At 44.2% G+C, this 144,179-nt stretch overlaps 1 long non-coding RNA gene across 1 annotated transcript; it reads right to left on the bottom strand.

The window, feature by feature from the left end:
- Positions 1–39,636: 39,636 nt before the first annotated feature.
- On the bottom strand, positions 39,637–106,140 carry LOC134480617 (uncharacterized). The gene is made up of 3 exons (XR_010055069.1): positions 104,596–106,140; positions 39,974–40,026; positions 39,637–39,770 (listed from the first exon to the last, which is right to left on the bottom strand). It is a non-coding gene; the product is annotated as an uncharacterized LOC134480617 (long non-coding RNA).
- Between the last annotated feature and the right edge of the window lie 38,039 nt (positions 106,141–144,179).

Raw genomic sequence — 144,179 nt, 5'->3', positions numbered from 1 at the left:
CACATAGTGGGCATAAAGGCAAGCCCATGTCTGGAACTACAGGCATGGGTCTCCAGCCTCCAAGAGCCCCTTCCCTCAGCCTCAGTACAGAGGCTGTCCTAGTAAGCTCTCACACCAGGAAGGCTCTCTCTCACCCTCCTATAAACCTGTACCAATCCTCTCTCCTAACTCCGGAGCAAATGTTATCTCCGAGGACATGACCTTGCTCTTATCACTAAGGGGATGGTGTCCCCAAGACAAGTGCCCAACTCTCCACCTCCTGCTCCTACCACTCTTCATGATTCACTGATCTGAAATCCATATTAAAAGCAATGGGCTTAATTATGTCATTTCTCATCTACTTTTTCACCGTGTATCTTATAACCAATCCTCCGTGTGATGGTTTGTATTTGCTTGGCCCAGGGAATGGCACTATTAGAAGGTATGGCCCTGTTGGAGTAGGTGTGTCACTGCGGGTGTGGGCTTTAATACCTTAGTCCTAGCTGCCTGGAAGCCAGGATTCTGCTAGCAGCCTTCATATGAAGATGTAGAACTCTCAGCTCCTCCTGCACCTCCTGGATGCTGCCATGTTCTCGCCTTGATGATAATGGACTGAACGTTTGAACTATAAACCCGCCCCAATTAAATGTTGTTCTTATAAGAATTGCCTTGGTCATGGTGTCTGTTCATAGCAGTAAAACTGGAAGACTACCTAATGCAAAAATGGCCTTCTACCTATCCTATTTTTCCCCTAGCTGCATTAACCTCACACTTTTCTCTTTCCCAGTTAGTTTTCCTGAACAGGTATACTTGATTCATGCCTTGGTTAGGGTTTCCATAGCTACAATGAAACATCATGACCAAGAAGCAAGCTCGGGGAGGAAAGGGTTTCTTCAGCGTCTACTTCCACATTGCTGTTCATCTAAAGATGTGTCCCAGGTGACTGAACTTTTTGTTTATCTACTTTTACGTTTCAGCTTTGTTGATCAAGCCTTTTCAGAGTCCGGATCCAGGGCTATTCCCTCAGCTCATGTATCTGCATTGGCTAACGCTTGAAGCTCCTTTGGCACAAACTTTTCTTTCTGGGGTCCAACATGTCTCTAGCCTCAGGGCTTCAGCTTCCATTATTATCAGTCTATTGGCCAAGAGTAAAGGCAGGATTAGCTCCTGACTGGACTGCCTATTGTTTTATGGGAGAATTGTCTCTGAAGACTCTTCTCCCTTGGGCCACTGGTTCTTCTTTTTGGAGAGAGGAATTTGGGGATGTGCAGAACTAACACTCAAAGGAGCATTTGCCTAGATGGGCCCACCTCAGGTTCCAGGACTCTGGGTTTTCCCAAGCTCAGCCCTCACCTTAGAAAACAGCATTCCTTTGGCAAAGCCTTTCCACATCTCTGGACTTCATCACCCTCGACTGTCAGCTCTTGATTTTGTTCCTTTTCTCATGGAAGGAAGTAGGGCTTCCTTGCATGTTTGGCGCTCAACAATTCATTAGTTAATGGCTCTGTGTTTCTTATCCTTCCCCAGGGCTCCACATATCAGTAACAACCACCTAACTCCACTGTAAGAGTTGTTAGCTCCTTAATTTCAAACACTTGAGTCATTTCACCAACAATGACACACTTTTTCACTGGCAGCTTCCTATGCATCACGTTCAGTGGTGGTGTGAGTGAGAAAGGCTCTCATAGCCTCATATGTTTGAATTCTTGGTCCCTAGTTAGAGGAACTGTTTGGGAAGGATTAGGAGGCATGGCCTTGCTGGAGGAGATATGTCACTAAGGGTGGGCTTTGAGGTTTCAAAAGACCACGTGAACCATAGTATTTCTGTCTGCCTGCAACTTCCAGATGATATGTGGACTCTTCATAAACTGCTCTAGCCCCATGCCTGTCTGCCACCAGGCTCCTGGTCACGGACTCACCTACTGAAACCATAATCAAGCCCTCAATTAAACACCTTCTGTATAAGTTGCCTTGGTCACAGTATTTCTTCACAGCAACAGACCAATGGCTAAAACAACTTCCTAGCAGTATTTCAAGTTACCTTTCCAACCCCTTGCTGTTTTCTTTCTCCCACAAACACTTGAGGCTCACCATTCTCCAAGGAGTCTCTACTGTAGCCAGACTACATATATAATCCATTGACCAAATTCCCACCCATATAATCCACCATCCAAAGGTAATCGCCTCTTGGGAGACTCAGTATGGATTTGCATTCCTGGATTCATCCAGTTCTGGTTTGCAATCTGAGCTTTATTGCTTGTTTTGCAAGAACCCAGCAGTTCTCTTGGTGTAGAAAGCTCACAGGAAGATATCATGATATGCTCTACAATGCAAATCTAAGGCATGGCAAGGGTGTGGTATAAAGACTGGCTAAAACGCCTCTACAGGCCTTGTGAAGCCTCCACCAGTCAGGAGAGTCGAGATGCTGAATCTGAGCAGTGGTGAGACAGACAAACTGGTGCTTGATTCTTTTGGAGCTTAGTGCAGATGAGACTCAAACTCTGACTCTGCTACTCAGCTGGATGACGGCGAACAGATTGCTGACACTCTGGTTTTCTCACGGAAAACTTTTAAGCAGTAAGCCTAGCTCGCAGCACGGTACTGAAAATTGACAAGCCAGGTAGTGTGATGTACACCTTTAATCCCAGCATTCAGGAGGAAGAGCTCTGTGAGTTTCAGGCCTGCTAGAGTTACATGGTGAGACCTTGTCTTCGAAATACAGAACAAACAAACAAACCCATCAAAGAAAGAAAGAGAGGAAGGAAGGAAGGAAGGAAGGGGGGGAGAGAGAGAGAGAGAGAGAGAGAGAGAGAGAGAGAGAGAGAGAGAGAGTGAGTTGGCTGAGATCTCATTGTTATTCTGCTGAGGACATTTTAGGAGCTGAACTGACTAGTTCATGAGGACCTCTACCTATACAGTAGGACCTACTACCATATATGATAGACAGGATCCCCGGGCTCCAAGGCTACGAAGTCCTGAATATTTCCTCCATCTGTGATGAGCTTCTCTCTCCCATGTGATTTGATGCTTGTCCTGCTGTGTATTCAGTGTCCCACTTCTGCCCAGTTTACAGCACAGAGCTCTCCAGTCCTCTGCATCTCATTTCCTCCCCAGCATCGCATTTGTCTGTTCAGCCCCTTTTTGATTAGTGTCTTGCTGGGAATCCACCTAATTAATCTGGCAAGGCAATTAAGGGCAGGTCATTACTGGTCACTAATGCTGCACCCCTTCTAGGGAATCCAATATCCTTTAATAGAAGGCTCCTTAAGTGACACACAGGAGTGACTAATTCAATCACTTCAGAATCCTTGCAAGATCGACAACACTGGCGTGACAGCCCACATCAATGCTACCTGCTGGAGCAGGGTCTCGTTCTGTTCCTTAAAACTAGCTCCCGTTGCTTTGTGAGCAGAGCTGCCCCAAGGGTGCACCAAGTTGAGCTGTGTAGGAAGGGGGACCAGAGGGGTGTTTCAGAGCCAATGTCCTGGTCCTGGCTTTGGCTTCTTTTGTCTCCACTCTGCGTCTCCTTAAGTAAGTGTTTTTTCCATCTTGTTTCCATACCAATGCTGAAATGCTGCAGTTGGCGGGGTGAACACAGGAGAGCAGGGCCTGAAAATGAGGCAGACTAAAGTTTCATGCAATAGCCAGCTTTACTCAGAGCATCAGACAATTTATATTCTGAAGGTTAGGAAGAGTCGCCTGAGTGAGGTGTTTAATCTACACGTGGCAAACACATGGTTTTTCATAGACACACACAAACATAAAACACTATCCAGTTGTAATGAATATTCTGAGTTGAAATCACTCCTATCCTCTACACACGGGAGGGCCATGAAAGTATATTCTGAGAACATCCCATGCTATGGAGAAGCAGAGATCACAGGACTCTTGTTTACGTGGAGTTTTCTTACAAGGTTTCAGAAACCTCCTCGCGGCTTCATTCATGGGCCACGTTCTGACACTGAAAAAACTTTGAAGGATACCACTCTGAGGATGTCACACCTTCCTTACATGTTTCTTAGATCTCATTATTTTCATGGTAAATGTGGCTTCCTCAATCTGACACCCACACCCCTCTTTCTGGCCTGTGCTCCCTTCTCCAGGATTCTACCGTAACTCTACACACGCACACCGTTCCAGCTGACTGAATGGCTCTCTCTCCCTCAACACCTTGCCTAGCACTCTCGGTTGCCAACAGCGCAGTCTTCCTCATTCCACTTGAATATACTCCCATCTTCCCATCCCCCCCTTTGGTTGGTTGCTCCTTGGACTCTCCATTTTCAGAATTTCATGATCAGCTCTTGAGTGTCCTTCTACCTTTACTCTGAAAGGTGATCCGTTTCCTCTCTTGTTCTCTGGAGCACCCTTCTGCCGTGACGTTTCCATTTTAGAAAATGGAATCCTTTGATCCCATATCAGGTGGAGTCTTTGAGCACTTAGAGCGTACCCCATTTGAGTCTTCATCTTCAGAGACTCAAGCTGATCCACAAATGAGTTCTGTGAGGAAATAAATATGATCACGAATGTCCAGGATTGGATTAGTACACCGCATCTAACAACCTTATGAACAATTGATTTATTCAGTTGCTCAATGGCTTCCATTTCCATGTTGGCAAATGGGAATGAACTATCTATGTGCACTTTGTGGAGTTTTATCTTTCTGTGTACTCTTAAGCGAGGTCTTATGAGATAAGGCACCCTGCCCCAGTCTGGACTCAGAAACACTTTCACACTAGACGGAATTGTCAACTTAGGACTGGATCTCAAGAATCAAGGAGAAATTGAGAATTCGAGGGGGAAAAGGCCATATTTGGGAAGGGCTGTGCCTGCAGCCTGTGATTATAATTTTACATGTTATTTCCAAGACCAAGTCTCGGAAGTTTGACTTTGATTGCATAGGCTGTAGAGTAATAATGGTTGATTACTCCATGCATGTTTTGATTTAAATGAATCGTAGAGAACCTTGCCTGTAGTAAGTCATAGTTCAAGGACCATTTATCCTGCTGTATGGTTTCAGTAATGAACATACAGCTGTCCCTTGAACAACCATGCACTTGCTGGCAGATTCATATCGTTGCTGCTTGTTAAGAGCAGTCTTTAGACTAGGATACATATGTTTGACTCAAATTTGTTGTTATTGTTGTTGTTGTTGTTGTTGGTGGTGGTGGTGGTGGTGGTGGTGGTGTGTGTGTGTGTGTGTGTGTGTGTGTGTGTGTTAGGCTTACTATTGCTGTGGTGAAACGCCAGGAGCAAAGCAACTTGTGGAGGGAAGGATTATTCATCTTATGCTTCTACATCGCAGTTCCAAGGAAGTCAGGACAGGAACTCAAACAGGGTAGGAACCTGGAGGCAGGGACTGGTAGGCCATGGAGGGCACTGCTTACAGACTTGTTTATCATGGCTTGCTCAGTCTGCTTCCTTTTAGAACCCAGGACCACCACCCCAATGATGTCAGTACCCATAATGGGCTGGCTGCTCCCCCTCAATCATTAAGTAAGAAAATACCCTCGGGCTAGAGAGATGGCTCAGCGGTTAGGAGCGCTTACTGCTCTTTCAGAGGTCCTGAGTTTAAATCCCAGCAACCACGGTGGCTCACAACCATCTGTAATGAGATCTGATGCCCTCTTCTCATGTGTCTGAATACAGTGACAGTGTACTCGCATATATTAAATAAATAATATTAAAAAAAAACCTGCCAGCTTTCCAGAGCCAGGTCTAATGGAGGTATTTTATTTTCTCATCTCTGAGAGAGATGAGGTTTTTTTTTTTTTATTTAGCATTCCCAGGGCCTGTGTGGGAAGATTTCAATCCGTTTCTACAGCCGTATCAGCAAAAGAGGTGTGACGGTTCTAGAGACCAGCTCTAGATCAGACGGCGTTGAAGGAGCAGGAGGCAGATCTGTAATGGCGGGTGTAGCTGCAGGAGGAGGCAAGGTAGAATGTTGTTTGAGTTTCACTGAGAGTGCAGTGGGAAGGTCCTTGGAGAGAGTTTAGCCTAAGTGATGACAAAATCTAAAAGACATTTAGAAATGTGGATGCAGAACAGATTTCCTAGGTCAGGGGTAGGTAGAAGCCAGATGTCCTGTCTGGCTCTGGAAAAATGAGTCAGTGGCCTAGACCCCGGGAGCGCTGTGAAGGAGTTGGTGGGAAGGCCACACACATGATATCGTGTTCCCTGAAAGCCTGTGAAAATTTCTAAATAATTTAGGCAGGAGAAGGAGAACAATCCCGAAGCTTCCAGAGGTGTGTAAAATGAGCTAGACTGTCCTGATCTTTGTGGTGTTTAAACATGCGTGAAAGCTAAACACTGGGACACACACTTTAACTCACTTGCCCGCATTACAATCCCTTTTGTTGATACGGGGTCTAACCCTATAGCCCTGGCTGTCTCGGCCCTCACTACTGTGGACCAGGCTGGCTTAGAACTCACAGAGATGCCTGCCTCTGCCTCTCAGCACCACTCTTGGCTCCTCACTACAGTCTCACGGAGGAAAATATTTCCCACAGCTAATTTCCCACATCTAACAGGATGCAGTTAGAATTTGTAACTATATCCAGATCTATTTTTTACCAAAACTAGTGAATTTAACTACTAACCTAAAGTTCTAGCTAAGAATGAAATGTGTAAGGGATTTGCAGAACATATCTACACCATTTTTTCTCCCTAAACCCTAATTTTATTAAGGACCCTTGGTATATATAAGTGATTGCAGGGTCAGAAGCACTTGACTTGAATTTATGACCATGACTTTGGACTCAGGCACAAAGGGAGGACTGAAGAGCTGTTGGTGGACCGCATCTTCCCCAGAAGCCCTGGGATCAGGCACACGGCCAGGCACTCTCAGACACTTTTCCAGGGAACAGAGAAATTGAACAATCTTAAGTGTGGGCTCTTACTTTGTAACTGGAGATGAAACCTAGGGCCTTGAACCGATTAGGCAAGTGCTTCCCCATCTCTCAGACTCTTATTTTCAAATGCTATAGGTTCCGTTTTTGTGCTCTGTAACCGTACCCATTTCATTCCCCAGGATAGTAATTCTGATGCTGCTTTTAGTTGACAAAACTCCTTTGTTTTACACTGGCCACCTCAGCTTCCTCTGCTGTGTGATAGATGTGACAACTTCTGACTGGTTTGCTGGTGCGTGCTGCAACCCACCTACCATTTCATCCATTTGAAACTGGAATGTAAGCATGTGCTGTACTCCAACGTACAATATGTATGCTCGACTCCAACCTAAGATCCATGTGCTCAACTCCAACCTAAGATCCATATGCTCAACTCCAACCTAATGTCTATATGCTCAACTCCAACCTAAAATCCATATGCTCAACTCCAACCTAAAATCCATATGCTCAACTCCAACCTAATGTCTATATGCTCAACTCCAACCTAAGATCTATATGCTCAACTCCAACCTAAGAACTATATGCTCAACTCCAACCTAATATCTATATGCTCAACTCTAACCTAAGATCCATATGGCCCATGGCAGCTGTGCTGTGTGTGTTTGTTTGTTTGTTTGGGGAATACTGCCTTATTGGCACTAAGCATATGAGACACTATGTCCCATAAGTCCTAATATCACAAGTGCACACATATGATGTTAACATAAAGATCATGTCTATACAACATGTCTATACAACATGGATATTAGGGAGAGCACAGGGGCAGGAGTAAGATCTCACTTCAGACCCTGCAGTGCCACGTCCTTGTTATTCACAGGGATGTCCGGTGTCATCAGAGGTCATTTTTCCAGCTAATGACACAGGTTATGGTACTTCCTCCCTTAGCTGAAATACTGAAGACTTTGCTGTATCATCAAGCCCGTGTCTCGGGGTGACGAGCCGCGCTCGCTGCTGTCCATCCTAACGCACCCGCACCTGTGACTGCAGTCTGCGCCTGGCAGAGCGCAGGATTCTCAGCCACCTTGCTGATCAAGCAGATCGTTTTGTGTTGTCCTGGTTTCCCACTTACAAACTGAGGGGTTGAATTAGAGCAATGGCTAGGAAGCAAGCTACGTTTTAAAATTACTTCCATTTATTTATGTTTGGCATTTATGGGGGTCCGATGACAGCTTGGGCAGTTGATCCTTTCAGCCATGTGGGTTCCAGGGATCAACCTCGAGTTGTCAGTCTTGGTGGCAAGCACCTTTACTGGCTGTGCCGTGTGTGTGTGTTGTGATTATGTGGTATATATAATCATATATATGTATATGCATGTATGTGCAAATGAATATGTTTGCATGGTATGTATTTGTGTGTGTGTGTGTCTGTCTGTGTGTATCTCTCTGTCTGTCTGTCTATATGTATGTATGTATATGTATCTCTGTTTGTGTCTGTATGTATGTCTGTGTATGTCTGTGTGTGCATATGTCTGTGTGTGCATGTTTCTGTGTGGATATGTCCTGTGTACATATGTCTATGTGTATGTATATGTGTCTGTGTGTGTTTCTGACTTTCGTTTGCTGTCCTTGCTTTCACTTACCTGGGGGTCTTCCTTGCACTGCTCTTTAGATCAGCTTTGGTGACAGGAGCCTAGAATGTGACGACTCAAGTTGCAGTCAGAGGAGCACTCCTCCATTGTTGGTGGGATTGCAAACTGGTACAACCACTCTGGAAGTCAGTCGGGTGGTTCCTCAGAAAATTGGACATAGTGCTACCTGAGACCCAGCTATACCTCTCCTGGGCATATATCCAGAAGATGCTCCAACATATAACAAGGGCACATGCTCCACTATGTTCATAGCAGCCTTATTTATAATAGCCAGAAGCTGGAATCAACCTAGATGTCCCACAAGACAAGAGTGGATATAGAAAATGTGATAAAGTTACACAATGGAATATTACTCAGCTATTAAAAACAATGACTTTATAAAATTCTTAGGCAAATGGATGGAACTCAAAAATACCATCCTGAGTGAGGTAGCCCAATCACAAAAAAACATACATGGTATACTATTCACTGGATATTAGCCCCAAAACTCAGAATACCCAAGATATAATTCACAGACCATATAAAGCTCAAGAAGAGGGAAGACCAAAATGTGGATGCTTCAGTCCTTCTTAGAAGGGGGAACAAACTACTCACGGGAGGAAATACAGGGACAAAGAGTAGAGCAGAGACTGAAGGAAAGGTCATCCAGAGCCTGCCCCACCTGGGGATCCATCCCATATGCAACTACCAAATTCAGTTACTATTGCTGATGCCAAGAAGTGCTTGCAGACAGGAGCCTGGTATGGATGTCTCCTGAGAGGCTCTGCCAGAGCCCTACTGATACAGATGAGGATGGTTGCAGCTAACGATTGGACTGATCACAGGGACCCCAATGGAGGAGTTAGAGAAAGAACTGGAGGACCTGAAGGGGTTTGCAACCCCATAGGAAGAACAATAATATCAACCAACCAGACACCCTAGAGCTCCCAGGGACTAACCTACCAACCAAAGAGTACCCATGGAGGGACGATGGCTCCAGCTGCATATGTAGCAGAGGATGGCATTGTCTGGCATCAATAGGAAGAGAGCCTTCTTGTGAAGGCTCATTTCCCCAGTGTAGGGGAATGCCAAGGTAGTGAGGTGGGAGGGAGTGGGAGGTGGAGCAGCCTCACAGAAGGAGGAGGAAGGAGGACGGGGAGGGGGGGACCAGGAAAGGGGATAACATTTGAAATGTAAATGCATAAAATATCCAAAAAACTGTAAAAAAAGAAGTGTTGACTCAGGTCATATCTGAGCCGGCGCCATGAGACTGTACATTTTAACGTGGTCCCTGTTTAAGTGGCTTCTGCTTACTCTAAAGCGTGAGAGGCCTTTGCTACCAGCTGCTCTGTCACCTGTGGTCCCCTTGTTCAGATTCCGCATGGCTGCTTAACCGTGACTTGAGATATGATTTCCATCTCATTCACCTGGTTTCGCTCACCAGATTCCACATGTTTGGCCTCCCCCGCTCCCCTTACCTACACTTCCGTGGTTGGCTGAGGTTCCCCCTCTCTTTCTGTATCCTCCTGGCTCTGTGTCACTTCGGGCAAATTGATTTTTCAATCTAAGTTGGTTTCCTCAACCATAAAATGGGGATCGTGATGTTCACTTTCTAGAGCTTTTGAACGGATTAAATGAGCAAACAAATGCAAAGTTCACGCCATAGCGCTCTGCATAATCAGCCCTTCACAGTGGCTGCCATTGTCCTGGCTGACTTACACACAGTATAGCTCTGCTCCTGGGCAGGGAACAAGCCAGGGCCTTGAGCATGGCCAGTGATATACGCCTTAGCCCCTTCAGTCCCTTCAGTCCTTGCCCCTGTGACACAGCGGTAAAATTAGCTCCTTTTCTCATCACTGTGATCAAATACCTGACAGACAGCTTCAGCGGATAATAGGTTTACATTGGCTAATGGTTTCAGAGATGTAGCCCATCATGGTGGGTAAGGTGTGCTGGAGCAGAGCTCATCTCATCACGGCGGTGAGAAAGAACATATAGGAAGAGACCATCATGGTGCATAGAGCATAGCAGGCAGGCCTGATGCTAGAGCAGTAGCTGAGAGCTTACCTAAGACACAGCCATGTGGCAGAGAGGCAACAGGGAATAGTATATAGGCTTTTGAGACTTCAAAGCCTACCCCCCAGTGACACTCTTCCTCCAACAAGGCCACACCTCCTAGTCCTTCCCAAACAGTTCCACTAACTGGGAACCAAATATTCAGATATATAATCCTATAGGGGCCTTCCTCATTCAAACTTCCCCACTGTCTTTCAGATCTCTTTATCCTTTTAGCAGAAGATTGGTATAGTGGGCAGCCATCTTGGATAAAGATGTTCCCAGGTCCAGGTCAATGTTATGTTCTCCAAACTGCTTGTTTTGTCTGAGGTGTTTAATGTAGACATCTGTGTAGCTTCATTAAAGCTGGGGGAAAAATGTCAACCACAGGCTACTGTAAAGTGCTCAGGCTTTCGGTCCCTCTGACGTTCCAAAGTGGTCTCTCCGCTAACATCTGACTGTTGTACTAGTTAGTCAACCTGACACAAACTGGATCCATCTTGGAAAAGAGACACTGAGAGACATTTGTAGGAAAGTCTATAAGGCATTTTATTAATGATTGATGTGGGAGGGGCCCACCCATTGTAGATGCTGCTACTCCTGGGATGGTGGTCATGAGTTCTATAAGGAAGCAGGCTAAGCAAGCCACGGGGGAGCAAGCCAGTCAGTCATCAGACCTCCTCCATGGTTCTTCAGTGCTTGCTCCAGGTTCCTGTCCTGAGTTCCTGCCCTGGCTTTCCTTAGTGGTGGACTGTGATGTTGTAGTGTAAGCCATACAAACCCTTTCTTCCTCTAGTTCTTTTGGTCCTGATGTTTATCACAGCAATAGAAACCCAACCAGGGCTGCCATTAGTAAAAGCACCTTGGAAGCTTTTAGTTTGAACACAAAAACAGTTTCTCTAAAGCAACTTCAAGGCAATAAAAATGGCCGGCCATATGGGCTCCATTTGGCCTTGTCTACACCATGGTATATTTGATGCTCACTCCTTTTTGATTCATTACCAAATTTGTTTGGCAAATCCAGGTAAGGACAGCTTGTCATCTTCTTACCAAACCTTTGTGGGGATCAGTTTCCATAGACCAGTAGAGATGAGCCTCAAATGTCAGGCTCTCTGTCAGCTTAGAACTCACTTCACATGGGCTCAGCTCCCGCCACGAAGTCTTAGCATCAACCTGTGAGCAGGCCATGCCCTTTGCTTTCAACGACTTTTGGTTTTATTGCTACCTGGTAGTCAGCCTGGTAGCTGGCTTCAGACAGTCAGGGAAAAACATCACATTTGGCGTTGACAACATTGTCCTGTGTTTAGCTTCCTCAGGGAAGACACCACTTCCTTTCATGATTGGCTTTCATAGCTCACTTGCATGTCTGTGTTCACAACTCCTGTACAGTCTACATGTGAGGTGACCCCAACATGAGACACTCAGGTGTTAGAGTGTCTTGATTGCCAACTGATAGACTTTGGGAAGTGATTGAAATGAGGCCTGAGGCCTTTGCAGTGAATTAATCCATTGACCATTCATAATCTGATGGATTTATTATTGGGGTGTGGTGGGTGGGGAGTGGAGGGCATGACTTACATTTAGGGAATAGGTCATGGAGATGTACCATAGAAGAAGATATCTTGTTCTCAGGGTTCCTTTCTCTTCTTGTGTAGGAAAGAAGCGTCTTTGAGAGTTGTTTTTTTTTTCCACTGGAAAGCTGAACAGAGCTTTTCCATGTGATGCTCACAGGCTTAGACTACACACATCACGTTTTATAATGTAAGAAGCAGATGATAGGACATGGCCGTATTTGGTCAGATACTCTACTGTCGTAAGCATCAGACCTCACAGAGTCCCTGCGGCTGAGTCAGAATGAAGTTCACCCCACAGGATCCCCGCTTACAGGGGAAATGAGGTTTTGGTTTTACATTCCCGTGGAACATTTTGGTTTTGGACACCAGCAGGCATCTGCTATGGGTATCCAGACCAGAGCCCTACAGCCTCCCAGGACCTTTAATTAATTAGGAAAGATATTCTTTCTTCTTGGCTATAGCGACACCCCAGCAAACCCATGGTAACCTTTTGTTCAGGTCAGTGGATCTGAGACCCAGGCACATAGAAGATTCCACCAGCAGGAAATCAGTTGCTGGTAACAGCTCCCAGGGCTGCTGACTCAAGACACCTAAAGCAGAGCCCAAGATGTGCATTCATTAGAAGTTCCCATGTAGTGCTGCCATTTTAGCTGGGACTAAGAACACTATCTTATGTCAGTCCAATGAAATCATTATTCAGTATTCCCTTGGACATTCTAGGTCCGTTGCCTTTCCATATAACCCATATTTTGATTTACTACAATTAAGAGGGATGTAAGAAAAAAACCACTGTATGGTGGTTGGTTTTAACTGATGCTCACTCAAGCACCTGCTCCTGTTGCTGTGACTCCGCCCACGGTGGACTGTAACCAGGAACTGTGAGCTGAAATAAAACCATTCTTCCCTGTACTGGCTACTTTTATGTCAACTCAACAGATACCAGACTGGGAAGCACTAAAGAAAATACACCACAGCTTGGTCTGTGAACAGCCTGTGGTAGATTTTCTTGACTGACCGTTGGTGTGAGAGGGCACAGCTCATGATGGACAGCACGTCCTGGTGTTCTGGGTTCTCTAAGAAAGCAGGCTGAGCAGTCCATGAGGAGCAAGCCAGTACACAGCACTCCCCATGGCTTCTGCTTCAGTTCCGGTTTCAAGGTTCCTGCCTTGAGTCTGTGCCCTGACATCCCTGATGAGCTGTAGAATGAAATAAGCCTTTTCCTCCCCAAGTTGCTTTTGGTTTTGGTGTTTTATCACAGCCATAGAAACCCCAAGAGAGTTCCTGTTTGGTTTTAGACCCTCAGACAGATGACTGAGGTGCACATTTTCCATAGCAAAGCAGACCTGGCCATGTCCAGCCAACTGGTTGAGTAGGAACATGGCTTTTTGCATACAAGCTGCTATTTAAGTGCTAGCAGCCCAGGCAGGAAATACCAGCTGAACTTGCAGGGATGCAGAGACACAGGGAGACTCAGGGAGGTGGTGCAGATGGAGACAGCTTTAAACTATACAGATGTCTCCACGTCTTAATGAAACCTTAAGCAGGATGTGCGAAAGCCTTGCAATAGCTCCCTGCTCCTTGAAAGCAGCTGTCTTGGGGGTGTGTTTCCTCACCGTTAGCACACAGGATTGTATACAGCTCTGACCCAAGGAGGTCAGGCATCATGAGGAACTGGCGGAGATCTTGGCAATGTCACAGGTGCTGCCCTTGCTGCTGGTTTTGAAGGCAGAGCTGCAAGACTGAGAGAGCCATGGAGAGCTGTTGAGTTAGAGTCCCTGCAGAAAGTGGCTAGGATATCAGCTACTCCAGGACCGTGCGGTTTCCACAAAGATGTCCTAAACCTAAGGGAGGGGCCGTGTATGTTCTCTCTTAGGAGCAGGTGGCAGAGATGGAGGGCTACCCAAACCCTCTGGAGTCCAGGAGATGATTCAGATCCCAGATAATGGGCACCTGAGCGCTATTTGGTGTTTCTGGTGTTTGGCCTTGCTTTGGTATGGCTGTTTTATGCCCCATGCTCTTCTATTATTCTAAGTACATAATTTGTCTCTGATTCTACAGGAGTCCATAGTTCAGAGATTTCAGACTCTGAAAGGGTTGGACCTTTTAAAGATTTGGGGGTACTTTAAAACAGCGAAACCATATGTCATGATAAGCATGGGGTGTTGGGGGCAAGAGATGGAAGGTAATGGATTAAAGTGATATATTGTGTATCATGTTGATAAGATGGTGACTGTTAGTGGGGTGTTTTGTTTTTTTGTTTTGTTTTGTTTTAAGATTTATTTTATATATTTGAGTACACTGTAGCTGTCTTCAGACACACCAGAAGAGGGCATCAGATCCCATTATAGATGGTTGTGAGCCGCCATGTGGTTGCTGAGAATTGAACTCAGGACCTCTGGAAGAGCAGTCAGTGTTCTTAACTGCTGAGCCATCTTTCCACTTCGATTGTTACTTTTAATTGTCAATTCAGAGCAATCTAGAACTACCTGAGAAGACAGTCTGAATGAAATGTCCTCCAGAATAGGTTGGCGTGTGGAAGACTGTCTTGATAATTAAGCTCATTGATGTGGGGAGACTCAGTCCACTGTGGGCGGCACCATTCCCTGAGTTTGTCCTGTTCTATGAGTATAGGGGTCTATGTATGAGTTAAGTATTCAGTATGCATTTATTCTTTCTGTTTCTTACTGTGTATACGACCAGTTCCTTCATGTTTCTGCTGTAGTGACTTCCCAAAGATGGACATTATCCAGGGATTGTGAGCTAAAAGGAACCTATTCCCCATTATGTTGCTCTTTTTAGGATATTTTATCATAGCAACAGAAATGAAGCTAGGACACATTGTTTTGGGTTAAGCTTAGGTGTTGTTGGTGTAGCAGAGGTTAGTGAAGTTCTTAGGAAAGGGCTACCCAGTAGATAAGAAAGAGGAACCTGACAACAAGAGGTTTGGTTGTGAGGCTGACCTTTCCTGATACTTTGTCCCGCTCCTGAAAATGGCGGTAAAACACACACAGAAAAGCTGTCCATCCCTGACTTCCTCCTTCCTGACCTTCCTCTCCCCAACCCCACCCTTTCCTTTCAAAGCTCATCTGAAATGCTTTAAGCCAGAAATAATCTCAAAATTAGATTTACAAATGAAGCTGTAGGCTACTTCAGAACAGGTTTCATCTAGACTCAGGGTGCTGGGGAGGGAAGTATGATGCTCTATGACATATGAAGTAAAATATATTCTCCTGAAAAAGAAAGTCCTGGGCCTTGCTTACAGTTTCAGAGGGTGAGTCCATGAGCACCATGGCAGGGAGTATGGTAGCAAGCAGGCAGGCATGGCAGTGTAGACTTATCTGAGAGCTAACATCCTGACCCACAGGTGAGAGAGGGGACGGGGAGGAGAGGAGGAGGAGAGGCGAGACTGGAGTTGGCTCAGGCTTTTGAAATCTCAAAGCCAGTGACATCATCATACCTCCCCCATAAAGGCCACACCTCCTAATCCTTCTCAAAATAGTTCCACCAACTAGGAACCAAGCACTCACATATCCGAGCCTGTGGAGACCATTCTCATTGAAACACACAGCCCACTGGCAGTCTCTGTGCTTTTCAGCCTAAAGCATTCTGTCATATGTAAAGGTCTCCTTTCTGCACTGTCTGCTTTACTACACTATCCACCCCTGTCTCGGGTTCAGCTGGATGTGTCTGATCTTCTGCTCCTGCTTTTCTATCCAGATCATCGGCAGCCACGTCCCTCAGCTCCCTCAACCTCTCACTCGATGCCTTTCTATCCTGCTTGTCCTCATTCAAATAACCCCCCTGACTCACTGACCTTCTTCTGGCTACTAAATAGTTAACACTCCTCATGGAGGCCCATAGTAGTGTTCAATAAACTAGTGGGAGTAGGATCGAGGAAGAGGAAAATGCAGCTAATGCTTGTTGGATGCAATTGATGTGAAACCCTGAGGAAAATAGCAGGGAAATTGCTTGTCATCTTGTCTCCATTGTACCTGGCCTTCCAGCACACAGGCTGGCATTTTCAGCGCTGCTGACACATAAACACCTCCATAACACACATGCCACTGCAAGCCACAATTTAGCCTCATCAGAACACCTTCTGTCGCGCCCGTGGGAAATCGTCTTTCAGGCTACAGGACAGCATTGTGGTTTGATGTTGTCTGCTCCCTTCTACGCATAAATCCTGTTAGTATAGTTGTTTGGGTGTGTGTTATACTCCAGAGTCAATATCACAGACTTATTTTACTAGCAATTTCAGTATCACTGTGACTTTTTTTTTTATATTGCGTTCTTCTCCGGGGTACTGTAATTTCCTGGAACCTTGTTGAAGTTTTAATACGATGCTGTTTGAAAAGAATGATTAGCTGGATTCAGTGTTTGTGTAACACCCGTCAGTTTATCCTGTAAGTGGTTGACAGCTCCTGGACGGAAGAGCAAAGTGCTTACATGGGAGTCAGCCAAGAGAGTGGCTCCTCCTGGGAATGCCAACCTGGGTGGTTCAACGTGAAAAATGTGACCAAATGCCATGAGTCTCTACAACCTCAAAGACTAACTCAACACTTAGGTTAAATGGTTACTTTGTTGCCACACAAACGCTAGAGAAGGAGTCAGAGATTCAACTCATAAGAAATCCGGGGCATGCAATCCAGCCAGTTCTCTCTCGTTTTCTTAGATACATTTATTTCATGAGTCTCTTTGTAGTGCAGTGGAAAACAAAACCCAGAAGGTAATGTTTGCTTAAAGTCACTTGAAAGATGGATTCTTCTGCATAGCCTTAGCATCTCCATGTTTGTTTACAATGATGTTTGTTCTGGTTGTGTCTTTATTTTTAATCAACACTGGCGCATTGTGATGCGGTCCTAGTACAGGGTTTAGAATGATGTGAGTCTCTGAATTGAAGTATTTCCCCGTTTTTCTTTTTGAGGCAGGGCCTTGTATGGCACAGGTGGGCCTTGAACTTACTTTGTATCTAAGTTTGCCTTGAACTCCTGATTCCCCTGCCTCCACATCTTAAGGACTGGAATTACAGGTGTTTGGCTTGTGTACCATGTTTGTCTGACTGAAGCATTTATTATTTCCATGCATGTTCACTAGTAGTATAGTTTCTACTTGGGTAAAGGTAAGACCACAGCACAATATTGTTTTGTAACCATATGAAGGAAGCAGGAAATATGATGTTCCTGGTCTGCGAGTCTGTGCAGATAAACAGCATCTCTCGATGTTGTAAGAAGAAGTTAGAGTTGGCTCAGCTACTTAAGAAAATAAGTCAGCATTATCTAGGGCATTCATATGCCCTGAGGTCACTGCACTCCTCAGTGTATGTTCAAAGGTACTTTTACCAAGGGTCACATTCAAAAATGTTTTAGGAAGTCTATAACAGTAACAAACAAAAACAAACAAAAACCAGAAAAAACACACCAAACAAACATAAAAATGGCCAGCTAACCAACAAACAGTAGAAATTACAACATGATCAATGATGAGAAAACGTAAAAGTCATCTACAGATTACTACACAATGAAAATGAGTGGATTATCATCCCATGTAGTATACGTGAATCTTTCATACTGTTGAATGAGAAAACCAACTCCTAGACTACACACAATGACTTTCTTTGTATAAAATTCAACAACAAAAATAAGCAAAACTTAAAGTATACAGACATATGACATCCACAGTGACGAGGACTTTAAAAGGCAACTTAGGAAAATATTTTCTTTGGACAGTAAGGCAAAAATGCCCCCTAAAGGAAAGGTATGGAGCCCATCACTGTCAGGGTCCTGGTTCTTGGATCACATTAGGTTGGGGAAGACATAAGCGAAGGCAGGCTGACAGAGAACACGAGTGTCCGTAGATGAGTCTTATATAAAGTCTAGTGCCCCCTGCAGGGAAAGAGTTGAGATAATAAAACATAGTGTGTATTCATGTGTTTGATTTTTTTTTTTTTGAGACTAAATCCTACTATGTTGTCCAGGTTTGTCTCTGACTCACAGAACTCTTGCTTACATGCATGAGTTAACATGTCCCGTTTCAGCTGATGTTGGCCATCCACCAGATACTAACTTTTGAATAAATTTCTCTCTCTCCTATCTATCCCCTCTCTCTCTCTCTCTCTCTCTCTCTCTCTCTCTCTCTCTCTCTCCCAATCCTATCTATCTATCTATCTATCTATCTATCTATCTATCTATCTAGCTAGCTAGCTAGCTATATCTATCATTCACCTGTCTGTCTGTCTCTCTCATCTATCTATCTATCTATCTATCTATCTATCTATCTATCTATCTATCTATCTAAAAACAAGAGACAACTGAGTGCCCAGCCTTAAATAAGACATCAGTATCAGCTCCCTCCTCACCAAAGAAGGCTCTCAGAACGTCACTGGAGGGGTAGGAAATAATGTAAGCCTAAAGGATGAGGAGGGATGGTGTGAAATGATGTCCTCCGGACATATAATAGATGTTGTAGTCATAAACTCATAACAGTTGTAGGTACCTGCATAAGACCTATACCAGACCAAGTCCGTCATCATGACAGTTTGGAAGGGTGAGGAGCAAATGAGATTCCATTTCTAGCTTAGAGGTATCGTTAGTCAATGGCTGAAGAGGTGAGGAGCCAGTTTTCGTCGATACCCAGGTACATGCAAGCAGCCCTGATTAAACTCGGTGGGTGTTTCTTGACTAATGATTGATTTTGGTTGGTGCAGCTCACTGTAGATGACACCCCTGGCTGGTGGTCCCCAGGTTATAAGAAAGCAAGCTGAACTGGCCACAGGAGAATGCCACTACGCAGCACCCCCTCCATGACCTGCTTAGTTTCTGCCTCTAGGTTCCTGCCATACTTGAGTTCCTGCAGTGAGTTCCCTCAGCGATGGCACTTACCTGGATGTACGTAAGACAAAGCAAATCGAATCATTTCACCACGGTAATAGTAAGACAGTGTGTTATTGTAAAGTTAGTTTTAAAAAAGACATTAAAGTAGGATATGTTGGGAAAGGGGATTCTAGAGGGGATTTTGTGTCAACTTCCCGTGTAGCTTTTCAGTTTCATGAGGTCCTGGTTATCAATTACTGCTATTAGTGCCTTGCTACAGATGTCCTGTTCAGAAAGTCTCTTCCTGGGCCAATAAATTTAAGACTGTTTTCTACTTTCTCTTCCCTCAGATTCAGTGTAGCTGGTCTTATGTTGAGATCTTTGTTCCATTTGGAGTCCAGTTTTGTGCACAGTGATAAATATGGATGTATTTGCATTCTTCTACATGAAGCCATTCCAGTGTGATCAACCATTTGTTGAAGATGATGTCTTTCTGGCTTTTTGCTGTTGTTGTTGTTGTTGTTGTTAAAAATCAGGTATGCATATGTTGTGGACTTATATCTGGGCTTTCAATCCTAGTTCATTGACCAACATGTCTGTTTACACATGTGTTTGCATGTCTGTTTACATGCCAATATCATGCTGTTTTTGATTACTATACTCTATATAGTGCAACTTAAAACTGGAGATGGTAATACATCCAGAAGAATTTTTATTATTCAGAATTATTAAAGTTATTCTGGTTGTGTGTGTGTGTGTGACCTGTATACATATATGTGTGTGCATATGTGTGTGTGTCATGTGTATGCATATGTGTTTACATATGAAGCAAAATATTGTCCTCCAAGTTTTGTGGAAAACTGTGTTGGAATGTTGCTGGGGATTGCATCTGTAGATTGCTTTTGGTAGGCTGGCCATTTTCACCGTATTAATCCTAACCATCCATGAGCATAGGAGGTCTTTCCATCTTTTGACATCTTTTCAGTTTCATTCTCCAATCTCTTTAAGTTTTTGTTAAATAAGTCTTTTACTTGTAATGAAGAACAGAAAGGATCTTGCCAACCTGAGTTGCCAACCTGAGTTCCAGCCTCTTGTGGCTCCTAGGGGTCCCAGGGAGAGAGTATTTCTAGGTACAAGTGATTGACAGAAGGGATGGAAGGAAGGAGGAAAGTCAGTATGAAACAGATTCCAATGGAGTGTACAGGAAATGGAACTAGGGTGTGATTACAGGCCTACAAGCAATCTGGCTCTATAAACAGCATGGCTGGGTCTGAGACTAGCAAAACAAAAAAAGTTGTTTTAATGACATAGAAGTAACACTCAAGCTCAGGGCTCCCTCTACACAATAGCTATCCTTCCACAGTCACCCACTGTACCACTGAGAACTGTGAACTTGATCCACTGGAGAGGATTGGGTTTTGGATAAAACTTTAGAGCATTACCTAAGCTGGGGGAATTTAATCCTCATTGTAAAGTTTTAAGTAAGAGGGCAGACATTTAATTCTACTTTGTTTTTTTACAGGGGTTATGACTTTGGGAGCAAAACGAATTATATGAAGTCCAGCCTCCATGGCTCTATCTGAATGGCTTCTTAAGAAATGTACATGAAGAAGCCTGGCATGGAGGCACAGTCTTCGCTGGGGTCTAGATCTCTGGCAGGCCTGGTCCACATTGTTAGCATTCCCTTTAGGCTCTGCCCAACAGTTACCTAGCGAGAGCCAGGCACAAGCCTGAATCCCACATAAAAGGGTGCTGCTCCTTCTCTCTCTCTCTCTCTCTCTCCCTCTCTCTCTCCCCCCACATACACTTTTACTTTCCCTTCCCCAATTTTCTTTCTCTCTCTATTCCCTCCCCAACAGCCCCTTCCCATGTCCCAAATAAACTTCATTTTTACACTAGACTGTCATGTGGCAGATACCGTGTGGGGTGGGGGTGGGGATGCCTCAGCCTGGGTCCTTTAAGGCACCATCTTCCCCCACATCATGGGGCTGCTTTATAAAACATATCAAACAGCAAGTTCCAGGCTAGACCAGGCTGTAGAGTGATACCCTGTCTTAAAAAGAAAGCAACATGCGCGCACACACACACACACACACACACACACACACACGAGCTCTTCTTTCTTACTATACATTTTCTTGCTTGTACCACCTCAGGCCTTTTTTAGTACAAACTGCATTATCAGAAATAGCCCCGAAAGGGTCCAAAAATCGCTGAAGGGAGACCCTAGACTCAGACGGTGTGGCAAGACAAAGAGCGTTTATTCTGTAGAAACATCCAGCATGTAGAGGTCAACTGTTCTCCAAAATGGCGACGCCAGACAAAGACAAACAGGCCTTCTCATTGGGAACTGGGGAAGTCTCTAGAAGGGTTAGGTAATATAAAATTTCATTACTCGGTGCTAGGGGGTCCCAGGTGGTCAGTGGTCTGCGTTCCTGTGTCATGTGTGTTTAACCATAGGATGAGGTAGGACTGCCCAGCACAGATGGCCCACTCTGAGATAAGGTATTTCCCCATTTTGTGGTTGCCCCCAGGCTGTTCTTTGGGAGGGAGCTTTGTGATCTCATTCTGCAGTTTATGGTCTGTCCCTGGAGCTGGTGCCTATGGCCTTTCCTCAAAGTCAGGCCTGGCCCTTTCATGGAGACAATTAGGGCCTGTGTTGTTCTTCAGCCCCTTACCTCTACACCTCCAGACCAGGATCCAAACCAACTCCCTTCTCCTCGTAAAGTGGTCTGCCCCAAGAATTTCATTACAGTTATAAGAGTGGACCAATGCAGAACCATGAGAAGTTATGCAAGATCCCTAGAGAGATTCAATGGTCAACCCGGGGAGAAGTCTGCGAAGACCAAGACTGGCATTCAGATAGAGTCCAGAGGAAAGAGGTTAACATCCAGATGAGTTCAAAGTGGACTGAATGAGAGGTAGGATGATAACGCATCTGAGTAATTTGAGGAAATTTTGGCTGCCAACGGCTGAAAAGTATCACAATTGAAACGATCTGGTTTTGTGAAACAGAATGAGGAAAGACTAAGCTTTAGAGACATCATAGACGTAACACATGTGTGAGAAACAACAGGAGAATATTAGTAAAACAAAACATGCACGTTTCTGAAATCAATCTTCTTCCAGCCTAACTAGTTCATTTTGAAAAACAACACAAAACTGAGAATCACAATCAGAATCGTGGTTTCTGGATGTATTTGTTATGTCTGGTAATGTGAAATGAGTTAATTAGTACAACTTCTTAGTTATACCATGGTTTTTCATGTAACTATTAGCATTTATAGCCTGCTTTACTAAATGTCAAATGTTTCATGCTTTAGATAAAAATAGAGTAATTTTTTTAAAAAATTAGGAACCCAGAAATAAAGAGAATTAGTGCAATGTAAAGTTTGTTCCTCATAAAATTGATTAATATAGGTAGGATACCGGAAAAAGGAAATGCAATATATGCCATGCTTAAGCCTTTTAAAGGACAGTGCTATACAGAAGCATCTGGGAGGGCTAGTGCTATTTCTTAATGTCACTGGATTGAGAGATTCTTGGGGGACTTCTGACCCATGTCTGTGAGGCTAATAGCAGAGGGATTAGATCTTGAACACTCTGGTCCAAGGAAGGAATTAGTTCTTTTTTGGGGCTTCACAATATGATGGTTATATTGGGGGGGAAATGAAAGGAAGAGACGGCACCCACTTGGGGTATGTCCTCAAGGTCTGTATCTTGTTCTCTTCCTGTTTCTCAACTTTCTTTATTTCCTGGTTGCTGTGATGTTAAGTGCTCTGTGATATCCACTGCCCTACCATGGCGGGCAGACAGACAGCTTTCAAACAGTGACCCCAATCAATACTTCCTTCAGTGGTTTATGTCAGGCATCCTGTCACAGCGACAGAAAGGCTATTACGCGGTATTAGTAGAGCCATCTCCTTTCTCATCTTCCAGCAACCGTTCAAAATCACACTGTAAATTCTTTTTGCACATCTTTACTGTATGTTTCTGGTACCACTTTCTGTTTTAGCTCCAGTTTCCAATATTTGGTTCAAATAAAAATACATTACATTATCCTTCATGGCATTGTGTTTTCCTCATTAAACTCCAACTGGAGTGATTTTTATCTCCGTGTTAAGGATTTACAAGGAGCCCACTCACAGTTCTTCCTAATTTCCTACACGGTTTTTTGTTTTTCATGAGGTACTACATTCCATACTCCCAGGCCCCTGTGCTCTACTGGAGTCTGTGTCAGCCTCTTTGGTAAAATCCTTCATTTGCTTTTTATCTGTAGTCCAGCCACAAATACTTTTCAAAAGTGGATGGAAATAAATGGTCTCTGTTCTCTAATGTCTGGAAAAGTTATTCTTTTGTTTATAGCCTCTTCTTTTAATAAATAACCTAGTTGATTCTTAAGAATAATCTCCCCCCAAAAGGACAAAGGCACTGAGTCACTACTTCTGACAACCATCACTTTTGTGAGAAGCCTGGACATTGCTGATTTTTATTCCTTTGTAAATGAGCGTCTTTCTCTAAACATTTAGAATGCTCTCTTCATATTGGTGCTCTGAAAGTCATGGGGACATGAGTCAGAGGAGTATTCTCTCGCTATGCCTGAGATATACCTCAATCAGAAGACAGGGATGTTTGAAGGGAGACAACCTTCCCTGATTCCTCAATAATTTCCTTCACTCTACGTTTTCCGTGTTATGCACACCTAGTAGGTAGATTTCCTAGACCTTAACTACATTACTCATAACTGTTTTGCTCAAGGGGAGGGAAGAATTGAGGCAGAGTCTCTCTTTGTAGCATAGGCTAGCCCAGGATGGTATTGAACCCTCAATCCTCTGAGCCATCTTCAGACCATCTAACTTTTAAAAAGTCCTTCATCATTCTCACCCTTTTATGTCTCTCATCTACTTCTGAGAGATTTCTTTTACTCTATTCTTGTGATTTTTGCTATATGCATATTTTATTTTGGCAATTTTGTTTTATGTTTTTCTTTTATTACATTTTATTATAGCAGCTCTTTGTATTTTGTGGATGGGGTTTCTGACTAAGGCAACTCAGAATCATCTTTCCTAGCTTTCCCTGTATTATTTCATTTCCCAGCTATCTATTACTTTTGATTGTTTTTTTTAATATTATTTATTTTTCTCACTTGACTAATATCGGTTGTCTATTCAGCTTTGGGAATTAGCATCTCGGCTAATATACTAACGAGAAGAGCTGATGGAGACCTCGCTGCTGCTGCTCTGTAGAGCCGTCTCTCATTTTAGCCTTCAATACTCTGTAATTTCTGTGCCCGAGGCCCACCCCCATTTCCAGGTGTATGGGTTTGGGACGCAAGTAGGACGTCTCCAGTCACATCTGTCTCTGTGGCAAAAATTTCACGGTGTACTCTGGTGTCATCATTTATCTAAGGCAAACACTTGGTATGAGGGGGAAAAATGTATAATTGTTTGAAAGTAGAGAGCAGAGCTGAGTTCCACCAACAAAGTTCCTCTGAAGATGGCGCTCCAGTGAGCTCTGCTCTGTGTAGTGGGAGGAGCTGATACTAAAATCTGGCTCCCTAATTGGTTTTTGATTTGGCCAACGTGGGAACCAATTGCTGAGAGATGGGTAATGGTGGGACTTCCAGGTTCCAAAAGGAAACAGAGAAGCGAGGAAAGAGAAAGGGCTTTTGGGCCAGGCTTTTGAACGAGAAGCGTGCAGCAGCCATGTAAGATGTTGGGGTAGCTAGAATGGCTGCAGCAGACAGCTGATATAGGCTAGCCGATACCGTTAGGGCAGGAGATTCTGGGCCCAACAATTGCTCTAAGATAATAAAGTTGTTCAAATGCTTTTCTTCCTCGGAGCAAGGTGGACAGAGATAGAGAAAAGCCGGGCCATTGATGGCAACTTGGTGAAGCTAAGCCAGAAGGGGCTGGGAACACAATCACTGCTCCCTGGAGGCAGTAGGTGGCCTTTGGCAGAGCTAAGCCGAGAGGAACAGACAAATTAGGAGTGGGGCTACGGCAGCCAATCTCGGAGCTAAGTCAGGCCGGAGTCCTGGGCAAAGGAGGTAATGTGATTTTAAAATTACACACGACAGCTCCGGGGCTCACTTAATCATCTTGCCTGGTTGTTAGGTGGGAGACCCTGTGCGTGAGGAACAGAAGCTTCACCTCTGCTCTGGACAGCTTTGAGCATGCCCCTTTGGGTGAAGCTTCTCTTAGCTTCAACGTCTTCATTAGTATCTTCTACACTTTCATCTCTTAAAGTAGCTGGTGGCTTCTATTTCCTGCTTTCAGTACCACTATGGATCTACCCAGTAACAGATCTCTTTACTGAGCTGGATGTTTGAGAAGAGGCTGACTTCAATACTTGGGAAAGGCAGAGTTCAGTACTCATCAGGTAACTAGACCAATAGCCTAATGAGCGGTTCTGTTATCTGAGGGAAAACTCATCCTCTGAAAACGTAGATCAAGGCTGACCATTAGTGGGTTTCCCCACACACATGTTTTGTGCTAGGAAGGAAATGTAGAAGACTAATTTCTGAGGATCAAATCATCTATCTCATCAGGGATTAAATCTGATAAGAAAAATTTAAGACCCAGTCAGGTGCGCCTGAAGTGTTAAGTGGCTTTTGTTGTTCGATTAACGACCTCTTTTTTCTTCTCTTCCTCCTCCTTTTCTTCCTCCTCCTCCTTGTCTCCACTAATAACTCAGCAAGTGGTGTGTGTGGTGTCTTACTTTGGGTTTTAAGTGCTGCGAAGAGACACCATGTAAGGCAACTCTCATAAAAGTAAACATTTAGTTGGGACTGGCTTAACAATTTCAGTCCAGTCTCATCACGGTGGGAAGCAAGGTGGTGTTTGGGTAGACTCGGTGCTGGAAGAGCTGAGAGTTCTACATCTTGATCTGAAGGCAGCCAGGAGGAGACTGTCATCCACACTGGGTGGAGCCCGAGCATAGGAGAGCTCAAAGCCCACCCCAACAGTGACAGACTTTCTCCAACAAGGCCGCACCTCCTCTAACAAGGCCACACCTCCTCCAAGGCCACACCTCCCCCAGTAAGGCCACACCCCCTAATAGTGCCACTCCCTATGGCTAACCAATGAACCACGAGTCTATGGGGGCCAAACCATATAGCATTGACAACAATGCTCGTTCAGGAAACAGGAAAAATCCAAAAAGCAGAAATCAGCAACAAAATTAGGAGTTAACATTTCTCCTCCTGTGTGCTTTTTCTATTTTCCTTATGGACAGTGACAGGTCACATGGTATTGTCCACTCATCTTCAGCTTGTCCCACTAGTTGTCAGAGGATAAATACTCAGCCATTGGTTGTGGGAAGAAATGCAATATAAGTGAAGATGAGGGATGCATTTTGAGATTTAAATACCTAGTATTTGCCTCCAATCCATGAAGCTACGCTATTTGCATGTGGAGAAAGGAAACAGGCCCACCAGGAAATGCTTGCATACAAGTTTGCATTCTAGTTGGGCAGCTATGTGCAAATCAGTTTTCAGCAGAATGACCAACAGCAGTTCTCAGCTGGAATCATGAACCTGCCGGTAACAGGATCATTTCTGGAGAAACCGGCATATAATTTATGCAGTGTGCAGGGAAGTGCTTCATTGCGAGTGAGAACTCCGAGTGCTGGTGCTTGGTTCTTGACATTGGCAGCACATTAAGACCTATGTGTTTTAAAAGTCCCAATGTTTACTTCAACAACCTGGGATGCTCTGTGAATGGAGTGTGTTAGGGTATCTTGGAGCACTGTAGAATCAAGAACTGAATTAGAGAAAGTCACAGCAAAGGAAGTAAGGTTGGGTGAAAATTCTAGTGAGGAAGAATTTAGGGTGTTCTTGAACAAAAGAAGGGACAGACGGGCATGTGGAAAAACACTGGCAAGACAGAGCTGCTGGGAAGTCCACGGAGCTGAGCAGGATGCAGCGTGGGACTATTACTGAGCATGCGCAAACAGCTTTTGGCCACCAAGAACAAAAGCAACAGAAAAATTACCCTATTTTCACTAGTTTTTAAAAAGCTCAGTGTAGCTCAGTGTTAGAGCACTTACAACATATGTGGGTTTGATCCCCACAACCATGAAAAGAAAAGACTCTCTCTAAAGACTCAAGTTCGGTGCGCGCGCGTGTGTGTGCGTGTGTGCGTGCATGTGTGTGCGTGTGTGCATGTGTGCGTGCGTGTGTGTGTGTGTGTTGCTGTGTATCTGCATCCATGCACACATGGTTATACACAGGTATGCACATACATATAATTTAAAACAAAATTAATTTTTCTTCCCCGTAAGATTGGGCCTGTTAGCGTTTCACCATCATTGGGGAGTACCCTTCTAGACGGACTATTGATCATTAAAAGTCGTTGGTGGATGTGATGGCGTTTTGTTTAGTGTAGTCACACATCAGTTGCCTGTGCTCCAAATAACCCCCTGTTCATGAATTTTTACTAAACTCAGTGGACCACACTGAGGTGGGCAAAGAGGGAGACTTGATGAGACAGGCTGGTGGGGAGATACAGGAAAGAACTGAGGAAGTAAAACTACTAAAATTCTTTATGTAAACGTATGAAACTTCATGTAAGTGTAAATAAGTGTTAGGACTATCTCTCTATGGAGCATATATGGAATACATATGTGAAATATATATGTATACACACATATGTATATACCAACAATTAATGAAAACAAAAACCATAAATTTGAGAAGGGCCATGTGGGTGTGGGGGGAAGAAGGGGAGGGAGAAACAATATAATTTTCAATCATTTTTTAGATGGGAATGATGTACCCTATTATAACGGTATAATATGCCATAATCTTGACAAATAAAAGTAATAAAGAGATGATTTCCAGTGACAATCAAACTGAGCAACACACCTGTGTACAACGAACAGGAAAAAAAAAGTGCACTATTAGCCTGGGAAGAGACACGTTGGAATTGTTGACGTATCCTACAAAGCGAAAGGCGCTACCGGAAGAGCCACAGCCGGCCGCATCATTCCAACTGTGTGACGTCTGAAAGATGACTCAGTGAGGAGATCGCTGGTTGTCATGGGTTACTAGGGAGGAAGGAGGAACGGGTGGAGTACGGGGTGCTTTTGAGCAACAAAACAAACAACGTTTGTCCGTACAGTTGTGGGTGAATGCAATTATGCATGCAAGCTTCATGAGCTAAGGCAGAAGTAGCTGGCTTTGTGTGATGACATCAGGCAAATGTCAGACTCACCGGCTTTAGCAATGTTGGTCTTGAGGAAGGCTGTGCCAGGAGAGGGAACACATGGGAACTCTCTATGCTTAGATTCTATTGTGATCCTAAAACTGATCTGAAGAACACTTTAAAAATGAAGGGACAGGGACATACCAGGGTGAGAAGGAAGCAGAAGCTTCAAGTGGAAAGAGGAGGTACTACAAACATTTTCATGAGCAAGGACTGATGTATCAAGAACAAGGGTTTGGGACCGCCTTTGCTGTGGTAGAGAGAGGGTACAGAGCAAGACGTCAAGAGCATGCTGAGGAGGAGAGGAAGAAGTTTTGGTGGCGATCTGCGATTGGCAGGTATAATGAAGCCTTGGTGATTGACAGCTCTATATCTTGAGCCCTCCCCCCGAACCCCCCCCCCCCCGCGGCTTTCTCATCTTTACTCTGATAAACAACCCGCAGAGGTGAAGCCATCAAAAACAGGCACATCAATGTATAAGAGAGTGCAGCGGGTTTTGAAAACCGTTCTTCAGAATGAGGCTGGGAGACTGCACATGGGAAGCATTCGGGTGCATAAAAAACAAGCCGCCTTGAGGATTATTTTAAAAATCTAATTTGCAAAGGCCACTGGCATCGCTTGGATGTGTTTGCTAATCAGGCAGTAGCTTAAGTCATCTTGAACAGCTGAAGTTATAATTTCCACAAAAAACCTCAGAAATACTAAAGCATTAATTGAAAAAAAAAGAGAGAGATAGAGTACTTTGAAAATCTTGTTTGTGGAGTTAGTTTGACTTGGAAGGATAGGGTCAGAGCAGTTTCTCATCTGCAGGGAGGGCTAAGGGTTTTTGGTTTTCTTTTTGCATGATTACCCTGGAAAACAAATCTTTCATATGGCAAATGAATGACTCCTTGGTCTGTTGGCTTTATTAAAGGCTATCGCGGACCTTTTATTTATTACGCTCTCAGTTTCCACTAAACCCTCAAACCTAAATATGAAATGTCCCACATTACTTAATCTTCTAGCTATTGTTTATCCGCTCTCATGGAGCCAGGCAGGACTGGCGGACTTAGCTTTTATTATAATTGCTGCAAAGTGTCTGTAGTGTCTGCAAAGAGCCTTCCCGGCAGGGCAGGGATGTGCTGGTCTCTGCTGTTCTCCTGCAGGCTGTCAGATTGGGGTAGTGGGCACAGATACTCCCCCAGGCCCTCGTGCCAAGCAAGTCTTAGATCACCTTTACAGAGCAGAGGGTAATTCAATATCAGCATTTCTTCGTGCAAGCTAATCTTTCCTCTGAGGCAATTTACAAAAGCTGCTGAGAAGTGGAGATGCTGTACAGAGACCTGTCTCTGAAGGGCTTTGCTGATTTCAAGGTCAAGTAGGTAATTCATATGCGAGCTTAATGAGAGCAAATGCTAGAGTTTGGAAGGAAATAGCAGAGACCGGGAGAACAAGATTCTGGTCCCAGTTCTTGGCACATTATCACATTTTATCCTCCTATCACCTTGTGATGAGGAACATTATTTCTCTCTTTTCTATGGGAAGAAAGAGGAACACGAGGGAAACAAATTAAACCACATGTGGGCATGCAAATGCAAATGTATAGAATTGGGGGCCCGGCTAAACAAAACCTGCCTAATTTAAGAGCTTGGCACTCTGTATTTCATAGACGCTTGTCTTAGTTCTGTTTGCCAGGCCCACACAGGTCTCCTGAATTCTCTCCCTGTATGTTCCATTACTATATTAACTCTCATGTCTTTGTTTGAATGGCAGAGCCAAATGCCTCTGCCTGAAAACTTGCTTCTCCATCTCTCCCAGAACCTGTGGGTCAGCTGGGAAATCCTTATTCTAGTCATGAAGGGACACACCCACGCACGTGTGTGCGCGGGCACACACACACATACACACACACATACACACACTCACACATACACACTCACACATACACACACTCACACACATATACATACACACATATACATACACACACTCACACATACACATACACACTCATATACACACTCACACACTTATATATATACTCACCCACACGTATACACACATACACATACACACTCACACATACATACACTCACACATACACACACTCACAACACAAACTCACACATACACACTCACACATATACACACTCACACATATACACACTCACACATATACACACTCACACATATACACACTCACACATACACACACACTCATACATACACACTCACACATACACACTCACACATACACATACACTCATACATACACACTCACACATACACACTCACACATATATACACATCACACATGCACATACACATACACGCTCACATATACATACACACAGTCACACACACTCAACATACATACACAGTCACACGCACTCACACATACATACATATACACACACATACACATACAACACACACATACACTCACACACAGTCACACACACTCAACATACATACACAGTCACACGCACTCACACATACATACATATACACACACATACACATACAACACACACATACACTCACACACAGGCACTCACACACTCATATCTATATGCATACACACCTAATTCTGTCAGTGGTAGGATTAATTTAGTCCATTAAGTACCTTCCCATTAGGCCTGGGGCTTAACTGAAGTGTCAAAATTTGATGGCTAATGTTTTGTGAATTACTCAGATAAGCCACATCTTTGATCCCATTTCATAGTTCATGATATGACCATCTGCACACTTCTCTTGGAGATTTCGGGACAGCAGCCAAAGCAAGTGCAGAATACTGAACAGATCAATACAGTTAGGCACATTACCATAATCCACAGACATTAAAACGTCAATAACTTATTCCCTTGACAAAGCTCATATCAAACAGAAGGCTAGATGGCACCAAGAGATAGATTCAATAGGTGCTCACCTCTGGGGACGGGTTTCAACAGGCTGAGGTCACTTGCAAAGATGAGTCTCAGGATCTTAACTGTGTCAACTTTGTTTATTGACAACTGTGTTCTAATCACTATCCAAGCTCACAGCTTTTCCTAGAGAAGGACCATCCTCCCCGTTTGTGAGTGTACCATGTTGACAAAAACAAAATTTGCTCTGTGTGACCAGTGTGCTAATACATTTGGATCACAGTAAATCACAAAGATGTAGCTTTTCAAAGTAATTCATAAGCCAGTGTGAAGAATTCCAAAGTTCAGTGTTTCTCAGGCACCTGTCACGTGCCTGGCCTATCACAGGCGAAGGAGAGGCAGTGAGGTACTCGGCACCCTAGCTGCTCTGTGTTACATAGCTGCATTGCATTGGGAGACAAAAACAAGAATATGTAATCCGAAGACAATTCCAGGTAAGCAGGTGCACTACGGTGAACATTCTGATGAACAGTGCATTAAGGCGAGCTCAGAGGGGACGGCAGGGTAAAGTGGGGACACACAGGATAGATTGTGAGCAGTGCTCTGAGGGTCCTCTGTGCGGGAAAACAGCCAGACAGCCATTCAGAGAAAGGACCTCTATACAGAAGGAAGCAACTGGCTTGAGGGAAGAAGATAAATCTCCTGACCACGAGGGAATAAATGCTTGGGGGGCCATAAGGAAGCTTAAATTAGATGAGTCACAGTACTGCTCTTTTCTTGGACCAGTACATGTGATATTATTATTTATGATTCCTTTTTAAAATGTGAATATGTGTGAGGTATATGAGTATGTTGTGTGTTCATGCATGTATGTGTATTCCTCCCTGTGCATGCACGCATGTGTGTGTGCATATTTGTGTGCTTATGTGTGTGTGCGTGCATGCACGTGTGTGCCTGTGCATGCACGCGTATGTGTGTGTGTCTGTGCTTGTATGTATGTGTATGTGTGCATGTGTGTGTGCGTGTGAGTGCTTGTATGCGTGGGGGGGGCACTCGTGCTAAGGTTCATGTGTGGAGGTGAGAGAACAAGGATCTTCGCTCATTGGTTGTTGCCTTTCCACTTTTGGTTGAAGCAAGGTCCTTTGTTTGCTGTGTAAGCCAGCTTAGCTGGCCTATGAGCTTCTAGAGACTCTCATGTCTCTACTTCCTGTTCCCGTGGGCACATTAGGGTTATGGACAATATACTACTGTGACCAGCCTATGTCTTCTGGGAGTATGGACTCAGGCTGTCTTCTTTCACAGCAAGCACCCCTTGAACATTCTCCCTCGGCCCTGTGGCAGTGATTCTCTTGAATGGTGATTTTGCTTCCCAGGGACTATGTCTGGAGATATTTTTGTTTTAGCAGCTTTGGGGATGGAGGTGCTACTGGCACCTACTAGGTGGAAGCCAGAGATGTTGTTAAACACTCCACAATGCTTGGACAACCCCCCAACAAAGAAACCATCAACCTAGAATGTCAGCAGTGCTGTTGTTGGAAAAAAGATTGGCCTTCACTGCAGTTGATAAACAAGAAAGGGGGCGGGAGGCTGGGGCAGACTCTGAAGGAGTAATGGTTGTCTGGATTAGGACAGCAGCAGTGGTGTTGGTGAGAGTTGATCTGCTGATGAGTTAGGTGGCCACAGAAAATAAAGAGAAAGAAACCAAGGATGATGGATGGCAGTGGGGTCATTATGGCACAAAACAGTCAAGGTTGAGAGGGCAAGGCCGCCTCCCCCAATGTAGCTATGAAGTGAGCAGCTGGGCACAGGGACCTGAAACTAAATACTGAGCCAGTTATCAGCATGCAGGCAGTAAAGGCATAGATAAGGTTACCTAAGAAGGGATGATGGCTAGGAGGAGCAGGGAGAGAGTGTCTTCTCTCCAATATCAGTTAGGAGCCAAGCTGAGGAGAAACAGCAAGTGGGGCACCCAGGAGACAGGCAGCTGCAGTGTTCTAGTGTTCTGAAGGACACAGGACAGGGCAGATGATGCCATCGTCTATAGAGAATGTTCTGAGGGGCTGGTAAGATGAGAGTAATAGGAACCCAGGATTTAGCTGGTTTGCAGGATATCCATAACATAGACCACAGCACCTTCACTGGATTAGCATTTATTTAGCATTGTGTTCTCACCCAAGTGTTGAGGAGATCAAGCATTTGGAGTAGTCATAACCAAAGACTACGAATTGCTAGCTGGGTGTGGTGGTACCCATCTGTGGTCCTGGCTTTCAGAAGGTTGAGGTAGGAGGAACAACTGAGCCCAGGGATTCAAGACTGGCCTGGGGAACATAGTTTCTGCTCCATTTCAAAGAGCATGAGTTATTTTTAATAGATATCATTTAATGGAGAAAGGTGGCAACAGCAGGATTTCAATACATCAAGTAAAAAGTTCCCTAGGACCATTGAAACATGACCGAAACTCTTAGAGGATTTTAAACACTTGCAAAGCCACTGTATGAGATGGATTTGGTTTTAACAACAGAAGGATTGTCACCAGTCCATTGGAGGGCATAAGGCTTACACTCTGTGCACCTTCTCTCCTGGCTTTGAAACTATTGAGACGTCACTGTCATTTTAGGGCTCTGGCTTTGGGCAAATTGCTTAAACTCTTGACATCCAACAGTCACGTCTCTAAAGCAGTCAAGGATAGCACTGAGACTAAATAAAATAACAGTAGCAAACTGTATCTGTCGTACAAAGGGTCCCCACTGTACTTCCTTGTAGACCTTTCACTGGAGTTTTCTGAAGTAGCCATGGCTCTATGCTGGGACACTGCACACAGCAGTGCTGGTCCCGTGGGGATGCCGTGCTCCTGTTTTTATTGCCCTGTGATGTCTTCTCACCACACAGAGTACACAGCTCAGAGCATGATGGATTTTCAAACCATGAAGCTGTTGAGATTAGGCTGTGTCCTACTCCAGGTTACTAAGTGGTGTATGAGATGGATTTTTCTTTTTCCAGACAGTGCCTCCCTTGGCCTTCAACGACTCCGTTTTTAAAAAACTTGTTATTGATTCTTTATGAGTTTCACACCATGCACCCCAGTCCCATTGATCTCTCAGTTCTTTCATATCTGCTGTCTACCCTTGCCAGATCCCTGCCCCCTCAAACAAAATTAAAAACAAAGATTAAAAAAACAAACAAACAAACACAGAAAACATCTCCTTGCGGAAGCTGCGTTGTATCACAGTGTCCCACAGTACACCCTTTTGTCCACACATCTTTCCTCGCAAATGTGCACTGCTGTGAGTCACTGGTCTGGTTCAAAGCCTCTGGATTCTGCTACACCATCAACACTGGATCTTTGCTGGGACTCCCTTGTTGTTGCCCTGTGTTGTATATATTCTTTAGCTTCGAATCCTCAGGACTGGCCCCTTCACACACACTAGCAGTTCATAGGTTGAGGTTGATGTTGGGGTGGGTCAACTCAAAGCTCTGGATCTGGCCCTAGGTAGTAGCTGACTTGGTCAGCCTGCCAGCTCTTCTGGACCCACACGATCAGGGTGAGGTCCCCAGCATTGCCCAGGCTAGCTCGTCCAATGCCATAGCTGGCGGGGACCAAGGTCATCTCTTTCTCTCTCAGGCTCACCCATTCACACCACTACAGCTAGCTCTACTCTACCACCCAGTAGAGGGGCAGGACCCAGTGCTGCAGCCAGCAAGGGGCTGGGCCGGCTTTCCTGCTCTCATGTGCCCAGGGCTGGCTTTCCCGTGCTTTTGTCATCAGGGACAGCTCTGCTGTGCTGCCCAAACAAGGTGTATGGCTGTTCTTGAAAGTGCTACAACCAGTGAGGGGTGGGGCCAGCTCTGCCCAGCCATTAGATATCTATGTGGTCCTGGGTGGCAGCCCAGGGATGTGCACATGGTCTTTGGTGGTAACATGAGCTACAGACACTGAGACTTCGGTGCTACACAGCCAAGGACCCAGACCTGACCCTCGATAGCAGCACAGGGGACTTCACCATGGCTCCAGGTGGTGGGGCAGGCGACACACAGCAGCTATTCTCCATCCTCATATCTGCAGTTCCACCTCTCTTCACAATGCTGAAACTGCTCTACTTCTCTCTCTCCCCCGTTTGTCTGCCACATGCTTGCACACTGTAGTGGCTCCCACTGCAGGTGGGCCACAAGGCTAGAGAGCTTCTGGGCGACCTCCTCTGCCTGCTCTATGTGGTGTGGCAAAAGGAAGACTTCTGGATGTCCCCAGCCCATGCAGTGAGTGTGGCATGGTTGTAGGAAGAGCTCTGTGTGTCTGTAGCCTGCGTGTGCGGCGTGACTGACCTCTGGATGTCTGCTGCTCGCCGACTTGGCTTGGAGGCAGACAGGTCTCTGGATGTCTTCCTCCTCTGTGCCGTGTCGCATGGTGACCGGCAGGCCTCTGTGTGTTCCCCATCTGCCCACACTGTTTGGCCTGGTGGACTCCACTTTTTAAAATACTTTTTTTATACAGTCAAGATGTAGTACATAAAATCAGACAGACAGGCATTCTGATAGAGGTGAAGCAACATGGAAACACATAGCAGTGTTTGAAATCATCAAGTTTATACTAAATAAATAGAGGAACAGCTGGATTTTGATAAAGAAAACAGAATGCATACTGGAAAAAAGGCAGCATCTTCGACAAATGGTTCCAGTCAAACTGCTTGGCCACAATGAAAATATCCCCATACTAATGCCGCACAAAACCCGACCCCAGATGGATCAGAGGCCTCAAAACAAGGCCAGACACACGGAACCTGACAGAAAGGGAAGTGGAGAATAGGCTTAAACTCACTGTCACAGGAAAAGACTTTCTGAACAGGGCACCGTCAATACAGGCGCTAAGATCATCAATAAATGGGACCTCATGACACTGAAAAGCATCTGTAAGGCAAAGGACATCATAGCTTGGACAATGAGTCTGCCTATAGAATGGGAAAGGATTTTTCTTAAAAACAAAACAAAATAAAACAAAACCCTGGTAGAGGACTAATATCTAAAATATATAAAGAACTCAAGAGCCAGATTTAAAAAACAAAGAAATAATCCAATTAAAATGGGGTATAAATCTAAACATAGCTTTCAATTGAGCAAGCTCAAATAACTGAGAAACACTTAAAGAAATGTTCAACATCCTTATTCATCAGGGAAATGCAAATCCAAACAACCTGAGATCCCACCTCACACCCTCAGTATGGCTAAGACCAATAACACAAGTGACAGCTCATGCTGGAGAGGATGTGGAGCAATGGCAACTCTCCTCCACTGCTGGTGGGAGAGCAAACTTGCACACCCACTTTGGAAATCAGTGTGGTACTTTCTTAAAGATGGGAGCTGATAAACTTTCACGATCCAGCTATACCACACTTGGGAATCTACCCAAAGGATGCTTCGTTCTACCACAGAGATGCTTTCTCAACCATGCTCATGGCTGCTGCATTGATAACAGTCAGAACTGGAAACAACCTAATGTCCCTCAACACGAATGGGTTAGAAATCATGGTACATTTACACAATTGAGTATTACCCAGCATCTTAAGAAAAGTGACATTATGAAATTTGTAGGCAAATGGTTGGAACTAGAAAAATATAATCCTGGGTGAGGTAACCCAGACACAGAGAGATACATATGGTATGCATTTGTTTGTGTGTGGATATTAGCCATCATGTAAATAATAACCAAGTTACAATCCATACATCCAGAGAGTTTAGGTATAGCATAGACTAGAAGGGACACATGCATCTCCCTGGGGAGGGGAAACAGAATAGATTTTTTTTGTAGGTGGGGGAAAAGAGAGATGGAAACACGAGGACCAGGTGGGGAAGGGGAGGGAAGATGGGGTTGGAGGAAGGGATAAGGAGAGAGAGGGCTAAAATTGAGGGACGTTTGAGGTTAGTATGGAAACCTAACGCCGTGGAAACAGCCTAAAAAATATGAGGGTGGTTCTAATGGAATTTCCAAAGGATGAGGGAGAGGGAACCCCACTGGCTATCTCTTGTCACTAAAAGAAGCTTCTAGTACTGGGAGTAGATTACATCCGGTTGAATTGTGATTAAAGGCGTTCCATGGAAATCCACCAGTAATCCACACGGTTGCCGAGATGATAGGCTGCTTTCCATAAACTGACAGGAAGTTCCCATTGCTGAAGAGAACACCCACACAGCTCTGAACATGGAGAGCTTGAGCTACTGCCTACATAGAACCTTCACTCTTACATCCCGTGTCTTAGCCCGGCCACATAGCCTTTGACCTATAATCTTTCCTGCCTCCAGAATATGCCAGGGCACCAGTGGTACACAGCTTGCAGGATTAACCATCTGATGTCTGATTGACTTGTAGCCTACTCCACTAGGTGAAACCCATGCCTAACACTGCTTGGGTGATCAAGACCCAGAGACTAGATAGCCCAGGGACCTAGGATAAAACCAAAACACTACTGGTCTAAACAACAACAACGCAAAATTTAAAAAAAAAACTAATAATAAAATAACTTCTAATATTCTGTAATACTCATAGATTGGTGCCTTATTCAGCCATCATCAGAGAAGTTTCCTCCTGCAGCAATAGGGAACAAATACAGAGACGCACAGCCAGAGATTACACACAGAGAGTCACCTTGGAACGCACAGCTCTAAATGGGATGTCTCCGTCAAATCCCTCCCCTCAGAACCCGTGGGAAGAGGTGACAGAAAGGAAAGTGCACATGGGTCCACACTAGGTCCTTTGAGTATATATTATAGATCTCGGTTTACTATTTGCATGGGACTCCCGAGTGTGTTAATGAGTGTGTCTCTGATTCTCATGCCTTCTCTTGAGGATCTTTTTCTTTTTTTTTTTTCTTTTTTTTTTTCTTTTTTTTTTTTCTTTTTTTTTTTTTTTTTTTTGGTTCTTTTTTTCGGAGCTGGGGACCGAACCCAGGGCCTTGCGCTTCCTAGGCAAGTGCTCTACCACTGAGCTAAATCCCCAGCCCCGAGGATCTTTTTCTTATGTTGATTTGCCCTGTCCAATATTGATGTGATGGGTTTTCTACTATACTTTATGTTGTCACGTTTGGTTATATTGTCTCTCAGAAGCCTGTTCTTTCCTAAGGAGAGACAAGAAGGAGTGGATCAGATCGGGGTGGGAAGGACCTGGGAGGAATCAAGGTGAGGAGACTGTAATCAGGATTATAAGAGAAACAAATCTATTTTCAATAAAAGAGGCACAAGAGTTAGATTTATTTCCCAATCTACATTGCTGCTTTTCCTTTGTATATTTACTTGTGCGTGTGTGTATCCTGTGCCCACACCAAGGCCTGAAGAGGGTGTCTGTAAACGACAAGGCTGGGGGTACCTGGAAGACAATGGGGGACAAGAGACACAAAGAAGGACACCAAGACAAGAGTCTGATCAAGGCGACAATTTTATTTTTCCCCAATGCTGAATTTATACCGTAACAGGGGTAACAGAGGGAAGGGGTAAGTGGGAAACATTTACACAGGCCAAGGACACAGCTCTCTTGTGGTCAGGGAATCGGCTGATGTTGACAGGATGTCAGAAAGGTCACAGGTTTGTCATATCTATTAGTCAGCAGGATGTTGGTTTCTCAGAAAGGTTACAGGTCATCACATTGGGTGTCTTGACGTCAGGTGTATTTCTCAGCAAGGTCAGAACTTTATCATATGATTATTCATCTTGACCACCAGATTCGTATTAGTCTTCTGCAGCTGGCTGGGGATTTTCCACGAACCCAGTCATTCTTAATTCTAACCATAATAATAACATCAACAATGGAGGGCTTCAAGGGCATCGCTCCCAACAGGTATCAGATCCTCTGGAGCTGGAGTTATGCATGACCGTGAGCCGCCATGTGGGTGGGTGCTGGGAACTGAATTGGCAGAGCAGCACGTGCTCTTGGCTTGGGCCAGCTCTGGGCTCTGTCCAGTTTGTCAACAGCTTTCGAGGATGGAGGCTGACTGTGAAATGGGTAGGAACACAAAGGGCACCATTGGCCCAGTGGCATTCGTGTAGTACAGGCCAACAAATGACCTATTCCTAGGACAAGGAAGAGTCCCATTCTATAAATTTACCAGGGAACATTAGCATATGGCATATTGAAATCACAACAGGAAAACTATGCTGAAAGCTTACTGGGCAGCTAGGCTGAAGAAAGACCGGGGCAACTCCGTCACGTGACCTGCATCAAGAGGTGGACACTTTGATGGCCGTGACTTTCACCCAACTATTATCTGACCACTCAGTATATGTGTCAAAGAATGGATAGGCAGAGAGCTTTCTACTGTCCCAAGGACTTCTGTTTGTTTCAGTCCCTGCTGTTGATGAGGCCAATGTGAATCCCCACCTCCTTTCAGGCCTCTGTGAAATATGCACATATATACATATATTATAATGTACATATAATATACATGTATTTATTATATGATATGCAATATGTGACCTGAAAGAATATAAAAATTTAAGATGAGAATCTCTGTGCTGGGGCTGGAGAGATGGCTCGGTGGCTGAGTATTTCTTCCGAAGGACCTGGGTCACACTGTTAACACCTGCATGGTAAGTACCCAGGGCATCTGGTGCCCTTTCTGGTTGCTGTAGACAGCATTTACGGTTGTGGTACACAAACACACATTCATGCAAAACATGCATACGCATAAAAACAAACAAAGAAGCAAACAAAACTAAATAAATTAAAACATTAAAACCTGTGTGTTGTTGCCTGGACCAGAGTTATCAAGAATATTAGGGAAAATCTGGCCAAGTATTGCCGATGAATCTCTCATGCCTTCTAAATTTCTTCTCTTTCAATCGTTTCCAACACTGTGAAAAGACAGAAACAAGTTTCCCTATGCTCTGGGGGAGTACACTCACGACAGAAGTATCTAAGTAATGTCAAAACGAGGTAAAGTGTGTGCATGTGGCTTCTGGGGTTTAGTGCATGACATCATAGAAAACCAAATATGTAAGCTACGACGTCTTTGAAGAGAGAAGTCAAATAAATTTTTGGTTTAAGGCTTACTCACCGCCAGGGCCATAAAGGGTTCCTCCGTCTTCCAACCATAAATTGAAGGTTTCGCTAAGAAAAAAGGAAAAAGACTAACAATTACATTAAGCCTTAGATCGTTACTCCAGATATGAGTGAGCAGAAGTATTTCTAATCTAAAAGATGTATTTCAAATCTAAAAGATGACTACTGCCCCAACACTGCGTTTGCTGCTGTGAAAAAGACGTATGTCCTTGTTGATGTGTAGTCTCATTCTGGGAACACGAAGACTAGACGGAAACAGCAGTGCTTAAATCTTTGTATATTTTGGGCAAAGAAATCAGCTCCAGAGCACAAAACCCCAGGCTTCCTGAGCTCGCCAGTGGAGAAAGCAGAAGGGCTCACTGGCGATGCATCATCAGGAGAGCTGAAGGTTTCTGGCTTTGCTTTTAAATTTTAGACGTTGGTTGTGTCAACTTTTTCCTGGTGGTGTAACCAAATCCGTGTTCACGGCAGAGCTCCAAGTGGTACTCAACCTGTGGGGTGTGACCCCTTTTGGGTTCCAACAACCTTTTCACAGGAGTGACCTAAGGTCATCGGGAGACACAGATATTTACATTATGATTCATAACAATAGCAAAATTACAGTTATGAAGTGGCAATAGTGTTATGGTTGGGGGGGGTCACCACAACATGAGGAACTGCATTAAAGGGGAGCAGCATTAGGAAGGTTGAGAAGCCCTGGGCTAGAGTGATGATTCAACTATAAGGTATTTATCAGGCTTCTGGTTACTTAGAGGAGCGTGGGAGACCCCCAAATGCCTGACATCACTTCTAGTTACCATCCTGGATGATGCCCTCATGACAGCTGCATCACAAAGTCCCCCTTTCAGTTGACCTCACACTTCCTATATATTCCACCATCTTCAAAGATGTCTTGCAGCTTGGGATGGGTAGGTGGAAGTAAATTCTTCAATGCAAGTCACCCTGCTGTGTCCCTCCCCTTCCCACTTTAGTACTAGAGTGTCAATAGCTCCTCTACCATTACATCTGTAGAGCTCTAGATTGTTCTGCCCAATTAGTGGCCACAGCTACTGGGATAAGAGCATCTCTGCTCTACAATGGAGACAGGATAATCTTATGTCCTAAGGAAGACAAGTCACATTACAGCATAGATAGGAACTATTTACAAAGCGACGTTCATCTTTCTTCCCATACAGGAACGCTGACAACATACTCCAACTCCTAGATTCTTTTCTGACTGCAGTGATTAGAAATGGATCTTAGGTCCATTTCAGGGAACTAACTCAGTAGCTAGAGTTGACCTTGGGCCTTCTGATTCTCCTGCCTCCACCCCTGTGGTGCTGGAATTTATTGGCATGAGCCGTCATGACTATTTGATATAGTTTTGGGAATCAAATCCAGGGCTCTGTGCTAGAAAAGCACTCTACCCATTGAGCTATACATCCCACTGGAACCTAGACCTTGGGTGCTACTGGGAGAAGCCTTGCAGCACCCTGTGCAGTCTCTCTCCGCTTACAATAGCCAGGAAGAGCTGATGTAACCCCTCCAACCTTTCTCCCCACAGAACTTCTGCCAAGAGCCAATCCTCCATCGCCACCATTCTCTCTACCATTGGTACTTAGGAACCAAGAGCTGGGGGCACATGGCGCATGTCACAAATCACCTGCTTCCTCAGGTGTGGGACCTCCCCTCCTTGGAAATCTTTATGGGCAGACACCTTACTTTGTCTGGAAGGACTAAGGGTTTGTACTTCAGAATTCCCCACATGCCAGATCCCCACTGAACTGTCTTCTGAAATAGTAATAAATCTCTTGCCCCGAGGACAATTTGGATCAGTGCCCCTTTTTTTCTAGAATCCCTTTTCTACCTCCTTCTTCAGACGTAACATGTCCCCAGCCCTCAGTATTTCGTTTAACCTCTTCCCACACAATCTCGAGTTCTCTCGTGTTTCCAGCTGACTTAGAAGAGCAAATGGCACCCTTTGCTACAGTTAGAAGAAGGAGGCTTAGTGACAGATGGCATGGTGCAGCCGAGAAACGTGCCCCCATGAGAGTTTGCTCCACACACTCAGGACAAACGAGGAAGGGGTCTTTATGAGTAGTGCTGTTTACCCAGCTCTGACACAGGGCTAAAGAGCCACTGACTGCAAACGGAAGAGTTTACTAACCATCTAGACCACAGACTTACACATTCCACATCTGCTGTCATGATTAACTCTCTCTCAGGACCCAGTCCCAGGTTGCACTTGGAAAAACTTAAACAGATACAGGAGACTGCAAGTCTGGCTTCTTGGGCAGATGGGAGATTTACAAAGCAAAGATAGTGTCAGAACTATTTTTTTTTTAGATTTATTTATTTATTTTATGTATAGGATTGTTCTCTTTTCATGCACGCCAGAAGAGGGCATCGGATCCCATTACAGATGGTTGTGAGCCACCATGTGGTTGCTGGGAATTGAACTCAGGACCTCTGGAAATGCAGTCAGTGCTCTTAACTGCAGAGCCATCTCTCCAGCCCCAGAATTACTTCTCAAGGACACCAGTGTTGTTCTTTCCAACCACTTGATATCCAGGGCCATGCTACCCACCTGATAGAACCAAGTTTTCTTAAGAAGAGAACTGGGGGCTTTGTGTCAGATCAGGACTTAACCTGGTTGCTGCCCTGAGCTGCCTGTTTTCTGATAGAGAAATGGGCCTAATGGCTGGTTGTAAGTCATCGGGCTGTTCCTTTGTTATGGGAGTGGAGCTTCATGGCGGGGCAATCCTGGTGAAGAGACATTTACAGGAGCAGTACCTTACCTAGTACTTGCATACATTGGTAAACTCTAATAGGCCTGGTTAGTATATTGCTCATCTTTGAGGTACGTGGGAGGAGGCAGTAGCTAAATTCTACTTTGTACAACTTAATGTCTCCTAAGCAAATTTATTAGAAGACACTTAATATCAATTCTATTACTTTGAGCTACTTCTATATCAACAGGACCATCTTTTCCTCATCAGTGTCCACAGTCATTAGACATCCAGACCTTCGTCATCACGAAGCATCGTGTTCATCAGACCATGCTGACTTCTATCACTTGGGTGACCATAATTCTGTCCTCTCAAGGTACACAAAGCCAAGTTAATTCCTACTTGCAGGTGGACATGGCGCAAACATAATTCAGCTCTTCCTAGTACACCGGGAGGAGGGGGGTGGTGCTGGAGTGAAAGATCCCACGCAGAGAGACCCTTACTCAAGTCTTGGGAAATCGCGGACCCCAGACACAGAGAGACCATTTTGGATGTAATAAGCAAAGGCGAGGTTTATTACGGAGACCTATTACAGAGATCTCCCGGCCGACACTTATCCCGCGCAGGAGACAGAGGTGTCGGCCCCGAGAGGCTGGGAAAAAGAGTATTTAAAGGCAGAGGCTGTGAGCACCAGGGGATGGGGGGATGTCAAAGGGGAATGTACCACAAGTTACAGGATTGCTTTATGGCTCCAGGAGATAAGGGGATGCCAGAAGGTTTTATGGCCCCCTGGTTCCTGGAACAGAGCTACTAAATCAGGAGAAGGGTAGGGTCTTCAGGTCCTCATTATTTTTAAAAGTTTGTCAAAATTGATGGAGCATCTGTATTTGAAACACCTCTGGTTAGGCTTGGGCTGCCCGGTTTCTTGGAGTGATCTCTGCAGGACACAATGGCTGAAAAGCACAAGTAGGGGCTTATCAGGGTCTGGAGGACATCTGGTTAAAGTATGACTCTGAGTAAGCTGGGGGGATGTCTTTGGATGGTTTATGGCTCAGTCCTCAATAGCCTGAGCTGGTTTTTGCATTCCTTTTCTTTATCTTTATGGCCTGTTATTCCTGGCGGCAGGGCTTAGCCCTGAGTTTGTGGCTTTTGGGGCTTACTCTTTTAATTTTATATTTTTAAACCTAGAATTTGTATAATTTTCTTTTCAGGAGAAAGGTGCGGTCTGGTGAGATGCTGGTTCCAGTGGGAAAGAAGATGATTTCTTCAGTCAACGAAAATGGAATTTCACGTGAAGGCTTAGACCCTATGGACAGATTCGAGGATGTGATTTCAATCCTTACAGATGGCAAAAGAAGGTCTCACGCTTCCCTATCCCATTCCCAATTCCCTTACTACACTCCTACCTTTATAGGTTGAAATGGAGCATTTGAGAAGACTATGTGGATATTCTGGAAGGACCTAATAGGAGCTGAGGTCATACTGCCCTTGGAATAAGGTGCAGACCTGACTTTATAGTGTCTTCCTCTGGCAGCTCCACTATGAACGAATCCTGTCTTTGCCACAGAGCTCGCTGTGTGTTCAAACTTTGGGGCCACCATCTGTGACCAAAGTCAGATCTGTCTCCATAAGCCAAGGAAAAGAGACAAATTAACAGTGGAAATAGGGAAAAAGGATTATTCAATGTGGCTACATTGGGAAGAGAGAGAAGGTGCTCAGAAAATCCTTGAAGTGAGGGGCTTTGCGGTGAGATCAAAGTGTAAATAGAGGCCAGTGATGTGCACATCGGAGCCGGGCGGGTTGAGGTTTGGATCCACCATTGTCTGGGCTTCAGTTCCATCCTGTGTGTGTGTGTGTGTGTGTGTGTGTGTGTGTGTGTGTGTGTGTGTGTGAGAGAGAGAGAGGGGGGGGGGAGGGAGAGGGAGAGGGAGAGAGACCTGACAAGTTGCTAGAACTGCTGGAAATGTCTTTCTTGGAAATAAGTTCTCCCCCTGGCTGGCATCTTTTCCTTCTCCCAGCCTGAGATTCTTGGGGATATTCCAGTCTCTTCGGAGTCCATTGTTTCAGTTAACCTAACAGCCAGATTGACAAATACAAGAATCTCCTTAGAATATTTCCATTTCTGGGGCTGGGGATTTAGCTCAGCGGTAGAGCGCTTGCCTAGGAAGCGCAAGGCCCTGGGTTCGGTCCCCAGCTCCGAAAAAAAGAACCCCCCCCCAAAAAAAAGAATATTTCCATTTCTGCCAGGCTGGTTACAACTGGCTTAGGAAATAGGAAGGGATCTTCCAATCCCACTGAGCTAACAGCGATGGCAAGTGGATAGGATCTGGCGATAGTTTTCTCCCTGGCAAACTTTGCTTAAATAGCTTTAGGAAGGTTCTTCAAATGTCTTTAGTCTCAAAGAGGGCATGAGAGGTTCATAGTCTTCCGTATTATTAGAATCTGTCCCAAAGATCTCTCTCTCCACCCCCTCCCTTTCTCCCTCCCCCTTCCCTTCCCAACACTCACTAAATATGCCAGGCTATTTTTAAAGCGACCTGTCTGGACCTCTTGGCTACCCTTCCTTCAAACAAAATGCTCATTTCAGGAAGACAAAACTGCAAGCACTATGCTATGTGATGAAGCACACGCACTGAAAGGAAATAATGACAGGGAAGCGACACTCCAAAGAAGTTCTGAGATGAAAGTCACACCCAGTCTGCTCAAATACATGACTTGGGCTAAGACCAGAGCATTTCCTTCTCTGTCCTAACTATCCCTAAGCCCAGGCCTGAAAGCTCTTAGTCATCTCTAATCTTCAGAGATGACTGATTCAATCTGGCTTCTCTTAGTTTCTAACTGAATTGCTCTGCTTGGCCTCATCCTAACTTTCACACTGTAAGGGTCCAGGCATTGCTGGATAACGATACCCCAAGTCTCAAACAGTATGCAACGGCAAAGAGTGCTTTTGCTCAGCAGAACTTTCTGCATGCGGGGTGGGGGGGAGGGTGTCCTCCTCATTAGGGACTCACAGACCCAGATTTTAGTCAGTTAGGGGAATTCCATGGAGGAGTATGTGTTCTTTTACTGTCATTAGTTAGCATTATCTAGGGGTCTGACTGACTCTACAATTGGCTAGGCTCTGGAGACTTCCCAGGGGGCTGCTTACTCATTCTAGCTACCTGTTCTTGCTTCCGGCCAGATGATACGATGTCTTCAGATCAGATCAGCTGCCTGAGGCTGTGGTTGGCTAATCACAGGTTCCTGGATCTGGGTTTTTATTTCTGGGAAACTGGAACATAAGCCCAGCCTCCCAAACTGCCAGTTTGTAGTCTGTCATGGAGTCAGCCTGGCTCTGGCTTACTCAGTCCTCTTTTAACCTTCTCATTTTCTGGTTGGTTCTGTCTTCACCTGAGGCTAGCTTGTTCTCTCTGTAACCTACCTCATCTCTGTAGAACTGTCCCAGTAAAGCTGCCGTACATACACAAACCACCACCAGCAGCAATGCGCTCGCTCTCGCTCGCTCTCTCTCTCTCTCTCTCTCCTCTGCTTTGCTTGTAAGTAGCCTCTCTTTCCTGTGCTGTTCTCATTAGAGTTGGGCATATCCTATCTCTGACTCATTCTGTCCATTCTTTCTCTGATCCATCACTTTGTCCGCCCCTCAATTAGACATCACTTTCAAACATGGCTGCTTCCTTCTACAAACTAACCTTGCCTCCACTGTTAGGGATTAAAGGTGTGTACTAAGGATGTGTCTGCATTCCAGCCAGATCATACTGCAAATCCAGGGCATGTCTGCATCCTGGCTGGATCATATTTTTGGATGTGATCCCTTGCCAGAGTTTCCATGTTGCTAGATTAAAATTCTTCTACACCAGCCAATGTTGAAGTGAGGTGTAGAGGGGAAGTGACCTGCAGTTGGGCTGTAGGAACGACTTTTTATTTTTTTCCCCCGGAGCTGGGGACCGAACCCAGGGCCTTGCGCTTCCTAGGCAAGCGCTCTACCACTGAGCTAAATCCCCAACCCCGGAACGACTTTTCATACCCAATTTGGCACACCAGCCATTTTGTATGGGTTGGTCCTTAGCCTTGTAAGAGTATAGCTGTTCTGCTTCTGCCTCTATAGATATGGTACTAGTTGCTGTGGGATGGGAGTCTCATTTTTCTACATAGAGAAGAGTATCGACAGTTCCTTTCTTAGGATTATGTTGAGTCATGCCTCTCCTTTAAGATGCTGGTTACTCTAAGTGGCCAGATACCACAGCCTGAAGAAATCAGGCTGTTTATCTCCAAAGTGCTCTCTCTGGGACAGAGCTAAGAAGTGATGTTATGTTGTAGTATTTTAGGGCGTATGGCTTCTCCATGCTCTTTGTCATATAGCCTATCCCAGAATAAGTCCCATGGGTAGAACTTGCCACCAACCCTGAAAGGATAAAAAAAAAAAAAAAAAGTCTGGTGTTTTCCTCTATCTGGGGCATTTCTCTAAAGGACCTCTTCTGTACTTCTCCTATCACCCTGTCTCTCATGGTTTTCTTTTAACTGTACTTCTAAATGAAGTTCTTCTCCTTCTCTTTTAAGAAAACCCTTTTTTTTTTTTTTTTTGTTTTGAGTCTCCAAACATGTCACCTCTGCTATAATGTACTGTGGTGGTTTGAGTGAGAAAGGCTCCCATAGACTCATATGTTTGAATTCTTGGTCCTTAGTTAGTGGAACTGTTTGGGAAGGATTAGGAGGTGTGGCCTTGCTGGAAGAGGTAGGTCACTGAGGTTTCAAAAGCCTACTCCAAACCCAGTCTCTCACTCTCTGCCTGTCTGCCGCCGTGTTCCCTATCATGATGATCATAGACTCGCTCTTGAAATCATGAGCAAGACCTCAATTAAATCTTGTGATGTCTTGTGATGTCTCTTCACAACAGAAAAAAAAGTAATTAAGAGATGTGACTCTTTTTAATGCTTTCACACCTCAAGTCCTGATCACAGCTCCCATAGTCAGGAGATTCCTAGTAACACTTATTCTTGAGGGTAACCTCTTTTCAAAACAACCCACATGTTGTTTTCTCTTTTTTCTTTTCTTTTCTTTTTTTTTTTATTCTTTTTTTCGGAGCTGGGAACCGAACTCAGGTCCTTGCGCTTGCTAGGCAAGTGCTCTACCACTGAGCTAAATCCCAACCCCGTTTTCTCTTTTTTCTAATATGGAGGTATTCTCTTTTTCAGTCATCATTTTATATTATCTTCTCTTTTCTTCTGCTTTAGATTCAATTTTTATCACCTAATCAATAGTGATCAAACAGTGTTGTGCTGGCTAATTTTTATGTCAACTTTACACACGCTAGAATCATCTGAGAAGAGGGAGCCTCCATTGAGAAAATGGCTCCAGAATATCCAGTTAGGGGCAAGCCTGTTGGGCATTTTCTTAATTAATGATTGATGGAGGGGGGCCCAGCCCATTGTGGGTGGGGACACCCTTGGGCTGTGGTCCTGAGTTCTGTAAGAAAACTATGAGAAGACTTAGCAGGCCGTGGGGAACTTGTAAACAGCACTCCTCCATGGCCTCTGTATCGATTCATTCTTCTAGATTCCTTTCCTGCCTTCCATCAATGATGGATTAGGGCATGGAAATACAAGGCAAATAAGTCTTTCCTTGAACTGCTTATGATCGTTTTTTAACACAACAATCGAAACCCTGACTAATACAAACAACATGTATTTTTCTAGTTTAGAGCTGCATAACAAGCTAAAACATGTCCTTTCAGATAACAGCAGCAGAACATTTAGTATCCAATGAAAAGATAGGTAGTGACTGACATATAGGGCTGGAGGTAGAGGTCAGTGTTAAAGTATGTGCTAACTATGCACAAAGTATGTGCACAGCATGTGTGCACATGCACATGTACACACACAGACACACACATCACTCCACTCATGCACATACACAAGTGTGCATACTCATAATCATATATATAGATATACATATACATATACATATGTGTATTCATATATGTGATGTAGATATCACATATGCACACATACACATACATATATGTATGTATGTATGGATGGATGTGTGTGTGTATCCGAAGCTTTAAAACACCTCAACAGCAACAGAGCAGATCCACATGTTTGTAAATCAGTGGTTCAATACAGAGTAGTTACAGCAATTCTTCTCTTAGTTGGGGTTACTGCATCTACCAAGGAGCAAACCCCTTAATTCTACATCTGCATGGAAGTTCACCCCGCACTTTCGTGTACTCTCTGCTTCTCTCTCTGTAGCACTGACATTTTTTCCCCATGTCTTCCCAGATGATAACATTTGGTCTTTACAAAAGGCAAACCAAAGCTTCTGGCTTAACTCAATTAGATCCCGAGTTAAATCCCTGGTGCTCCAGAGTGGAAAGGGCAATACTTGCTGCCTAGCCTTACTCCCTCAGTTTCCAGAACAGAAACCTGAGGGCAAGGCATCAGTGACTACACCAGATCCAGGGACTAGGGCAGAACAGCTGCCTTGTCCATCTCTGGGCCTTGGGCATTGCGTGAAGATCTGGTATGCATGGCTCCTGGGTGTGCATACTCAGCCCTGACCATTCCAGATTGCAGCAGGGTTCTCCAGGGTGTCAGGTTGGGTCCTGCTTCTAACACTTTGTTCAGGAAAGTTCCCTTACCCAGACTCTGTACCCACCACCACCATTACATTTCAGAAACTGAGTTCACTCTCACGGTTTGGCTCTTACACGGAGCATCTTCAGACCCTTTCAAGTCAAGTAGACATGGTGTCTCTTGTGCTCTCATTACTGAAACCAATGATAATCCCCGTCATTCCAGTGGTGCTGTCCATCACCTCTCCTGTAGTCCCTGCCATACACTATGCACTGGCTCTGTTGGCCTCTACTCTAAAATAGGGCAACTGGGGCTAAGAGATGAGCTATTTGCAAGAAGTTCTGAAAGTAAAGTAGATTCTCTCCCTACAGAGACTCAAGAGCCACACGTGTAACCACTGACCATGATGCTGTCGGCCCATTGTATAGCACCTGCAGCATGGGATCCAGCATGGGCACGCTCAGATCCACCCATGTTTTCTTTCCCACCAGAAGACACGATCGAAGGAATGGCTCGTGTTTTGTCATCTTTCTTTCTCTCTACAATGCCTGGTGGTTTCTTTCAGAGGATGTGCTGTCTCTGTCTGCAACTGAAGCAATGGATGCATGAGATAACCATGCTGCTTAAATGTCTCTTAAAATGGGGGTTCCAAATCAGTCCTTCCATAATGGCCGCCTATAAAAGAGAAGACAGGAATTGTGAACTCTATGAACAGAGGTTGACATCCCTTGCTAGACAGTACAGATCACTGAAAAATGTGTCAGAGAATAGAATAGACACCCGCAGCCAGTGGATGGAGCTTGAGGACTCTTACGGAAGAATAGGAGGAAGGACTGGGCTCTGAAGGCAATAGGAACTCCACAGGAAGACCAAGAGTCCGACTAACCTAAACCCTTGGGGCTCTCAGAGTCTGAACCACCAACCTAAGAGCACACACAGGATGGGCCTAGGCCTCCCTGCTCATAGGTAACAGATGTGCAGCTTGAACTTCATGTGGGTCCCAAACAACTGGAGTCGGGGCTATCCCAAAAGCTGTTGCCTGTATGTGGCATGTGTTGTTCTAGCTGGACTGCCTTGTCTGGCCTCAGTGGGAGAGGAAGTGTTTAGCCTCACAGAGACTTGAAATACCAGGGTTGGGGTAGGTGTAGGGGGGCCCCACCTGTTCAGAAGAGAAATGGGGGAAGGATGGGGGAAGGATTGTAGGAGGGGGTGACCAGATGTGATGGTTTGTATATGGTTGGCCCAAGGGGTGGTACTGTTGGGAAGCATGGCCTTGTTGGAGTAGGTGTGGCTTTGTGGGTGTGGGATTTAATATCCTTGTCCTAGCTGCCTGGGAGCCGGTATTCTTCTAGAGGTCTTCCGATGAAGAGGTAGAACCCAGCTCTTCCTGCACTATGCCTATCATGACCCATTTTGATGATAATGGACTGAACCTCTGAACCTTAGGCCAGCCCCAACTAAATGTTGTCCGTATAAGAGTTGCCTTGGTCATGGTGTTTGTCCACAGCAGTAAAACCCTAATTAAGACACCAGGAGAGGGGGCAGTGAGTGGAATGTAAAGTGAATAAGTAAAAAAATAAATTTAAAAAATAAAACCAATCATTTCTATCAATTAATATGGAAATTTTGCAACTCTGTCTGTCTCTCTGTCTCTCTGTCTCTCTCCCTGTCTCTGTCTCTGTCTCTCTCTCTCCTTCCCTTTGTTGCTAAGAAGAGAATAAAAACAAGAGAAGTAGGAAGGAACAGAAGATGTGACACAAGCGTGGTCGTCGGTAAGCGTGGTCGTGGGTAAGCGTGGTCGTCGGTAAGCTGGACGCAGAGGCTGTTCAGTAGTCTCTTGGCTTCTGTGAGATTCTGGCATATGAGACAGTGTATAAAAACAGCTCTTTCAGCTTCTAAGCAGCGTTATGCTTCTGAGTGCTCTCTAAGGCCTTTAATGCCACATTCTGGGATTCTAAACTTTACCAGGTGGTCTGTAGGCTGATATGAAATAAAGGTCATATGAAAAAAAAAGTTATTTGGGGATCCTGAAAAACATGCATATATTCATATATATGACTGGAAACTAATACACACATATGTTAGACTAAGAAGTGGATTTAAAAGAATTTTTTAAAGAAATCGAACCTCTGCTTCCTTTCCAGGATCATCTGAAGACCGTGCTGGAGCTAGAAGAGTTCCTGAGTACCATTGACCTCTATCCAGAAAAGTAGGAGGGTGGGGCTTATCAGGGTCTCTCCTGGGACAAATATTCCACTAATTCATGAACTTATGAGAGCAATTCCCCTCTTCTCACACCTGTATTGTACATGGCCCCAGCCAGAAACCCCTCTTCCCTCCACGTTTCTATCCACGCTCTGACTCTGGTCACATCCTCATCTTTCTATGACTAAAATCACTTCAAAGCTTTCCTCCCTCTCCCCTTCCCTCTCCTCTCCCCTCTCCTTCTCTTCCCTCTTCCCCTCCCTTCCCCCTCCTCTCATTAGCTCTATCTCTCCATCTACTCTTTTATTGATAATGGTAAATTACATCTGCGATTTATGTAATCTTCCAGTCATGGGTCTGTGCCCATTTCATACAGTAATAGAAATGTAGAATACAATATGTATGCTTCTAAAACATTTCTTTGGAAAGGCTTTTTTAGAAACTATTATTAGTGTATGTGTACGTATGTGTGTGTGAGTGACACAGTCCAAGATTGAAGACCAGAGAACAACTTGAGGAATTTGGTTCTCTCCTTCTACGATATGGGTCCCTAAAGGAACAAACTTAGTTGTCAGCTTTCTTGATAAGTATCTTTACATACTGAACTATTTGGCCAATATTCTTAATTGTATAAAGACATCATTTATTTGGTTAAATTTTAAATTATTATGATTATAATTTTATGGTACTTTTTTAATGAAATTATATTTTGTTTTTTTTAAAAAAAAACACTAATAGCAAAAGCAATGAATTTGACCATAATTGGCCATTATTCAGTCAGAGGCTATTTTGGTTTTGGCTTTGAAGCATATAATGTTCCCACAGAGAAGCATACAATGTATATGTTCGCACAGATACCTTTTGACAATTTACATGGATAGCTCAGAACACCAGGAGCTTTTGGTCCTTTACTGCCTTCCGTCTTGGGTGTGTCTTATGTAGTGAAGAAAAGCAAACTCCCCCATGTGCTGCTCTAATTTGCATTGTCCTTGATGACTAATATGACACACCACACAGGGAATCCTTGCATTTTCCCATCTCAGTACATCCTAATCTTGTTTTTTTTTTTAACCTTGTTTCTATGAATTGGGAAGCCTCACAGTAACGGATGAGAGGAGTGTTAATGCTGGCTTGTCCCCTCTCTCAAGCTGGCCATATTTTTGAGATTACCCATTTCGCAAAATGGTGGTTCACATTCCACTCTGTCAGCTCTGCTGTAACGGGAAGTCGCTCGAGTGTTGCCAGAATCTGTGTTTTAAATTCTTGAGTCTGCCTCAGAGGGCAGGATTCATGGTGGTGATTCTGTGTACCACATGCTCCCATTTAAAATACTCTGAGTCTCTCATTTGTAGAAGGCTCCGAAACAGTGTGGCGCCGAGTCTGCCTTTCTGCTGAAGTGATACATGACTCTGCCTTGTTTTCTGAAAGAATGCATTTTCTTCCCAGAGCATTGAGAGATTTCATGTCTCTGCATTTGTGCCAACAAGGAGGAAGGAATTATTCATTTGTATTTCTTCTCTGTCACACTAGTTGACAAGCTAATTTCCCGTGGCCTTCAGTGGACATCCGTCTCTCAGTTATTTATAGCAAATAATGATCATTCTTCAAGAACGCTTGTGTGTATTCTACAGGTTAGCTGGCAAGAAGTTTCACTATAGAAACCACTCAGAAACCAGATCTGGAATTCTTAACACATATTGGCGATGGGAAACAGGATATGGGAAACATGAATTTTGTACTTATCATCATCAACAGGTTGGGGATTTAGAGTTAGGGAGTGTGTGGAGAGGGAGGGGTAATGACTATGCGAAAGGTAGTCCAGTTCCTAAAGGTATGCACTTGCGGCCAACAACACGTCAGGGATACTGACTAGAACCCAAGTCCTCTGGAAGAGCAGCCTAACAACTGAGCCAGCTCTTTAGTACCGTAGCACATTTTTAAAGGGCACTTTGCATTAAACAGGTTTTTCTCTTTGTGGGTCTTGAGGATCTTCTGTCTCCTCTTGCCTTCAAATAGAAATCTTTTCTTCCTTACAGATGGATACATGAGGAGGCATGGCCGTTGCTAACAGGAGGAAAGGAGGTGTTACCATGCTTCTTTTCCCTTTATTGCCTGTCATGAGTTACACTGTGTATACTACACATGTGTATATTTCAGGATGTGGCTGCCCTTGAAGAGGTCATCAAAGTGAGTTTATTTGGGTGTACCTAATCCATTATGATTGTTGTCCATAAAAGAAAAGGGTAGGTCACAGATGAGGAAGAAGATGAATATCTACATGATTACCAGACTCTGCGGGATGAAAATGACCCTGCCATCTCCATGGCGGATAGACAGGACCATAAGGAAATGGTTTTGTGACTCTGTGGTTGATTACAGCAGCTCTAGTTATGTGGCTAATGGCCTCTTCTTGATAGAAAAGCTTTCAACTTAAAACTTAAAATATTTATTTATGTATTATGTGTTTGAGTGTTTTCCCCACAAGAAAGAAGTTTACCATGTGCATGCCCACAGAGGCCAGAAGAGGGTGGTAGATCCTCCTGGGACTGGAGTTATAGCTGTAAGTAGCTATGGGGTACTGGGAACTGAATTCAGGTCCTCTGTAAGAGAAGCCAGTGCTCTTAACCACAGAGTTCTCTCTCCACCCCATATACATCAAGTTAAAGAAGAACGAGTGCCCTTCAAAGGTCATGCATGTTGAGATGAGACACCCATACTCCACCAACAACGCAAGATATGCCCTAAAATTACAGACCTGATTTTAATACAGTATCTGCTTCTTCATTTCCACCTTCTTTCTACCCAAGTCCCTTGACAACCACTTGGTGACAGTTCAGTCCTATCATAGGCTCAGATCTTGCTACACTAATTCTTCTTGCTACCGTATGGGGAAGCACATCATGGTTTCCTTGAATGTAAAGCACATCCTTTAGAAGAACTTGGAGTTGTCTCATGAATAAATCTTGGTTTATTTAGAATGTTCAGCCCACATATACAGCTAAAAAGGAAACAAGACAGGCAACCATGAAGATGTGGTCCCTGGTGCTCTCACTTCAGGTGGCGAGAGGTGCAGACACAGAGACGAAGGTCCGGGAAAGCCAGGGGGAAGGGGTCTTCCTCTTTTGAAGACATTTTGAAAAATTTTAAGGAAAAGGAGCAGAAGTAGGGAGATTTGAAAACCATACCACAATTAACTAAGATGTTATAGCAAAAAAAATTACACTTGCTACTCCTAGAGTGCCATCCTCCAGGACTTGACGTGGAGTTCTGAATCAATATAGCCTTTCCTATCAAAATGCCTTTGTGATGTGGGTGTCCACAACTGAGCAGGGTACCGATCTGGCTTCATCTTTGTTGTGATGACAAACCAAGGGCTGTGTCCCCTGCTGCTGCACTGACTACAGATGTGGACCTGGGTAATAGATGATGATTCAACACACATATGGCTGCTGGTGCAAGCAGAATATGAGGCTGTCTCACACAGCTGTACACAGCTCTGTCTCTCTCACACAGCTCTGTCTCTCTCACACAGCTCTGCCTCATACAAGCTCTCTCACAAAGCCCCCCACTCACCCAAGTAGCAATCCTGCTTTCAGATCAGTTCAGGTATCCAACAGCTTGACCATGCGATGACTGCAAGTTGAACACTTGGCTGTCCACATCCTTCTTTGGAAACACAGGGGTGGAGCCAACTTAAGAGAGTAAATAACTGAGGAAGAGGATTGTTAGTGTGTGATCACGGCATGCGAAAGCGGGTAGACGCTCATCCAAGTCTCTGTTGCTTCCTTTCATCCAGATCCTCTTCCTTTCTCTGTAACCTGTTTTGTATTCTGCCAGCACATCTGAATCCTCCCCCTCAAAGGAAGAAAGCTAAATTGTTTTTAGATAAAAGTGTCATTTGCCTCCCTCAAAATGGGAAATTCAATCATACAAATGACCGTACAAATGAGTGTGGAGGCCGGTTCTTCATTTCCAACATGATGTCACTGGGAATGAGATGTTCTACCGCAGCTGTTGCGCATTATCAAGAGGCCGGGAGCCCAGTCACAGCAGAGGACACCCAGAACTGCTCCCCCTCAACAAATCCCTCCAGGCTCCGAAGTCTTAGTTGTCAACAGCAACCAAGAGATCTGACAGATTCAGGGAGTCTGATGTACCATGTTCAACCCAGCGCGGAGAGAAAGTGGGAACAGACACTTGCCGTGTGGGTGGGGACAAAGAGAAGCTCTCCAAACACCAGCATCTCTGTGTGCTTAACACACAGAGCAGCTGAGAGCTGTAAGCAGAAAGGGCTGCACAGCTCAGGGCCATGCCATTTAAACATATCCTCTGCCTCTTGCCAGAAGCCTTTTGCCCTGGGATTCCTGTTCTTTGAGTAATGCTGGCTGCCGAGGTAAATTCAGAATGTGTTTCTGAGATTTACTCAAGCACCTTTTGTTTTAGTCTGTGAACTCTTCATTCTACCCAACCACAGGATTGGAGGGGAATGTACTCATTAGTCAAGATGCCTGGCACTCTGTAGGAACGTGCACAAGTCTTTCTACAATGCTCACATGGTAACTGTTGTCCCCACGATAGGTGAGCTATAAATTAAACATCAGTGTCTTAGTTATGGTTTTACTGCTGTGAACGGACACCATGACCAATGCAAGTCTTATAAAGGACAACATTCAATTGGGGCTGGCTCACAGGTTCGGAGGTTCAGTCCATCATTATCAAGGTGAGAGCATGGCAGTGTCCAGGCAGGCATGGTGCAGGAAGAGCTGGGAGTTCTACATCTTCATCAGAAGGCTGCTAGCAGAATACTGGCTTCCAGGTAGCTAGGGTGAGGATCTTAAGCCCATGCCCACAGTGGCACATGCACTCCAAGGCCACACCTAATAGTGCCACTCCCTGGGCCAAGCATATACGAACCATCCCAATCAGCTTCCTCGTTTGTTATCCATAATAATGACAACATGAAGGGGAATATTTACTGAGTGACTGCTGGGGCCAGTCCTTAGTGTAAGGGACTGTCACGTATCTTGGGTAGTCCTTTGAAAACCATGTTACATGAAATTATTTTTTTTCTATTTTTAAAAGTAAGGATATTGAGGCTGACAATATTTAAATTGCCAGGTTTCTATGCAGACAGAATCAACTATGATTTGATTTGACTCTACCATATTTTTATTCCATGTTATGTTTGGGGACAGGGGTGGTGACGCCTTTGGTAAAGTGCTTGTCATGCAAGCAAGAAGGCCTGATCTGAGGCCCCAGCACCAATGTAAAAATTTAGGAACAGTGGTGTGATGATCTCAGTACTGGGGACAAGGAGTTAGGAAGATCCCTTGGGCAAGTTCTAGCCAACCAAGTTAGATGCCTTTAAGTTCTAGATTGAGTAAGAAACTGTGTCAAACAACAATGATGTGCAGAGCAATTGAAGAGGGGCCCAGATATTGACTTCCGGTCTCCACAGGCACAAATATGCACACAGATATACATGAATGCATGCACAAAACCAAAGTGTATTCCAACAAACCCTCTATTCTTTCAGCCTGTTGTCTGTAATAGAGATAAATTACTCCTGATTCAGTTAACAAAAGTTCCTCTTTCCTATCTCTTCCCCCATAGATAGCCCTTCTTCCTTTTTTCCTTTCATGGGAATAAAAGAATTTGTAAGAGGGGAAACTATCAACAGTTGGGGGGGGGGGAGAGAATGTAACCATCTCCTCAGAATACAGAAGTCATAGTCTGGAGGAACCCATGCAACTCTTCTCTTACGGAAAGTCACTCTTCCCCAAATTTAAGAGTACACCACCCCCAAAGAACAATGGACGAGAAGACACACACACACACACACACACACAGAAAGAGACTGGCACCTTTTCCAGCTAGGAAAAAACAATCACTAGTCTAGAAAGTCACTGGGAGCCGAGGATCCCACGTGGGGAGCGGTGAGAGTTTGTGTGGCTTGGCCCCCATTCTGCTCGCTGCTGAGGATTTGAGGGTGGCATTGAGAGGGCCTGGAGTCTTAGTAACTCAAGGCAGAACAAGGCAGGAGAACTCTGCTGGAGAAGCTTAGGGAAAGGAGAATGCGGCTAAGGCATGACTAGGGTTGAAAGTAGAGGTTGGAGTGTTGTGTGAGCAGAGATCTAAGTGAGAGGGAGCAGAGGGTGAAGCCGGTTATCACAAACAACCTCGGCGTTATCTGCAAAACCTGTTTTATTTAGGAACTGCTCAGTTTTTAAAACACAGGGCAGGTGAAGAGGGTGGTCTGTGACTGACTGCATGGGCATCAACCTGCTGCCTTTCACAAAAAAGGCGCCCCACCCCGCCAAAAAAGTAAAGCCAGTGGCCCATCAGCATCGGATGTCCCTGAAGCTGTGGAACCCAGTGGGACTCTGTCTTCTGACACAAACTCATACTTCAATGTTACACAGAGGCTCTGACCCATGAACGGTCCCCCGGAAAACAAAATACTACCAAATGCACACTTGATTCGGCCACGGGAAAGACATTTGAGACTCAACTTTAAATTACAAAACACTAAAGGACAAAGATTGTTCTCGGGATGTTCTGTTTAATAGAAAACTGACACAATTCTCAAGCCTAAAAAAATCAAAACGCGGTTGTCATAACCCCACAGACGGATCGGGCTGCGCTGGGATTGGCAGCTGTTTCTCCTGATTCTTCACCAGCCATTCATCAGAAGAATGGCTTTAAGGGTTGTAGATTTTGGCCAACCCATGCACAGTTTGGCAAGAGGAAAAAATGTTATCGAATAAAATTTCCCCGAAGGGAATACGGCGGAGACAGAGGACAGTCCACCAATCCTCTGCCACCTCTGGCCACACTTGAGAACCAGAGAGCGTGGAGACCTCAGGTCTGCATGCAGGTTGGTCTCAGCAAACAAAGTCCAATCAGGGTTGATCCTTTCTTCCCACAGGCCTCGACTGGGCTGTCTTAGAATATCAAGTCGTTACAGAGCTGGTCAAGCTGCAAGCTTCCACTGAGTTCAGATGTGCCTAAGACCAGGTTTTCGATGTGTAGAGTCTGATTGTTCTTTTCCTTTTGGAATTATAAAGGCCCCTGGAGTTGTTTCCTGCACCATCTCAGGGCTGGCTTAGTCGGCCTCCGGTTGAGCGGGTTACTATCGAGTCTGAACACTCCGTCCACGTTGTGTCTGATGTAGGCTGAAGGAACCTGACTTGGTATTTGTTGTGTCTGTGTGAGCTGCAAACGGGAGCACACAGCAGCCGTGCAGTCGGAGTGGGGGAGGGGGTAACGTTCACGTTCTCCCACACAGAGTATTCCCAGTCAAGGTCGCGTATAAATCAGATGGGTGGCACTCCATAAAGCCCCCTCCACAACTGTATTTCATTATGAAGGTGGGAAGCCTTGCTGTGAATGGGTGTCTGAGGACCAAAATCAATTTAACTTACAGGCACTCGGCTGCTCCAACAGTTGTGAACATGTCTGAATTTTAATAAACACTGATTAGTTTTAATATCATACACGATTTTAAATGTGGCTGGCACGGAATTCTCAATCTAATGGGCAGAGAAGTCTGCTGACGGAGATTTACTTCCTTTATTGACTCACTTGTCTGAGGAGATTTTCATAGGTTTGGCGGCATTAGCGTCAGCTTCGCCGGGATGCTGTGGTGCATCCTGCCTTTTAGAGACATTAACAATCTCATAAAGTGAAGAAGGTTGACGCTCATTTGTCACTCGGAAACAGCGGCAAAATGACAGAGCGAACGAACCAGGGGGCAGCAGCAGGAGGACGTGAATATCGGGGAGAAAGAAGAGAGGGAAGTCATGCAGACTGCTTCGTGAGAGCAGATCTAGGGCCAGCAGCCCAGGCGTCCAGGGTGAGCAACAGTGTCAAGACGAGGCTCTGACAGGGAAGTCAGCTCTCACTGCAGGCGTAAAGGAGCAACCCAGGGAATCGAACCTACCGGAGTTGCAGACGGTTGAGCAAGCTACACACAGTCTCCATCCGGCTTCCGAATCATTTGCCTTCAGCACCCAGTGTGGGAAACGAATGGGCTCAACGGAGAGTTAAGGTCAGAAAGACACACAGTGCAGGATTCAGCATCACACACGGGCTCTTAAACAGTGCGACTCACAGAAACAGATAGGGTGGATGCTGGCAGGGTCTGAAAGCTAAGGAGCACAAGTGCTGATCAAGCGAAACAAAATTTCTAGCCTGACAACCTGAGTTTCATTCCCAGTGCGGTCCCCAGGGCCCACACGATGGAAGGAGACTCCCACGAGTTGGCCTCTGATGGCCAAACCTGGGCTTCGCTGTGTGCTCTTGGGCGCACGCTCACAGAAACACAAATAAATAACTGCAAAGAAAAAGTTAAATTTGATGTAGTCAGTCCTCTGTGGGGTGTGGAGGACGCCTGAGCGAGCGAAGTCTGAGTATGTTTTGGACAGGGGCAAGGCCAGGTCAAGGGTCAAAAAACTGCGGACCGCCAGTGAGGCTCAGAAGGATGCAGAGCGTCCTTCCGGCCCACGGGCAGCCGATGTTAATACTGTGCGCAGGAATGTTTACCGTAGCATTTGGCCTTTTAGCTAAGATCAAGTGTACCTTTTGGCCCCTGGGTATTCACTGCCCCCGTCCTTGAGACTAAAATCTTTAAGCAGTAAACTCCATCCTCTTGCGTCATTTGTCAATTTTTGATTGTAGAAGAGTTTAGCCGGAGACACCATCGTCACGTAAACACTGACAGGTCTCTGCCGTTGTTTTTCTTCTTCTTTTATATCTCCTTCTTCCTTTCCTCTCTTCATTGCAAAGACTCTGTGTGGATGCCTTGAATGACACAAGCATCCCCTATTTTGGGAGACAAGCAGCGAATGGATCAAATAAAGCTACGTGACAAGAGAGCGGTCTTCCCTCACCTTCTCGTTCGCTAGTCTCGCCTGTTAGGTAAGGAAGCCATCGGCTCAGTCCTCAGTCATGTTAACAACTAACAGCCATCTCTTCGGCTCCTTCCCTGGCGCCGTGTAAGTTAGGAGCAAGCAGATCCATTTCTCTCCTTCCTTTTGTTGGATGGTCCAGACTTTACTTGGATGTGACAAGTTTAGAGGCTGGAGCCCTGAAGGCGGAGCTGCCAAGTCGATGTCTCTTTGCAAATCAACTTTCAACTGAGCAAACTGAGCCAACCTGCTTGCCTGTGGAAGAGGGTCACCTCAGCCCCTCACACAGATGGTGGGAGCAGGTGTGTGGTTATATCTGTCACAGGCACTGCGCTGTTTGTTAGCCCTGTGGCAATTTTGGCACATTTGAGCTTTGTTTCCAGATCTGTCACAAATGCATCAAATCCCTAAGTTCAAAGAATAGAATGAGTTGAGAGGGAAAAAAAAAATCATCCCCAGTTGTGATGGGAGCCAAAACAACGTTAGCTTCACACAGACCTCGTGCTTTGTTTGTGTATGTTGCTACACTGTCCTTGCAAATAAGTGGACTGAGAATCAGACTTCAGAGTATAACATACAGGGCCATCTGATCTTGAACAGGTACACAGCAATCCCTTGTCTTTTAGGCATGCGTCCAGTAACATTTTATTCTAAAGTCATTCTTGCCTGTCAGAAATCTTCTATAGTGAATCTCTGAACATTCCTGAAACAATGGATGGAACTCCATATAGCAGCTCCAGTGTGAACAGGACTGGGCCTTTAGAAAGAAAAACAAGGGCCGGAGAGATGGCTCAGCGGTTAAGAGCACTGACTGCTCTTCCAGAGGTTCTGAGTTCAATTCCCAGCAACCACATGGTGGCTCACAACCATCTGTAATGGGATCTGATGCCCTCTTCTGCTGTGTCTGAAGACGGTTGGAGTGTACTCAGATAAATAAAACTAAATAAATCTTTAAAAAAGAGAGAGAGAAACAAAATCCAATTTGTACTGAGGGTGTCTTGGCAGTCAACACATTTACCTTTTAAGAAAAGCATCGGATCTTGGACTGCGCTGAAGTATAGATGTGAACACCATGCTGCCTTAGCTGGTATTGACCTCATCTTCTAAGGGCAGTGAACACAGACTTCTGTGTCGTTTTGAGGAGCCAATGGCATATACACAATAAAGTCCACAGTCCTCAAAAAGTAAATACCAGTTGATTTCAAGGCTGGCACAGGTTCAGTCAGATCCGTCTGTCACTCGTCCTGTGGACCACGTATCTGTTGTGGCTCTGTAGTCTTGTTTTTACACTTAAGGATTTAGAAATTGGTTTAGGGTTCCCTCAGAGTGAGTTACACTGAAGGGACAGGCTTCTTCATTATTTATTTTCATATTTAAATTATTATCTTTTGTGTATGGATGCTTTGCTTCTATGCATTTCTGTGCACCACATGTATGCCTTGGAAGCCAGAAAAGGCCATTGGACTATTGCGGTAATTATTAGAAATTACTCTACCATCCCACGCTAATGCCGGCACCCATGGGTCACGTGGCATCTGCAGGGTATTTTCATCTTAAACAGCAAAGCTCCCAATCTCCATCTCACGCTGCTGACGGCTACTCTCTGAGCCCGGCAGCAATTTCTCCATCCATCTAGTTCCCAAGGTGGGCCACTGCCACACCAGTTTCATTCAGAGAAGGCCTGTCTCAAGGCTCTCTTACTAGGGACTCCACTCACATTCCCAGCATCTGCCCCCTGTGGTTATAGTATCAACTCCCAGTAACCTGTTAAAAATCAAAACTCAATAAGCTTATAATTTAGCAATCAGATTTATATTTTAAATTCTTAATCCACAAAGTGTCCACACGATAAACTCACAACCAATTGATAACAATATAAACTGCCCACCTAGATAAAACGAATTGGCCCATAAAAATCCATCCTACTCATAATTACCTGTAGCCATTTAAGGCCACACGGATCTGGGTCACCCTCTGCCTCTATCTTGGTTCTTTCTCCTTTCTTTTTCTTTCCCCTGCCTTCAAAAACTCTGTCCCCACCTTACTCTTTCACTGCCCAGTCACAGGCCTTGTCTTATCTTGTATGTGTCCTCACCTGCATAGAGACATCAACTACATTGGAAAACCTAGGGCTGAAGTAACAGATGATTGTGAGCCACCATGTTAGTGCCGGGTCCCTTGGACGAGCAGTCAGTGCTCTTAACTGTGGAACCCTCTCTCTAGCCCTCAAAAGATGTTTTTTAAATTTATTTTTGTTGTTTGTGTGTTTGTTTATTTGTTTTTTCAAGACAAAGTTTCTCTGTGCAGCCCTGACTATTCTGGAACTCACTCTGTAGACCAAGTTGACCTCAAACTCACAGAGATCCACCTGATTCTGTCACCCGGAAGGCTGGGATTAAAGGTGTGCACTACCACAGGCAAACTCAAGAGATTTTGACAATATGACAAGGTTATGATGTCTTCTTGAATAATTCATCTCCACCAGTCCCTAGATCTCTGTCCCTTTCCCAACATTCTCACACCTCTACTCTCCAGATCCCATGAGCCCTTGCAGCATGCCTTGTTTGATTCCATGAGCTCTTGCAGTGTGCTCCTTGTTCAGTATGATCCCATGAGCCCTTGCAATATGCCCCTTGTTCAGTTCAGTCCAATGAGCCCTTGTACTATGCTCCTCCATGTTTGATCCCATGAGCCCTTGCAGTATGCTCCTTGCTTAGCTCTCTGATGCTTTTCATTAGTAAGAGTGTGCATGGCTCAGAGAACTTTCTTGTCAATTATTTTAATTCTCAGTGATGACATAGAAAAATTAATAACGCCAATTCCGAGTTTTACTCTTTTGAGTATTAATCAACTTAAAGGATAGTGTGTGTCTATTTCTGTGCCTATGTCAGGGGGTTTAATTAAAATTAACCCCTAAGTGGAAATAGAGTCTATTTAGAGAAGGGTACTTCTATTTTATTGTCGAAGTGTATAAGTAAGTTGCAAGTGTGTCTATTTTAAAACAGTGCAGAGGAGCAGAGGGGAAGAAAGTGCAGTGTCACAGCTCCCTGCAGCTCCCCGGAATTCCAGGCTCCACAGATAGGGCAACCTTTCTGCAGGAATCTCTCCAAACCTTTATCTTTCCATCAAGACATCTGCACATATATGAAACTATGTAGCACATTTAACCAAATGTCCTCATTGCACTTATTCACTTAACAATGTGTCCTAACCATGATTCACCTTGACTCTTACAAGACTGTTTCCTGCCACCTTTTCAGTTAAGTACATCTGTGTAACTGATTTGGCATCCATTTAATGGTGCTTATTTAGTTTCTGCCAGTGTATCATCGTTATCAATAATGTTTCAGAAGATTAAAGTGCTCTCTCTCTCTCTCTCTCTCTCTCTCTCTCTCTCTGTGTGTGTGTGTGTGTGTGTGTGTGTGTGTGTGTGTGTGTGTGTACATGGGCACGTGATTTTTAGGTTATCTGAGAATGAGTGTTATAGATCATAAATAAAAAACAAATTTACTGGAGAATATAAGGCTTTGTGGTTAAACACTTGTGCCCTTCAAAGATGTGGCTTTTGCAGTTGGCTAATATGATAGAAACTAATTTATATCCATCTTAATGTTTTGCCTTTTATGTCTAATGTAGGACCTTTTGATCTGTGTTTATAAGCCATTCATATTTTTTCTTCTAGGTAATGCTTTTATACATTTTAAAGTCAATGTGTTTATTTCTTGCTTTCTAAGACGCCATATTACTCTTTTTTTTTCTTTTTTTCTTTTTTTCGGAGCTGGGGACCGAACCCAGGGCCTTGCGCTTGCTAGGCAAGTGGTCTACCACTGAGCTAAATCCCCAACCCCATATTACTCTTTTAAAATTTTTGTTTTGAAACAGGGTTTCATGTAACACAGGTTGACCTTCTCTTTTTAGATATATAAGCATGGCCTTGAACACCTGACCCTCTGTCTCCTAAGTGAGCCACCTCTCTCTATATATATATAGAGAGAGACAAGATCTTACCATGTAGCCCTGGTTCTCTGGAATTTACTATACAGACCAGGCTGGTCTCAAACTCACAGAGATCCCTGCCTCTGGGAGGCCTAGAATTAAAGGTGTGTACCACTATGCCTGGCTGGTCTATGATTTTTGATCTTTTGGTAACATATTTTAAAAACATGTTTTCTTGTGATACTAAAGACTTTTTTATTAAGCACATATATACACATATTCTAATCAAGAGAGAAGCAGACATATATTTGACTATCCAACTCACAAAAATGGTAGTTGAGTTTGAATTAAATGTAATAGAAGATGGTATGCTGTGTGTGTGTGTGTGTGTGTGTGTGTGTGTGTGTGTGTGTGTGTGTGTGAGAGAGAGAGAGAGAGAGAGAGAGAGAGAGAGAGAGAGAGATCAGAGCACAAATTCTCTGAATCATAACAACAGCATACAGGACAAAGGGAAGCCATTTCACATACTCTTGCAGTAGAAATACAGCAAAAGGAAACAAAGGAAAAATGTTTCCAAGGATCCCAGGGCTTGCAAAATGGGCCAGGTGCAAAGATATCAATTCTACCATGCAAGGCAAGCGGTCAAGAGTGAAGGACGAGAGGCTGTTAATCCAACCCTTTCTGTGCCAGATTGAGCGCCATCCATAATGCCAGGAAGTGTCTAACTCAGGGCCACGAACTCAGAGGAAAATTGAGTAACACCTATAAATTCTATTTACTTCCCTTTCCAGATCATTAAAGTCATTAAACTAGACCAGACCCAACACAGCCCCGTGCAACAGCCCACTACACATTGCCCTAGAGTTAATCATGCTGCGAAGAATCTCTGGCCGGTCGCTCAGGCTCACCCAAGTGTCCTAGATGTAACTATAAATAGGTTCTCACGCAAGCCTGCTTTTTATTAATGTTGCAAACAGGGTCGGGAGGTCCCAGCCAGAGATCCATTTTCTCTCGCATTCATTCATTACAAGGCAACTCCCTTCTTGGGAGTATTCCTGGTAGGGTGTGCCCTCTTTCTGCAGATGAATGTCATGTGTTAGGCATGCCTCCCCCCACCCCCACTCCCACCTCTCCCACCCCCGTGCTCCAGATGTTTATAACGGCGTAAGAAAAAATGTAGTGTATTCTTTATTTGCTTCTTTACTCCTGTGTTTACTTTCCGCAGTATGCCTAGCCCCCCCCCTCCTCCCCCCCCCCCCCCCCGCCATTGGGAAGGTTTCTTTGGCACCATTGAAGACTTACCAGGCTTTGCCGTGTGCTACATACATTGCCATTCGTATATGCTACACATTTACATCTTCTCTGACTAAATTTTAAAGGGAATTAACTTTGTTCTTTTTCTCTGTAGACCTTATTTGTTTCATAGATGTGAAAAGTGTTTTTGGATCCCGTTTGCGCTAACGCATCTCTGATTTTCCTACTTGAATTTTACCAGGACTGTGTTCTTTTCGGCTCTTTATTTCTCTGTCATTTAGAAATAGAACCCCATGTGCACTGTTCAGGATCCTGTGGTTCTCCGAGATGTTTTCTTTTGGTGACGCAAAACCGGGAAACAGGCTTTATTAAATGAAACACAAAATGGTGCGATAATACAGCGTGTGATTAATATCCAGACAAAAATTACAGGGTCCTAAGGGGAAAGTGCCAGTGTGCGATATGAAATCTGAACTCAGGGAATTCCGTCTCAGCTCTGCAGCACTCAGGTGGTCTGAGACCTCAGGATGCTTTCCCAGGCCTCACTTCTAAATCCGTGTGTTTGGTTTTTGTTTTTATTAATTATTTATATACTTTATATCCCAACTGCAGCTTCCCCTCCCTCCTCTCCTCCCAGTTCCTCCCTCCTGACTCCTTCCCCTTCTCCAGGGCAGTCCTCCCATGGATATCAACCAGCCTTGGCATATCAAATTGCAATAAGACTAGGCACATCTTCCACTGAAGGCAGCACAGTTAGGAGAAAGGGATCCAAAGGCAGGCAGTGTAGTCAGAGATAGCCCCTGCTACTCGCTCAACTGTGTGCATAGCAGCTTTACTCATAACAGCCTGAAACTGGAAACAACCTACATGTCCCTCAACTGAAGGATGGATAAAGAAAATGTGGTACATTTGTAAAATGGAGTATTACTTAGCCATTAAAAATGACATCATGAGATTTGCGGGCAAATGGATTGAAATAGAAGACATCGTCCTGAGTGAGATAACCCAGAAAGACAAGCATGGTCTGTACTCATAAGTGGATCTTAACCATAAAAGGTAGCCATGCTACAAACCATGGACCCAAAGAAACTAAGTAACAAGGAGAGCCCAAGATGGGGACACTTGAATTTCACTGAGAAGGGGGAATAGATTAGACATTGGGAACAGATGGAAGGAGGGAGGGGACTGGGTGGGGAGGGGTTGGGGTAGGGATTGGGACAGGAGGGATGAGGTAGGGAAAATATGGAGGGAGAGAGTTCTGGGAGAGACAACTGGATTTTGGGGGGTGGATCTCTGGAACAAGCTAGAAACCTAGGACAATGGAAAATTCCAGGAACCCATGAGGGTGACCCTAGCTAAGACTTCTATCATCGCAGGATGTGGAGCCTGAACCAACCATCTCTTGTAGCCAGGCAAGACTCCCAATGGAGGGACTGGGATATTAACCCAGTCACAAAACCTTAGGCCCACAATTTGTCCAGCCTACAAGATGTGCAGGGGTAAAAGATGGAGCAGAATTTGAAGGAAGGCCCAACCAATGACGGGTCCAGCTTGAGACCCATGCCATGAGAAGGAGTCCACCCTGACACTATTAATGATATCCTGCTGTACTTGCAGCAGGAGCCTAGCATAACTGTCACCACAGAGGCTTCTCCCAGAAACTGATGGAAACCAACGAGAGCCCCAAAGCCAAACATTAAGCAGAGGTCAGGAAATCCTGTGGAATGGGGAGGCGGGGAGGAGGATTGAAGGAGCCACAGAGGTCAAGGACACCACAAGAAAACCCAGAGAATCAACTAGCCTGGGCCCATAGGGGTTCATAGAGACTGAACTAACAACCAGAGCGCATGCGTGGGTTGGCCTTAGGCCCTCTGCGCATGTGTAACAGTTGTGCAGCTGGGTCTTCATGTGGGTTTTCTAAGATATTAATGAAGAAGAGTAGCCCTCCACTCCCATTCCATCATTTCCTGTTCCGAGAGTCACAGATTTAAACCCGACGTTCAGCACTTACGTCAATGACTAATACATGTGTGGATTTCTACCACTTGACATGCACACTCCGCTGCTCCCCATGGGAAAGCCGAGGGGTTTGCTCCTGTCTCTGTGTGTGCCTGCCACACATGCATTCCTTTCTCGTCTTCCTCCTCCAATATGGTTGCTTCATAATTGCCATTAAGAGACTCTGAGGATTTGTTTGATTATAATCCTATATATAGCGATGTCCGTAGTTAACCGCAGACATAGGCACATATGCCATTTCATGCATTCTTAAAGACTTAAATGCATGTTTTCTTATTTGTTTTAAAATCGTTCTTCTGCAGGGCTCTAAAGATTCTAGCACGTTTTCAATTTTGATCATTTTCATTTTAACATTCCCTGATATGTCAAGTTTTATGGTGTTATACAATGCCTGATGCTATTCCAATTTTAATAACATCTTGTATGATTGTATTTCTTTGGCATCTTTTATGGCCAAAGCATGTTTTTTCTAACATTTTATTATAGAAAATTCAAACACAAAAATTCTGAAAGTAGTATTGTGAATCCATACGCACACACAGACACACACACACACACACACACACACACACACACACACACTTCCTAAACTCAACAGTTGCCACCATTTTACTGTAATAGTTTTGCTCGTCTATGTCTATTTTTGCCAAACATCTCAGAAGTCAGTTGCTGGTAACTGCTGTGATTTCTGTTCTAAATTCCCTATTATGTGTGGGATGATCTGCTCACGCTGGTTTTCCCAGTATTCTCCTGGACTTTAGGTCTTGTGTCATGAGAATTCCTCAACCCCACTTCCAGTCCTAGGCATATCAGGGCATCCAATCACCCTGAGTGTATGATTCAAGCCGACAGGAACATTTTGTCAGACTCCCAGTGTGTGCACTCATTAAGGTTAGTGCCCTAATATAATTTTCACTCTATATAAATGGAGATAGACTCCTCTTCTCTCTGACACTGGAAACCAAGATAAATTATTTAATAAAATGTTTTCTAATATCACACGTTGAATATGTTGACTATTTCTTCTTGATATAATAAAGCCTTCACCGTGTCCTGTGTAAAGCTTTAAAGTAGAGGAGATTGAAGTTAAGCATGTTTGACAAGTTCATTCAGACAAGTTCATTCATGGTAGACCATGAAACCCAGAGTTCAACATACCAAGAAGCACAACTTCAATGTTTCTCGTTAACATATTTTTTTTAATACAAGGTCTCACTATGAAGCTCTGCCTGGTCTGAAACTCAATCTGTCAACCACACTGGCCTCAGACTTACAGAGATCTGCCTGCCTCTGCCTCTGAGTGCTGGGATTAAGGCCTGCACCACCATTCAGGCCACTACTAAGAATTGTAGGTTTGAATTCTCAAGTCACGTGATAATTCTCCTGAATGAAATTTCCTTTTGTAAGTAGCATAAATCAAAAGCTGTAAGAGAAGCAAAGAGATGCAAATCAGAGACCAGGCTAGTACTCCTGCTGTCTGTCTCCCTGCGGGAAGATGCGATCCTACATCCAGTAGTGCCGGTGGGAACACAAGACATTGTTCTTACCCACCTGGAGCGAGGCCCTTACCTAAACCCCCTCAAACATTTTCCAAACCATATTAACCCACACTAAAATATAAACTGAGATTGTAGTTCATTACAGCCATTCCTCATTGTATCAGTGACTTCTCCTTTCCTAGGAAGCTGTCAGCACTTTAGCTTGTTCCTCATTCCCACAGCAGACGTATGTGCCTCACTGTTCTGTGACTGGTACTTTGCTCCCACTTCCTCTTCTTTGGCCCCATTTCCCAACTCTGCTGCACTGAGTTACTAAGTCCAGGACGAGTTTGAGTGAGAACAATTTATACTTAGCCCTTCACAGTCGAGAAATGTTTTAAGGTAATATTGAAGAAAGATATTAATCAAACAGACATACACAAATATTTCAGCTATGTATTATAAAGGGGAGAACCAAAGGCCTAAGAAAGCCCATAAGGGGGTAGATGTCTTGAAGTAGTAATGTATAAGCCACAGGGTGTGTTATCTAAGAGGGTCAACACGTAGGAGGGATTTACACAGCACAGAAGATGTTCAATAATTATGTGTTGGGTGAACACATGGGAATCAGAGAAGCCAGCAAAGAGAGAGAACATGAGCTGGCTGTTCTCCCTACTGAACACACGTTTAATCATTAGCACCGGTCTTGGTCAAAGTTTCTATCGCTGTGATGAAACACCATGACCAAAAAGCAAGTTGGGGAGGAAAGGGTTTATTTGGCTTACATTTCCACAGCACTACTCATTGAAGGAGTCAGGGCAGGAACTCAATCCGGGCAGGTTCCTGGAAGCAGGAGCTGATGTAGAGACCATGGAGGGATGCTGCTTACTGGCTTGCTCTCCCTGGCCTGCTCAGCCTGCTTTCTTATAATAATGATCACCATCCCTAGGATGGCAACATGCACCATGGGCTGGGTCTTCCCACACTGAGCATGAGTTGAGGAAATTCTTTATAGCTGGATCTCATGGAGGCATTTCCTCAGTTGAGGCTTTTTTTTTTTCTTTTCTTTTTTTCGGAGCTGGGGACCGAACCCAGGGCCTTGCGCTTGCTAGGCAAGCACTCTACAACTGAGCCAAATCCCCAACCCCAGTTGAGGCTTTTTTTTATCTTTTTTTTTTTTTGGTCTGTGGTCTAGCTTGAGTCAAGTTTATACACAAAACCAGCCAGTACAATATAACTTGGTCAAAACTAAACATAAAAAGTTTATTCATGCTTTAATCTGAACAGTTCTATTCACCTAGTGTGCATGTGTGCATGTGTGTACACATGTATGCCTGTGTGCATGCATGATATTCATATGTGAGGTGTAAGCATGCGTGTGCCACAGACCACCTATAGAGGTCAAATATCTCAACCTTTGTCATGGGTGTGTGGTTGATCTTGCCTTTCCACATCAATTGAACCAGAGTCTTTTCAGAATTCTGTGAGCCCTGCTAAATGATCCCTGGGCTTCCAGAAAGCCTCTTGCCTTTGCCTGCTATCCATCCTGTAGGAATGTGCTGGCTGGGGTTGTAAATATATAAGTCTGCAAGATGGCTCAGTTGGCCAAGATGCTGCCAATCTTGATGACCTCAGTGTGATCTCCAGAGGCCAGGAGAGGGCGTCAACTCCTCTGGCACTGGAGTTATGGGTGGTTATGAGCTGTCTGCCATGGTACTGGGCACTGAACTTGGTCCTCTGTAAGAGTAGTGTGTGCTTTTACCCACTGAGTTACTGGAAGATGAGGAAGCTCTCCCTGATAAAGTCCTGAGAGAACGTGCATTGTTAACACTAGCATGGTCATGTCTAGGACTTTGGTGCCCAAGCCCCATAAGAGTGACAACCATGTTTCTTGGTGAAGGTCAAGGGGATGGCAAAGTTTTCCTTTGGGTCTAAGTTTGAGGGAGTCACCAGTGTGACTACTGTCACACTAGCAACTGTAGCTTCCTCCTCCCAAGTGTTTACAGCCTGTATAGAGAGAGTGCTGCCTACAGAGACACCCATCCTCCGCCGTGATGCACGTAAGAAACACATTGAGGGTCTAGGTTGTGGTGGAAGTCAGTGCCAATATACCAGAGCATAAACACCCGACCCGATCCCAGCTCTCCTGAATCTATGTGTCTCCCATTTCCTCAGTCTCTACCCTTTTCTCCTTTGTTGACTCTAGTCAAAGTTCCCAGACCCTTGGGGAAATAAACCATCTCTCCAGTCCCTCTTTTTTATCATTTCTTGAGACAGTATCACTGACCTCTGTATCACTGATCTCACACAATCAGTCCCCCAACTTCCAATCTCAAGTATTAGGCACTACTGTCAGGGTAAGGTAATGTCTAACTTAACACTTATTTTCAAAAGTAAAAACTAGAAACACTCAATTATCCTAGAGACAATTGAAAACACCTTGTCTCTTAAAATTCATCATGAGTTCTTTTCACAGGATCATTTTTAACCTTACAAAGAGAGACTAATTTTTGAGTCTGATAGCATGAATGAATTTTGGGGGTTTCTAGATGTGCGGAAGTAGAAGGTTGTTAATATGCTAATTCCCTCCCCTCTTTTCTTCCCTCGATTTTCTTACCTCTAGATTTTTTATCTCAGTATTTTTTCATTCACAATTAACCTTTTGTTCAATAGTACGTGCCCTTGGCTTCTCTGAGAAGATTTACTAGTGTGATTGGTAATTGGATGTGCCTTCATTTTCCAGGTGAGGCCGATGACTGAGGAGGGAGCTAGATCACCATCATTGGGTGTCTGCCCTTTCAGGATGCCCATGAATCTGCTGCCAAGAGGACAGAGCTCACTGTTGTCATCTTTCCCATCTGCCTGCGTTTTTGAACCAGAATGATCCTTTTTCACTCAGATGCCTTCATTCTCCAGTTGGTGAGTCCAAAGTTGTGGACACTAGCTCCCAAACGGGATGGGGTAGTCACTGTCAGCTTGAGTAAGGTCCTTTGTCACTGATACACATGTTGCCTGTACCTCTGAGAGAGCAAAAACAGGAAGGTTGTTGGTTGGTTGGTTGGTTGGTTGGTTGGTTGGTTAGTTGGTTGGTTGGTTGGTTAGTTGGTTGTTTGGGTGGTTGGTTGGTTGGTTTTATGCTAGATGTCATCTTGATGTCCTGATGTTGTCTCTCGATTGGAGTTGTAACACATAAGAAGACATTCTTAGTCTGGGGGTTTCCAGAATTATAGCTTTGGGACCATTGTGAATAATTCAGTAGTGGTTGATGCTTGGGAACACATTAAGCTCTTAATCTGCCCTAGACATTGCAGACATGGGACACTGGAAGGTAGATGGAAGTCTGCCTTTTATGCGTTCACTGTTGGACAAATTGGAGAGCGCTCTGGCGGTGTTCTCGATCATCTCATCCATGGGACAAGCAGACTCTGGAGTCAGGAGCAAGCTTAGCTATTTGACAACCCTGGAGGAAAAACAAAGCTGTAGTTAAGGCCATAGATGGCTCTTCTGCATTTCTTTTCAAAAGGTTGTCACTATTTGTAAAGCAGAGGAGCAGTTATTTCTTTTGTCTCATCTAAAGCCTCCTGTGTCCCACATTCATATGCTTGAGACGCCAGGCGATTCTTAAATGTACTCTCTGCAGTATGACTTGAATCTATGTGGTTTTTCCTGCAGTAGCTGTTTTTCCATGAAACCTGTCATTTCTCGTGCAGACAGCTTGTGAAGGAGACGTGTAGTAGATTAATGATAACGCTGGCTTTTCACAAATCATGTCTACATTCTTGTTGGGCATGAATCACCTCTTTAAAATTTACAAATATTTCAAAAGCTTCGACTCATATGTTGAAAACAGCTTTGAAATATGCTCCTTCCCAAAACAGCGTTGACGGGAAAGTTTCCAGCACACACGTTATTCTCCAGTTCTTTTGTATACAAAATGAGTTGGAGCCTTGCTGCATCTTCTCTCTCTTTAATATTGGTTGGTTCATCTAATATGCACTTTACCTTAATGGTAGTCACCACTCACCACTCGTCCTTACAACCTGTCCTACTGACCTCCTCACTGTTTTCCAATAGCCACTGTCAAAGGTCTACCTCACGTCTGTCCCAGCAGCCCATTTTACTTCTGTTAAAATAGAACACGTTGTAGGACACAAGTCAAATCTTCCAAAATACCATTCTATATACTTTCTAGTTTCTTCAAAGACTCACTTGTGTCACATGATGTTTTTCTGGAAGCTGTCTTATGAGAGGATGCTTGCTGAAGCAGACACACAAGAGGATGTTTTGCTGAGAACAGATATGTAGTGTTTTTCTGGAGGCCTTCTTGTGAGAGAGCATATGGTGTTTTGCTGGAGCGGACTCTTGAGAAGGAGAGTGATGATTAAAAGGAATATAAATATAGCCCTACAGCCAGTGAGAGGAAGCTGTTGCATTGGTTCACCTTGCAATGCTTTGCTGGGCTTTGTGTGTGGTGACTCTGTAGAGAGGAAACTCTCCAAACAACTGCTTTTGGCAGTCTGGCTGCTTCTGGCTGCTCCTGGCTGCTTCTGGCTGCTCCTGGCTGCTCCTGGCTGCTTCTGGCTGCTTCTGGCTGCTTCCTCTGGCTCCTGCTGACTCAACACAGCTTTGAAGTTTCTTCTGGATCAAGTTGCTGCTACTGATTGTGTGTGATGTCTTGTACTGGACGGCTGATATCCTTACAACCCAAAGAACTACTTCTAGGCAGGTTCACATCCCCCTTGTCCTGTATTAACCATTTTTCTCTCGTACCTTTGAGCAGTAGGTTAGAAGGGAGGTTGAAGCATTTAAGAACCTTTATTAAATTATTAAGGTAGGCTTGAAAAATCTAAGCCTGCACTAACCTTTAACCAGTATTTTCATTTCGAGTAAAACAACTTATACCTTTCCGTCTGTAGACCTATTATCAGCCATTTCTCCCAGAAGCTCTGATTCTTGTTTCTAAGGAGTGATAGAGGAATCAGAGTCTGCCCTGCATATGGCCCACACCTATAATCCCAGCACTCAGGAGCGTAGAGCAAGAGAACAGCCGTAAACTCAAGCTCCACCTGACCTATACAGCGTCAGTCTGGGCTGCAAAGGGGAAACTCTCAAGAAACAAACAAATCAGTCTGAGTACTTGGAATGACATACTTGGTATGATATCGGTACAGCACTGCTCCTTCCTGAACACATCTACAACACACATAGTCTTAACCTTTTGATCTTTATTGATTTTTATCTTATGTGTATGAGTATTTTTACAGGCACATATGTCTGTGTACCATGTGCATGTGTGCATGCCGGGCCTGTGACTGCCTGGAACGGGGGTTATAGACTGCTCTTATCCACCATGACGGTACTGGGAACTGAAGCCCTGGAAAAACAGCCAATGTTCTTAACCACTGGGCCATTTCTCCAGCCCCATAAAACCATGAATTCATTAAAAAGTTTCTAAACTATTCATTTCCTTAATTCCTCCAATGTCATATCTATGTCTCTTTTCCTTTACACTGAAAGTTCTGGTTTGTGGGTGGGGTGTGCATCTGTTTTGATGAAAATGGTTTTAGAGCTTCAGAACCAGTGTCACTTTTAACAGCAACAAAACAAAACAACAAATAACAAAATAATAGACCAAATATATGATATCTTTGCATGTTTTTTCTTTTTTTTGTTTGCATTTTGGTCACTAATTAAGAATATATCTGAAGGGCTGGAGAGATGGCTCAACACTTAAGGGCACTGGCTGCTCTTCCAGAGGACCTGAGTTCAATTCCCAGCACCCACAGGGTATATTATAACTGTCTGTTAAGTCCAGTTCCAAGGGATCTGGTACCCTCACATGGTCATAAATGCAAACAAAATATCAGTGCACATAAAAACAAATAAATCTTAATGTATATGTATATATATATTAAATTTTATGTACAGAAGTCACTTGAAGTAGCTCTCTGCAGTTCCCCATGTGACATATAGCTAAGCACATTTACTTCTCGTTCACGCTTAGACTTGTTTTATTTAAGCCTGGCTCCTTTGCCTAATATTTTTGAATATGTAAAACATCACCGAGTCCAAAAGTTAAAAATAAGAAAGGCATATTCAGGAAAAACAAATCTCATTTCAGTGTTTAGTTTGTCTTAACTAATCAGGAAATTCCCAGTAAGAAACAATGGTTACTTCTAATTCTTTGAGCTTGAAAATATTCACCAAATATGTACAAGGTATGCCTTCATTTCTTTTACAAAGCCTAACAGAGTGTGCTCGCTGAGTTTTGCAACATTTTTTGTTCATTTGACAAATTTAACTGGGGATCTTTAAAAGGATACATTGTAGTTCAGTCCCTATGGATGGACATTTGAGTTGTTCCAGTTCCAGAGATTAAAATTAAGGCCGCAGTGAGCATACTTACGACTTTGCTTATCCTACTTCTGTAAAAACACAATTTTCTCTAAAAGATGGCAGCATGCATCCTGCTTATGATAGGAGACATTTCCTTAAAGTCATTCCAAATTATCACATATAAGAAAAATATGTACTCTTTCAGTTTTGAGTTCCTACTCAATATTTTTTGGAAGGTTCCTCTGGTTGAGGACTGTTTGCACCCTTCCACAGGTCTTTAAGAATATTGCCCTTGGGAACAAGAATACCCTTGGGAGGGAATAGGGAGGCAAAGTTTAGAAGAGGTCGAAGGAACTTTCGAAGGCCCATTCAGAGCCTGCCCCACATGTGGCCCATACATATACAGCTACCCAATTAGACAAGATGGATGAAGCAAAGAAGTGCAGGCTGACAGGAACCGGATGTAGACCTCTCCTGAGAGACACAGCCAGAATATAGCAAATACATAGGCGAATGCCAGCAGCAATCCACTGAACTGAGAACAGGACCCCCGTTGAAGGAGTCAGAGAAAGGATTGGAAGAGCTTGAAGGGGCTTGAGACCCCATATGAACAACAATGCCAAGCAACCAGAGCTTCCAGGTACTAAGCCACTCCCTAAAGACTATACATGGACTGACCCTGGGCTCCAACCTCATAGGTAGCAATGAATAGCCTAGTAAGAGCACCAGTGGAAGGGGAAGCCCTGGGTCCTGCCAAGATTGAACCCCCTAGTGAACGTGATTGTTGGGGGGCGGGTGGTAATGGGGGGAGGATGGGGAGGGGAACACCCAAAGAGAAGGGGAGGGGGAGGGGTTAGGGGGATGTTGGCCTAAAAACTGGGAAAGGGAATAACAATTGAAATGTAAATAAGAAATACCCAATTTAATAAAGATGAAGAAAAAAAGAATATTGCCCTTGGGTTTTGCTTCTTTTCCCATTTTCAAGTCTTTATACAAAATACAAGTAAGAATTCATCAACAATAAGAAATTTTAGTTCTTTGAGAGTGATAGCAAAATTTTTCTATAATTTTAATATTTATGCTTTTACCTGGGGATATAGTAATGATTTTTTTACATATTTTTAGAAATTTTATTGAGATCTTATTCACATGTGTCTTAGCAAGTGTTCTATTGCTCTGAAGAGATGCCATGGCCAAGGCAACTCTTCCAAGAGAAAGCATGTAATTGGGGCTGGGTTACAGTTCAGAAGTTTAGTCCATTTTCATGGCAGGAAACACGGTGGTGTGCAGTCAGACATGGTGCTGAAGAGTAGGTGGAAGTTCTACAACAGGATCTGCGGGCAGCAGGCTGGGAAGACACGGGTCTGGCTTGAGTATTTGAAACCCCAAATCCCACCCACTCCCAGTGACACACTTCCTCAGACAAAGCCACACCTACTCCAAAAAGGTCACACCTCCTAATCCTTGTGAGCTGACACCACTCTCTAATGACCAAGCATTCACATATAGGAGCCTGTGGAGGGCCCTTCCTATTTAAACCTTAATACCATGAAATAGACTGGTATGAAGTATGTAATTAGAGGGCTTTTACTATGGCCTCAGAGTCCATTACCATAGTCTATTTAAGAACATTCCATTACCTTATATGTCCCTAGCAACCACTAGTCTACTTCCTCTCTCTACAACTCTTGACTGGTTTCAATCCATCTGTGTCTTCTTGTTGTACACATTTGGTTCTAGTTGCTATATTTTAATCCCTCACTTAATCAGAGTTTATCTTATAAATGACATAAAGTATGACTCTATCTCCCCTCCCCCAGAACGAGTCGTGGTAAGACTTACTGGAAAAGTCTTTCAGTTTCCTCTTGTTGCTGTAATAAATTCCTGAAGATTCTAGTGGCTTTTTAAAAAAGCAAAACAGTTTTGCTATCTTATGATTGTAAAGGTCACGTGTCCCATAACCCCTACTCCTCAAGTTAAAATGGATGTGTTGGCAAGACTGTGTTCCTTCCTTAGACTTCAGGGGAGGATGTGTCCTTTTTCTCTTCATCTTCTAGAGGCTGTCCCATCCCTGGGCTGAATGCCTTTATCCTGCTTCTATGTCACAGTTCTTCCTGTTTTGATCTCGTCTTCCTCTGACTAAAGACTCTGACCAGACTGGGCACATCTAAGTAACGAAGGGCAATTCCTTCCTTTCAAGATCTTTTAAAGCGATCCCATCTGGAAAGTACACTGTCTGAGACAGTACACTCACAGGCTTGGGGGAGTAGGATGTGGACATCATCAGAGGACCACTCCTTAGCCTACCATGTCACAACCCCAGTCTGCGCTGGTATCCACTAACTGCCACGTTTTCATATTCATCAGGTCTCACATTTAGAGCATCTGCTTTGCTCCCTTGGACTGTACAGGAGCCACTGCCACACTGTCCTAGTAGCAAGGACATTATGTTTCTGCCTTTCCAGCTCCATGCTCTTCCCTTTAGGGTGTCCTTGGCACCGACTACTTGTGGGTTATTTCACATGAGTTCTTGAACCACCCTCACCCAGCAGTTGGCATTTTGTCAGACTGGCTTTGCATTTATGTTAACATACGGAAATTTGATGTTTTTATGCCGTGTATTCAGTCTATCCAAGAGCTAAAGATGCCTCCTATTTGGTTCAGCCAATTTCCGCACCTCTCGGGAGTGTTTTGTGGTTTTATCACACAAGCTTTGCTCATTTAGTTCAAAGTTTCTTTCTAACCATTTCGGTTTTGTACCGAGGATCTTCTCTTTCATCAGCTCAGTCATTGCCTGTGTATATGTAAGGGACTTCTGGAAATTAATGGAACTTTGCTAGTTTTTTGTTACTTCTATCTTCTTGTTTAGTTTTGTGGATTCTAAAAGATATTTTAAAAGAATTATTCATTATTTTACGTGTATGGGACCCAATTATGTTAAGTAGTAACAGGTGATTTTTTTTTCTTTCAAGAAAAGTCATAAAGCAAAACATACTGGTGGCGACCCCTATCTGCAGGTCACGGCAAAGCAAGGGAAACTCTTGACAGGTTTCAGATATGATAGGGCGACATTCTTGCCTCTTGGATTGGTAGAAGTTAGTGATGAGATGCTATGGACACATTATAAAGTTTTTAATAATAGTCACCAGGATGTTGACTTGGACAGAGGGGTCGGCAGTGCAGGCTTGAAAGGGACAGAAAATAGCACATGATAATTTGACTCTTGCCTGGGACGTTTGAGCTCTCCACAGTCTCTAGGTCCACCCATTTGGCCCTGCATGAACTTGAGTATGAACTGTTCTTTTCTAGAACCTCAGTTCACACATCAAAGACAGTTTTTGACGTGTGGAATGTGTCTTTCGGGGCAGTTTGAATCCATGTGTTCCACACCATGGCCACTCACATGTGGCTCAAGGTTGAGCCATCTCTACTTTTCCTGAGATGAGAGCTGTGTGTTTTGCATTGACAGACACAAAGCAGAGGGAGTGTTTCTTCAGTTTCAATCTTTTCTTACTCCCCAGCTGCTCAGCACGCAGGCCTCAGGGAAGCCTTCTCCCTTTTGATATAACTCTTTGCTGCTGCATATGGGATGCTACAATTTTCCCGGAAAAACAAAATTTCACAGGACTGATGACTCCCAAGTAAAGGCAGCTATCCATCAGGGGGCAGCTGTACTCTGAAATGGAAATGATCTTCCCCTAGGGATCATTTTGTCCCCTCAAGTCATAAGGAGTTCTTTGAAAGGCATTGCAGACCCATGCCAGTGAGGTCAGGGTTTAATTGAGGGACCCTGCCTCAAGGAATAAGGTAGAGAACAATACAGAGGAAAACCTGACACTGACATTCACACGGATGTGCATACCTATGCACGCATGGGCATGCAAAGACAATATTTAAGTTGGGCATGGTGGTAGTATGTATCTGTCTTCCCCACAATCTCCACTGAGGCGGGGGGGGGGTGGTGTACCCACATACTTGGGTAATATATTGCCACTGTCTCAAAAATCCAGCAAAAAGAAAAATAAGAAAAGAAATTCTAGTTTTATTATATCACAACTAAATACTGGTCAAACTCACACTTCTTTGTGGGCTCCAGTGACTTTTTTGTGATTCAATGTAAATATTTGAAAAGACTTTTTTTAAAAAAAAAATCAAGTTTGCTGTATTCCCGAAGTGTTTAGATTATCATGCAATTCATTATGTTTTCTCTGTGTTTGTACCCTTGACCTGTTGTGAACTGAGAAAGTTAGTCTCTTTTAGTCTTCTTGTAGTCTGAATGGAGGAGTCTCCACAATGGCTGGGTATCCTCAGAACATGAAGATTTTAGCATCCTGTGTGTAGAAGCCATTTAGCTCCCTTGTTTACAATGTTTCCCACTCGAGCTAGCTACTCTTTTATTCTCTCAAAGTAAGTCTATCTGTTCAGGGAGACAAAGGACCAGGATCTGAATGAATGTTTCCTGAAGGCAGCCTCTCTACAGTCTGTAGTTTAGTGACTCTGATTAACCCTTGCTTTGACAGTACTTAGCGTGAATTCTGAGCCTCTGGGTGACTTTGTGCTGTGACTTTTTCCTATTGGCTTCCTGTCTACTTTTCTCACAGCTGTCCTGACATTTAAGCCTTAGTCCTCTACTCTCTGACTTCGAAAACACCGTTGCTATCTTGCTCTTGAACCTTTCTTTATGTCCCCATAGGCTTATATATGTTTAATCACAGCACTATCTCTTTGTAGGGTTGTAGGAATAAAAAGGGTTTTCAAAAAGATTCCAACTTATTAGGAACCCTCCTCCTGGGATTTCCCTCCAAGACATTTTTAAATTGCATTTGCACTTTCTAGATTCAGGTAGGGCTCCCTCATTAGGATTTGATTCTGCTCTCACCAGACCCAGCCTCTATTTCTCAGTCTTTACCCAGCCAACACGCTCAGTTAAAGACTATTGCCTTTCTGGACCGATGATGTGACTGGAGAGGGGGTGGGGGTTCACACCAGGACCCACATGGTGGAGGGAGAGAGGCTAAGCTGCAGTTGTCTCTCATCTCTGTGGGTGTGCTGTGGCGTATGCTTAAGACTGTCCTTTCTTCGTCTCTTCTCCTTTTACCTGCTTTCCACACCTGGGATCTTCAGATCTTGTACTTCAGGTTGAAAACTCCTCATTTTATTTTAGGAGAGCCACTTCTGTTTCTAATGTGAGACCACCTAAAAGTACACACATCCACTAATGACAGATTTTGTATCATTTACAGAATTATTCTCTGTCTTAAGCTTATTCTCTGACTTAAGGACCTTGGGTTCTCTTTCCCACAAGCTTTTTCTGGTGAGAGGATGTAGTGTACGTCTCCATACCTAGTGTGGGGACCAACATCTGCAAACAATGCAAGTCTCTTAGCTGTCTTGGAATTAGAAGTTAAACCGTCTCTGTGTGTCATGCATGTCGGTGCACATGTGTACTTGCATGTGGAGCTAGAGGTCAACCTCAGGTACCATCCCTTAGGAGCTGTCCCCCTTTACTTGCCTGAGGTGCCCGGACCCTCAGTGGATACTCAGTACCCAGAAGTAATGACTCTAATGCTCCTCTGCTTACCTTCATTTATAATCTGTTGGATACTGTCACAACCTTGCCTAGGATGCCAACTCTGGTGTCCTGTTTATTCGGTTGATACAGTTCAGTCCTAGTCTTTCATTTCCTGCTGGGAGCTGGGTACTCACCTCACCTTAGTCTTGTAAAGGAAACTTGTTTTTCTCAGCTATGGCGGCTTTAAAATATGCTTTTGAAATACATTTTTAAAAAATACTCCTCTCTGATGCCCTCTCCTTGAATTTGGGCTAGGTGTTCTGTAAAAGGTGTGAGAGAAGTCACTGGGTATGGCTTCTATCTGGTTCCTCACAGGATGCCTGCCCTGTAACATAGCCATCATGCTGTGAGCAAATCCAAACACCAGAGAGCTACACTTCCCTGCCTAGAGCCCCAGATAAATCGCAGTCATCACAGCCAACAGCAACAACCAACTCTACAACATCTGAATGATACCTCTCAGATGTTAAGCCTTTCCTCTAAACCTCCCAGTATTGTGGGGCAGAGAGGAGCCACCCCCAGCCACAGAAACCATCAGTGACAACACAAGACTAGTGTTTAAAGACAGCCTCTTCAGTGAGTCTTCTGAAATAGAAAATCACTTCTCTCGCCTTTGGGAAATGTGCTTTGATGTTCAGAACCCAGACCTTCTTCCCAGAAAGCAGGTGGGCACACCAAGATGTACTGCTTGGCTCTAGCTCTTGAACTAACATGCCTGCCTCTTGATTATTCACAACTCTCTTGGCTGCATGTTTCAGAAACTAAGTAGCTATACAAATTTTTTTAAAAAAATTGTTTCATGTACCTAAAAGGTCTGATGTAGATGGATCTAGCTTTCATAATCTTCCAAACATAAATTTTTTTCCCATCTCTGAGCTGACTAGCCTGAAGCCTGACTACATTTCTTTGGCGCTAACTGGACATGTGTCTGTCTCTGAACAGTTTAGGATACAGAGGGTGCCTGGCTGGATCTGGGTCTCATGGACCTCCTGGAAGCACACTAATTAAAAATAGAAGGGGCGACTTTGATTAGTTTTTAAATTAAGTTTCAGTAACTGAAGAAAATAAATGAGGAGATGAAAATTGTCGCTGGAGACAACCTGCACATCACGCCTCTGCCCTGCCGTGACAGCCCTTGACGTGTTTTCTAGCCTCTAGTATATCTTGCTGTTGGCATGTCATCAATTAACAATGTTCTGCCAGGAACACAGATCTGGCTTTCTGCTGTAATCCCTTGTCTCCTCCTCTGCCTTTAGTTAGTTCTCCTATCACTAGCTTAGTCATTGTCCCACAAGGCTTCACTGGATGCTGAGCAAAACCTCAACTTCAGATAGGATATTACAATAGAAGTCTCTAAGTCTCAGCCAGCAAAGCTATTCAGCTGGTCCGGAAAGCTGAGGCCGGATTCCAGTGTAAACACAGAACTCAGCCAGGCCCCTAAAGGACACACTAATCGGATTAGACTTGAGGTTCTTATTATAAAACCCACCCAACCAGGCCTTTCAGTTTGAGGTTTGTAACTACAGGGGAGGGTCAGAGAGATATGGAGTGTGAACTCAATAATGCTTTTCGTTTTAACAAAAAAAGAAAAATTTCAAATGCAGTCTGAGAACTCAGAGTTTCTTATCATGCGACAATAAACTTTGCACCTAAGAATTTGCAGCACATGGCTAGATTTTCACCTGCAACGTCATGCAAGTCAATTCAACAGAACAGAAGCTTGAAGGATGTCTATTACTAAGTTTCCGATTATAGAAGAATTTTCATATTACAATAAAAAAATACATTTTCCCCTTGGAAGGCTTTTGTATGTCAGTTCTGTAATGACATTTAACAATTTAAAAAATATGTTTAGAATTATTTACGAGGCAGCACATAAATGGTTTGTTACATTAACAAGGCAGAATTTTACACAGTAGCCTAAGTGGGCAGGGAACTCAATCTTCCCACCTCAGCTTCCCCTGTGTCACCATTAAAGGATTTCCCATTACTTTTATTATTTAAATGCAGTCACGTTAGTATACTTAAAACACTATGTTTTATAGTTACATTTTAAATCCATATCTTCAATAAGTTTTCTGTACGATTCTACAAACACTGTATATAAAGTCATTTTTGGTATCAGAGAACAGCGTTCCCATACTTGTCTTGTTATATGCAGGACAAGTTTAAACTGGTATAAAATTGTACTCTGAAAAGACTACCAGAAGAAACACACATAGACAGGGTGATCAATGATGTCATAGCTCATGAAAATAACAAAAGGACTCATATCCTTATGTCAGTAGAAATCAAAGGAGATTTCAAAATTTAATGGTAAAAATTTAAGTAGTTAACTAATATATTCACAGTTAAGATTTATCACCACCACCACCATCATCATCCTCATATTTACCCAACACATTGTGGGTTGGTCCTTCCAGACTAGTGTCCACTAACCATTCCTGTATGAATTCTGCAAGCTGACCCTTCACAAAATGGGACATATGATACTTGTCCCCCAAAGCAGATGCTCATGAGGTCCTTAGGTAAGCTGGTAACTACTGTGCTGGAAATCTGATACCTCTTAATCATGTGTGCATAATGGGAGTGTGTGTGTGTGTGCACATACATGTGCATATGAGAATGTATATATGTGCACGTGTGTGTATGTGTGCGTACACATGCATGTGCATATGAGTATGTATATATGTGTGTGTGTGCATGTGTGTGCATGCGCACACACATGTGGAGGCCAGAGGACAACTCTGTGAAGTGATGGGTTCTAGAAGTTGAACTTGGGTCTCCAGGCAGTCTCGCCATCCCAAATCCAGCAACTCCTAAAGTGTAGTGTGGAGTAACATTGAGTCGGAAGGACTCATGTCTGTACCCTCTATAGAACGGATATTCTGTGTGCTTGGTCCAGTGAGCCTGTAAATCTGTATTTGCTTAGAGAGAGATCAGAAATGTGTGTCCTACTTCAGCCATCAAACACGTGTGGCTGTGGAGTGAGGGACTATTTCCCACAGAGAAGGGACCTTTCCTGGCTCTCCTGGAAGTCTGCTCCCTTCCTCTTCCCATGCTGGTTAATGTTGGAAGCAGCTTTGGCAAGTGCTGCCGGTTGGCCCCCCAGTTTATCCTCTTCTTCCTTTTCATTAAGGATGCCAGCTCGTCCCATCCAAAGGTCCATTTCTCAGCTTTCTTTTGAAGCCAAGCAAAGCCAAATGGGATTCGTCACACTAGCTTGCCCAGAAGCCTGGTCATTACTATGCGTGGATGAGGGACGGTGTTATTGTATCTGACCGTGTTACTGTATCTGACTGTGTTACTAACTGTATCTATGTGTTGTTTCAAAAGCAACTTATCTGATTATTGGAACAACGTATAAAGCTGTAGCTGCTACAAGGGGACCAGCATAAGCAATGCCATTTCATTATCTTAGTGACATAACAGTTATCAATCTTACTACCTGATACATTTATTGATTAAGTAAACTGTCCATGTCAAGTTTATTGTAGTGAGAAGCTAATAATGACAATATACCACCACAAGTTAGGGGCCAGAAAATCCAGAGTATAAGTTATTATGATAGAAAGCATGCAAACGTCTTGAAATAGCACTTCTGTGCTGAAAGTGGGTCTGGGTCGTGTGCATGTGGAGATGTGACAGTTCATCACCAGCAACAAGAGAGATGCCTTCGGATAGCTCAAACAACAAAAGGGAGCTGGAGAGATGGCTCAGCAGTTAAGAGCACTGGCTGCTCTTCCAGAGGTCCTGAGTTCAATTCCCAGCAACCACAAGGTGGCTCACAACCACCTATAATGGGATCCAATACCTTCTTTTGGTGTGTCTGAGGACAGTGACAGTATACTCATATACATACAAAAAATAAAAGACAAAAGTGAGACCAGGAACAGGAGGCGAGTAAGAGACCGCAGTGGTGTCTCTGCCAGAGACACTGGCTACAGGCAACCCCTGTGGCCGTTTCTGGCATTTTGAAACTAATGCAGAAGGCAGTAGAGATATTTTCATGTAAGTCTACCTCCTGCAGAGTACAAAGACAAGGCGACAGCACATCGTGACCTGTGACCTGCCTGCGTCTTTCTGTCATCTCACTCCCTGCTCATACTGGCTCTGCTGTGTCCTGTAACTCCACTTCTTCTCTAGACTCCAGGAAGACTGAGCAGAAACTCTGCACTACCACAGCCAGAGGGACGTTCCTGGGAGCAATCTTTTTCAAATTCAGTACCCAGAGATTAGAACTGGTGTCACACTGGAACATATTAGAAGTTAGTATGTATTAGTATATTAGTCTGTATAATTATATTATACACACACACACACATATATATTATGTACATTAGTCTGTATAACTAATCCTACTTTATCTGTGTACAGAACTTTATTCTCAATTCTGAAGGATTCCAGCAGTTAAGAGATTTGTTGACAAGCTTGTTCCTTTCTGAAGCTTCGAAAGGAGGTTTCCTTTTGGGAAAAGAACATCTGTAGACCTCCTAACTGAGTGTGCCTCTTCTAAGAGACTCAAGTTTCTGCTCCACGTTTGTGAGTACATTAAGAGGCCTTCCATGCCTGAATCCAGGATGCATATTCTACTGGAAAACCCCACAGACTTTCACAGGAATATGCCTAAAAGCAGTGGGACAGGAGGAAGCAAATGACTGTCATCTCATCTCATTAAGCCCCGCCCACAGATCTTGAGAAACTCGTTATTCATTCCCATGTTCTCACAATTCACATCAGTGAAAATCCCCATGTTTCGGCACAGCCTGGAGATCAATTCTCTGATAACTTCTTCACTGTGTGCCCCCATCAATCACTTCATGAGTCAAGTTGCTCTGGGGAGCAAGTCACTGCAGCAGTCCAGGTGAGCTGAATGCGTCCAGCATCTTCACCATGAGACCAAGTCCTACCACGTGCTAGGTAGGCTTGAGCTGAACAGAAACTGTAAGGATGACTGGTAGGAGAGCAGAAGGGAGCGTAAGAGCAAGGCAGGAATATAAAAAAGCTTAACACTTTTCCAGAGATTTCAAAAGTAAACACGATTAGTTATAAAATAACACAGAAGAAAAATGGAAAAAACAAAAAACAAACAAACAAACAAACAAAAAAACCATGCCCATCTGTGTCAAGGGCCAAAATGTAAATTATTGTCTCATCTAATTCTCTCTTCTGCTCTGGAGATACTGTCTTCCTCTGGAACAAGTGGAGTTTTTGAGAGGTGAAGTAATGTGGTTAAATTCATGCGTGGATGAGCAGGCTGTGACTAGGATCCAACCTGTCTCTCCCAAGCGCCAATCAGACAAGGAAGAAATGGCCCGGACTGAAAGTGTCACAGAGTAAAGAACACATAGTGGAGGGATGAGCATGCTTAGTCCGTGTTGGGACAGGAGTCGCTATGGTCTGAATATTTGTGTTTCCTCAAACTTCATATGTAATCCTTGGCAGGGTAGTGAGATTGAGGCTAACGAGGACTGTGTGGCAAGTATATGTGACTCTGTATAACGTATGTCTCAACAAGGAAACAGAAGCCCTGGGTGGAAAGTTAATCCCAAAGGTGATAGCATCCAGAGCTGAGGCCTCTGCAAAGTGATTACATCAGGAGAGTGGGGTCTTCATGTGTGAGCTGTGAAAGGTACCCCCTGATTCCTGGTCAAGATAGTTCGAATCCCCGGAAACCCTAACAGAGATGGCAGGAGCATTCCCAGCCTCCCTGCAGGGTCCCCTCCCCCATAAAACCCTGTAGAGAGATTTGAGACAGACCAGTCACTTAGAGCAAGCCCCAAGCCCCTCCTCCACAGGTGAGGATATGGGTCACATAGGCTGCTTAAGACAGATCAGTCCTAGAAACAGGACCACGCCCCCCGAATATGTAGATGAGGTCTTCCCAAGCTTTCAGGCCAAGCCAATAGGAAGAACTTGCTGTCAGACATTGACCCATCCAAAAACTGTATTTAAGAGTCGTGTTCAGAATTAAAGGCGTGAGGGAAATATTCCATCGTCTGAAAGCTTCTGCCATAAGAGCCACTTGGGGAAGAGATCTGCTCTCCCGAAATTGCGGCCAGAAGCTCCCCTATACCCCTCACCAGGTAGTCAGTCTGCTGGCTCAGCATGGCCGGGCAACCGAAGTAACAGCGAAGGAAAGGAGCAGAACCGGCAGCAGAGGTCGCAGAAGCAGCCCCACCCCCACCCCTCGCCTGAGTTCTCTTCCCCCTCACCCGAACCAGAACATCTTGCTGGGCCAGAGATCGCTACCTGACAAGAGGCCCAAGGACCGCTGTTTTCTTCCAGGAATGGAAGTTCACAACTGAAGGACAGCATGTGCAATGCTGGGAACGGATCCTCCCCAGATGTTTAGTCTGTGGGCGCCTTGATCCAGGACTTCCTCATCTCCAGACCCGTGGGAAGAAAATTCTGGTGGTTTCACCCACTTAAGTTAAAGCACTTTGCTACAGTAGCCAAGATGGCGGCAGGACTGGAAAGTAGAATCCCAAGGATGGCCCGCCCTGGTGAGAGATGCTTTCAAGGTCAGGGTGTTCTGGACCTATCCCTATTGTCAGCCATGTTGTCTGGAGTTCAAGGCTAAGTTGTCTCCAGGATACTGCAATGTATTTTCTTCATTTACATTTGCTTTCTGTGTCATTGCTGATCTAACTGTGAGAGTTGGTTTGTAAGGCATAAAACTCGGCAAAAACATGCCCGAGTTTCTGCAGAAAAGGGGGCTGGATGTCTACACTTTCGTTGTGCCTGGGAGCCAAGAACACGTGAAAAAAATTGACTTTGTGTTTCGTCCTTGAACATCTTGCCACGGAAACTTCAGACCAATTAGGGTTATGCTGCAAACCTAAAGTCCCATAAAGCCTGTGGGTCTGTGAAGGAGTCTGTTTTAAACCGGCTGGAAATCTCAAGCTGCTATCTCCCAGGGTTTCTAAGATACAGTTGACTCCAAATTGGCCCACTGTGTTGTGCCCTGGGGCAGTGCTACAATGTGGCAATTGTGTCTAATTAACCTGCTGCTAACCGTGGGGTGTCAGAAAGGCAAATCACCAAGCAGAGAGGGAGGCTGCTGTTATTTCCTCAGACTCGGAGCTGGCTGGTTTAGATTTTTTGAGACAACTCTGAAACCTGCCATCACATTAGTGCTGTATTTCAGAGTTGGGTTTTATGCGTCTTTGACAGGGTTATATTTTAAACTTGGAAAAGGTAAAAAGGCACAGAGATTATTTCCTGAATATTAATTTGGAGGTGGGAGCAAGATTTCAAACAATCAAGCTTTGAATCCACGCACTGACTGTTCCGTGCATACTCCAGGTGATAACGCTAATGGGGTAATTTTCTTCAGCCATGTGGGAGCCAGGTGAGCAGAACAGAAGGCTTTGCTTTATATGCAAGTTGGAACACATAAGTAGAAGTCAGTAATGCTCACACGAAGTGCGAAGTGCGGCTTTAAATATCCATTTACATTAGGTCAGCTGGGACCCAGCCTGAGGGAGGCTTCATCCCTGTGCTACCAACTGGGTTTCTATTGTTGCTTCAAACTACCCACGGTGTGGGCTTTCAGAGCAGTGCAGTCCAGAATTGCATTGCCTCACAGCTTCTGTGGGTTGGGGGACCAGAAGATGCTCGGCTGGATAGTTTCACCATGTGTTGGGAGGTTGCTACTGAGGTCTTAAGGGTCTGCTTCCAAGCTGATGCTTGCAGATTGCTTTCAGTTCCCCATCTGCAGAGAGAATCCCCAGTCTGATGTAACAAGTAGCATTGTATTGGTTAGATATTTTCTAGTTTGTAGCAAGTCGCAGACTAGGCCACCCTTAAGGGGCGGGGCTTGAATGGGAAATGAATTTCCCAAGTCATTGAAAACTAGAGGCCATGTGAGACTTCATATGCGGCCAAGGCAGAGAAGAATGGATATGAGGCATGAGGAATGGCTCTGGGAGATGTCACTTTCATTTTTAATCACGTGGCCATGCCACCTCACACGATCACGTGGTAAATCTAATCCTGTGTGTGCTGTGTGCATAATACATGCCTGGGAGAGGGAAAACCACAACCTTTGTCTATAGCCTCAGCAGCAGCTTTATCTTGTCTATGAAATGAAATTACTTTGCTCTATGTAGAACAACAAACCAATTGCAAGCAGATCAGCTCACAGGTGGAGTTTAAAACGTCACCAAGTCAACCACGGGGCTCTGCCTTTCTCTTGGCGGGATTCCTTAGATGCAGAGACAGGAAAAGGGGCACGGTCACAGGGAGTCTAGATGTGAAGGGGAAGCACAGAAGACTAAAATGAGGTGTGGGATGACAGTGACTGCAAATCCCTGGAGCGCAGAGGAAGTTATTTTGTGTGGCACGGAAAGGTGGTCTATGTTTTCCTCAACTCCCACCGGGCTGAGGGCTGTCTGTGGTAACCAGCCATTTCCAGCCCTCTCTCTGTCTGAGGGAAGGATTTAGGCAAAGGGTTTCATCTGCTTGAAGTAGCTCCGCGGTCGAGTGCGTTGGCCTTGAGTGCTGAGATGTAATGGGCAGGGCTCAGCGGCATCCACTATAACCACTGGACCAGTCTTATGCTCGACTCAAGTAACTGGAATTCGGAGTGGCGTTTCTTCTGTAACTGTTACAGGGATCCCACCAGACGTGATCGCTCAGACAGTTGATGGCCAACTGAAAGTCTTCATTCCAACTAACTTGGATACAGACGCCCTGAGTGTTTAGGGGAAGAGATTTTTAAAGGCAAAGCCCACATCCTGGTATCTTGCTAGGTACTAAACGACAGGGGGAAGTTTTGCTGGAGGAAGCAGCTTGACAGACGTAGATAATCAGCCAGAGCGGAGGGTTTGCAGAAGCAGGCAGTTTTGACAGAAACCGAGATAAATTAGCTAGGGCATCTTGACCTCCATTTTCCTAGAACAGAGTGGGATTGTTTTCTATGGGGCTTGTCATCGGGTAGAACCAATTTTAGTGAAGCCTAAAATGGACCGTGACCAAGGTGGGAGGAACCTCTGTACTGTGTCCCTGTGACACGATCATGTGCTAAACAGCAGTGTTTTGGTCAACACAATGAATCGCATATGACTAACTCTACCATATTGCATGGAGTTCTAAGAGTCCTATACCTACTGAGGTGCAATCGTTGAGGCATTGTGTACCAGAACACGTCACTGATATGTCTGTGGTGGTGATAGAGGGAATGAGTTAGCATAGCCCTACACTTATATACAGCACATATTTGATAACGAATGTATTAATATGCACACCACAGCTTTTGTTTTGTTTTTGAGGCAGGGTCTCACTACGTAGTCCTGGTTAGCTTAGAACTGGCTATGTGGACCAGGCTGGCTTTGAACACAGAGGTACCTCTGACCGTGCCTCCTCAGTGCTGGGATTAAAGGCGTGTTCCTCCACGCCCTCTACTCTGCCTGTACTGCAACAAGACCTCTGTATCTATAACCAGTTAACCCCTTTCAATTTGCTAATTTCACTTAACACATGCAGAGTGTGAAGCTTCAGAAAGTCTCTATAATCAAATGTTTGTTATGTGAGGTTGAGATTAAAGGTATGCACCACCATGCCCAAGACACGCGCGCGCGCGCGCGCGCGCACACACACACACACACACACACACACATACACATATGTGTGTGTGTCTATGTATGAAGTGTATATTAAATTGCTAGTTTCTTGGTGTAGTGTACCTATTTTTAGAATATTTTCTCATGATACAGAGCCATGTTAGCAACCTTAAACCATTTGTGTTTGCCATCTCCAGTACAAGAAGAAGCTTCCTGAAGTTTTGACCTGTACTTTCCAGGGTTTTTGCAAGTGTGCTCTAGAATGTTCACACAATAAAATTACCCAATGGCACAGTTCTCAGAACATATCCCTGTTGCTAAGTTGTACACGGGTGCGCTTAGTAATTTAGTGACTGTGGCACTGAGGCTCTGGGCTTCTCTCACTCAGACTCATTTGTGGGAGAGAATAATGTGACGTAAGCCCTAAGCATTTATCTGTAGGTACCAGCACTGCTCATTTGCTGTTAGGACTTGTGATAATTCTTTAGAGTTCCACAGGGACTGTAGAATGAGTGGGAGTGTGTGAAAGGTGTCAGATGCAGGTCCCAGGAGACCCTGAGGTGCAATGTTGGGGGTAAGAAGCTTATTAGAAAACTAACTCAGCTGGAATAAACAACAGCTTAGCAAAAGCTCTGTGGAAAGTTCACGCCCTCTCACCAGAGACAGCTGGGCAAGGACTCTGAGGAGAGGAATCCAGCCAGTGTGGTAGAAGTGGGCATTTAACCCTCCCTGGCATGGGGATGTTGTCGGAGCACTGGCCTTGTACAGGCAGTGTGTCCAGGAATCGTGACCTGCTCCTGCTGAAGAGGACATGGAAAGTCCTCTGTGCACACCTCCCTAACGTCTGGTGGCTTGCTGGAAATCCTTGTCACCTATGGAAGCAGTACTTTGGTGTCTCATGCCATCTCTGTATCATATTCTTTATGTAAAGCAGTGTGTTCAAATCCCTCCTTGTTATGGCATTAGGTGTCGTATTGAATTCCTCCTTGTTATGGCATTAGGTGTCATATTGAATGATGTCATCTTCGTGACTCTGTCCGCACTGGCCCTGTTCTGATGTACCAGGGTAAAACTCCATTTGAACTTTGAATGAATACAGTTTGGTGAGATGCAAGGTAATCAAAGCAAGCTCTGCACAGATGCAGTCGATGCTGCCCTCTAGACCCTGAAACCACACAACACACGTCTTCCTCCTTTGCATTTTAACTAATTTTAAAGAACAGTTTGTGTTCCCTGGTGGCAGTGGGGTATGGTAGTGGTAATGGTGGTGTGTGGTGGTGGGATATGGTGATGGGTGGGTGTGGTGTATGGTGGGATATGGTGATGTGTGGTGGTGTGTGGTGTATGGTGGGATATGGTGATGTGTGGTGGTGTGTGGTGTATGGTGGGATATGGTGATGTGTGGTGGTGTGTGGTGTATGGTGGGATATGGTGGTGTGTGGTGGTGGGTAGGTGGGTGTAGTGTGGTGCTATGTGATGGTAAGGGTGGTGTGTATATGTGGTGTGTGGTGCTATGGGTATGGTGTGTGGTGGTGCGTGGCCGTGTGTTATGGGTATGTGTGGTGTGTGGTGGCATGCAGTGGTGTGTGTCCACAGGAGGACCCTCAAAGACCTTGTTGAACAGGAACCACAGAGTCGAGGTAGTTGAAAGCCCTAGGTTCCTTTCATACCTGTTGGGCTCCTGTATATTAATAGAGCTTATATTTGGGGGCTTCAAAGTATAAAACTCCAGTGTTCGAAAGCTCTTGGATGGCTTGACTATAGCTAGACTCTTAGGCCAATACTTGGCACCTTCCAGGGTAGAGGTCTACATCCCCAAGCTTCGGCTCCTGCTTGTCAAATCTGTTCTCTTTCTTACATGGTTTTTGTCCCCCTGTCTGGAGTAACATGGAAGGTTGTTTCTTAAAATTCCAAAGCTCTGTTTTGTCATAGCACCACCTGTGAATGTGTTTGGGGAATACTGACTGAACCATGATGAAATCAATCGAATTGTTCAAAAATTGAACGGGGGAGGGGCTTTATACAGGGAAATGGCCCATCTTACTGAGCGGTAGAAACCTTTCCCCTGTCCCTATAGCACCTCGGAGGCCACGGCTGTGAAATCACAGTTTTGGAGATGAAATCTACGGCCATTTCCAGAAGCCTGCTTTCAACTCCAGTATCTCACACGGTTCAAAGGAAGAAGGCAAGAGCTCTTTGACGCTTGCTTTCCTCGCTGATGAAACTGAGGACATCTGCTCCCAAATATTTTTATAATACATTTAATTTACTTATTTCAGGTTCATGTATGGCATGGTGTTACTCTTACTTATCTTACTCTGTTTTTAAAGGCAAAGGAATTTTATATTAGTATCTTCAAGTCAAGGAGAAAGATTGGGTGACTGTCTAGAGAAAGTGGGGAAGACACTGAGTTGAAATGGAAATTAGTGAATCAAAAGATGGATAAAACCATTTGATCATTCATACGAACTACATGATCCCTCATAAACTGGAGATTATCTCCAGATAGTGTAAGAGGTCCTCATGCCGCAGGGGTGAAGTTGGAATAGTTGGTGATGTGATTACAGATTGAGATATTTTATTATAAATTACCTCCCTTTATCTTTTTTAATTAAAATTAATGCATTACATGGTTTGTTCAAAATATACATGTAGCTAGGTTATAGTGTCTGCAGATTTTATTTCAGGGTGCTAAGAAGGGCTTGAGATGACAGGTTAATTCCCACTACTGGAAAAGAGATTAAATTCCAATCTGGCACATGAAGAGGAGCCGGTAGAAAAAAAGACAAAGAACTTCAGTGGAAGAGTGGAAAATTTAGAAGAAAAACCAAAAGTGCTTCAATTCCTTTGTCTCTTCCGGTCTTAACTCTCCAAATCCCTCACGGAAACAAAGAGGTTGGATTTTGACTGCTTTGGGTTTTTTTTTTTTTAATGTAATTTTTTCCCTTAAGCTTTTGAAAACTAATTACATCATTGAATGCTGAATTTATTTCTTTGCATTAATCAAAGTTGTGCTCCAGGAATCCTGACAGATCATAAATAGAAAAAGCAATCCGAGCTGGAGCCCAGAGGCTGCGTGGTATTTATGAATACCCACACTCCCATCAGTACGCTCGCTCGAGGACGTTGATTAGGCTTTTAAAACAATCTACTTCTGATTGAATACATTGTCTTGCCAAGTAAAGGACAGACCTAGATCCGGAAGCTATCCAAACATAATCACTGTAGCTCACATTCTGGGCTATCAAACCATTTGTCTGGAAGTTAACTTTCTGTATGGTTCTTTGAACCGCCAGCCTCAGAGTACATAATATTTGGGTGAAATCCATGACGTAGATGCCGTCAGGCTGAGGTAGGGAAACGGGGCAAAGATGAATGAATGGTGGGTGCAAAGAAACAAGGACGAGCATACGTCCGAGTGCTCCAACAACTGCTGTGCAGTCAGTTCCCCTCGAAAGTAGCTTGAAACAACAGCCAGTTCCTTACGCCTGATAATGAAGGGGTCACGGACTCAGGAAGGGCGCAGATAGGCAACTCTGCTGCTTCAGTGGGGCGTCCGGCTGGAGGATGAACAGGTTTGGGAAGTTCATAGTGATTTCGTTTAGATGCCCAACTTCTTGCCAAGGCTGAGACAAGCCGCTTGTTCCTCTATTAGTCTATTTTCTACTGAGTAACTGGGCTGTAAATATGGTGGTGGGCCAAGGCTCCGAGTATTTGCCAAGATGTAAGCGCTATCGGCTGTTTTCTGGCTACGGAAACTAGTGACGCCTTGTCTCTCTCGCATCCTATTGGCTAACACAGCAGCGGGTTCAGAAGGAACACAAACAGACCTCACCTTTCAATGGGGAAGGATGTGAAGACTCTGTGGCTATCTCTGTCTGTCTGTCTGTCTGTCTGTCTGTCTGTCTGTCTGTCTGTCTGTCTGTCTGTCTGTCTGTGTCTCTCTGGTGTTCCACCTCCTGATTCCTGACTCAGCTCACTGGCCATAAGCGTTTTTATTGACAAGTAGGATGTCCATACAGTACCTAATAGGTTCTCTGTACTCTAGAGCCTCAGATGGTAAGAAAAAAAAAAAAAGCATTAGTCTGGGAAGTGGGGGGATTGGTGCTTTTTAAAATTTTTTAAATATTTTATTCTTCTAAATTAACATACTTACCTGGAGAAAGTTTAACCAAAACTCCAATTGCATACCAATCCCTTCTGTGGACAGCTTCAGAATAGATCCCTGGATTTTCAAGTAGAAATCTATCTATTCCCCAAGTCTGGTCTATTTATAAATGGTACTAGGGTTATCTTTTCAGACGGTCACTGTTATAGTAACCTTGAACATGTCTCTGCTGAGTCCCATTAGGGAGAGCTCCTTCTCTTGGCCAAAAATCTGCCTTTGGCCTCAGGTGGAGGCCTAACATTCAACCTACCCAAGGTACAAAGGTTAATCTAGCTGGGCTTATCTGTCATCTGTGTAGCGCCCACTCTCCCTAGTGCTACATCCAGTGATGGGGCAGAGCTAAATATATCTCCCGCTCTCATGACCCCAGGGCCAGCTCTCCCAGTTACTACAGCTGGTGAGGGTGGTGAGGGTGGTGAGGGTGGTGAGGGTGGTGAGGGTGGTGGGGTGGGTGGGGGGGAGGGTATCACACATGCACCCATGCCACCTCATGGCAGACAAGTGCCCTCACCCTTGAGGCTGGCTCACCAGGGCCAGCTCTGCTGTGCTGTCCAGGCAAGGCGTAGGACCTGCTCCTCCAAGTGCGGCATCTGGTGAGGGGCGGGGCCAGCCCTTCTGCGCCCACGTCCCTGTGACTGCTTTCCTGACTGATGGAGGTGGCATCATTCTCTGCACCCACGCCACCCTATGAGCGGCAGGGTCAGCTACTCCACAGTCATGCCTCAGGCAGCTCAACCACACCCCCACCAGGGGCAGCTCTCTGTGCTGACTGGGTGAGACACAGAGCCCATTCTCCTGAGTGCTGCCAGCAGTGAGAGACAGAGCCAGCTCTCCAGAGCAGTGTATCCAGTGAAGGGCGGGGCCGTTCTCTCCGGCACCCCTTGAGTAGTGTACATTAGGAAACCTCCCCAGGTTCTCAATGCTCATAGCGGTCAGGGCTCTAGACCCAGCGCGGGGAACATAGGGATCTTTTCTCCTTAGTGCATGGTCTCTGTCGATGTCCTGCCTGCATAGATCTGCTTTGAACAGATCGTGGCCAGTTTCACTGTGAGAGCGAAGGGAGGTGGTGAGCAGCAGGGGGTAGGGTTTCCCGTTTATCCCTATACACTTTAGCCCCTACTCTTGCCACAAAGACTGTGGCAAAGTTCCCAGGCCTGGACCTAGGTTACTAACTTTCCAAGTCTTGGCCTTTAAGTGGACAGAGCAGGACGTAACAGTTTACTGTAAGAGCAAGAGAGCTCCCCCAATGCCAAAAGGATGCAGTCATCCCTCCTAGTATAACAAACATCTGATCTTTGTGAGCTTCTTAACCGATTTCAGATGCATCCGGGGTTTTTTCATTACATTCTTCAAGATACTCCCCCTCTCAGCTTCTTAGCAAGTGATGTCATCACCGAGGGCCTCCAGGGAGCAAAGGGATTTCATGTGTCTTGAGTCTGTGTTCAGATTACAATGCTGTCTATAAATCACATTACGGTATTTGAAAATATGCGGCTCACTGTTTGCTTTGGCCCACTGAAGGGCAGCATTTAAAACGTCCAAATGAAAAGTTTTTGGTTTATTTCCCAGACTAGGACTCATTACATCCAGGCTCTCGTGAGTTCTTTCAGAGAGATGAGACCTGACTTCATTCCACTCATGTGAAGAGAAATAACAGCTTGTATCTCCTAAGGATTGAAAGGGAAAATAAACAAAGGATCTTGAGTGGGGAGGGGAGAAGGCCAGGCCAGAATGGGAGGCTTACTTCACCGGACAACTGAAAAAATAAACAAACAAACAAACATAGGGATAGATAGAAACGAATCTCCAAAATCGTGTTTGATGTTTCCATATGTGATACACATATAAAGAATAGTGGCATGTTTCATGAATTAGTTTAAGGCACTATTGTCAGAGGCTCCTGACTGCTGTAAGAACATAGTTTAACAATATACACTTATAATGAGGAGATCTCATCTTTTGTGCTGTCCACCAAATCCGCAAAAGTGATCCTATGAGAAGAAGAGGATGGACCCCAGATGGCATGATCAAAACAGGACATAATATCACGGCTGGGCAAGCCATGGTGTTTAAGAGGGTTCGGCGCGCTTGACCTTGATCTGAACTAAATGAAGCCTGTGGAACTTCCCAGCAAGTATTTCTGGAGTACCCCGAGGCAAACCGTTTGGACGATACTCTAGTCAAGTGTTCCAATAGGACATAAGAGATGGGTACACAGCACTAAGCCTAGCCCCCCCCCCCCCCCAATGAACTGAGACAATCCAGGCAGCGTCTGGTGCAGGATATAAGTTCCAGAAGTAAGATATCAATTATTCTCCATTGTTGAGTCTTTTCAAGGTATTAGTCACTCCCAACAATGGGGGTGTTTTTTAAATTTAATATTCAGCTTATTTATTTATTTGTGTGTATAGTTGGGTGTGTGAGTGTGGAGGAGGTCAGAGGACAGTTTATGGTAGTCCCTTCCCCCCCCCCCACCCCATCATGGATCCTGGGTATTAAGCTCTGGTCAGCTGCCTTGGCAGCAAGTGCTTCTACCCACTGAGCCGCCTTGAGGGCCCCAAAGTGGTTTTTTTTTTTTTTTTTTTGGTTCTTTTTTTCGGAGCTGGGGACCGAACCCAGGGCCTTGCGCTTCCTAGGCAAGCGCTCTACCACTGAGCTAAATCCCCAAACCCCCCAAAGTAGTTTTTATTCTGATGCCTACACCCTACTTCCACTCGAGAACAGACTAGGATTGGAAGAGTTGGCACAGCGCCCCCAGAGAATGATTCTCTAGAGCTTGTTGTGACAGGCTTTGGAAGCTATGATTGGGTTCAGTCATGATGAAAGAAAACAGGAGTGGTCCTCGGAGAATATAAATCGGGGGCAGCCATACCTGGAGTAGGCAAGCGGGGTTATCAGGGCTCGCTTTCTTACTGTGGCTAGCAGAGAACAAGTGAGCGCCGTGTGGAGCAGACCCTCTTCAGAAGTAAATCTCCCGTAGCTCGGCTCAGCTAAATATGTTGACAGGTTAGGGATGTACCTCACACCCTTTTTCCCCTGAAGGGAACTGGAATGCACTGTGAAAATATGTTTAGTGTCATTGATCCTTTCCCAGCTCACTGCCGGTAACATTTGCAGAAGTCACATGGGAGTAGAACAACCTCATTCTCAATTATCCCACTGAGATGACTGAAGGTGGTGACCCAAACTTCCTGTCACAACTCAGGTGTAAGGAAGGATGACACGATACTGGATCCTAGGTGACAGAAACCTTGGTCTCTCCATTGAGGCCCTCCTCTGCTTTTGCGTCCTTTCTAAGCTAACTCTGAGCCCTCCTAACTGCCTCTCCAATCCATCCAGCCTAGTCCCTACTGGCACCTTTCGTTAATGCCAAAACCTGAGTACATTCAAGGACAGCCTGAATGTACTCCCCACCTCCAGAGCTTCCTCTATCCCTTTCCTGCCTTCTCACAACAATGTCCCAGAAACCACTTGTTGCTCTTGCAAAGCATCACATGATGGCCCACAACTGCCTGTAACTCCAGTTCCAGGGAACCTGCAGTCTCTCCTGTCCTCCCTGGGTACCAGGCATGTACATGCTACACATATATCATGCAGGCAAAACAATCATGCATGTAAAATAGATAAATCCCAATCATTCTTTTAATTTTGAGGTGAAAAATGTTGTGATGGTTGGTGCTTTGGTTACTTTTATTGCTGTACTAAAATACCATAGCCAAGGCAACGTATAAACAAAGCATTTAATTTCAGCTAACACTTTCAGAGGATTAGAGTCCATGAGCATCATGGCAGGGAACACAGCTGCAGGCAGACAGGCACGGTGCTGGAGCAGGAGTTGAGAGCTTGTATCTTGAACCACAAGGATGAGGTGGAGAGCTAAGGGTGTGGAACTTTGAAATCCCAAAGCCCACCCTCGGTGACCTACCTCCTCCAACAAGGCCACACCTCCTAATCCTTCCCAAACAGTTCCACTAACTGGGAACCAAGTATTAAAATATATGAGCCTGTTGGGTCCACTCTCATTCACACTATCACTCTAGGGACTGAACCTATGGCCTCTATACATATCAGCAAGCATTCTACCACTGATTTATACCCTTAGCCCTCTTTCTACTCATAATATTGGCATGGAGTTTGCTAACTTGTACAGGCTGTCCTTGAATGTACTCTGTGCCTGAGCAGGATTTACACTTGAGATCCTCCTGCCTTAGTTACCTGAAGAGCTTGGATTATAGACTTGTGTGACCAGACTCACCTAATAATGTGTCCCACCCTCTGTGTCTAGTAACAACCATCACATAGCAAGTACTCAGTAACTATTTACTCACAGGAATGGAGTCAGTACATAAAGGATTAACATGCTGGAGCAAGTCCCTAACTAAAGCTGATGACCTTAGTGTTCTGGCTAGTGTGTATACTGTTGTTCAGCATTGCCTCTGGTTTAAGCCACCCCAAGAGACACTTTGCTATTAGAGGAACTTTCTGTCCCGCTGTGTAGCTATTTCTTCTGATTGAAGCATTGCCTCCTGGAGTCAGGAGGGAGGCATTTAAGACTCAGTGATTGTTTGAATTTGGGTGGATCCAACAGGCTCATGTACTTGAATACTTGGTCCCCAGTCAGTAGAACTGTTTGGGAAGGATGAGGAGGTAGGTCACTTAAGAAAGCTGCAAGAGTCACAAGGCCCTTTGCCAAGGTCCTATGGGCAATGAACAATCCCTGGGAAGCAGAAGAGTCTTTGGTGGATGTTTCTGTAAGTTGAGCAGGAAGCTCTGGGATGCAACTTCTTGTGAGTCATCGACTACACTGGAGCGGACTTTTCAGTGATGCAGCCACCCTGGAGTCTCCCATGCTCCTCTATAGAAGCCCTTACTCCCTTTCTTGAAAGGAATTTGATAAACTCATTGATTCACCAAGGTCTAGTTGGATGGAATTTTTTCTTTGGTGTGTTACTGGTGCCCCCATCAGTGATTAAAAGACATCATCTGCTGTCTCTAGGAAATTATGTTATATCGTCTTCTTAAGTGTTATATTATAATAGGGGCTTAGTTCATATCTGACCCAGAGTATCCAGCCAGCAATCTGATTCAGCCTCACCAGCACATGGTAGGGGCAGGATGATGATGTGGCAAACTGGACTATCACAAGTTCATTGTGTTTCCATTTGTGTGTGTGTGTGTGTGTGTGTGTGTGTGAGAGAGAGAGAGAGAGAGAGAGAGAGAGAGAGAGAGACTGACTCTGACTGTCAGAAACCGTCTAGGAAAGGTTTTGTGGAGATGGCCCACTGATTTGCATGGCTACAATGGGTGCACTCTAAGATCCAAGGTCCTCAGAGACGTCATCCCAGGATTGCTTCTTACTACTGTTGATATGCCTTTCCTGTCACTATTACATCACCTAATATTCCTGGGCATCAGCCCACCCTATTGGGCAAATTTCCTGCAGATCAACATGAAGCTGAATTTTCATGAATCAATGCTAGATGAATTAATTATAGCATCCCTGATTTGATATAAATAATTTTAAGAAGAAAGTTTACAGAGATGGTTTTACTTGCTTTGCCAGAAAGATGAAATAAAGAATCAAGGATAAAATGTGCCCCCTCCTCATAAAATAGTAACTAAAGGCCGCATAATAAGGAATACAAAGAGCTTTTATAATTGCACTAAGAAGAGAAATAGGCTTGGGGCAGATTTGTGATCAAGGGAAATATTTATTCTAGGTCAGGTCCAAGGATGAAGCCACAGGTGTGCACTATGATAAAGCAAGGGCATGTGAGACCATTGCTTTGAACTTATAATGAGCTGACAGAATGAAGCACAACTTTGAACTTACTATCAACAGCCTTCTGTAAGGATGCGCCCAAGCCATTTCCAACTCCTAGGATTGCCAAGTTCCCATCACATCCTCTCTCCTTATCCAACCTCCTGGGTCCTTGTCAGCCTTGGAACTCACAGAAGTTCACGCAATGAGAGGTCATTGCAAAACTATAAGCAAAATAAAACATCAAGCGGGGAGGGGTCTCGGCGGGGGAAGCAAACCTTTGAATTATAGGCATAAGTGAAGGAGAAGAATCACAAGTCAGCAGTGTAGACCAGATCTTCAACAAGACCACAGAATTAATCTTCCCCAAGCTGGAGAAAGACACAAGATCACAGAAGTAATCTTCCCCAAGCTGGGGAAAGACACAAGAAGCACGCAGAACATCAAATAGACAAACAAGAGTACAAAATCCGCATGGCATATCACAGCTGAAACATTCAGTATACAAAGCAATAAATGTATCGAGAGCTGTGAGAGAAGAAGGCAAGACACATTCAAAGGAAAACTCCTCAGAATAAGAGCTCATTTCTGACTGGAAATTTTGAGAGCCAGACGAGCCTGGAGCAAAGACTATGATGGCCAGCTGAGACTAATACACTTGATGAAACTCTCTGCCATAATTGAATAAGGCACACAGACACTTCAACAATATAAACAGCCTAACAAGTTTGTACCCAGCAAAGCGAACCTCAAGAAAACACAGAAGACAGTGGCTCCAGCTGAAGAGCAAAATGAGCAGACACAGAGCCTGTGGGAAGAAACGTGAAACCATAATCATTAAAATGGAAAATACCACTGAGAACACAAAGCCCAGCGAAAATCAATAACGCGATAACCGCAATTACACACACATTTCAATAAGAACATCGAGTACCAGTATCCTCAATTCTCTAATTAAAAGACTCGAGATGATTGACACAGACACAGAAACGTTGCTACAGACACCAGAGAATCCCAGACTGTTGTTAAGGGAATGTTTTAAAAGCCTGTATTCCATTAAGCAGGAAAACCTAAAAGAATGGATGAATTTTTGGATTCAGTGAAGGCACGCTAGACCTAGAAGATACCCTAAAAAGATACTCTCTAAATGGAAAGATTAAAATGAAATGAAATTCATTCCAGCTTAAAACAAACCAGTAAAACAAAAAATAGCTTAAGAAGGAGTGACTGTAAATCATCTTTGAAGGTCTGTCAGAACTCTACTGTCTACTAGACGTTCAAAGGACTGTTTATAGCCAATCCTTCTTTAACTGTCTTAAACTTAGAAGCAGAAGGAGCACTCCCAAACTCCTATGAAGTCAGTTATCCGTCTACAATCCATCCCAAGTAAGGACACAGCAAGACATGAAACCACAGGCCGATACCCCAGTGAATATAGACTCAAAAATAATCAAGAACATACTTGCAAATAGAACACAAACAAACTCAAAAACTCTACATGACACAACCAGGTCGGCGTCCTTGGAATGCAGGGATCATCACACATCTGCAAGCCAATGTGGTAATAAACCATACAAATGGACATAAAGACAAAAACCAAATCCTCTCAGTAGATGCAGGAGAAGCCTTTGACACAATTCGACACAACTTCATGGTGAAGGTACTAAAGAATACGGAGCTACAGGGAATGTACCTCAACGCCATCCTAAATGGAGAAAAGCTTGAAGCAACCTCACTTAGGTCAGGAAGAAGACGGGACGTTAAAAGGACAGATTTCTTTTTAATATCGTGCTCAAAGTGTTAGCTGGAATAATAAGGCAAGAGAAGGAAATTAAAGGGTCACAAATAAGGAAAGTCAAACTCTCCCTAATTTGCAGATCCCTTGGTGTTAGAGATTCCAAAAAAAGTCTCAGAAAATGTTAGAAACAAACCAAAAAAAAAAAAATCGACAATGTGGTAGGATACATAATTCTCACAAATCAATAGGTTTTTCTGTAGCCACTAATAAATATGCAGAGAAGAAGATCATAGACACATTCCCCTTCACAGTAGCCTCAAAGAAAATAATCTAGGAAGAACCAAGGAAATAAAGGGCCTCTGCCATGAAAAATTTTAACTGTTGAAGAGAAAGACACTAGAAAAATGGAAAGAAATCCCAGGTGCATACATTAGTAGAATTAACATTGTGAAAATGACCATTTTACTAAAAAAAAGTTTACAGACAAAATGCAATCCCAATCAAAAATTTTCACAGAAATAGAAAAGTATATTCTAGAACTCATATCGAACCACAAAAGACCCTAATAGCAAAAACAATCCTGAGGATGGGAAGGGGGAGGGGAGAGGGAGGGGGAGGGGAAGAAGAAACACTGGAAAATGAAATCGTGGTTTTCTCCAAGGGAGGCTGATTGGAGAAACAAACCACTCTTTACAGGTTGCGTGCCTAGCAGTAGATGCAAACAGAAAACAAACTCTGGAGCCTCTTTGGGGCTTCCTTGTCTCACAATGTCACATCAAGGTGTTCTATTTCTTTTTTGTAAAATATATATATATAGTATATATTTTATTATAAATATATACATGTACCACTAAAGTGGCAAGAAGCCTCCAGAACACCACCAGAATTTCCTCTGTGCGTTTCTCTCTATGAAGTCATGAGAAAGGATGACCAGCAAAGAGTGGCAAGGCGGACCAATACCACCCAGTTTCGTCCGCGTCTGTCAGGCTATATTTATACCTTTTCAAATGACACGTTTCCTCTCGAGCACCTGCTCTAGCAAAACATCGAATGCCCTTTTCCAGGCAGCTTCCAGAAAAACACCACGTGTCTGCTTTAGTAAAAACATCCTCTCATAGGACAGTTTCCAGAAAAAAAATAAAATCACATGATATAACTGAGTCTGCCCAAAAAAACCCAGAAATTTCCACTTCCCAAAGCAGGCACATAGACTGATGGAACAATATTGAAGACCCAAACATCAGCCCTTGCAAGTTCAGCTACTTAAAGATTTGGCAAAGATGCTAAAAACATGTGTTGTAGAAAATAAAACTGCTTCAACAAGCATTGTCAGGAAATTTGGGTGTTCTCACACAAAAGAATAAAACTACATCCTGTTTCTGTCACCTTGAACAACCAACTCCAAATGGACCAAACACCTAAACATAAAAGCTGAAACAATGAAGACCCTAGAACAAAACGGGCAATCAGTGCCCTATATGGTAGTGGTGTAGGAAAACACTTTCTGTATAGGACTCCATTTGCCCAAGAATTAAGACCAATGATTGACTAGGCGGACACTCAACTGAGTAAAGAGGAAGCCCACATAATAGGAGAAAATCTTTGCCAGCTCTATATCTGTCTAGGTTAGAGTTACTTTTGCTGTGACTTAACAACATAACCAAGTGACTTGGCGAGGAAAGGGTTTATTTGGCTTACACCTCCATATCAGTGTTCATTATAGAAGGCATTCAGGACAGGAATTCAAATAGGGTAGAAACCTGGAGGCAGGAGCTGATGCAGAGGCCATGGAGGGGTGCTGCTTATTTGCTTGCTCCTTATGGTTTGCTCTGTCTGCTTTCTTATAGAACCCAGGAACACCAGACTATGGATGGCACCACCCACAGTAGTCTGGCCTTCCTCTATAAATGCCCTATATAGGCTTGCCTATCACAGGAGCTTAAGGAGGCACTTTCTCAGCTGAGGCTCCCTCCTCTCTGATGACTCTAGCTTGTGTCACATTGATATAAAATTAGTCAAGGGAGCAGACCCCTTGTCAGCTTGACACACAAACATTCCACCTTTCAATTAGAACCTTTCCTTTCTTATTTATCTCAAGGTGGCATGTTAATATTGATATCACACTATAAACATAAATAACTTTTTAAAGTCCCATAGTTCTTACAAACTCCAATACATTAAAACTCAGGTCTCTTGAAAATATCCAATTTCTTTTAAAATCCAAAGATCTCTTTTAAATATCCAAAGTAATTCAGCTGTGGCTTCGATAAAAAAAAAAAAATCAAACTTAAATACCTTCTCATTTCAAGAGGGAAGAACTGGGGCATGGTTCTGAACAAAGGAAAACCAAACTCAAACAGCATAAGTAACTCAACAATGTCTGGGATTTACTCACCATCTTCTGGGTCCCTCTGCCCTCTATAGCACACACAGCTTTCTTCTAGGCTCCGGCTGGCTTCATTCCTCTGCTGCTGCTGTCTTGGTGGTCACCCCCTGGTATTGACATCTCCGAAATGACAGATCTTCTGCCAGCTGGACTTCATTTTCACCAATAGCCTCTCATAGGCTCTCTTCATGGTGTCAAGCATCAACTTCTCTTCATGGCCCCTTCGGTCAACTGCCGTTGAGGCTGCACCTTCACCATGGACTTTCCTGCCTCTCACAGTGACAAGCTTCAGCTGCTCTTCATGCTGTCAAAACCAGCACCACCTGTGTGACTCTCACACTACCAGGTCTGCCTGCCTACCAGCGTGACGTACAACCTTGACCAACCCCGGAACAGAGATTCATTGTGATGACTCTCAGGAAACATTTCCCAGAAGATTTCGCCTCAGTGATGCTGGTCTCTTCTTAATCTCCACTAGTGTCTCAGCTTCACCTGACCAGCATCAAGGAGACCGGCAGAACAGAAGGCTTCACTCTAGTAGTTCTAATATCTTCTTGTTAATCACAGCTGATTCTTCAAGCCCAGCTGACCGGAACCACAGACTACTAATTCAAAATAACAAACGGCCCAATAGAGTCTTTAACCTTTCCTCCGAAACTTCCCAAACCAGGCCTCTATTGTCTGTGTTGCCCTAAATGCTCTTATTTTCCAAGCTCCTGCAGAAGACTTCACCAAGCATTAAACAGTCAATGCCTTTTCTGGCCCAAAGTTCCGAATGTCTTCCACAATCCTCCCCAAAACAACACGGTCGGGTCTCTCCCAGCAGACCTGTGTGTACCCCACAATCTTGATGCCAAGTTGTCTTAGGGCTTCTATTGGTGTGATAAAACACCATGAACAATGCAACTTGGGGGGGAAAGGGTTTGTTCAACTTACACTTTCACATCAAAGTTCATCATTAGAGAAATTCAGGACAGCAACCCAAACAGGCAGGAACAAGCTTAGAGCGGACGCAGAGGCCATGGGGGGACGCTGCTTACTGGTTTGCTCCTTGTAGATTGTTCAGTTTGTTTTCTGATAGAATCCAGAACCACCCAACCAGAGATGGACCCGCCCACAATGGGCTGGGCTCTCCCCCATCAATCACTGATTAAGCAAATGCCCTCCTGGCTTGCCTACAGCCTGATCTTATGGAGGCATTTTCTCATTTGAGGTTCCCTCCTCTCTAGTGAGTCTAGTTTGTATCATGTTGACGTAAAGCAAGCCAGTACAATGTCTGCCGGGGGATTATATCCAGAATATATAGAGAACCAAGAAACCAATAATCATAATCACAGTAATCATAATCATATCTATTAAAAAATGGGTCTGGGACCTGAAGAGAGCATTCTCAGGAGATGAAAAAATAGCTGAGAGATACTTCAGAAAATGCTCATCATTCCTCGTGCATTCCCAATTTGGGAAATGCAAGTCAAAGCTACTTTGATGTAAGGAAAAATGAATCATGAACTCTGCATGTTAATAATGGAACCAGAAAAGATAATGTTGTGCTCCCTCTCCCACTCCCCCCTCCCTCTCCCTCTCCCTCTCCCTCTCCCTCCCATTCCCCTCCCCTCCTCCTCTCCCTCTCCCTTTTCCTTTCCCTCCCCCCTCCTGGGGATTTTGCTCTAGATCCTCAGACAGTGAGACCCCTAACTAAAGTCTTTCTTTGTAAATTGCTTTATTTGTGATGTTCCTCATCGAAGAAATCTCTCTTTGTAACAGATAGAGACCATTACAGAAGATCACAATCAATCAAAATTCATTACTGTAGAGCCCAGTCCCAATAGATACATCTGCAAAAACACTCTCGGCACCTAAGGCCCAGGGAACTTTACAGACGGAGCTGAAAGAGTGTAAGAGGATCAAGGAGTTTGCTGCGAGACTGTGTCTCCTAGTAAGCCCGGGAGCTACATCCTTAGAGTCTCGCCAACATGGCTGCCCAAACAGCAACTAACAAGGAGAAAAACAAAAGTCACACAAAGTGGATGGGGAAACCCCACAAGTCCTCAACCCTACACAAGGCACTACAGGCACCTAAAGAATACCCAGAGATGGAAAAATCTTCTTCCCCCGGGAACAGCACAGCAGTTGGTTACCCACGCCAAATGGTCAGCATTGAAAACATGCGTACAAGTAACATGAGACAGACTGAGCAAGTCATATTTAGGAGTGTATCTATACATTATATACGCCCATAACAAAAATTAGTGGAAAAGAAGGCTATGAACCTGAGAGAAGGTAGAAGTTCATGGTGGTATCTGTGGGAGGGTTTAGAGGAGGGAAAAAGAACAGAAAATGGTGTGATTATAATATTATGAGTAAAGGAAATCATTTAAAAAGTGAATAATAAATAACATAACCATTATGCACGTAACACCACCTAGCAAAGGAGCCAACGTGCTGCCAGCAGTATGGGATTAATTCAGTATATCCCTCCCAGGTGCCGTCTACACCTTCTCTGATCTAGTGTTTACCACTCTTGTATTTCTTTATAATCATATTATCTATGTCCACGATCAAAGTTAACACGGCGAGGAAAGGCTCACAGACCACTCTTAAAGGAAGTCAAGGCAGGAACCCCAGCAGAGGCCACAGAGGGGTGCTCCTTACTGGCAATGCTCGGTTTGCTTTCTTATATACATCAGGACCACCTGCTCAGTACAGCCTCGGCCACACGGGATGGTCCCTCCCACATCAGTCATCAATCAAGCAAATGCCCCAGACTTGCCTACAGGCGACCTGATGGAGACATTTTTTTTCTCAGATGACTCTGGCTTGTACCTAGTTGATTAAAAACTACCCGAGACAGCAGTGGTTTCCATGTTCTAAGTCGTATAGAGTATTTCACCGTATAAACCCTTCTACAGTTTGCTTTAGACTTCCGCACGCATCCTTTGCCTTACAGCTTTTCATTAACAACTTTCCTGGGGGTTGGGGATTTAGCTCAGTGGTAGAGCATTTGCCTAGCAAGCGCAAGGCCCTGGGTTCGGTCCCCAGCTCCAAAAAAAAAAAAAAAAAAAAAAAACTTTCCTGTAAGTAACATAGTATTAAAGACTATGTGGGAGGGATATACTTAAAAAATTAGACATCGTGCCCCACACAGACCCTTACTCCACTGCACTCATTTCTTCCCCAAAGGCTTTTTATTTTGTATCTGAAAACAAATAAGCAATATTAGTTTGTATTTAAACATAACTTTACACGGGATTCTTTTACAACAATTGGGGATGGCTGAAGGCGTGGGCTTTAACTGAGGTCTTGCTTCCGGTTGGTCACTCCCAGCGTCCGACTTCAGGGTCCCTCCACAGACATTCAAATCTCTGCAGTATCCGATGCCACGGAGCAGGCAGCCTGTGAGGATCACCCCCACTCCGGCTTACTCTCTCTTCGTGTTGGAAGCCTGTGGATTTACGGTGTTTTACAGGGAGACTATGCACTTTGAACGTTGTTTATTTTACCTTCCACGGCGCTTTTAGGTGTCACAGGGGAGATTTCCAAGACGGCTAACCTGCCAACCCTCTGGACGTAACAGTCTTAACAGTATTCTAGCTATTCTATCTATGGGGAACAGCCATTTCCCACGAGAACTTCGCAATCAGAAGAGCTGACGACCTTATAGAACATCTGCTTCATGCTTCTCTGGGAGCGCGACAATTTAATCGGAACACATCGTCGTGTTTTGATGTTAAGTTTTATATGATAGTCTTCGTTTTCATGAATATTTTTTGGGTGGTTTTAAAATAGAGAATGACAGCATATGCTTGATAGTTTCAAAAGAGAGAAACAACAAGGTCGTTTCCCCCTCATTAGAACACAGGAAAGGCAGTTTGCTTGCAGGGAAGCAGCGAGATGCTGAAGAAATGAAGGAGGCTACGGAATAAACCCTGAACTGGCTAGGTCCGGCTTAGGGAGAAGGAATCATTCCGGATTGGTTAACTAAGACAGACAAGAGGAGGTTCCGATTGTAGTAGAGTTTTAATGGCACTGGTTCAAGCAACTAGGACCCTATGTATGTGTTGGCTAGCTTTATATCAACCTGACATAAACTAAAATTATCCGAGAGGAGAGAACCTCAATTGAGAAATCCGCTCCATAAAGCCGGGCTGTAGACAAGCCCGGGAGAGATTTTTCTTAACTAATGATTCATGTGGGAGGGTCCTGGGTGGGGCCACTTCCAGACTGGTCATCCTGGGTGCTGTTAGAAATCAGACAGAAGGAGCAGACCATGAGGAATAAGCCGGCGGAGGATGGAATGAGTGGGCTGCCTGCGAGATGAATGGGCCTCAGTATTTGTTTCCCAAGCCCCTTCCCTGAAAGGTCGTCTTGGCCACAGCTCCGTGGGTTAACATCTGCATGTAGCTGCCATCTCCTGGTCACGTTACCTTCTCCCTCGCACATCTAGTCATTGGGTGATCCTAGTGTCTATTAACACCACTAACAATATTAACATTAATACTAAGTTCTCAAATTATTCAACTTGACAATTCTATTTCTCTAATTATGTAATCACACTTTATATGGGTGGGTGGGGTGAACATATGACTGCAGTACCTACGGCGGCCAGAAGAGGGTGTCACATCCCCTGGCGCTGGAGTTACTGGTACTTGTGAGCTGTCCAATGTGGGCACTACGAACCCAACTCAGGTCCTCTGGAAGAACCGTTTGTTCTCTTAACAACTGAACCCTTACTCCAGCAGCCCCGTCAAGTTCTTGCTGTAGCTCTGGCTGATACAACTGTAAGGGTAATTTCGGTGTAAGATGAGGCTAAGAAAGAAGGTCGGAATTATGCTGATGTGGTCAGCTAAACTTTTCAAAACATTTACTTAGGCTGCAGAAGTAAAAAGAAGTGGTAAGGGATGCAGAATGGATGTGTGTGGGTGGGTCCGTTACAAAGCTTGGTCAGTCGCCCAGAAAAGACTAATAGTATTTGTCATGAATTAGATGAGGACGCTAGGAAGATTGCTCCCAGATTCCAGCTTGTATAGCCGGAAGAGATAACATCTGCAATGCAGAGAACACAGGAAAGAACCAGGGTTTCCAAAACAAAAAACAAAAAACAAAAAACAAAAAAAAACCAACCAAACAAACAAACAAACAAAAAAACCCTACACAAAAGCGTAGAGCGTAGTCCATCTAGCTTGACTCCAAGGACGTTTGATATGAAAAGCCTCTGGGAAAAGCAAGATGAAGGGATGTAGTCAGCTGAATTTATGAGTCTTGGAAGGAAGGTTTGGAAGATTTAAGTTTCCGAGACACGGACAACAACATTGCCTAAGAGTTTCATTTAGGAATGAAACTTGAGCAACCCCATTGTTCTGTTATGGGTCAGAGGAGAGGCATGAAAAGAAGAGTCAAAAATAAGAGGCAGAGAAAACACTATTAACATAGTGCACTGTCTCCTGTAAATATCTAACATGAAGAATATTTTTCCAGCATCCATACGTGTCTCCCCTAGTGATGCCGGCCCATGGTGTCTCTGCAATTTTCAGAGGCCACAGACATGGCGTCATAGATGGTGCTGGGTTTGGAGAACCTTGTTTTGTATCCTGACATCACCTTCAATCTGTTTTGTGACACAGGGAAGTTGCTTAACCCCTCTTACTGGTAAAATGGGGACAAAATGGATACTGCACCTTAAGACTTTGTGAAAAGTAGACAGGATAATATAAAGAGTATAGCACAGTGTGCAGCATGTAGTAAAGGTCAGGCAGTCTCACTCTTCGTGAAAACCCTGGGGAACAGCACTGAGAGCAACACAAAACAGAACCCAACCGTGGGTGAGAGTCTAACAGAGGGAGGATACGTCTTATTTTGTAGAAATAAGCGAGGGAGGGAAAGTCAGACTTCTGTTTGAATCACTGCTGTGAGGAGACACCATGACCAGGGCAACTGTTATAAGAGCAAACATTTAATCGGGACATGCTTATAGTTTCAGAGGTTTAGCCCGCGGTGGTACGCAGGCTGATGTGGTGTTGGAGAAGGAGCCGAGAGTTCTACTTCCAGATGTGCAGTCAGCAGGAAGAGAGTGACACTGGGTCTGGCTTGTGCTTTTGAAACCCTAAAGCCCACCCCCAGTGACACATTTCCTCTGACAAGGCCACGCCTCCCAATCCTTCTCAAGGAGTGTCTCTCCTAGATCACTAAGAACTGGGGGCTATTTTTAGTCAAACCACCATAGCAAAGACAGGAACCACCAAGGATCCTCAATCCCAGGAACCTTGCCAGCTTTTCACCCACTCTGAAGCTCCTTCCAAAACACTGAGGTACATAAAAAGAGAAGAGAAGAGGAGAGGAGAGGAGAGGAGAGGAGAGCAGAGGAGAGCAGAGGAGAGCAGAGGAGGGAAGAGCAGAGCAGTGGGGGGCAAAGAGGCCATGCCTGCTGTAAACATTATAAGTAGATTACAAATGATAGAATGTCCTGTGCTTTCTAATCTCCATTTTTCTTCACCAAATGCAAAGCAGATATTCACTCATTACACAGACTATATCACGTTCATGTTGCTCCAATCAAACACCTAACAGAAGCAACTTAAGGGAGGAGAGATTGATTCCGGCTCATGGTTCCAGAGGGATTACACCATCACGATGAGGATGGCAGGCTATTGATGTGGCTTGGAACATGGCGACAGGAGATACTGTCTGCCATTTCTTATACCTCGGTGGATCATTGCTAAGGCCTGAACAAAAAGCAAATATTACCTCATGAGCTCTCCGGTGATCTACTTTCTAGCTGTCATAGCCCCAAGGGCTCTAGAGCATCTCACAGTGCACCTGGCTGAGGACAAGGAATTTCAGTGCTGGGATCTGCGGGGGCATTTCAGATTCAAACCATAACACAGATACTTGTGGTTATTAATATAGAGTTATATGTTAGAAACACTGGCAAATACTGCACAAAGACCTTGTCCTTATGAAAGGGTCACTCTGGTAGGAAAAAATAAAACCAACCCGAGCTGTTAAACGTATCTTAAAATAGGCTTGTAAAATAAACTCCCAGACCGTGAGGTGAGTTTAAAATCCCTACCAATATCTGGACGGATGCCTTATAAACTCCCAACCTTGTGAAGCTGGTTCTGAAACCCTGGCTCTCTCTCTCTGTCCATACATCAGCCTCTGAGTTCAGCAGGCTCTACCCTTCTGTATCTCTGTGGTTTGGGAGCAGTTATATCTCCTGAGGCCACTGTTACATTTGTTGTGAATAAACGAGGCTCATGGACACATTGGCAGTGGTCAGGAGGACCAACTGTGATAGTCGACAGGAAGGACTTTGCAGCAGTGCACAGCACTCATTGGAGATTCAGTACACACGTATGAGCAGTGCTGTTGGCTGTGTCTAATGAAGCCAGTGCTTCGGGTTATTAGCTGTGGTCAGTGGGGAAGAGAGATCTTGGGACAGACAAAGTTTTGTCTGCTGAGTAACTAATGTGCATTCTCAACTCTGTACCATTTTCCCACACAGAACGTGTTGCATAGGAATAACAACTCCCTGACTGCATCATCACGAAGGTGAGACCAGTACATATAAAGCATTTAGAACAGCACCAAGGCATTCAGCAAACACTAAGTCATAAGCCATGCATGTTGAAGAAGGGGTATGCTATAGCCATACATTGGCCTAAAGCCCAAGAGCCAGCAAGCAGTAGCAGAAGTCTCCAGATATTGTTTGTATCTTTGACATGGACTTGGGAGGGGGAGCACTGGTGATAAGCACGGTTGTTTGAATTCACTCAGGGGAAAAATAAAATCAGGTATGTGGAAATAAGTCATGGCCTGAGACGGATGATTTGGTATTTAACCAATAAGGAATACTAAATTGTTTCAATGCCGTAGCTTAATATTTCTCTGACTGATTTGTGTGCGCACGTGCGTGCATGCGCGCGCGCGCGCGTGTGTGTGTGTGTGTGTGTGTGTGTATGTGTGTGTGTGTGTGTGTGCATGTGTGTGTCTGTGTGTGTGTGTGATGTCAGTAATTGTCATAGAATTTGTCTTCCATTGGCTCCAGGAGACATATTGCTCCTAGAAACAGCCTGGTGTATGGTGACAGCTTAGATCACTGCAATCACACGGGCGCCTGGGAGCTGGTGCAGTAGGATATGGACGACGTCTTATTTTATTTTCCAAACAGCCCAGATTATTTCAGTCTGCAGCTGTGACTGAGAACTGTCTTAGAAGGAAGAGGCGGTTTCGGAATCCAAATCCGTGGTCATCAAACCCTTTTCCTAGCAGCTGCTAGCTACAGAGAGTGCATCGGCGCGTGGAATAATGACTGAGCTTTTCTATCACTTCCCTAAAAGCTGACTTCAATTTCTTCTACTCCCATTTAGCAAAACAAAAGGAAAAGGAAGAGGAAAACTTCTGTTCTGTCCATCTAGCCAGTATTTAATGAGCATCTGCTACAGGATAGCATTGTCTTCAGTTGAAGGCTGTGATGGCGGGCTATGTGTATGCTAAAGGGACCTGTGCCTTGGCAGTTGCTTAACTGACCGACTCGTCAAAGTACAACTTGTAACTGGTTTAAGTTAACTTGTGGATTTTTTTTTTCTTGAGAGGTGAGCTCGCTATGTTGCCCAGGCTTAAATTAATAATCCTCCTGCCTTAACAACCTAAATACTGGATTTCGGGTACCACTGTGTCTGAAAGCTTGTGGATTCTCCCAGATAAAATTGTCCTCTCAACTTTTTAATTGTAGTAAAACCATACAGCAATTACAACCTTAGCATTCCTTCAACCTGAAGAGGTTAGTCACACCCAAGAAAATGCAAAGAATAAGTAATCCAAGATCAGCACATCAAAGGTGGGAAAATAAACCCCACGCCCTAACAATAAAATAACAGGAATCAACAGCCAGTGCTCACTGACAGCTCTCAGTATCAGGGGTCTCCAACTGCCCAATTAAAAAGACACAGACAAAGAGATTGGATTGAAACACAGGATCCAGCCTTCTGCTGCATCCAAGAAACACACCCTACCATCAAGGGTAAACCTCACCTCAGGGTAGAAAAAGCATGGCGTCTGAGTTATGGTTTTATTGCTGGGAAGAGACACCAGAACCACAGCAACTCTTACAAAGGAAACCATTTAATTGGTGCTGCCTTACAGTCTCAGAGCTTTAGTCCATTACTGCCATGCGCCATGATGGACACGGCATCGTACAGAAGACACAGTGCTGGAAGAGGAGCTGAGAGTTCTACATCTTGATCCACAGGAAGCAGGAGACTGTGTGCCACACTGGATTAGCTTAAACATATAAGACCTCAATGCCCACCTCCGCAGTGACAAACTTCCTCAAACAAGGCCACACCTACTCTAACAAGGCCACACCCACTCCAACAAGGCCACACCTACTCTAACAAGGCCACACCTACTCCAACAAGGCCACACCTACTCTAGCAAGGCCACACCTCTTTTTTTTTTTTTTCCGGAGCTGGGGACCGAACCCAGGGCCTTGCGCTTTCTAGGCAAGCACTCTACCACTGAGCTAAATCCCCAACCCCCCAGGCCACACCTCTTAATGGTGTCACTCCCCATAGCTAAGCATTCAAACACATGATTCTATGGGGTTCATTCCTAGTCAAACCAGCACAGATGGAAAAGGCTATTTAAGGAAAAGGATCCAAAAAGCACAGTAGCTATTTTAATATTTGGCAAATAGAATTCACACCAAAACTAGTCAGAAGAGATAAGGGAGGACAGTACATACTCATCAAAGGAAAAATCCACCAAGAGGATACTGTAATTCTAAATATTAATGCACCAAACATAAAGTCACTCAAGTTCACAGAAGAAACATTTCTCCAGTGAAATATCATGTATTGACCCTAACACAGTGATAATGACTGACGTCAATACCCAACTCTTACCAATAGACACAGGTAATTAAGACAGAAACCAAACAGTGAAATGCTGGAATTACATAATTTCATTAAATGGAGCTAGCAGATATTCACAGAATCCAAACATAAAAGAATATTTTCTTCTCAGTATTCATGGGATTTTTCTCCAAAACTGACCACATACTTGGACCCAAAGCAAGTCTCAACAGATATAAGAAAGTGGAAACAACATACTGCATCCTATCCTCTCTCATCACCATGAATTTTCCCTTCAAAAATGCAATCACACTAATGGATACAACGGTGTGTACCTTTAATTCCAGCACCCAGGAGGCAGAAGCAGGCATAGCTTTGTGAGTTCAAGGCCAGCCTAATCAACATAGTGAAGTAATGTCTACAGCTACATAGAGAGACCATGCCAAAAAATAAAAACTAAGAAGTTATACATCCTTGGCCAGGGAGAGAATGCTAATTAAAAGTACATGGAGATCTCATCACCTTAGTCAGAATGACTAACCTAAAGAAACAAATGGCACTGAGTGCTCACGAGGATGTGGAGGAGAGGGATCTTACACACTACTGGTGAGGGTGTAAGCGAATGCACACATTACGGGAATCGTGGAGATTCCTTGAGAGAGGTGCATGCGCACGCACGCGCGCACACACACACACACACACACACACACAATTAAAACATGAAACAAATCTAACTACTATATGATCCAGTCATGCCATATCATTCCTGAATATTTGCCCAAAGAATTCTAAGTCACAAACCACAGGGACGTTGGCAATGTCACTGTGCTGTCACATTAGCCAGGATATAGAACCAGCCTAGATATCCTCCAACAAGTGAATGGAAAGCAGGGCACAGGGTGTGTCCACATGAATAGGAGTCCTACTCAACTGCAAAGGATGAAGCTACAACATTTGTAGGAAAGAGGATGGACCTGAAGATCTACAGGAAGAAGAAAGGGGTCCATGGAGGAAAGGGAGGTTAAACGGAGGAGAGACAAGGGTGGGGGACCACAGTGGTGAGCAAAGTACAATGGTACAGATGTATAAAATGTCATAGCAAAGCTCATTGCTTTACATGCTAAAATATCTATAAATGGGGTTTGCAACCCCATAGGAAAAACAGCAATATCAACCAGCCAGACACCCCCCCCCCGCCAGAGCTCCCAGGGACTAAACCACCAACCAAAGAGTACACATGGGGGGGATCCATGGCTCCAGCTGCATATGTAGCAGAGGATGGCCTTGTTGGACATCAATGGGAGGAGAGGCCCTTAGTTCTGTGGAGGCTCGACGCCCCAGGGTAGGGGAATGCTAGGGAGGTGAGATGGGAGTGTGGGCACAGGGGGAGGGTGCAGAGGGTGTTTCAGAGGGGAAACTGGGAAGGGGATAACGTTTGAAATGTAAATAAATAAAATAGCCAATAACCAATAAAAATAATCTATAAAGTTATAGAAAAGCAAACTACAACATGATCGGCTTCCTATTATGGCTGCTACGTAGCTGTTTACTCAAAGAAGATTTGTTGTTCTGAACAGATATTAGAGACTTGCTGGGGTCAAACTTTCTTCCCAGCTTTTTAATCCAAGACATTTGAAAGAGCATCTTGGAGGCTGTGTGTTCAGCCTTGAAATTATCTCTTAGCATACTGCAGCCGAAAGCCCTTGGTACTGAATCTGAAGAGACATTTCAATGGACAGCCATTTAGAATATTCAGAGGACATGAACATTTGGATAAGTCATTGACCCAGACAAGAAGTATCCACATTATTTTAAGTGCATGGGGAATCAGCAGTGAATTGGGGTGCAGTGGAACGTCACTAGATCTTTGATCCAAGAGCAGAATGAATCACTCTTCTGACTCCCTCAAAATATCAACACTGCACAAGGCTCCCTTCCTATCACTCAAGGAAGAAGAATAAATGAGTGTAGACTTTACAAAGTAGCCTCCCCAAGTCATGTTCACTTCCTGTTTCTCTACAAAACACGGCCTTTTGAGGTCACGTTCAAAAACCATTCCACTAAATAATAAGAATCAACAAAACTTTACATGTTAATTGTTCATGGGAGATATTTACAGGTTATATCGTGAGCCAAAAATGAGCTCTCCTAGTAATATAGAGTGTTTGTAAATTAAAAACAGAAAGGGCCCACAACACTAGAAAAAACTGTGCAAAGAATATGAACTTGTTTGCAGTGAGACAGCACAGTGGGTGAAGGCATTTCCTGCCAAGCCTGATGACCTGAGTCAATCCCTGAAACCCATATGGTGGAGGAGGAGGAGGAGGAAGAGGAGGAGGAGAAGGAGGAAGGGAGGAGGAGGAAGAAGAAGATGAGGGGGAGGAAGAGGAGGAGGAGGAAAAGGAGAAGGAGGAAGAAGATGAGGAGGAGGAAGAGGAGGAGGAGGAGGAGGAGGAAGAAGATGAGGAGGAGGAAGAGGAGGAAGAGGAGGAGGAAGAAGAAGATGAGGAGGAGGAAGAGGAGGAAGAGGAGGAGGAAGAAGAAGATGAGGAGGAGGAAGAGGAGGAAGAGGAGGAGGAAGAAGAAGATGAGGAGGAGGAAGAGGAAGATGAGGAGGAGGAGGAGGAAGATGAGGAGGAAGAGGAGGAAGAGGAGGAAGAAGATGAGGAGGAGGAGGAAGAGAACTGACTCCCACAAGCTGCACTCTGTTCCCCACGTGCACAATTACACTTTACAGGGGGAGAGGGAACCATAAACACGTAAGATAATGGCCAATCCTCTTTAAAAAGAGAACTACAAGGATCTGATTAGAATATCTACTGGATTGACAAAAAGACAACATAATCAACATCAACAGACTCACTTCTGTGTTACAGGGTGAGGTAAACTTGTGCCACATTCGCCGGAGACAATTTTATGGTAACTGCTGCGTGTACAAATGTACTTTCTTTGTCTCAGGGGTTGCTCTTCTAAAGGTTAGAGTATTCGAAAATTGACACATATACCAGAATATTTATGGTAGCAATTCTTGCAAGTGCTTAGAAAACCACCTAAATGTAATAGTGATGAAAGCCTAGATCATAGTGCAACCCTAGAAAAGAATGGGGATGTTCTTAGAAACTGATAAATTATCATCAAGATATACTGTTGACTGAAACTAATAACAGTACAATGGCAGTGCATATAGTTAACTACCATCTACAAAGGACAGAGATGAAATATATTAATATTTGCTGTGTATATACCAAAAAATCCTTAGAAAGATATCCCGGAAACTCGTTACCACTGACTTCTCCAGAGAGGCACACTGGCTGGTATGGGTGCCAGGGCTCAGGGTGGGGCTTTTCTCTGAATTGCTTCTGTACGTGTTGAATGCAACTAAGTGAACTTATTTATAAAATGATAGCTTTTTGAAATATGTCCCCAAGTTTCTATCTTTCCAAGTGAGTCCGGGATGCCTTCCAGAACAGAATAAGACTGAACCACAGGGGGGCCCAGGATCAGGTCAAGGGGTTGATTTCTTCTGCCTTAAGGGAACTGAGGGTGGAGATGGGGGCTTGGGGAGGGGGTGAAGCATACCTTGGTGCACACCCTCAGGGTTCTGCTCTGTTTTGTCTGTGCAATATGCTGACTTTTACTGCTCATCTTCAAATGAGTTACTACTATCCTTAAAAACCAACCAAACTATTAAAAGACGCTGATAGGTATTTGTAGCGAATTACACCATCTCTTGCGATATTAGCTCCTTTAAAGAATCCTTAGATCCAGTTACACCTGGTCATTCAGATTCTAACTCAGTCTCACAGTCACTGGGATTTTGCTCATCTTTCCTCGAATACTTCTATTCATAGCACACAAGAGACAGTTTTTATATTAAGACGAATTAGCTTGCTGGGCTTGTGTCATGTCTTATTTAGGGAAGCATCATGCTGATAACCCTCTGAAAAATTATCAAAACTAGGTTTGTCAGTAAATTATCCAACGGCATGACTGGACGGCCATTTGATGAGCGAGCACAAACCATTAAAGCGCTGAAAGTCAGACCGCGTGAACCACAACCGTGAGTGGGTCCCAGGGCTGAGAGACTTTCGGGAAGTATTCGTCTCTCTGATAGGATAGAGTGGTCATTGTGTGATCATTGGGATTCCCATGAACAGGCAGAGCAGAAGCCACTCTTCAGCTGGCCTTCCTCCTCGTGTGGAGGATAAGACGCTGAGGGTTCACTCTGCATCAGGAGCTTTGGCTAAATGGATTCTATCACTATAAGAGTTGGCTTAATTATCTGTCTTTTTTTTTTTTTGGTTCTTTTTTTCGGAGCTGGGGACCGAACCCAGGGCCTTGCGCTTCCTAGGTAAGCGCTCTACCACTGAGCTAAATCCCCAACCCCATTTTAAAGATGAAGCAAAGTCCCAAACAGAATTGTACATATTTAGAGCTGCTACAGCAAGGATCGGAACAACCTCAAGTCAACGCCAAGTGTAAGAAGCTCGTGTTCCGGTGCTGCCGACGGAGTGTAAAGGCTGTCTCCTCCCAGGTCAGGATGGAATCTAGGGGTTCGTCCATCCCATGTGAGAATCATGTTTACCCGCCCTCCTTTATTGGGAATATGTCCATGGCCCTTCTCCCTTCAAAGACATTAACTAACTAGGGTTTTTGAGGCAGGGTCTGCCTCTGCAATCCAGACTGGCTTCAAATTCCCTACGCGGTCCAGAATAGACGCAGACTCATGGGGCTCCTGACTCAGCTTCCTAAAGACTGGCTTTATTGATGCAAACCACCATGGACATTATGAAAATATGGTAGAGCGTTTATTTTGTGCCGGTTTTTCTTGATGGCATTGAAGTCTGTATTCTCGGCTGTATTATAGAGACTAGAAAGAAAATGTTTTCTTACAGAGTATCACCGGGAAGCACAAAATATGCATTAGTTGCTGGTGGATGACATGGCCCAGGTATTGAACATCCTCTGCCCTGTAATTCCTAGTATTTTCCCCCCTTGGTTACAACCAACAGTACATAGAAGGATGTGTTATGACTGTACGTATATCATACTTCTTACTAAATTCACCCCTAGGCTTAGCATGTACTCCCAATTTTGGTACAATTCAGTTACATAGTAAGTATTTGTTTTGTTATAAAAATACTTACAGGTTCTGGGGAGAATGTGAAGACCACTTGTACTTGGAGCCCTGGTGCGCACTAAGAGTTGGCCACAGCAGCAGTTATCTGCAACCCTAGTTCTGGAGGAGTGGATAGGTCATAGGTTATCAGCCAGGTTCCTAGCCAAACTAATAGGCTCTGGGTTCAATGAGAGATTTTTGTTCCCCAGAATAAGTTAGAGAGCAATTAAGGAAGAACCCCACATTAACCTCTGACTCTATGTGCATGCACACATAGGTGTGTGTACCCACATGTATACACCAACATAAGCATATACAGATATTAATTACACACTCAGGCATACAGAAATGACAAACTTGTTAAAAATCTGCGGATGTTAGTCTTTTAGATATTGAACTAAAGTTATCATATTTGATAAATATTATCTTAAGGTATCTACTTTGGTTTATAGTTCTGAGAAACTTAGCATATGTATAAATTGTGCACCCCATCCCTTACACCTGGTATAAAAGCAGTGGCATTCTCTGAATTCCCTTGTATGCTTTTAAAGTAATCGTTCTCTATAAACAGTTGAATTTCTTTACATATTTCTTTATGTGAAATATGTATCCGGTACTCCTTCACAGATACTTGGCTGGTTTTCCGTTGTATTACATAACCAGTCACATTACAGACCAGTTGTAATGGCTTTATAGAACAGAGGTTTACTAGCTAAGTTTCTTTGCATTAGAATCTCCCTGTGAGATAGCTAGATCCACTGTTCAGGGTCTTGCCTGACTGGAATTAAAGTGTTGGTAGCAAGTGATTTTGGCTGATATTCAGAGCCATATTCCAACTCATTTCAGGTTCTGAGGACCAAGGACCTCAGGGTTGAGAAAACATCTTTCCTCAGAAGCATTTCATAACATGGCTGTCTGCCTGTTTGAAATCAAGGAGAAAGGTTCTGCAATTTCTGTCCGTGGACTCCCCAGATCCAGCCTAGTCCTTCTGGTATATGTTCCCTCTGACAAATTTACAGCCCACAGAATTAGAAACCTTAGCTGGATCTCAATCTCCCTGGCTCTATAATAAGACAGTCATCATCAGGGCACGCAAACCACACCCATAGATTCAGACCATAGGCAGGGGACGGTATCAAACTGGCAGGGAGCCCTAGACCAGGACGTACAAACCTTGAGGGCTATCTTGGAATTCTGCCACAGATACCTAGAGAAAAGCTCTCTAAAATGTCAGTGTGCGTGTGTGTGTGTGTGTGTGTGTGTGTGTGTGTGTGTGTGTGTGTGTGAAGCTAAACCTTCGTGGACCCAGAAGCTGTAACTTGAACCAGGTGTGACATCCACACAGCCAGGCTTAGCTTAGGTAGGAAAACAGCTCCTCACACTCAAGCAAAATTCCTTCTGTGTTGGGCGCCACTTGTTAGATCTCCTGAGCGCTTTGAAGAGACGTTAGTATTCTAAGTCTGTAATGTAGTCTACCATCTCGGGGGGGGGGTGGGGGAGGAGAGAGACAGAGAGAGACAGAGAGAGACAGAGAGAGACAGAGAGACAGAGAGACAGAGAGAGACAGAGAGAGAGACAGAGAGACAGAGAGAGACAGAGAGAGAGACAGAGAGACAGAGAGAGACAGAGAGAGACAGAGAGAGACAGAGAGACAGAGAGAGACAGAGAGACAGAGACAGAGAGAGACAGAGAGACAGAGAGAGACAGAGAGACAGAGAGAGACAGAGACAGAGAGAGGAAGAAGGAGGAGGAGGAGGAAGGGAGGGAGGGAGGGGGAGAGAAGGAAGAAAGGAAGGAAAAAAGAAAGAAAGAAAGAGATTTAAAATTTTTGAAAGTTTTACAATTTACATTTAAAAAGTTAAGCCAAAGAAGAGATGATATGGGACTACATCCATCCTGCAGCCTCTCACTTCATGCTTCACAGGGCTGTCCTAGTGTGAACCCGAAGCTGACAAATGAATTTCCTAAGTCAGGAGAGCTGCCCATGAGTCACTGTCAGGGTTTCAATTAGCATCCAGCTCCCATGGAGTCCAGTGCTTCCTGGGCCTTTGTATCCATCAGTGTGTTCCATTGGTGTGTGTCCAAATAATCCACCTGAAATTGAGAGAATTTTGAAGAGGTTAATGGTTTCTCAAGACATTTACATTTAAAACTTAAAAAAACAAAAGAATAGTGTCTTCTTTATTTTGAAATCAGTTGCCACAGGGCAGGTTTTTATTCGCGGTTTCTCTAACACAGGGTATAATTCATCAAGTTTTAGTGATAATTGATATATTTGAAAAAAATCTGCCAACAGAGTACCCAGAGAAACATGCAAAAAAAAAAGCAAAGGATCTGCCTAATTAACTCATATCGCATTAGACATTTATGTCAAGTGGGTGCTCCATGGAGCTTGACATCAGGACAAATGTAATAATAACATTATCTCTCAAGACCTTTCTGCAATATAAGAAATTACTACCTGAAGAGTGCTTTGCATGTTGAAACTACTTCATAAATCTCAAGTACTATTTATAATCAATAACCTTGAATGCCTTTGACAGTAATCAAATACGTTCTAATTTGACATAAATCAAAGTTGTCCATGGTCAAAGGGTGGCGTACATGCAGAATATCATACTCAATGAGTTTAACCCTCACCAAATGTGTGCGTGAGTGAGTGTGTGTGTGTGAGTGTGTGTGTGTGTGTGTGAAATAGATACAAATACTTGTGAAAGAAATAAACATAAATCACAATAATCCTAAAGCCTATGGAAAAAGTTGAATAATAGTAAATTTGTAATGGAACACAATAAAAACTTGCCTTTGAATATTCCTTTGAATTAAGTTAGGTTCTTTCATGTTGCAGAATTGGTCATCTCAGCTCCTTTAGAAACCCTAGAAGTCAGCATGATGGTGACGCTAACATCTAGGAAAGCAAAGCCCGAGGATCATGAGTTCAAGGCCAGCTTGGGCAAAATAGAAACACTGAAGCCAGCATGACCTCCAGGACAAAACTTGAAAGTCTTAAAGAAACTGTCACTCACAAATCTTCGTAGTCCTAGAAAATCCAGATGCTTCCCGGGGCACATTCAGATAGCTTCTGTTTCACTGGGGTCAAGAGGAGCTGCTTTCCGAACGCTTGCTAGATATCCTGACATTGAAATGACCTCTTCTAGAACATTCGTACTCCGGTAAGAAAATGACAAGCCAATTAAAAGTGGGCAAAGGAACTGAACATATATCCTTAAAAAGAAAATATTCGGTGACCAATAAGTAAATGGATAGATACTCAAAATCGTTAGGTAAAGAAAATGGCGAGGAGTACTGTACCCATGGTGATGGCTACAACCAAATGCTGTTAAGAGGCTTGACAAGAAGGTTTAATAAGGGCATTGGCCTGCAAGGGACAACCTAGGACACTCATGCTGAAAGGAAAGAACCAACTCCTGCAAGCTGCCCTCTGACCTCTGCTTGTCTGTGGGTTGTTACATGTGTATTCACAAAGAATAAATACATATAAAAAGGTTTTAAGTTGGTGAAGAAAAAAAGTTGAGCTGGCAGTGTAGCTCAGAGGTAAAGCTCTTGCCTAATGTGTGAGGCCCTGGCTTTAAGCTCATGTGCACACAGATCAAAGAAACCGCAGGCATGGACATCAAGAAATCAGATGTCCAGAGAGTTGTAGAGTCCATTATTTTCTTCAAAGAGTAGAAATGCTCACAAATATGACAATAGATACTTTTTTTTTTTACCGGAGGGCTGGAGAGATGGCTTAGCAGTTAAGAGCACTGACTGCTCTTCCAGAGGACCTGAGTTCAAATCCTAGCCACCACATGGTGTCTCACAACCATCTGTAATGAGATCTGATGCCCTCTTCTGGTGTGTCTGAAGACAGCTACGGTGTACTTATATACAATAAATAAATAAATCTTTTTTTAAAAAAGCATTGGTTAAAATGCAAACATTATAACCTTTTTATACCGCTGTTTATAGAACAGTAAAATGGGGCTCTACGAACTTAGTGGTGTCTCAAGGTCCAGAAACAGAAGAGCCATACGGCCCGGCAATATGACCCATTACATAGATATCACCCAGAGACAAAAGGCAGGTACATATCTTGCAAGCACCCACTACAGCGTTATCCATGATGCCTAAAAAGTAGAGGAAGCCAAGTGCGCAATGCATGTACGACACACATATGTTACTCATCTGTAAGGAGGGATGGCCTTCTGACATGTGCAACAGCATAAGAATCCTTGCAAGCAGCAGGTGAGTGGAATAACTCATGCACAAGAGCATCCCCATTACATGATCATTTATAAAGAGATAAGTAGCTAGGCAACTCCACAGTCAGAAAGCACAGTGGAGGTTCCTGTGGGCTGCAAGGGAAAGGAAGGAGGAGCCATTGCCTACTGGGTAGGGAGAGTCGTTTTGCAAAGAACAATGGTGACTCTGTAATATCTTGAGAAGCAACACTGCTGATAAATCTTATCTGTAAGAAGAGTTAATCCAGGCATGTGGCACACATCTACAGTAACCCCAGCCGTGCTCAGAAGGTAGCAGCAAGAAGGATCAAAGTCACTGGCCACACACCAGATTCGAAGACAGCCTGCACTACGTAAGATCCTGCCTTCAAAAGCTAAATGTTTCAGGGCTGGAGAGATGGCTCAGTGGTTAAGAGCATTATCTGCTCTTCCAGAGGTCCTGAGTTCAAATCTCAGCAACTACACGGTGGCTCACAAGCATCGGTAATGTAATTTGATGCCCTCTTCTGACATGCAGATAAAGCACTCATATATATAAGGATGCTTTTTAGAAAGTTCAATGCTTTTATATATTTTAAACCATAACTTTAAAATTTAATCATGTAGCATATTTTAAAAAAGCATTGAATTGTTTGCTTTGAGTCGTGGAATTCCATGATCTGCGAATTGTATAGATAACAATAAAACTATTATTCAAAAGGACTAATGTTGAAATCTAACACAGCTCTTGAATATAACTTACACACATGCAGACAAATGAATGCATCTGGGAACTGTACCTCTATTCTCAAGCAAGTTTTCTTAAATATCTCTGGTTCCACTGGGGATAATCCAATGTACACCTTCCCTCCAAGTATCGTCATATTTTAAACTTTCCCTGTGTTACATTGCTAGCAGCACAGAAGCAGGCTCTGCACTTGCTTTTAATTCTGTATTGCTTCATGGTGCCAAGGAAAGTATCTGATAAACAATTGATACCATGTGGATGGATGGATGGATGGATGGATGGATGGATGGATGGATGGATGAATGGGTGGGTGGATGGGTGGATGGATGGATGGGTGGGTGGATGGATGGGTGGGTGGATGGATGGATGGATGGGTGGGTGGGTGGATGGGTGGGTGGATGGTGGGTGGATGGGTGGATGGATGGATGGGTGGGTGGATGGGTGGGTGGATGTATGGGTGGGTGGATGGGTGGATGGATGGATGGATGGGTGGATGGGTGGGTGAGTGGATGGATGGGTGGGTGGATGGGTGGGTGGATGGGTGGGTGGATGGATGGGTGGGTGGATGGGTGGATGGATGGATGGATGGGTGGATGGGTGGATGGGTGGATGGGTGGATGGATGGGTGGGTGGATGGGTGGGTGGATGGGTGGGTGGGTGGATGGGTGGGTGGGTGGATGGGTGGATGGGTGGATGGATGGGTGGGTGGGTGGATGGATGGATGGGTGGGTGGGTGGATGGGTGGGTGGATGGGTGGATGGATGGGTGGGTGGATGGATGGGTGGGTGGATGGATGGATGGGTGGGTGGATGGGTGGATGGATGGATGGGTGGATGGATGGGTGAGTGGATGGATGGGTGGGTGGATGGGTGGGTGGATGGGTGGGTGGATGGATGGATGGATGGGTGGGTGGGTGGATGGATGGGTGGGTGGATGGATGGGTGGGTGGATGGGTGGATGGGTGGATGGATGGATGGATGGATGGGTGGATGGATGGGTGGATGGATGGGTGGGTGGATGGGTGGATGGGTGGATGGATGGATGGATGGATGGATGGATGGGTGGATGGATGGGTGGATGGATGGGTGGGTGGATGGATGGATGGATGGGTGGGTGGGTGGATGGGTGGGTGGATGTATGGGTGGGTGTATGGGTGGGTGGATGGATGGGTGGGTGGATGGGTGGATGGGTGGATGGGTGGATGGATGGATGGGTGGATGGATGGGTGGATGGATGGGTGGGTGGATGGATGGATGGATGGATGGGTGGGTGGATGGATGGGTGGATGGATGGGTGGGTGGATGAATGGACGGATGGGTGATAGATGAATATTGAACTTAGAGTTTTCATGAATTACTTTGTGCCTTGTTAGTTGACAATACAAAACTAGCAAACTGTATAGATAAAAGATGTTTAAAACGCTATCAACAAGTTATGATTCTCAATATTGCCTTTACAACCCATCCCAAGAGACATTTTAACACAGTGTGCACATTGTTACAGAGGGACTCATGTAGCTGAGGTGAAGGGTGGTACAAGGAATGTCTAAATGGCCATAGGGTTGTTTTGTCTTTGGAGAAAAGTTTTGTCAAACTTATACATTGTTTGAATTTTGAGTTCTGGAGGCCAAATAACAAGCTGTAAACCCTGAGCACAAGCGAAGGTTGTTTATAAGAGACAGAAACTATCAGTAAGGAGGCAAGTAGGTATGAGTTGTTTAGATTAAAGAGACAGGGCCAAGTAGCAAAGCTCTTTAAAGAGATCTAACCTGGGAGGGAAACAGCTTCGGGTTGAAGAGGTCTGGAGAACACTAAAACAAGCCCAAGGGGCAGAGGCAAGCTGAATCTGGGGAAATATCCTTGGAGCTAATTATAGCCAGAAAGTGGAGCCATTTCCCTAAAGAGGTAATTATCATAAACTCAGTCATGACACTCAGAGGGAAACTAGAGTTTTCGGAAGACTTGGTTCTCATTTTTCAGATCTGGGAAGTTCTATGACCGTCTCTGTCCGAATTCATTAGCCTCTTCCACCCTCGATTCTTTGCCTCCTGTGAAGTTTTCCATTTCATCCGCGATCGGGTCTGCAGAAAACTTTACAACTGTGTGCCTAGCTGCTGATTTGTATTTTACCAGAGGCATTCACTGGATTGCCTGACTTAAAACTGCACCTGACAGACCAGGCCAGCAATAGTTATACTATCTGATTTTTCTCATTTTTGATACCAGTACAAGAAAGACTGAAATTCCTGTTTAAATTTTATTTCCTCCTATTTCTTTTTTTCTACCCAAAATCTCACTTATCCCAGGCTGACCTCACCATGGAGATGAGAATGGCCTTGAATGTCTGATCTCTCTGGTTTTGCCACCATACCGGGTTTGTCTGTGCAGTGGATCAAACCCAGGCAACACTCAGCTACATTCCCAGCCCCTTGAAATTTTCAAAGAACATAAAAATGCAGACTTTCTTATACTAGACAGTTAACAGTTTGCAAAAGCTGGGTATATTTACATATTGTAAGGTTCTGTATCACATAGCAAATTTTCAACCAGCACTTCATATCTCTCCTTCTTCCTAAATTCCGATAAGACAGTAGCAGAAGAGTAAACAGCACAAGTTACATCAGTGATGGAAATATTCAGAGAAATATCTAGAGAACTGAAGAGGAAGGAAGACAGCCTATTGGCGGTCTAAAGGAGTGAGCATAAGACAACGTAATACCACGGTGTGAAAAGAGCAGGCTGATGCTTCTGGAAAAGTCATGGGGGAGGCAAGTGCAATGTGAGGGTAGGCATGTGAAGAGAACCAGGAGAGGGAAGGGCTGATGGACGCTGTGTCCCTGAAGAGCTTCTCTGGGTAGTCTTCTCTTCTGGGAATGTTAACTCTTTGCAAACAAAGACAGAGGGTTCTTCCTTTAAGGTATAGTGATCTGGTTAGGGTAGGTGTCTATGGCCATTAGCATGTTGTCATTTGGAGGCCATCTCTGCAGTAGACCGCCTCCCTTTTTTAATCTTCCCGACTCTACAGGCATGCAGAGCTCCTGTTCAGCCATCTGTTGATGCTGGAGAACCAATGGGAAGAAAACAAGGTATCTGCCTGCGACACTTGGAGCACTAGGCAAAGTCACACATACAAAGGAAGCCTCCACATGGGGATGGTGGGAAATGATAAAACAAAATCCTATGAAAAAAATGACAGAAACTAGAGCGGGCTCGAGGCAGGAAACAACTTCAAAGGTTCCGGAATGGGTGATTTCTATTATTCTACTCACAGTAGATTTGTTCGCCAGACAATTGTAAGAAAGCAAGTGTTTCTTCTTGACATGGTTCAAATAAGCAAACCACGGTGTGGCCATACTTGGGTGGAAACCGTGGGAAGAGAATCCATGTAGCAATATTCATTACAGGGGAGCAGAATTAACCTTCCAACAACCCAGAGGTCATGGCGCGGTGACCCGGAAGAGCGCTACGCTGTTCCCTAGACAACGTCTACAAGGTGCTATTGGCTATTCTGATCCAGTGTAGTAAAAGGAAAATAAGGGTCATCCAATAAGAAGCAGTTTAGAAGATGGCCAGGAAAAAGGGTATTAAATATTCAAATGTATGCAGCAGAGGATCTAAGATCCTGACTTCCAAATTTTATAAGACATGGGAACTGATTTACAGGAAACTGTGGCTTCGGCTTCTTCTTCCCTGGCAGGAAGTAAAACTCAGTGGCTTAATTGGACAAACAAGAAAGGATACTTGAGCACATTTATTGCATGCAAATAATCGCCCAAAAATAAACACGCTTCGCTGGCTGCTTCTGCGTGATGGGACTCGGACACTGTGGCTCTTCAGCATGAGCTTCCTGTGTTCTTGTTTGACTGCTCTGTGTGTGTTTCTTTAAAAAAAGAAAAAAGAAAGTTAAAACTCAAACTGTTTTTCTGAAAGCCAGAGAGGAAATAAGAGATTTGAACCACTACCTCTTCAGTTAGGCAATTAATACGGCAACATGCCCTTTAGGAAATCTCTGTGGGTCCTTGGCCTCTCCATCAGGATATAGTCATACTGTCCAGACCTCGAGCCTCACTAATAAATTCTCTTTAAATATAACAGATGTTATAGTTCGTGCTCATCCTGTCAGTTCTGTCCCTCTTGACAAACTAGTCCAGCTTCCATAACACTGCCTATTGGCGATTCTGTTGGGGCATTTTCTTGACTGATGACTAATGCAGCCGGGCCCAAGCCACTGCAGGGGTAGCCATCCCCGACCAGGTGGGCCAGGGGTGTGTAAAACACCAAACTCAGCAAGTCAGAAGGCAAAGCAGTAAGTGGTGTTTCTCTGTGGCTTCTGCTTCCGGTTTCCTCCTTGCATTCTCACCCGACCTCTCTCAGGGATGGCGTGTGACCTGGGAGCTGTGAGATGAACTAAATCCTTTCCTACCCAAGTTGCTTTAGGTCATGGTGTTTATCATCATAATAGATGTGCTAAGAAAGCCGGGGAGAACTTCCTGGTTTCGGCTGACCTTGGCTTTATCATATCTTGAACCTTTCCTTTCCCACCAATCTTTTTAATTCTGAGAAAAGGGCAATCCCTACTGTGCTGTGTAGTTGAACCCAATCATCGCTACTCAAATGGATCCCAGTCACAGTGTAGGTGCATTCCTGCTACCCACCCCAAAGCTTTATATCCGCAAATGAGACAGACAGACAGGCAGACAGACAGACAGACAGATGCACGCGCGCGCGTGCGCGCGCACACACACACACACACACACACACACACACACACACACACACAGCCCTTATATTTTGCTAGGCCTTTAACAGCTCAATGGCTGGGCCGCTTTCAAACCTCCACATGGCTAACATGCTCTGTCCTGATATTCCTGCGTTGTTGCTTATTAAAATCTATATTGCATCTTGGCCGCCCTAGACCCAGTCAGGCTCTTTCCCTGCTCTTACACATCAGCTGACTCCCTGCACCTCTCATGCCTGATGTCTCCTCTCCTTCCCCAGCATGGCTACTGTCTCTCTCCTCCTTCCTCTGTCTTTTGCCTGGGAACCCTTAAAGTGTCGCCTCTGTCTCTCTTCCCAGCCATTGACTGCTGGCAACTTTATTTACCAATCAAAACCAACTGGGGACGTGAAGATTCTTGTGCAATTCTGGGGACCAGATTAACATACTACAAGCATCAGACCAGATCCACAATAGTGCTGTGCCCCCAGCATTGACAGATGCCAACTAGCATGTAATTGCTCTTTAGTAAAGCAGACTCTATCGTTTCAATTCCCTGTCTCTATATAATGTCCTACCGGCCTTCCTCCAGGACCTCTAGTTTCTTTTAACTCGGGACATATTACAAGCGGCTCTATACTGGTGGAGAGAGAAAGGCCATCATTTGCTTGAGTTGAGGTGAAGAGGAATGAGTTTGCTCTGTCAGACCAGGGGAATCATGCTTTCCTTGCTTCTTAGTCCCCCGCCTCACTTAACTATAGACTAGAGAGAGCCAGAAAGAGAGGAGCATTCACTGTGGCTGAGCCAGGCCCTGGATACAGATGCCCGATGCCCCTGGGTCACAATCGAAGGAATAAAACTGATAGAATAAGGTTTCCAAACTCAAGGACAAGGCTCCCATCTCTCTTGTAGAATGGGCACATAATGGATATCGGAGACCCCATCCTTTGCTAAACACCAGCTGTTCTTGTTATACGGTATTTGGTGTGGTGTGGATAAGGTGGGTGCACAGGTACCATGATGGGCTTATGAAGGTCAAAAGCAAACTCATGGGATTCGGTTCTCCTCTTCCACCATACGGCTACTGGGGATTGAAGTCATCCTCAGGTCTTGTCAGCAAGAACCTTTACCTGCTAGCCATCTCCCCATACCCAGAAGTCTCTTGAGTGACTACAAGAACAGTTAATATTTATTTGGGACGTATTTTGAGAAAAGTGCCGAGGCAAACATTTTAAAGGTGCTCCCTATTTAGTCCTATACGCTACAAACTATTGTGTTGCCCGTTCTTAGACATGAGGAAACACTTGGAGAAAGTTAAGTGGCTTGCCTCTGCCTCACAGCTAAGCAGCAGGAGCCGGTCTCTAGGCTGCTTAGCCGTACTGTGTTACCAACATAGCCTTGCAATGGTGAAGGTGAGCCACCTATATTACGCCAATGCCAGAGCTTCCACTGGTCAGTCTGGCCCCCACCTGTAAGGTTTCGAGTAACCTTCTACTAGGACCAAGCTGTCCTCTGAGCATAACTGCGAGCTCCTGGCCCTCCTGCCTCCGCCTTCCCAGGGCTGCGATTACACAGTGGGTCACTATGTCCAGTTTGCATGGAGCAGGGTCTCATGGGCGCTACCAAATCGCTCTATTAACTGAATTAAAAAAAAATGTGTTACCAGATATCGTCTAGTTTCTTTCTTTCTCACTCTCATTTCTTTTCTCCATTATGTATTCTTGTGGCCTTTGTTGAAAATCATCTGGCTGAAACATTGAATGGAGGTGGGGGAAGCTTTGAGTTAGAGGGAGGATTGAAGGCCATGGAGGAGATAGCAACCCCACAAGAAGATCAACAGTGTCAACTAACCTAGACCCCTGGGAGCTCCCAGAGGCTGAGCCACCAACAAAAGAGAATCTATGGGCTGCTGTGAGACCCCGGACACACATGTAGCAGAGGACTGCCTTGTCTGGCCTCAGTGGAAGAAGATGCACTTGATCCTGCAGATTTGACACGGGAGGACAGCAGTGGGAAGGCTGTCCTCTCAGAGGCAAAGGGAAGGGTGGGGAGGAATGCTGCAAGGGGGGTGGGGTGGGAGGAGGGGCAGCATTTGGGATGGAAAGAAAGGAAGGGAGAATGTTGCTGTGGTGATAATAAAAAATAGGCGTGACCGGTTCCCATGTGTCACCGCTCCACACTGGGCCCCTGGTACTCTCAGACCTGGGCAGTCGCTCCCTGGTGTTAGTTCTGGCATCGCAGGGCCATATAGAACTAACCTTAATTTATTTCGTGGTGGCTGGTTTCAGTGAGGCACCACGCCATGTTAGCCTAGCTGTTTCTAGCCCCGGCGGTCTCTCTGCTCCCAAAGCTAGTCACCTTGGCCAGTCCTGGCCAGCCGGGAACTCTCGGATTCCAGCCACCCACCCGGTAAAATCAAGACTCAACAAATTGTAACCCAACAATCAGATTTACATGTTAAATTTTCAACCCCCAATACATCCACAGAATAAATTCACTGCAAATTAATAAAGATAGCGACTGCCCACCTAGACAAGATAAAATAGACCTAGACCACCTGGATCAGAATCATCTTCCTATGTCGTCTCCATCTTGATTCTTCTCCTCCCTAGACTTTTCCCCGCCTACCCTTCCTTCTCCTCCAGTGATAGGCCAGGCCTTATCCTGGACCCGCCTTGCTGCATAATGACATCATCCTACAGAAGAAGGGGAAAACCATGAAAAGAGAAAAGAAAACCATCTGGCTGTTCATATATGGATTTCCTGTTGGGTCCTCTATTACACATCCCATGGACCATGTGCCTGTTTTAATGCCAGTGCCATCCTGTGTGGCTAAGACAGCTTTGTAGTGAGGTAGGAGCCAGGTACTAGAGTGCCTCCAGGTTCGTCCCCTTTTCTTCAGAACTGTTTGGCTACGAAGGGTCTTTCGTGATTCCATACAAGCTTTTCCAGTGTTCAGGAAGAATGTCTTTGGTGTTTTAGTAAGAATTATATTGACATTAGTTCCTGTAATGCACACATCTATTCTTCATTATACCTCTATGTGTGTGTATATGTGTGTATGTATGTGTGTATGCATGTACGTGTATGCATTATGTATGCAAGTATGCATGTATGTGTATGCATGTGTGTATGTGTGTATGTATGCATGCATGTGCATGTATGCATGTGTGTATGCATGTATGCATGTATGTGCGTGTGTGCATGCATGTATGCATGTATGTGTGCATGCGTGTGCATGTATGCATGTATGTATGTGTGTATGTGTATATGCATGTATGTGTATGTATGTATGCATGTATGTGTTATTTAGTTCATCTCATCACTGCCTTATAAATTCTGAGATGCTTTACTTCCTGCGTTAAATTTGACCAGAAAAACACTTCTAAGTCTGACTGATTCCTGCCACATGATCTTTTTGTAACAACTACTGAAACGAAAACAACTCATCTTTATTTTATAGAGGACAGGGAAAAAAAAAGCCAACACCACGTGTACAAAGACCAGCATGTATTTCCTAGGCTTTTAAACCTGGCCAGGTTTAAAAATCAGCTCTGTTCTTTACTATCTTAGTGACGCTGGCGATGTGTATGAGTTACACGGTCTATAAGACAGGTCACATGTGCTACTCGCTTCATAGAGCACACTGCGTGGGTTAAATGGGATGACATGATCACATAAAACACTTAACATAGTCCCTGTCACCATGGAATATTCTGTAAGAAGAATGGCTGTGGGTGAAAGTGATGGTGGCATTATTTTCAAAAATCTTCAACTATTCACGCTTCCAATAAAACCCACTGAGTATATATGTATTTTAAATTATACCCATATGGCACAATGTCTTAAATATAATAAAAACAGAAATGCAAGAAACGAGATGGCATAATATCAACTTTTCCTATTTCCCGTGTTCTGCGGATTGTCAAAAGCAACTCCTTGTAAGCATGTTCCTTACCATGGAGAACTCTGCGGCAAAAGCTTCACAGGGGGCCGTTTCCCAAAAGGTAGAGGGTTGAGCCTGCGCTAATTCTCCAAATCTGCTGAGGCTTGCCCCATGGAAGTGGCACCCTTCACAGATGCCAAGGGCTAACCCTACAGCCCAGCGCGGAAGACCTTTCTTCCCGCCTCACTTCTAAGCCACAGTCACTAGATACCCGAAGGTCATGCGCACGTCCCACAGATACCCGAAGGTCATGCGCATGTCCCACAGATACCTGAAGGTCATGCGCACGTCCCACAGATACCTGAAGGTCATGCGCACGTCCCACCTCCCCCAGGAGGCTCCCAGTGGCTTCTCCTTCACTCCTGCCTCCAAGTTAGAACAATTCGTGATCCGCCTCACACAGTTATCTGCTGTTTCATTTCTAGTTCTACCGTTGGCCCCTCCAGCAAGGCAGTTCCCAGGTCAGCTGTCTATGATCCCCAGGAGCCTGGATCATCTTGATATTGGAAATGTGAGGTCTTCGAAATATGCCCACCAAAACCATTTTGAGAAACTTACTCTTTTATGATTAAATTTTTTTGTGTAGCATACAAAATAATGAGTTTCAATGTGATATTTTCATATATATGTATCATTATACTTTTGCTCACATATGCCTCCCTTCTAGCCTCTCTTATTCTTCCTTCAAATGAATTCACATCAAATGTTCTTCTGTATGTACATGAATGTGTGTCCATGTACCCCGTGTATACATGAATGCATGCCACATGCACCCCCATGTGTACATGAATTATGTCACATGCACCCCCATGTGTACATGAATGCATGTTACATGCACCCCCGTGTGTACATGAATGTATGTCACATGCACCCCATGTGTACATGAATGTATGTCACATGCACCCCATGTGTACATGAATGTATGTCACATGCACTCCCGTGTGTACATGAATGCATGTTACATGCACTCCCGTGTGTACATGAATGCATGTTACATGCACCCCCATGTGTACATGAATGCATGTCCCATGTACCCTGTGTGTACATGAATGCATGTATATATTTAAATCTAGATTCCATATTTAAGAGAAAGTATGCATTATCATTCTTATTCCATTATCCTCTTATTCTGTTTTTAAAAATATCCTGCTGCTGCTGGACATGGTGGGCCACACTTTTAATCCCAGTACTCTGGCAGAGGCAGGTGGATAGCTGTGAACTGGAGGTCAGCCTGGTCTATAGAGTGAGTTCCAGAACAACTAAAGCTATACAGAGAAACCCAGTCTTGAAAAAGCAAAACAAACAAAATACACATGCACACACACATACATCACACACACACACACATATATCACACACATATACATCACACACATACACACACACACATACATCACACACACACATACATCACACACACATATACATCACACACATACACACACATACACCACACACACACATACATCACACACATATACATCACACACATACACACACACATATACATCACACACATACACACACACACACACACACACACACTACTGATTTCTTTGTCTAAAATGCTCTGCCACAGTTTTGAAAATAAAAACAGAAAGACCTTGCTATATGTGATTCAAATATATTTCTTAAAGTCAAGCAATTACAGCAGTTAAAAAGGCCATCCTTATTTTTCAGGGGTAGAAATAAGAACTAGGGTATAGCATGATTAACTCATTAAAAGCATGTTTTGTTTTGTTTTGTTTTGTTTTGTTTTAAATCTGGGTCTCAGCAGATGAGAGCATCTGCTGCATTTGCATGGGACCCAGGTTTGCTTCCCAATTCCCACACTGAGAGGCCACAGCCAACCTAGTTCTGGGGGGACCTGATGCTCTCTTCTCAGCTCTGTGAACACACATACATGATTCACAAACATCCTCTTAGTCTCTCTCTCTCTCTCTCTCTCTCTCTCTCTCTCTCTCTCTCTCACACACACACACACACACTCACACTCACACACAGAGTGAGAAGGAGTAGAGTAAAAATTATAATAAATATTTAAAATGAGCTTCTAAAAATCTCAAGGTAATTCTTAATCCACTGGAGGAAGAGGAGTTATAAAAGCTAAGCATAGAATTTTGATGTCCCTCTTACAGGTTGGTTCAAATGAGATTGATCCCTTAGGTCCAGAAAATCTTTGTGCCCCTTAGGTTTGTACGTAGGAGTTTGCTTACAGCTCTAGGAGTTCTTTTGTTTGTAGAGAAGCACTAAGCTTTTAAAGTCCCTTCACCTGCCCCGTCCCCTCCCCGAGAGAAATCACAGTCCGTTCTTGTTATGCAATGTATCTTGAGAACCGAACATAAACCGTGCTGTGCTGAGACCGCCAGAGTACAGGATGAGACCAGCCAATAGAGAATTTAGTCACCGATTTCCCCTCTCCAGAAGGAGCCCCCCAGGCAGTGAGTAGTGTATTATTTGGTAGCCTTTTCCAAGGCAGGCAGTACAGAGACTGACCAGGCAGCCAACAGTCCATCATTGGAAGGTCACTTTCTCTGTCACAGGAGCCTTTCCACCTGGAAATAGAACAGCAACCTGCATCCGTTTTCTGAAGGTTTCAAGTGGGGGGGGGGGGGACGACCCGCAAATCTGTGGTATTTGTGCTTCATTGTTAGTGAAAAGAACTAATTCCTATGATTAGCAGAGTGGCTTTTATGGGATAATGGAAACCACGTGGGGAAAAAATAAGCTTTGTGGAAATAAATAAGCTGGGTGGAAATCCGAAAGACAGTTTGTCCGCTCCCGTTTCTTTAGACGGTAAGGGGGCTGGGCTGGGCTTGGCTTTCTTTTGTTCCCAACCATCCAGGGAAATGGATGGGCAGACTGGGGCAGGGGAGGGAGGGTTGCCTTGCAGAGGGGCCCGGAGAGAGGCACCGAGACCTCCAGACAACTGTCTAGACCTGAGTCAGCATCTCCGGAAGAAAGACGCAGGCTCTAGGACAGTTTCCCCAAAGCCGCTGAGGGAGCTCCCAAGCGGGTCTTGAACAGGGAGGTGAAAGCTACACTACTCAGAAGAAAGCACACTCTACCTCAGACTTCACTGATAGTATCCGCCATGTTGGTCAAAGCCAGTTCAGTCTTATGCAGACGGCATTGATTCTGGTTTGGCTCGTTGAGAGAAAATTAGTTCCAAACTGAATAGAGCTGATGATTACACATTAAAAATTCCTGTCCTAATTATGTCCTTGGCTTTATCTCACTATGAAGTACTTTGCTTTTTAAATAGCTGCTCAGAAGGGTCTATCCCAACAGTGGATCTTCCCGGCCCTCAAAAATGGAGATGGATTAGGAGGGCATGGTGGCTAACATGTAACTCCCATCCTTGGGAGCCTGGAGCAGTGTGATTGAGAGTACCAGGCAAGCCTGGGCTACATTCCATCTAAAAACACATTGGAGTTACACTATCTAGTCATTCATAATTTGTTCTTACCACTTGTGTAGAGAAATTACTCAGGCCAAGATGTTTCGAAACCCAACCATTGGCTTGTTATTCAACATGCCCACTAACCCTTCTAGGGGCTTTTCTTCACGGTGTGAATGTGACTGGGTGGGTGGTAAGTTGTTGGCCATAGCTCGGGTTTATGTACTGACCCTAAGATAACCATTCGCTGCTGTTCTCTCAGTCTGTTGACTCTGTTTACCTCACAGTGCAACTATGTAACTTCCCCTTGGGGCCATCGCTACTGAAATCTGTAACTAAGAGATCCAGTGTTACAGGCTGTTGCTGAAGAAGCATTAAGAACACAGTGAAGGGGTTGGGGATTTAGCTCAGTGGTAGAACGCTTGCCTAGGAAGCGCAAGGCCCTGGGTTCGGTCCCCAGCTCCGAAAAAAAGAACAAAAAAAAAAAAAAAAAAAAGAACACAGTGAAGCCTGGTGGTGCTGGGGCACACCTTAAATCCCAGCAATCCGGGAGGCAGAAGCAGGCAGATCTCTGAATAGAGGCCAGTCTAGTGTTCAGAGCAAGTTTCAGGACAGACAGAGCTACGCAGAGAAACCCTGTCTTGAGAACAAACAAACAAGAACTCCATGAAGACAATGTGTTAGTCAGTTCCGATTAAATGGATAAGGTGTCAGTTTTGCCTCAAGGAGAGCTAATGCATCCTCAACAATTTGCAATTAATTAATAATTTGTAATAATAATTCGTAATTCCCATCGGTTACATGGGAAATTGACACAAGGGAGCAACAGTTTATATCTGTCATGAAAATCAACAAGAAAAGCGGCAAGACTAAAATGAGGCACAAATCTCAAAAACGATCATCTTCAAAAGAGTAAATGTATCTGGAGAAATGTTCAGCTCTACCAGCAACATAGGTAAATATAAAATTAAAAATGGAGACTTGGTTTTCATCCTTCAAGCTAACACTTCATTAAACTAAGATACAATATCCAAAAGCTGAAGTGGTCCGGCACTCTGACCAACATGACAGTGACAATACATTCTATTCTAACTGGCTCACCCCTCCAATGAACATCTTGGCAGTTAGCACTGAGAACACTAAAAACACGCATGCTTTAGGAGTTGGAGAGATGGCTTGGTGGCTACCAGCACTTGCTGCTCTTACGGAGGACTGAAGTTCAGTTTCCAGCACCCACAAGCGTTCAGATTGCTGGGTATAAATGGGCTCTAATTAGCTTTTCAGAATCCATCAGTATTTTGATTTCATAATCCTCACTGTTGAGAACGTAGCTATGAAGTGTAAGTGGAAGGACGGTACTTATGGCCATTGCAGAGAATGCTGGAAACTCTGTCTGACCCCAAGTCTCACTCATTTATCATTTTATGGAATTCCGGTCAGCAACTCAGAGAGCATTTTTCTTCTGTACTTTAATTAGTTAATTTTTGAGGCAGCCTTCCATGCAGCCACACTGGCCTGATCGCTTTGCCTTTGCCTCTGGAGCGCTCAGACAATGGAGGGATGCTGCCGGGCCTGGCTGGGGCTTTGCAACTATTTTGTTTTAGTTGTTTTGCAGATAGGATTTGGTGCTTCGAGGCAATGTTTAAACTCAAGCATTCTAAGACAATACAATCCAAAGATCAATACTCCAGTCCTTATATTCTTAAGGATAATGACAGGAAAATATCAAAAGTTTGTTTTTCATGATAAAATCATCTTATTTCTATTTCTTATTTCATCATTTCAGAAAATGTTATATGTACATTTAAAAAAATAAGAATTAAAAAAACAACCCATAACATATGACAGTCTAGACTGGGAGCCTAAGGGTTTCAGGGTTTGGCAGTGTTGAACATGACAACATGCAACGTACACAATCTGCATACAGTATGTTCAGAACCAAGCCCCTGGTAAAGTCACTCGTGCTATCAGACAAGAATCAGGGCCTCGGGGTTGGGGATTTAGCTCAGTGGTAGAGCACTTGCCTAGGAAGTGCAAGGCCCTGGGTTCGGTCCCCAGCTCCGAAAAAAAAGAAAAGAAAAAGAAAAAAAAAAGAATCAGGGCCTCAAGCCCCCCGGGGGTATCGTTATATGTTTAAATTTAAATCCATTTTGGTCAGTTCAGAGACCCTGTACTGCTGTCATTTTTCTCTGTGTGTGACCCCATCTTCGTGTGATCCCCCTTCCATATTCCTTATGCAGGGTCTCGATCCACAGTTTAGAAAGCCATGATTAAGAAAACCCACTAGCAACATCAAAATAAGATAAAGGGACAGAAACTACAAGTGAAGCACACAGTAGACATGGGAGCTAGAAAATGCAGACCCATTTTTCCGTGTCAGAAGTTGCTGGAATCTAGAATAGAGAAAATGGGGGCTGGAGAGATGGCTCAGTGGTTAAGAGCCCCGACTGCTCTTCCAGAGGTCCTGAGTTCAAATCCCAGTAACCACATGGTGGCTCACAACCATCTGTAATGGGACCTGATGCCCTCTTCTGGTGTGTCTGACGACAGCCACAGTGTATATTATATATAATATATATAAAAAAGAAAAAAAAAAAAGAACCAGAAAATTTAAGGCGCTGGGGATTTAGCTCAGTGGTAGAGCGCTTACCTAGGAAGTGCAAGGCCCTGGGTTCGGTCCCCAGCTCCGAAAAAAAGAAAAAAAAAAAAAAGAACGAGAAAATGGAGAGGTACAGTCAGAGTGAAACTGAGACCATCAGAATCAGAGGAAAAATCTTCAACATTCCAGAGAGAAAAGCCCAATCACAGGCCCGTGTCAATCACTCTGAGGTGAACTGATAACAGAAAGCCCGGAGGTGTTCCTGAGAATGCTGCGTCCTCTATGCCGGGTAGTGGGGCTCTCGGCTACAAAGCACATATTTTCTACAGACTTTCATATTTACTCTCTCACTGAGTTCTCTAGGTGTCCCATTTCTTCAACTGATGGCCTTGTATTTTCTAGGCTTACATTCATGTCACCTCGAAGTAGTACTTTTACTTCTCTTTTCTCGATTTTACCCGTTAAATGTCTCTGTCATTTCTAACTACTCTGAGTTTTCCGCAGAAATGTCGAGGAATGAGTGTCTGTGTCTTGACCACTTATGAGGACAGTTCCAGGATCTGACCTCAAATTGACATGATAGCATCTTCAGCTGTGATCGAGTCCTTACCATGATGTATACCTGTTGATTGCTAATGCATCTTTTTGATTCTCTATGAGGAATGGTCAGTGAGAGCTATGTATACTTTTTATAAAGAAAGGAGTTTGTGAGATTTCGATTTGTTTTTATGTAATGTGTATGATTGATTTGCCTGCATGTCTATCTGTGTGCCTGGTGCCGGAGGAGGTAGGAAGAAGATATTGGATGCCCTGTAAGTGGAGTGACAGCAGTGGTAGCCACTGTTTGGGTGCTGGGAATTGGACAGTGAGCGCTCCTCACCATTGAGTCAGGTCTCCAGATCCAATGTGTACCTTTTTAGCATCTCTACAGGTTATCACATAATTTTATGATTTTGATTTATTAATGGTATACATTTTTGATGTTGGAGTGTTCTTGGACTTTTAGGAAAAGAGTCTCTTGGTCATAACATTATTCTTAATGCTGAGTGAGTTTTGTTGTTTTACATCTCTAACACAGATCTAAGAAGAATTTTATAAAAAAGATTGTCTCCCTGTCTCGGTCGTATTTGGGCACTGTATCCTCATCTTGTGAACAGAACTTGGACACTGTCCTTCTGTCCTTCTGTCTTTCTGTGCTTCCACCCTGGAGTAGTTTACATAGAGGTAGAAACTTTTCTTACAAAGTCTTTTGATTTTTCCTAGCTCTTATTTCTTTGTCTGAGCTTTTAAAGATAATTCCTTTTAAGAATGTAATTTCATAGTTTCATTTACATAGAAGTTATATAAGGGGAATATTAATGTGGCTTCCTTATTACTTTTTGTTTCTAGACAATTTAATTAATGCACAGCAGTGGGTCTTACTGTGCCTTTTTATACATAAACAGCCTCAATAATCCTTTTATAATTCCTCTCGTCCTCCTTCCTCTTTTGTAATGGTTTCATCTCTGTTTTCATGTCAACTTTTCCCCTCCAAGATTCCACAAGCGAGAGGAAAACATTGTTATCATAATCAAAACACAAACACCAAATTTAGGAAGTCAACATTGGCATGTGACTATCTTCTAACTTTCAAATTTTCAAAACCATTCACATTTATAAGTGGGGCTAATAATGTCCTTTAGATCAAACAGATCGAGTTCAGGGTCATTTTATTATCATATCCCTTTAGTGTCTGTCAATGTGGGAGATGAGTTCTTTCAGTGATGGTCATGAGTAGCACCTTAAAATATTTAGTAAACAGCTATTTTTGTAGAATTTCTCCTAGTTGTTTATCTAATGTTTCCTTAGGATTAAATTCCACTTACTTTGTAGGAGATTATTATAGAAGTGGAGGGAATTTTATCTTATTTTATCAGTATAAAATACACGTCTAGACTTCCGTGTCACGGGAGATAGGCTGTGTCTATGCTAAGACGCAGTAGGTATTGGCTATTGCTCTCTGGTGGTCTTTAAGTTGTTCAAATTTCCCCTTATGATTTCTGAAGACCCTGGAGTTGACTGTTGTGTAGTTGTGAGGTTATTTACATCGTCCCAAATGGCTACACAAACGCATCTTTGGCTCAGTGACTCGACATGACCCTCAGCACAGGTTGAGCTCTGAGGGAATTCAGACTCTAGAGTTTTCTGGTCCGTTACAGCTGCTTGTCCATGTATCTGTCTACTTTATTTAGAAACTGTGTTCTGTTATCAGCTGATCTGCCTCCATAGCAAAGCTTGTTGGCGTCTGTACTGTGGTTAAATCAGCAATAACTTACATAGGAAACATGGCACGGACTTTCCATCCCGAGTATAGACATTCTAGTTTGCATTCGTTCAAGTACACTTCTGTGTTCCTCGGGAATGGTTTAAGTTTTATCTCACATGGGTTTTGGATGGTGCCTGCTAACTTCAATTTTAAATATGTCCTGCCATTACGAACGGCTTTACTTCAACCGTTATACAGAGGACTTTATGTTAATTGCTTTTCCTGTGACCAAATAACTGGCGAGAAGGAACTTAAGGGAGGAAGGACTTTGCTGCTGCTGTTGTCATTGTTTTCTGACAATTGTTTTGGGCACAACACTGCAGGAACTTCATGGCCCAGGCATGTGAGGCAGAGGTCACATTGTATCCACAGGTGGAAACGGTGACTGCCATTGATTGAACAGCTCACTTTGTCTACAGTTTTTTTGATACAGTGTTGAACCACAGGTTATGGAATATCACCATCCGCATTAGGGTGAGTCTTCCCATCTCAATGAACCCAATCTAGAAACCCTCAGGTGTGTGTGTGTCTCCTTGGCGATTCTAGATTCTCTCAAGTCAACAGTCAATATTGCCTACCATACCCCCACAGCATCCCCCTTCTCCCACCCAATAAGTTATTAACAGGCTGTCTACATGTTCATCCGTTTAAATATTTTTCAGCTACTTGGAGCTCAGCAGAGTACCACCCGGTAGGGTTGTCCTAGATGGCACATGCACTGCCTGATCGATGCCAGAGCACACCATGTTTACTGTCGTTATAACCCTATGCCGAGGCTCCCAGGCGTGCATGCAGCCTCAGCTCTGATAGTCCTGAAGGAAGGGCATGGAAAGGCCCTCGAGGGTGTGCGTATAGAACTGCACCTGGCAGTCTCTTCACTTTCTGAACAGCTTGCAGATTATTTCACCTAACATGGGTCACTGCCAGCCAGAAGTGTAAGTATTCGACTCCATGTCCATCTTCCCTCATCTGTGTTCCCATTTTCGGGAATGACGTGCTGTTGATTTAATGCATTAATAGTGCATGGCTCACTCTAGAACCTCAAAGAACCCTCATTCAGTTGGAATGAATGAATCGTGTTTGTCATAGATTCTATTCTGCTTGGGACATGGGTGTTCCCTGTTACTTTACTTTCCCCAACATTCGAGCTTTTGAGGACTCACTACCTGGCATTCAGGTGAGACTTTCCCATGAGCTGAACTAGGACAAAAACAAGACACAGGCTAAAGTAATGGGTGAAAGTACAGGAGGCTTTCAAGCCTATGCAAAGAGCTACAGGCAACTGAGGAATGCTGGGAGCGGAAGACGTGGTCTTCCACAGGGAAGAGGGCACCAATGCCAAATGGTCAGCCATGAAAATATACACACATAACATTATAGAGACAGAGCTGGTTATATTTAGGTATATATATGTATAATAACAATTAATGGGGAAAGGCCATATATTTGAAACTAATTCATATATTTGAGACTAATTCATTTGTTCTAATGTTCTGACTCCTTCTCACTCTCTGGTTCATTCTGTCTTCACCAGTGTCTAGCTTGTTCTATCTGTAACCTGTCTCTGTAAAATTGTTCCAGTAAAAACTCCCTCCTCCGTACCCTGGGCTGCCCCTCAACTCTGTCACTTAACGGAACCAACTGGCTAGGATTTAGATCTGCCTGCCTCTGTCTCCTGAGGTGGGATGAAAGGCCTGTCTGTATTCCAGCCAGATTACACAGACCTAGAAGGTCTTTGGATGTGATCCCTTGCCAGGGCAGCCATGCTGCTGATTCCTCCACAGCTTGCAATATTTTCTGTTATCTTTTCCTGGAAGTGAGTTGCTCATTTTACACTAAGATATTTTTAATTTGGTAAGTCTCTTCACAAACACTAGAAAGAAGCCAGGCATGGTGGAGCATGACTTTGACCCCAGCCATTGGGAGACTCTAGAAGCCGGTGGATCTCTGTGAATTTCAAGCCTGATATACATAGGGAAGCTACATATAGCAAGACTTTGTCTCAAAAAACAAACAAAAAACAAAAACAGAAGATAAAAATTTTTTAAAAAGTCTCATATTTCTTATACACATGAAGTTCTTTATTCCAAGAGCAACCAGTGATCAGGAAATAGCATAATAGTCTTTAAAATGACCACTAAGAGGGAGCAAATGTAACGACAGACAGAAAGCAAATCATAAGATAAAGACAAAGTCCTTCTGCGGGTCTAATCACCCAACTGAGTACTCGTGGTTCAGAAGTAGAAGAGCGGAAGGGCCTTCATGTTCTGACGGGAGGAGATTGTCGGTGGGAGTAGGAGGGGGAGGAGGTAGACGCATGGTGACTCAGCTCATTTGCAGAAGCAATGGGCAATGGAGGACTTTAGTTCTGGTTGGTGGGGAATGCCACTGCCTTCCATGAAACTCAGGGAAGGATATTACCATGGCAACTGAAGACAGTCTTTCAGTTTATGTGCTGAAAGTGTCAAGGACAAAAAGAGGCATGCACACAAGTGGCCAGGCGCATGCTAAAGGCAAGTAAAACATGCTACTTATGCACTCCTGACCCAAACCACACAGGTTGCTGACTCCTGCCCTAGCTAAGCTATGGGTTTTAAAGAGCTGTTGGTGGGCACGGTTTGTGAAGATGCTCTTTTTTAGATGATAAGATGACTAAGACATGACAATTATCTTTAGATGTTGGGGT

This window comes from Rattus norvegicus, chromosome 9 (genome assembly GCF_036323735.1).
Source record: "Rattus norvegicus strain BN/NHsdMcwi chromosome 9, GRCr8, whole genome shotgun sequence".
Taxonomy (NCBI): Eukaryota; Metazoa; Chordata; class Mammalia; order Rodentia; family Muridae; genus Rattus; species Rattus norvegicus.
The sequence above is the reverse complement of the archived record's forward strand: the minus strand, read 5'-3'. Positions and strand labels throughout refer to the sequence as shown.